At 42.1% G+C, this 144,179-nt stretch overlaps 1 protein-coding gene across 1 annotated transcript; it reads left to right on the top strand.

Annotated features, from left to right (window-relative positions):
* The first annotated feature begins 75,075 nt into the window (after positions 1-75,075).
* VTCN1 (V-set domain containing T cell activation inhibitor 1) lies at positions 75,076-124,865 on the top strand. Its single transcript, XM_032647793.1, is given in 6 exon segments — positions 75,076-75,290; positions 104,781-104,845; positions 116,077-116,303; positions 116,305-116,428; positions 119,302-119,580; positions 124,593-124,865. Coding segments are annotated over 6 exon segments (1,032 nt in total). The 3' UTR covers positions 124,715-124,865.
* Positions 124,866-144,179: the final 19,314 nt, after the last annotated feature.

Genomic DNA, 144,179 nt, shown 5'->3' with positions numbered 1-144,179 from the left:
ATCAAATTTGCTAATACCACACACACAAAAGAATTTTATTAAAGATAAGAAAACAGGGCTTCCCTGGTGGCACAGTGGTTGAGAGTCCGCCTGCCGATGCAGGGGACACGGGTTCGTGCCCCGGTCCGGGAAGATCCCACACGCCACGGAGCGGCTGGGCCCGTGAGCCATGGCCACTGAGCCTGCGCATCCAGAGCCTGCGCGTCCGGAGCCTGTGCTCCGCAAAGGGAGAGGCCACAACAGTGAGAGGCCCGCGTACCGGAAAAAAAAAAAAAAAAAGAAAAGATAAGAAAACATTTTGAAGAAATGCTTCTTTGGCCTTGGGTTGAATACTTAGTTTTGCAGAGAGGCTGCTATGTTATAACAGAGAGAGAAACCTAACTATGTTTTTAAATAGAGTGAACTCAGCCCTTCCACGCCGATCATCCAAAACAAATCTTTAATCTCTGGTTAATTTATTTAATCTCTGGTAGTTTTGCTCTATCTTCCTTCAGTCCTACTATATTCAGTAGATATGAAACAGAGAACACAAGTTAATTGTAATTCAAGCAAATCTATGCTGGAAAAAAATCTACATTAAAAAGAATCACCAATTACATTCCAAGGAGAGCTCTCCAAAGCCCTAATTTTGTGATCATCTGCTATTTGGGATGGTAAGTGCCAATGCTCACTGCCATTGGTGTGGATAAGAGCTGACTCTTTGTGAGTGATAAATGTTGGCACATTCACACGCAGAAGCTGGGGCAACATGAATATGTTCGCCTGACTTTATTTCAGGTGAGTCAAGAGGCCACCCAGCCAAGCGGCTCGAAGCCCGCAGATGGCCCCAGCCATGTTTCTGCCACTCCCAAGCTCTTCTGCTGTCCTCACATGCATACACCTGCCTGCCACACACGGTCCCACCTGAGCTCCAGACCCCCAATTCTCACTGTGCCTGGGCACACCCGTGCTTGAGGTAACTTTCTCCCTAGAAAGTTCTGTGTACGTAGCTAGTTTTATAGCCCTGAATGCTGCTTGAGTTCAGGGCTGGGCATAGCAGTGGGTGGGCCTGGAGTTGGACTGAGCCCTAGACTAGGGGGTAGGAGACTAGGATGTGAAGGAGGGTCTGAAGTTGAGGGGGACAGGTTAGGAGCAGTAACCAAGTCAAACTGTGTTACAAATAAAGAGTTGCCGGCAGCGAAAGGTAAAATGAAGAGCTGTGCAGAGCTGCCACCAGCCCGTATGGTAGCATGTTGGGACTTAGGAAAGGATGGGCCTCTGTGTGTACGCAACCTGGTGCCGGGATTCACAGCCAGGCAAGGACGCCTCAGGCTGAATTTCAGCCCCTACTTGTCCCCTGGGCTGGGTGCTTGTGTACAACCCTAGAAGATCACCCTGGAGTCAAGAGGAAGAGTCTGGGAAGATCCCCTGAAGGATGGCCAAGAAAACTTGGGGAAAATGTTACAAAGTTAAGAGCAATATACACTTAGTATTAAAAAAATATAAAGAGGGCTTCCCTGGTGGCGCAGTGGTTGAGAGTCCACCTGCCGATGCAGGGGACACGGGTTCGTGCCCCGGTCCGGGAAGATCCCACATGCCGCGGAGCAGCTGGGCCCGTGAGCCATGGCCGCTGAGCCTGCGCGTCCGGAGCCTGTGCTCCGCAACGGGAGAGGCCGCAACAGTGAGAGGCCCGCGTACCGCAAAAAGAAAGAAAGAAAGAAAGAAAAGTAAAAATCTTTATCTCACCAAAAGAAACCAGTGTTGACACTTTCTTGAACATTCTAGAAAAAATTGTATGAATGTACTCGGATGTATAGTATTTACATAAAATATTCCTGTTATACATACTTTCTGCACCCTGCTTTTTTCACTTAATGTTTTTTTTTTTTTTTTTTTTTGCGGTACGCGGGCCTCTCACTGCTGTGGCCTCTCCCGTTGCGGAGTACAGGCTCCGGACGCGACAGCTCAGCGGCCACGGCTCACGGACCCAGCCGCTCCGCGGCACGTGGGATCCTCCCGGACCGGGGCACGAACCCGTGTCCCCTGCATTGGCAGGCGGACTCTCAACCACTGCGCCACCAGGGAAACCCCACTTAATGTATTTTGAAGTAACTTAATATCAGTGTATGTTAACCAGATTCTTTCTTTTTTACTGGCTATATGGTATCCCATTACGTAGATGCACTCTATTTAACCAGTTTTTGTTATTGGATATTTAGATTCCTTCTGATCTCTTTCTATCTTGATATTTCAGTAAATGTCCTTAATATCATCCTTGGTATATTGCTTGGGTGAGGAGAATGAAGTGAAATCACAGTGCCATGCCCACTTCAGTGTATTGTGACCAAAAGCTGCAGTGGAGAATTTGGCCTGACAAATCTCTTGCCTTCTACAGACTTGACTTACTGTTAGTGGCTGATGCTGAGTGGGCTTTGGGGACAGAAGGACATGGGCAGTGCATTGGAAATGCATGTCTTCCTCCTCGTGGGTCTGACACAAACTGCAGCTGTCTTTCTAAAGAGAACCACAGGTTGACCCATGAACTCGCCTCCGCAGTGCCCACCCTCACACCAGCCATGAGATGGAGAAAGGCCTCCCTCTACTTGCCACCCCTGGCTGGATGACAAAGCAGGTGGGGTTGTGAGCACAGTCCCTGGGGAATACAGACCTTAAAGAGCAGCTGTGGATCCTGCTCTATTTGGCAAATTTATTTCCAAGAAATGGGTCTTTTGAGAATTTCTCGGACTCGTGGTTACAATCCATTTCAGAACTAACTTCTGTGCTCTATTTATGCTTTCCAAGGAGAGTGGCTCAGTGGGCTGAATTATTCTGAATTATACCTGGCTCTGCTTCCAGATTTCCTAAAATGAGAAATTGAAGAAGTTACAATAATGACCTTCCTTCTTCCTGAAGTTTCAATCAAATGATAGGAAAGCAATCTACATAGTAATTACAGCATCCCACCAAGTGAATGCCTGTGAAGCAGCAGAGAAGAAGAGCGCGGAAGTCATATCTATAATGAAATTCAGACCCATCAGGTTCTAAATCACAGGAAGGTTAATTCAGGCTACGCAATCACAAGCAGAGGTGGTATAATATACTGGTCACTGGAACAGCTCACATTGCTCTCAATAGCAGAGGGCAACAGGAAATAAGCTGTCATGGAGACAAGGCTTGTGCTGAGAGGGACCTCAATCTGGGACTGCTTGAAGTACGTTATGAAGGTACCACGGACCATTCCTGAGTTCTGAATGGAAGCCTTGCCTTTTCCAACATCTAAGCGGAAAATTCAATAGCCAGAGTCCTTGTCCTAAATCCGCAAATCAAAGGATCACAAGATGAATGGATGCTAATGGTATTAACAATGGATCATACTTTAGGGGAGGTAGAGGCTTCAGGGGGGAGAAGTACGTATCCCTGACCTTTTGAGAGTGTCCACCACAAACCTCCATGGGTACCTCTGTTGGTCATCTTGGTCGGTGATGCTGAGAGGATTTATTAATTCTCATCACCTAGGGTAACATTTCTCATGTTCTTATTGATAGTGCCAATGAAATTCAATCAAGTCTTTCCTTTCTACAATTAAATAATATTTACCTTTTAAAGATGCAATAAATTATCACTATCCTCAGGGCTCTGATGCTAACTAGAGAGCTACGACCTGCCAGCATTCAGTGGGATTCCTCAGTCTCCAGGTCACCCCCACCGGAGCCCACTTGCCTCTCTGCTGCTGGGTAACCTCCAGCTCTACCCTAGACCATTGGACCTGCACATTATCCAGCTGGGCACTTCAAACAAAAAGTCAGTTTTACTCCTTTTCTGTTCACTCCTGACAAGAGTTCCAGTCCCAGCAATATTTCTGAGAATAGTTTCCTTCCCAGAGCCCCAACACAACTCTTGTCTTTGTTAAGCTTGAAGTTCTGCTTGGCCCTGTGCTGGCTCTTGTCACTACAAGTGATGTCATGTGTGAGGTAAGCTTTTAGCGCTGAGTTAGAAGCATTGAAAAACCACCAGCGATTCCACGGGAACTAAGCCATCGACACCATAAGATACTAATGCATTTCAACATTAGATTTCACCCTGTCACCCTGTATTGTTGGTTTTATTTGTGTGTGTGTTTAAATCAGCACACCCCATTCTTGTCTCTGTTCCAGATCGTTCGGCTGTTACCAATCTGTTATTAGATGTATTAGTTCCTGTGGCTGCTGTAACACAGTATTACACACTTGGTGACTTAAAGCAATAGAAATTTATTCTCTCACAGTTCTGGAGCCAGAAGTCTGAAATAAGTAGCACTGGACCAAAATCAAGGTGTTTGCAGGGCCGTGTTTCCTCCACAGGCTCTCAGGAAGAATCTGTTCCTTGCCTCTTCCAGCTTCCAGTGGTTGGCAGCGTTCCTTGGCTTGCGGTTGCATCACCCAGTTTTCAAGACCAGTATCTTCAAATCTCTCTGCTACATCTTCACATTGCCTTATCCTCTGTGTGTATGTGTCTAACCTTCCTCATCCTCCCTGTGTAAGCATGTACAGGTATTAATATAAAGATAAATGTAATTGCATTTAGGATCCACCCGGATAATGCAGATAATTTCCTCCTCTCAAGATCCTTAATTTAACCACATCTGCCAAGACCCTTTTTCCAAATAAGGTAATATTAGCGGTTCCTGTTATCTTTGGGGGACATTATTCAGCCTAGTATACTTGCTTCTGTATATTTCCCATGTTGCTGTGTATACACAATAGGTGCTTTATAAATGCTGCTTTTTAAAAAAATTTACAATGTGTTAATTACTGCTGTATAGCAAAGTGACTCAGTTATACCTATCTATGTTCTTTTTCATCTTCTTTTCCATTATGGTTTATCACAGGATATTAATATAGTTCCCCATGCTCTACAGTAGGACCTTGTTGTTTTATCTATTCTGTATATAATCGTTGGCATCTGCTAACCCCAAACTCCCACTCCATCCCTCTCCCACCTCCCTCCCCCTTGTCAACCACCAGTCTATTGTCCATGTCCATGATTCTGTTTCTGTTTCATAGACAGGTTATAAATGCTTCTTTAATTAAGTCAAACATTTATTGGAATGAGCCCCAAAGTTAGAAAGATATGCCCATGGGAACTGATTGGACAGAACCTAAGGCCAGATTTTCCACTTCAGGGGAAAGGAAACCAACACGTGGGGCATGTTAGACATTGTCCTAGGCTTTTCCCACACTCTGATTCACTGAATTCTCATTCTAGTTTGTACCACCTACTGGAGTGAACCCCAAAAGGAGGAATGGAAAGAGAACGCAGTAACCAAGTAAAAGAGGAAGTGAGAAGTGGTTTTGTGGATTGTTCTTCTTTTGCTCAGAAAGTGGAGGATAAAATCAGAGCCTTAGGGGAAAGGACTAAAACATTGATCCCCATTCCTTCTGTGCACCCACCCATTCACGTTCTATTCACGTGACAGGATAAATCCCATGAACACGGGAGCCTCTGAGCACGGTGGTTATGGGCACACAGTGCACGTCTGGAGTCAGAACCTCAATGACCAACCAAGAATCCCAACTTTCCCATGAGTCTGGGACAGCTTCTCTCTCTTCAGACTTCTGCTGTGTAGTTGATATGTTCATAAGTCAATAAAACATACCTTAAAAAAAATACCTTAATCTCCCCCAGGAGAGAGAAACTGGATTTGGCTTTAGAATATAACAGAAAGTCCAAGAGGAATCCGAAGTTTGGGGCTGGAAGAGGAAAATGTTTATTTTAGAAAAAGCTTGTGAATAGCCAGAATGTAGAGTTATTGGACAAAACAAGGGGCAGGGAAAGTTGTCAGACAGAGTAGGAGATGAGAGTACTCTACTGCCCGAGGACACAGGGATAATTGAGTACAAAGACAACCATTCAGACTGCAAGAGGTAAAGCTTAGGCAGCCAAGTGGAGAGAGGTGTTGTCTGTTCTTCAGTTTCAAGCAGAACTACCTTCATGATAAAAGGACTCTCTCAACCACTTCATAGAATGTTTCCTTCACTGAATACTTTGACATCCAGCTTAATTTAATTTTTTCCTCTCTTCTCCAAACTCTGCCATCTTCCTAGATGATAAACCTTGTAGACAGCCCATCTCAGATCTGGGGATGCCACTGATTCTACTCTCACCAAAGTCATTTTTGACCAAGTTATTACACCCGATGGAGACCTCTTGGTCCCTATCTACCCTTTTCTGTCTCTGGCATTTGATCCTGTTGGCCATTCTCTCCTCTGAAAAGTTTCTTCCTCCCCTGGTTTGCCTACCACTGCTCTTGCTTAAATCTTCTCTCTCTCTCTGGATGTCTTCACCTCCATCATGAGCTTTCTTTCTCTAAGTCTTCGTAATCTTCCAACGTTCTCTCATCACGTTGCTTTGTGCTTGTCTGTGAATAATCTCATCCACTCTCATGGTTTCAATTACTATCAATATGCTTATGACTCCCAAATATCACTCTCTGGCCCAGCTCTCTCCCTTGAGCCCTGGACCCATATATAAAACTATTTGCTGACCATTTTCAACTGCACATCCTCCCATCACTTCAGTTTCAATATATCCAAACTGAATTCACTATCTACCACCTCAGGCTAGCTCCAATCCTGTATTACTATTTTTAATTGATTTAAATATAATTGATAACATCACTATGAACTCGAGTTCATTATTCTTTTAAAAAATTTTTTTAATTTAAAAAATATTTTTGGCCACACCGCACAGCACATGGGATATTGGTTCCCTGACCAGGGATCAAACCCATGCCCCCTGCATTGGAAAGACAGAGTCTTAACAACTGGACCACCAGGAAGTCCCTTGAGTTCATTATTCCTATCACTGTTTTTTTTAATTAACTTTTTATTGAAGCCTAAGATACATGCAGAAAAATTCACAATCCCTACACAATCCCTAAGTGTACAGCTTGATGAATTATCACCAAGTAAACTCATTCACGAATCATCTGGGTCTACGAATGAAGCATTCATCAGCATCTCAAGGGCCCACCTCACACACTTTCCCAATCACTAACTCCTCCCTAAAGATAACCAGTATATTGATACCTAGCGTCATAAATTGGCTTGGCCTGTTTTTATTTATTTATTTACTTATTTATTTATTGGCTGTGTTGTGTCATCGTTGCTCCACGTGGGCTTTCCCTAGTTGCGGTGAGCGGGGGTGGGCTACTCTTCATTGCGGTGCGTGGGCTTCTCATTGCGGTGGCTTCTCCTGTTGCAGAGCATGGTCTCTAGGCATGCAGGCTTCAGTAGTTGTGGCGCACGGGCTTAGTCGCTCCGCGGCACGTGGGATCGTCCCAGACCAGGGCTCAAACCTGGCTTTGTCTGTTTTTAACTTCATAAACATAGAGTATGTATTCTTTTGTGTCTGGCTACTTAACACCGTGTTTGCAAGATTTATTCAACTAATCACTCTAGTGCAGTTCATTCATGTTTGTTCCTGTATAGTACGCCATCTGTAAGTATACCATAACTAATTTGTCCATTGTACAACCAATGGACATTTGGGCTGTTACCAGCTTGAAAATATCATGGATGATGCTATCTTGAACATTCCAGTGCATACCTTTTGGCACATAAACCTCTTCAAGCTTTTGTCCTTGGGTCTGTCATTTCCACTGCCTTAGTTAATGATATCAAAACCATGAATCACACAGTACCTTAGGAAAATCAAAATTCAAAAATCTGTTGATATGTTGTAGTAATTGGCAAAAACTAATGAAGTTAAATTTAACAGGCATAAATGTAAAACTTTTTTTTGAATTTTATTTTATTTATTTTTTTATACAGCAGGTTCTTATTAGTTATCCATTTTATACATATTAGTGTATATATGGCAATCCCAATCTCCCAGTTCATCACAGCACCCCCCATCACTTTCCACCCTTGGTGTACATACGTCTGTTCTCTACATCTGTGTCTCTATTTCTGCCCTGCAAACCAGTTGATCTGTACCATTTTTCTAGATTTCACATATATACGTTCATATACGATATTTTTTTTCTCTTTCTGACTTACTTCACTCTGTATGACAGTCTCTAGATCCATCCACCTCTCCACAAACGACCCAATTTCATTCCTTTTTATGGCTGAGTAATATTCCATTGTATATATGTACCATATCTTCTTTATCCATTCATCTGTCAATGGGCATTTAGGTTGCTTTCATGACCTGGTTATTGTAAATAGTGCTGCAATGAACATTGGGGTGCATGTGTCTTTTTGAATTATGGTTTTCTCTGGGTATATGCCCGGTAGTGGGATTGCTGGGTCATATGGTAATTCCATTTTTAGTTTTTTAAGGAAGCTCCATACTGTTCTCCATAGTGACTGTATCAATTTACATTCCCACCAACAGTGCAAGAGGGTTCCCTTTTCTCCACACCCTCTCCAGCATTTGTTGTTTGTAGATTTTCTGATGATGTCCATTCTAACCAGTGTGAGGTGATACCTCATTGTAGATTTGAGTTGCATTTCTCTAATGATTAGTGATGTTGAGCAGCTTTTCATGTGCTTCTTGGCCATCTGTATGTCTTCTTTGGAGAAATGTCTATTTAGATCTTCTGCCCATTTTTGGATTGGGTTTTTTTTTTTTAATATTGAGCTGCATGAGCTGTTTATATATTTTGGAGATTAATCCTTTGTCCATTGATTCATTTGCAAATATTTCCCCCCATTCTGAGGGTTGTCTTTTTGTCTTGTCTGTAGTTTCCTTTGCTGTGCAAAAGCTTTGAAGTTTCATTAGGTCCCATTTGTTTATTTTTGTTTTTATTTCCATTACTCTAGGAGGCGGATCAAAAAAGATCTTGCTGTGACTTATGTCAAAGAGTGTTCTTCCTATGTTTTCCTCTCTGAGTTTTATAGTGTCCACTCTTACATTTAGGTCTCTAAACCATTTTGAGTTTATTTTTGTGTATGGTGTTAAGGAGTGTTCTAATTTCATTCTTTTGCATGTAGCTGTCCAGTTTTCCCAGCACCACTTATTGAAGAGACTGTCTTTTCTCCATTGTATATTCTTGCCTCCTTTGTCATAGATTAATTGACCATAGGTGTGTGGGTTTATCTCTGGGCTTTCTATCCTGTTCCATTGAGCTATATTTCTGTTTTTGTGCCAGTACCATATTGTCTTGATTACTGTAGCTTTGTAATATAGTCTGAATCCAGGGACTGATTACTGTAGCTTTGTAGTATAGTCTGAATCCAGGGAGCCTGATTCCTCCAGCTCCATTTTTTCCCCCTCAAGACTGCTTTGGCTATTCGGGGTCTTTTGTGTATCCATATAAATTTTAAGATCTTTTGTTCTAGTTCCATAAAAAATGCCATTGGTAATTTGATAGGGATTGCATTGAATCTGTAGATGGCTTTGGGTAGTATAGTCATTTTCACAATATTGATTCTTCCAATCCAAGAACATGGTATATCTCTCCATCTGTTGGTATCATCTTTAATTTCTTTCATCAGTGTCTTATAGTTTTCTGCATACAGCTCTTTTGTCTCCCTAGGTAGGTTTATTCCTAAGTATTTTATTCTTTTTCTTGCAATGGTAAATGGGAGTGTTTCCTTAATTGCTCTTTCAGATTTTTCATCATTAGTGTATAGGGATGCAAGAGATTTCTGTGCATTAATTTTTTATCCTGCAAATTTACCAAATTCATTGATTAGCTCTAGTAGTTTTCTGGTGGCATCTTTAGGATCCTCTATGTATAGTTTCATGTCATCTGCAAACAGTGACAGTTTTACTTCTTCTTTTCCAATTTGTATTCCATTTATTTCTTTTTCTTCTCTGATTGCCATGCCTAGGACTTCCAAAACTGTGTTGAATAATAGTGGTGACAGTGGACATCCTTGTCTTGTTCCTGATCTTAGAGGAAATACTTTCAGTTTTTCACCATTGAGAATGATGTTTGCTGTGGGTTTGTCATATATGACCTTTATTATGTTGAGGTAGTTTCCCTCTATGCCCACTTTCTGGAAAATTTTTATCATAAATGGGTGTTGAATTTTGTCAAAAGCTTTTTCTGCATCTATTGAGATGATCATATGGTTTTTATTCTTCAGTTTGTTAATATGGTGTATCACATTGATTGATTTGTGTATATTGAAGAATCCTTGCATCCCTGGGATAAATCCCACTTGATCATGGTGTATGATCCTTTTAATGTGTTGTTGGATTCTGTTTGCTAGTATTTTGCTGAGGTTTTTTACATCTCTATTCATCAGTGAAATTGGTCTGTATTTTTCTTTTTTTATAGCATCTTTGTCTGGTTTTGGTATCAGGGTGATGGTGGCCTCATAGAATGAGTTTGGGAGTGTTCCTTCCTCTGCAATTTTTTGGATGAGTTTGAGAAGGATGGGTGTCAGCTATAAATGTCTATAAATGTTTGATAGAATTCACCTGTAAAGCCATATGGTCTGGGACTTCTGTTTGTTGGAAGATTTTTAATCACAGTTTCAATTTCACTGCTTGTTATTGGTCTGTTCATATTTTCTATTTCTTCCTGGTTCAGTCTTGGAAGGTTTTACCTTTTAAGAATTTGTCCATGTCTTCTAGGTTGACCATTTTGTTGGCATGGAGTTGCTTGCAGTAGTTTCTTAGGGTGCTTTGTATTTCTGCGGTGTCTGTTGTAACTTCTCCTTTTTCATTTCTAAGTTTATTGATTTGAATCCTCTCCCTCTTTTCCTTGGTGAGTCTGGCTAATGGTTTATCAATTTTGTTTATCTTCTCAAAGAACCATCTTTTAGTTTTATTGATCTTTGCTATTGTTTCCTTTGTTTCTATTTCATTTATTTCTGCCTGATCTTTATGATTTCTTTCCTTCTTCTAACTTTGGGTTTTGTTTGTTCTTCTTTCTCTTGTTCCTTTAGGTATAAGGTTAGATTGTTTATTTGAGATTTTTCTTGTTTCTTGAGGTAGACTTGTATTGCTATAAACTGCCCTCTTAGAACAGGTTTTGCTGCATCCCATAGGTTTCGGATCATTGTGTTTTTGTTGTCATTTTTCTCTAGGTATTTTTTTTTATTTCCTCATTGATTTTTTCAGTGATCTGTTGGTTATTTAGTAACGTATTGTTTAGCCTCTATGTGCTTGTGTTTTTTATGTTCTTTTCCCTGCAATTGATTTCTAATCTCATAGCGTTGTGGTCAGAAAAGTTGCTTGATATGATTTCAATTTTCTTAAATTTACTGAGACTTGATTTGTGACCCAAGATGTGATCTGTCCTGGAGAATGTTCCACGTGCACTTGAGAAGAAAGTGTAGTCTTCTGTTTTTGAATGGAATGTCCTATAAATATCAATTAAATCTGTCTGGTCTATTGTGTCATTTACAGCTTGTTATTCCTTATTACATTTCTGTTTGGATGATCTCTCCACTGGTGTAAGTGAGGTGTCAAAGTCCCCCACTATGATTGTGTTACTGTCAATTTCCTCTTTTACAGCTGTTAGCAATTGCCTTAGGTATTGAGTTGCTCCTATGTTGGGTGCATATATATTTATAATTCTCATATCTTCTTCTTGGATTGATCCTTGATCATTATGTAGTGTCCTTCCTTGTCTGTTGTAACATTCTTTGTTTTAAAGTCTATTTTATCTGATATGAGTATTGCTACTCCAGCTTTCTTTTGATTTCCATTTGCATGGAATATCTTCTTCTATCCCTTCATTTTCAGTCTGTATGTGTCCCTAGGTCTGAAGTGGGTTTCTTGTAGACAGCATATATATGGGTCTTGTTTTTGTATCCATTCAGCGAACCTGTGTCTTTTGGTTGGAGCATTTAATCTATTCACATTTAAGCAAATTATTGATATGTATGTTCCTATTACCATTTTCTTAATTGTTTTGTGTTTGTTATTGTAGGTCTTTCCTTCTCTTGTGTTTCCTGCCTAGAGAAGTTCTTTTAGCATTTGTTGTAAAGCTGGTTTGGTGGTACTGAAGTCTCTTAGCTTTTGCTTGTCTGTAAAGCTTTTGATTTCTCTGTCAAATCTGAATGAGATCCTTGCCGGGTAGAGTCATCTTGGTTGTAGGTTCTTCCCTTTCATCACTTTAAATATATCATGCTACTCCGTTCTGGCTTGTAGAGTTTCTGCCGAGAACTCAGCTGTTAACCTTATGGGAGTTCCCTTTTATGTTATTTGTCCTTTTTCCCTTGCTGCTTTCAATAATTTTTCCTTGTCTTTAATTTTTATCAGTTTGATTTCTGTGTGTCTTGGTGTGTTTCTCCTTGGGTTTATCATGCCTGGGACTCTCTGTGCTTTCTGGACTTGGGTGGCTATTTCCTTTCCCATGTTAGGGAAGTTTTCGGCTATAATCTTTTCAAATATTTTCTCAGGTCCTTTCTCTCTCTCTTCTCCTTCTGGGACCCCGATAATGCGAATGTTGGTACATTTAATGTTGTCCCAGAGGTCTCTTAGGCTGTCTTCATTTCTTTTCATTCTTTTTTCTTTATTCTGTTCCGTGACAGTGAATTCTACCATTCTGTCTTCCTGATCACTTGTACATTCTTCTGCCTCAGTTATTCTGCTATTGATTCCTTCTAGTGTATTTTTCATTTCAGTTATTGTATTGTTCATCTCTCTTTGTTTGTTCTTTAATTCTTCTAAGTGTTTGTTTTTAAATTCTTCTAGGTTTTTGTTAAACATTTCTTGCATCTTCTTGATCTTTGCCTGAATTCTTTTTCTGGGGTCGTGGATCATCTTCACTATCATTATCCTGATTTCTTTTCTGGAAGGTTTCCTATCTCCACTTCATTTAGTTGTTTTTCTGGGGTTTTATCTTGTTCCTTCATCTGGTACATAGCCCTCTGCCTTTTCATCTTTCTATCTCTCTGTGAATGTGGTTTTTCTTCCACAGGCTGCAGGATTGTAGTTCTTTTTGCTTCTGCTGTCTGCCCTCTGGTGGATGAGGCTATCTAAGAGGCTTGTGCAAGTTTCCTGATGGGAGGGACTGGTGGTGGGTAGAGCTGGGTGTTGCTCTGCTCTAGTCTGCTGATGGGTGGGGCTGTGTTCCCTCCCTGTTGGTTGTTTGTCCTGAGGCGACCCAACACTGGAGCCTACCCAGCTCTTTGGTGGGGCTAATGGCAGACTCTGGTGGAGCTCACGCCAAGGAGTACTTCCCAGAGCTTCTGCTGCCAGTGTCCTTGTCCTCATGGTGAGACACAGCCACCCCTGCCTCTGCAGGAGACCCTCCAACACTAGCAGGTAGGTCTAGTTCAGTCTCCTTTGGGGTCACTGCTCCTTCCCCTGTGTCCCGATGCGCACACTACTTTGTGTGTGCCCTCCAAAAGTGGAGTCTCTGTTTCCCACAGTCCTGTCAAAGTCCTGCAATCAAATCCCACTAGCCTTCAGTCTGATTCTCTAGGAATTCCTTCTACCATTGCCGGACCCCCAGGTTGGGAACCTTCACTCCAGTGGGTGGACTTCTGTGGTATAAGTGTTCTCCAGTTTGTGAGTCACCTACCCAGCAGTTATGGGATTTGATTTTATTGTGATTGTGCCCCTCCTACCATTTCATTGTGGCTTCTCCTTTGTCTTTGGATGTGGGGTATCTTTTTTGGTGTGTTCCAATATCTTCCTGTCAACAATTGTTCAGCAGTTAGTTGTGATTCTGGTGCTCTCGCAAGAGGGAGTGAGTGCATGTCCTTCTACTCTGCCATCTTGAACCAATCTCTAAATGTAAAATTTTAAACTTAGCTTTAATAAATGTATAATTGCACATGATATCAGTTAAAACTGAAAAATAAATATCCAATAATATGGACGCAGTTCAGTAAATTATTGTTTATCTTCTCAATAGAATACTAAATATTATTCCCAAATGAAAATTTAATGTTGTTTGAGTGCCAGAAAAATATTTCTGATGTTATGTAACAAAACAAAGATGTGCATATATGTTATGATTAATTTAGAATAATTATTTATATACATAGCAAAAATTTGAAAAAATTTTAAAAGGCCTAGAATGATGAAATTAGAGGTTAAATTTACTTTCAGAATTACCTTTAATATTTTTATGATATTATTTCAGTGAGAATTAAAAATAGAGATTTTCAAATTTGTTGGACATGTAGGGGCAAGGAAGCAGAGATGTGAAAATGAGATACTAACCCACCTGGGGATAAAAATGCATTAATATTGTAGGTCATTATAAAGATTAAAAGTAGTACAAGCCCAATAACTTTTGGAAACTGCCCTCCTTCTGACACTGAGAGAGTGTGAGGACAGTAGGAATGTGATGTAGGAAGAGTCCATGGACAAAAAATCATGGGGAAGATGTGGGAGCATGATCATGATAGGAACTTATGCCTTCCCAGTGAAAACCAAACCAACCACCCAAAAAACCTCCTCCTCCCCTCTCCTGGAGGATACAAAATGGCAGCATCACAAGGGTGTGAAAGGTGATGGTGCAAGGCAGAAATGATTGCGGTTCCTGCTGGTGCAGCTTTTGCTGCTGGGAAGCCAGTCAGTTGCTTAGGGACCAGTAAAGAAGTGGCATGCCAGGAGTAGAGGGTGTCCCAGCAGCAGAGGCTCTGATGACTGGCACTCTCCATCCATCATTTGAGTTCCCCTCCACCAACTGTAAATTTATGGAGCTGCACATCCACTCTGAGATGGGGATTCTGGGAGGCTGTTAGCCTTGATGATTTGTAACCTATAGGTTTAATGTTTGCTGTATATTTTCTCTATAACTAAATCTCTTTCTATAAGTTATACCAGTAGAATATGTAATGTGGTTGGGCAAGACATCATTTGCCCCATTTAGCTGCAAGTTGCATCAGTGCTTGCTCTAGAATAGTGATCATCCTTAAACTGGTGACCTTCAGCCCCCTCTTAGAGAGCTGTGACTTTGAACTTGAACAGTGCTATTCTTTATGCTGCTGTATTAATTTCTATCTCTGTTCAGTATGTCTGCAGTATATTTACTCGTGCGTGTAATTGTAATGTAACAAACATACAGAAGAGTTTTAAAAATAAAAATATGATTTAACAGTTTGTAAAACAAATCCCTGTGTAACCTGTATCAAGATATAGAATATTGTTAACACCCCCAAAACATTTCCTAATTATAACCCCCTTCTCCCCCTAGAAGTAAATACTTTCTTGATTTTCACAGCGTTTACTTCCTTACATTTTTTTAATAGTTTGTGCTAAAATTTATTTAATCTTTTTTTTTTTTTGGTTCCGTTGGGTCTTTGTCGCTGTGCGGGGGCTTTTCTCTAGTTGCAGTGAGCAGGGGCTACTCTTCGTTGCGGAGCACGGGCTTCTCATTGCGCTGACTTCTCTTGTTGCAGAGAACAGGCTCTAGGCACATGGCTTCAGTAGTTGTGGCACGCAGGCTCAGTAGTTGTGGCTCATGGCTCTAGAGCACAGGCTCAATAGCTGTGGCGCACGGACTTAGTTGCTCCACAGCATGTGGGATCTTCCCACACCCGAGCTTGAACCCATGTCCCCTGCATTGGCAGGTGGATTCTTAACCACTGAGCCACCAGAGAAGTCCCTAAAATTTATTTAATCTTGCTTTACAAATTTTTAATATAAATTACATCATACAGTATGTGCCCTGTACTGTTGGGCTGTCTTCATTCGATATCATGTCCTTAAGATTCATCTTCTATGCACCATATAGTTGTATTCCCCAACCCAGTTTCTCACTCTATAGCATTTCATAATTTGAATATACCATAATTTTTATTTATTCCACTCTCTATAGACATTTAGGTGGTCTCAGCTTGGAGCTATTATTCAGTACTGTTATGAACATTCTTAAATATGTATACTAGTGCACATAAGCATATGTTTTATGGGAACATATACCTCAGAGGGGAATTGCTGGGTCATAAATTATGCATATCTTCTGTTTTACTAGATGATGTCAATCTTTTCCATGGGAATATGCCAATTTACAGTTCCACCAGCAGCGTGTCAGAGTTCTTTACATTCAATATCTTTGCAACACTTGGTGATGGCTCTCTAGTGAGTGTATATCAGTGTGGTTTTAGTGTGCATTTCCCTGCCAGCTAAGGAAGTTGAGCATCTTTCTTGCGCATGTGGTTGATTTGGTTTCTCTTTTGTGGAGAGCCTGTTCAAATCTTCTGCTCATTTTTCATTGTGTTGTTTATTTTTGTTTTCTTTTTGATTTATAGATTTGTAGGAATTCTTTATATATTCTGGATATGAACTCCTTGTTGGTTAGACTCACTGCAAAATGTTGTTCCCACTTTGAGGCTTGCCTTTTCCCTCTTTCAGCAGGATGCTTTAATAAACAGATGTTCTTAATTTTAATGTAGTCACCTTTTTCAACTTTCTTTTTTTTTTTTTTTTCCACTAGCAAGTGCTTTGGTGCCCTGTTTAGGAAATTTTTCCTGACACAGGATTCATAAAGATATTCTCCTATATTATCTATTAGAAGCTTTATTGTTTTGCTTTTCCCATTTGATCTGCGATCTACCTGGAAATGATTTCTTTATACAGTGTGATGTAAGGGTTTATTCACTGATTTTAGAGGATTCGGCTCTCTTTTGGTGACATTGAGCATCTGCATGCTTGGTTCTACATACCCTAAATATAAGGTTAATCAAGGTGGCAAGCCCTCAAGAGTAGTGATCTACCAGGTCTTTAAAATACCCCAAAAAAAGTATATATATAATAGGATTTATACATGCAGTACACCCATACATTCAAGAAATAAGAGTGATAATTGTCTATCAAGAATAGGAAGATGTACTCTTTACAAGGAGATGGAAAGATATGATGGTGAAGGTGACAATGTTTTGAGAAGGCAGAAGGACTGGTTATTGACAGAGAAGTTAGGAGTCTTAACAATTGGTAGGTGTGGTGGACACCTATTGTTTTTCCTGGCCAGAGTGACAGGCTTCTTCTGAAGACCTAGCTAGAATGTTTGCCTCATGAGGCCAGGCCTTGAGCGTCTTGAGCTCCACATCTGGCACGGTACCTAGCACAGCAGAAGCAGCCCAGCAAATACTCGTTGAATGAATGGCTGAAATACTCCTAATATCATGGTTCAAATGAGAGCTGTCATCTCTTCATAGACCACCTACACAGCCTTCATGATAACACTAATGATAACTTCTGCTGCATGCTTACTCTGTGCTAGGCCAGATGCCAAACGATTGACATTTATCATCCCATTTATTCCTTGAAACCACCTTACAAGGTAGGAACCATTATTCCCCCTCTTTTTATAGATGAAGAAACCAAAGGCACCAAGTAGTTGAATAACTTGCATAAAGTATAGCTGGTAGGTGGGGGAGTTGGAATTTGAAGCCAAATCATCAGACCACAGAGTTTACGCTTTTAATCTCTTCATTAAATTGCCACAGTGAGTGATTTAAGCATGGCTTCCTAACCCTGCCAGCTAAACTGGTAATGATAATAGCTAATCATTATCGATTGCTTACCCTGTGGCAAGTACTACATAATATTCTTTACTACATGTTTCATCTCCTTTAATCATCACATGAAACTTAATACAGTAGACACTATTATTAAAACCATTTTACAGATAAGGAAACTGAGGTAAAAGAGTTTAAAGAACTCTCCCAAGATTGTATAGCTAGCGGGAAGAGGAGTCAGTATTTGGACCTCTTACCCACCATGCCATCTGCCTCTCCTAAGACCCTATATCCCTTGTCTCAGAAAGAAACACCTCAACAAGTGAAGCCCATCAGAGCCCTTCTCTGTTTTGAAGGACTTTTGAACTTGAGTCCATTCCTTTCTGGTGGGGGACCTGTGAGGCTCTGAGCCAATGACAGCCATAACCCCCATGGGGTGGCTGATCCCATCTACAGAGGAAGTGAGTGACGCTGACTGACAGAGAGAAGCACGTAAGAGAGAAAGAATGAGAATCCCGGTGGCTCTTTCACTCACATCCAGCTCTTCCTTTTGGAATGAGAGCTTTCCAATAAGTTATTCCCTTCACTCCTTCTTAGTCTGCGTAAGTTAGTTCAATCTGGTTCTTGTCACTAGCAACCAGCATAGTCTTAGCTAATACAGAAGGCTGTGATGCTCTCCCAAATGTATTAACGTTTACGAAAAAGCATCAAAGCACTTTACAGTTTAACACATACAGTTTAACACACACTATATTTCCTGACTTTCCATTTGATGTATGAATGAGGATGATGACTTTTTTAAAAGTGTCCTCTGTGGGTTTATAAATGAATAATAAGTCTGGTCTTGTTTTGCCAAATGCTGCAACGTCTTGTGTTCATCTTTCCAGTGAAGGGGATGGCCTGATTTACACTCTTTCGAACTAAGCATTTTTTTTCTACCTGCTGGTCTAGGATTTCAAAATGTGTACTCTTTGCAATGGATAGCTCCTCTGGGGAAAACGGTCATGAGTACTGGGCTCCCACAGAGACATATTGTGGTTATATTTCTTCATTGGGTTTTGAGACTATAGTTTCTTTATAGCTCTCTGAGTCTCCAGCCTTATTTACAAAATAAAGGTATTAGACTGCAAGAGACATTTAGGACCTTAGGGTCCCTCCCAACTCTGAGCTTGGTGGTTGAAACTGAGCCTAATGTTAACTAGTGAGGTATTGGTGGCCATTTGTATTATTGGTCCTGGTACTGGCTTGGGTGAGATAATACCTGTTATTTTATAATGTGGAGGGAGATCTCTCTTTCTTAGTACATCTCTTCAATGTCTAGTGTTGCAATGTTAGAGTCATCTGCACGATGGGACATTAGCCCTTGGAGTGGTCCTCAATGACGGAGTCATTATTCAAAAACTGTATGTGCCATCTCCCTTAGGGATTCACAATTTCTAATTTAAAGGCCCTGAGAAATTTTTTAGTACAGAAACCTGTGTGACTTTCTTTACCCTAAGATTTTCCAAACTTATTTGGTCACAGGTCATTTCTCTTTTTGAAAAAATGCACATTGCACATCACATTTGGGAACTGCTGATCTCACATCTTCCCTCTAGGTCTACTCAACAGAGTAGATGTCATGACTGCCTAACATGACCGTATTTGAACTGCAATCATGTTGTCTTTAATTATCCCAATTCTTGGGTGTAGCTTTTTGTGAGTTGAAAGTCCAAAGTTTATTCGGAGATTATGATTTGGTTTTATTACTAGTTACCAACAGATTAATCTTTTCCCTGAACTATAAATGGCTATTAAGAGCCCTTCCAATTGACCAGAAGAGGGAAGCAGAGGACCTGCGACTTGGGAACAAACCTAAGACAAGGCAGCAACAGTCCAGGAGTCCGTCCTAGAGGATCATCTCCCAAACAGAGTGATCCATTCCCATTTCAGCCACATCATCGGCAGAACATGTGTCCCGCTGTTGGAGGCCATCACCTTGCACCTTGATGCATTTCTCAGAGTTTCCACAGGGAATAGGTTTCCTTAAAGTTGGGGAGCACCAGGAGATCCATCAGGAAGAGACTGATTGAGACAGCAGAAAACAGGGAGGCACAGCCAGGGAAAGAGCAGACCTGGCGGTCACAGCAACGATTCTCAGGCCCTAGGTCCTCCTCACAGCTGTGTGTTTTCTCCCTCTGATCCCTATGAGCAGCCACCGCTCAGCTGGGCTCAGATCAGAGGAGTCACCTGCCAAGGCATCAGCCACAGTGGTCTTTCTTAGAATGGCACATCTATCACCACCTGTGCTGCTTGCTTTGGATGACATGGTACGCTTTTGGCATAGTGCTGGGCTTGGGCCCATGGTTCTGAAAACCAAATCCATTCTTGCCAGAGCTATGCCCTTGCCCATGGGATCCACAAGGAAGATATCATGCTCAGAGGACAGAGCCAGGCAAGTGCATGCATTTTATTAGGGTATTTAGGCCTCAAACACTACTCTAGGCCATTGAGAAGCCAGGAGTAACCACCAAAAGATTCTTCTTGCCTAATTTAAAGGCAAAATTCAATATTAAAAGTAGGCCAAGTGATCTTCTTGGCACATTTTCCCCTCAGTTTATACTTCTTTTGTTTATACCTCTTTCTTGAGCTTCTGTATTTTAATTTTTTTTAACAAGGTCATCATTTAATATGTCTGAATTCATTTTCATCACATGGTATTGTACACGGTTACCTGTTGAAACAGATTTCTTTCTAACAGATCTTAGTTTAAAAAACTCATATACACCGTGAGTTCTGTATAAACTGGTGGACAGTAAGTTAGTTCCTTTGTTTTGACTTATAAGCCTCAACTTCACTGCAGAATAAAGAATGTAAGCTGAAGAAAGCATAATCGGTCACTCGTATAGAACAGTACTGTTTCTATATATTTTAGCTTTCTGATGGCAAGAAAAGATGAATCCAAGGAAAATCACGTCAAGGAAAGGAGATCAAAAAAGGTTCTCCTAAAGTTCTGAAACAGAGATAGCATAAGCCACTTACTACAAGCCTTCCTAGCACAACAGGGGTACCAAAGAAAAATTCCTAAGGCATGTACACTCGAGAGAATGATGGGGCCAATAAAATACCTATGAACCTGGCTCATCCTCATTACCCTTTTTATCACTCTCTTCCTTGGATGTGTGGGTGGGAATTAATGGTGGGGGGAGTGAGGTAAGGAGTATGGAGTGGGGAACATAAAGGAGACTATTTTCTTACTCCCCCTTCTTTCTCCTCCCACCTGCTTCCTCCTCACCTTCTGTTTACCCTATTCCCAGCTGTCAGAGCCCTTAATTACAAACATGAGTGTCCTGTGTTGAATGTCAGCACCCATGCTCTGTTCTCTCTTGTGCTTTCTGCTTCCTGCCTCTTAGTGGCTCTGTAAGAATGAGAGAGGGGTTTTGGTGTTACTTGATGGTGTTACCTCTCTTCTCCCCCGACCCAGGGAACCCAGGAATACCTGAGCTCTGCCCTTTCAGAGTTCCTTCTTGCCATTAGATTCCCAAGGGAGTTCTCTGCAAAGCAAGGAACAGCAGCAAATGAGAATCAATAGCTGAGCCAGCACCTGATAATTCTCAACGCAGGGTTTTCTGGTAAAAGATGAGCTTGAGTTCGTGGCTTAAGCCTCAAAATCTATGTGGGGTCTTTTACTCTTCTTCAAATCAAAATCTTAGGCATATTGGTAGATAGAGAGCTCCAGGCCCAGAGAGGAGTGCTAAATTCACTTATCTTCCTAGCACCATGTTGAGGAAGAGGTAAGAGATCTCATGGCTGCATATTAAAGACAGATAGGAAGTAGAAAGTACAAAAGAACAGTGTGTGGGTACTGAAGGGTCAACATAGTGACCCTCCCCCATCAAAACCTTGGATGGAAAATCAGTTTACACATATACTTGCCTTGAGTTGGAGGAACTGGGGAGAGCTACAGAGGGTGTGAACAGAGGCAGAATTTCCCTCATGCACAGAGAGGAAATTTCCTGTACAGATTTTAACATCTGAAAAGAAGTCATTGTAGGTTTTTGACTCCTCGGAAGAAGGCCAACATTTATTGGATATCTATTATGCCCTACCTTGTGCTAGACAATTTTCCTCAGGCTATCTGTTGGGTTTCTTTAGTTGCAAGTAACAAAAACAATTCTGATCTATTTTTTGAAGCTGAAGCGGAAATCATTAAGAATTTTTCTGTAATTTTTTTTGTCCTTAGAGTATATACTATGAGAGATACACAGTCAAGTTACTGTCTTAAAGCCACATCGGATGCTTCATAAAATTGCTAGTCAGAATGGGCAATCAGGCTCAGATATTCTGTAGTCAAAATCAATTTCTAGATCAAATGATCCCATCTTAGTCTAGGAGAAGACTACTCAAGTCAGTTCCTGAGGCCTTTGAAATAACTTTAATAACTTCTCTGCTACCTGGATGACAAGATATTCTATGCCCAGCTTGTACATTTCCCTTCTCAAGCCCGGAATCAGACATTCTCTAAGGAGCTCTGGTTCATTTTAATGGGAAATGGTATTTATAGGCTATAATCTGGGGTACTGGGGGTCTCATTGTTAGTGGATTGGTCTTTGTTTCTATGTCTTTTCAACGGATCGATGTAGTATACATATTTATGTAATATATGTTATATTGTATATATTATATAATTATAACATATTTATATTAAAATTAATATCAATTATAAATAATTATTCATTAAAATAAATTATGGGCCGATACTGAGAGTTTCATTTGAATTCAGGACTACGGAGTTTTTATTTAGCCTTATTCATCTTACTCCCATATTCCCTTTCTCCCATATCAGAAATTTCAATTCTCAGGGATACCTATTATGGACTGAATTGTGTCCCTCCCAAATCGATATGTTGAAGCCTTAACCCCAATGAGACTGTATTTGGAGATAGGGCCTTTAGGGAGGTAATTAAGGTTAAATGAGGTCATAAGAGTGGCACTTGTAAGAAGAGTAAGAGATACAGAGAGCTCTTTCTCTGCCTGTGCTCAGAGGAAAAACCACGGACACAGCAAGATGACAGCTGTCTACAAGTCAGAAAGAGAGACCTCGCCAGAACCCACCCTAAATGGCACCTTGATTTTGGACTACTAGCCTCTAGAACCTTGAGGAAATAAGTTTCCGTTAAGCCACCCAGTCGGTATGGCTGTCTTAGGAGACTAATGCAGTACCGTAAGTACTCATTTGCTTTATCCCAAAATGCACACACAATAACACCATTGCTGCCGCTAATAATATGATTACTGTAAATAGTTTGAAATTTTTTATGTAATGTTTTGTTCTTAGATTATATACTACTAGAGATAAACAGTTAAATTCCTATGTCTTAAAGTCACTTTGACTAGTTTCTTTCCATGTGGTTACGCCACCATTTAGATACAAGTTAGGATTGTCTCCTTTCACTTTTCATTTTTAGAGATAGCTTTTTAATTTTTTTTTTTTTTTTTTTTTTTTGCGGTTCGCGGGCCTCTCACTGTTGTGGCCTCTCCCGTTGTGGAGCACAGGCTCCAGACGCGCAGGCTCAGTGGCCATGGCTCATGGGCCTAGCCGCTCCACGGCATGTGGGATCTTCCCGGACTGGGGCACGAACCCGTGTCCCCTGCATTGGCAGGCGGACTCTCAACCACTGCGCCACCAGGGAGGCCCCTTTCTTTGACTCATTTAATGCTTTTTGACATGAGTCCTTTTTGTCTGAAATAAGTCACCCCTGCTCTCTTTCTGTTTGTCTAAAGAGAGAATCTGGGAACCTCTGATGGCTCCAGGACCCCCTTTCCTGATGTACAAAAAGAGGTAAAAACAATGCCCTGTGGACCAGCTGAACTCCAAGGGAAATTAATGCACTGTATGTTTCAAATGCTTATTGTGTAGGAAAAAAAGAGGATATATTGGTGACTCCTCCAGGAATACTGAAATTGCAATTTTTCTAGGGCCAGAAATTGCATATCTGTCAGCCAACTTAGAAATCTCCTACAATGTCCAAACATCAAGACTGTTCCCCAAGTGGGTGCACTTGGGATTCACCCTGGACTGTGTAAGTGACCCTCCTGGGAAGCTGTCCCTTGTGCTGACTGTGATTTGAGATAACTGGACAGGTTCCTAACATAGCTGAGGGAGTAGGGTGAGGGCTAAGGTGTAGGAAGGCCTGGCTCCTGGGTGTCCAGGCAAGAAGTTCTGTTTCCCTCAGGCTCCCTTTCTTCGTTTGAGTGGCAGAGATTTGAGATATCCTCATCCATTCCCACTTAATCCTAGTCCTGGAACTGAGGTATGGGAGTGCAAGATGCTTGAGACAGGTCGTGATGCACTTAAAATGGGGCAGAGCCTTGAGAAGTCATCATTGCCATGAAACAAAACCCAAAACAACATTCAGGTTTGGCTTCACAGCACCCGGATATGGTGGCAAAATAAGAAGCAAGCAATAATGCAGTAGCAGAACCCTGGCTGAATGGCAGGAGCCCTGTGTGTGATGCCCTGTCAGTGTTACTGGCTTGCCATGTTCACTTTTCTTTATGTGAAAACTGGGCATGGGCAAGGCGGGGAGCCCCCTCGCTTCTCAAGAGCTTTCTGCAAATGGGTGAGAAAAACATGCTAGTCTGTGAAGTGCTGAGAGCTCTTTGGAAGAAAAATGTAGTTTTTTTATAAAAGACAGAAACAGTACAGCTGAGCTGTAGTAGAAACTGGGATTTGCAACCAGGTGCCCCTTCCATTTCAATGCTGTTGGCTGGTGACCTTCAGCTGCCCCCCTGCAGAGAGCCTCCCCACCCAGGTTAGCCCCTGTGTCCAGGTGGCCCACATCCAGTGACTGATCAGTAGTGAGTATAAAGCTCTTGTCACTTTGCTCCAACTCAGGAAACCCTGAAGGTCAGTCTGGGTCTGAAACTCCTGGGGAGTCTTCTGAGGCCTTCCCTGTGATGACTCAGCCAGACGGCTTTTAGGTGAAGCCCACCTACAACATGAGCTATGTAGAGTAGTGGGAATGATTTACTTCTGTGTTCTCTCTCCAGAAATTGAAGCACATCCTCAACACAGGCATACCTCACTTGAAGGAAAAACCATTTTTTAAGATGTGGATTTTTAAAGAGTTAACTTGGAGGGAAATTTTAACAATAGCTACCATTAATTTAGCACTTAATATGCATCAGATCCTTCTAAGTGCTTTACATCCATTAGCTCATTTGATTTTCGGAACAGTCTTCTGAGGTAGAGACTACTATTAGCTTCATTTTATAGCTGTGGGAAACTAAGCTTGGAAAGTTTCAGTAATTTGCCCAAGTCCACATCTAGGAAGTTGGCTGGGTAAGATCTGAAACTCAATTCTGACTGACTCCAAAAAACTGGCAAATGAACAAGCACACAATACCACATCTTGGAACTATGCTACAGCATGCTTCCCTGTAATTCCTGTAAACAATGAATTCTTTTGTAGCGCTGAGAGGAGAATTGGATTTGGAAAAAAAGGAGGGTGAATATATTTTCTAGAAAAAAAAAGGATACTAGGTACTGCATAAATATTAAACCCTTCCTCTTGGTCTATTTTCTTCCATGTCCATGAAAAGAACTGGAAATAGAATAAGACGCATTTTCCCAATATTCAAATACATCAGGAATTTATAAAATATTCAAGACAGTAGCGTCCACAGAACAGTGCATCTTGAAAATAGCCTTATCTGTTGCCCAAGAGGTAGGGGGCTATTTACAATTTCAGTGACCTCTGTGGTTTCCGCAGACAGTGTTAAGCAAAATAACTTTTAGCGCATTTTTTAAACCTCTTCAGAAGAGAGTTTATCCTATCAAGGCTGTCTTCAGTGTTTCCATCCCTCCTGCCTGAGCCCTGCACGTGTTCCTCCATCCTAAACGTGCCCACCTTGGACTGTGCCCTCGGAAGCCCTGCCTGCTTCAGCAGCTGTTTTATCCCCTGAAGAGATCCAGCTCCCAGCCTTCAGCGAGCAGAGGCGAATTTGCCTGCATTTCCACAAGGGCACTAAGACCCCCCCACTCCCCGAGCCCACCCTCACCCCACAGCCGCCCCATACCAAGCACCACGGGATCAAGGGTCAAGTGAGCACCTCGCTCTTTCTTTTTTTCTTTTTGGTCACACAACGAAGCTCGTGGGATCGACCAGGGATCGAACCCCTCGGCAGTGAAAGTGTGGAATCCTAACCACTGGGCCCCCAGGGAATTCCCAGCATCTCTCTTTATTAATTCCTTTCCATCCTCGCTGGGAATTTGAGTAACACCCAAAGCACTAGTTGGGCAGCATTCCAAAGAGTTTTCAACCGCTTTTAAGCCCTCACGCGCCCCGTCAGACACCGCAGGCCAGATCCTGGTCTCAGGCACATCATTCGCGTCTGGCTGAACAGAACCAAACTCTCTCAGGTCAGAGGCCTCGTTCTTAGATCACCCAAGCTGGTCCTGGACCCGTGTTCATCTCCTCGTCCAACACCGCGAGCCCCGTGCCTGAGCCATGCTTTCCTCTGCGTAGGCTCACAGCCCCTGGCCACGCCCTGGCCCCTCCAGGTGACTCCCGAGTGGTTTGAGCAGCCTGCTTTGTCTGATCTATTTGTCCAGCCCCACCGGGAACGACGTGCTGGGTGCTGTGTTATGCTAACAAAGGATGCTCAGCAGGGGTCACGGGGTCACAGGAGACACTGAGCCAGGAACAGGCTGCGGGGCATGATGAGTGCTGGCTTAGCTTTAGAGAGCTTTCTGGGTGAAGCTGTTGACTGGAGACCTTCAGGTCGTCGTGATTCAGTGTTATAATAGTGGCAGTGCTCGCTTATATCAAGGATTGACTGTGTGCCTGGAAGCCTTCTGAGTGTTTCACCTACATGATGGCACTTAATCTTCCCAAGAATACTGTGAAATAGGACCAATAATATCCTAGTTTTATGGATGAGGAAACTGAAGTTTAGAGAGGTATCTTGCCCAAGGTCACAGAGAGGGGCTGAGCCAGGATTCACACTGGTCTGTCTGGCTGTAGTGTCCATCCTGGACGCACGGCTGTGCTGAGCATGCTGTTTTGGTGGCCCATGGGCTGGGTTGTGTTTAGCCTGCCAGCATTTTGAAAGACATTTAAAATGTGAGCCAATATTTTAAATGCAAGAGATTTCACTTATAAACACATTCAAAATTCTACCATCTTTTTAAAAATGGGTCTGTCTGGCAACATTGGGCCCTCAGTCCAAAGGCTCCCATCTACTGGAGGCGAGTATTTGCTGCCGGGTTAGATGGGGCCTGTGCTCCCAGTTTCCACAGAACCTAGTCCAGCAGGCCGGTTCTGTTCACCTACCTGTGCGACTCCCATGTGCTCCTGAATCGCCCAGTCCTGTTACACAGCCCCTTATTCCATGGTTTGCGGGTGGTAGGTTTATCCCTGACGTTGTACTGCCTTGGAAACAGAATTTGGGGCTAACACTCCTGTCCTCGATTAAGAGCAGAGAACACAGATGTAGGCTGGGGATGGTTTGGAGCAACATGGCAGGTTATTAGTTTAGGGTTAGTTTCAGTCCGTTCATCTCCAAGGCAGGTGGCAGGATGAAGGGGTGGCATGGAAAATGCTGGAAAGTGACTGTGGACCTGAAATTTACTCCAGGTTGTCCCATAGGCTAGTTGTGTGAGCCAGGTTGAGTCACTTTTCTCTGTACCTATAAAAGGAAGAGATTGAAGTTGATGAGTTGTAAGACAGGTGTCAGCTCTGAAACTCTTCTCTGTCCTTTCACATGAGAGGACTGACTTCGGGAGCATCTATTTATTTATTTATTTATTTATTTATTTATTTATTTATTTATGGCTGCGTTGGGTCTTCGTTGCTGTGCGTGGGCTTTCTCTAGTTGTGGCGAGTGGGGGCCACTCTTGGTTGTGGTGCGCGGGCTTCCCATCGCAGAGGCTTCTCCTTGTTGTGGAGCACGGGCTCTAGGACCGCGGGCTCAGTAGTTGTGGCTCATGGGCTTAGTTGCTGCGCGGCATGTGGGATCTTCCCAGACCGGGACTCGAACCCGTGTCCCTTGCATTGGCAGGCGGATTCTTAACCACTGCGCCACCAGGGAAGCCCCGGGAGCATCTCTTAAGGAGATGGACAAGTCTTTGTAAACTGCCTTCAGTGGGTGCAGATGGACAGGTAAGCAGCAAATGACTCTGGCTGGCTTAGCTTCAAAGCCGCGGAGAGGCCACAGACGCAGCCCAGTGAAAAAGGTGTGGCCTGAGTCACTGGAACCTTTTGGATATCAGAGCTTTCCTTTATGTTAGTTCAGGGGTCAGGTTGGGGCTTGGTTCTTTATTTAGAACACCATGATAATAATCACTGAGAACAGTCCTTGCCAGAACAAATATCTCACCCCAAACAATATCACTGGGAACTATATTAGATGGAATTGCACATTCTTTCAGTGCATTCAGAGGAACTCACAGGAGCTGTATCGTTTTCTACTCTCTCTCTCTTTTAAAGCACACACCATATCACAACAAAGTAAACCTATTTCTCAAATTAGAGTAGCCATGAAAATAAATAGTTATGTAACACATTGCACTAAAAGAAAGAAAGATACGTCAAGAGATCAGGCATGGTCCAAGAAAAACCCTCATAATACATTTTTTTTACGTGCTTTTTTGCACTTCTGGGGTCTTGTAATTCCCTCTGGCCTGTCAGCATCTCTCAGTATGTTTCACTGGCTTCTCAGAGTTAACCCTATTTTCTTTCTGGCAAAGGTGGTACGTACAACCTGAAATTCAGTTGTTTGTCTGAAAACTTGATCTCAGGTATGACTTCCCAGTGTCCCCCAAGCTTCGGTAGGTTTGAGGGTAGATGTGGGGGTGGGCGCCTATAAGAAATAAGTGCCCTCTTCTGTGAGCCAGATACCAATGAAGGCTCTGTGAGGCCTCTATGAAGAGGTGAACTTGACTCAGACTGCACCTGCTGGCTTAACCTTATAGAACCTTGCCTCTATATCCAGGGCCCGCTGACTTTCAAGCTTGTGCTAGAGCACATCGCTTATTAGAATGGCATTTTAGTTCCATAGATCTAAGGTATGGACGGAGGGAGAGTCTGTGTTTCTAACAACTTCCCACGTGATGCTGATGCTGCTGGTCAATGGACTGCATTTTGAGTCTCAGGGTCCTACACTAGTGGTTCTCAGAGTGTGCTACCAGGACCAGCAAATGCCCATTCTTAGGCCCCACCCCAGATCTCCTGAATCGGGGACTCTGGATATGTGACCCAGCAATCTGTATTTTAACAAATCCTCTAGGTTATTCTGATGCATGCTAGAGTTTGAAAAACCACTGTCTATACCACTGTTATGGGTTGAATTATATACCAAAGATATATTGAAGTCCTAATCTCTAGTACCTGTGAAGATGACCTTATTCAGAAATAGGGTCTTGGTAGATTCAATCAAGTTAAGATGAGGTCATTAGCATGAGCCCCGATTCAACATGATAGGCGTCCTAGTAAGAAGATGACCATATGAAGACACAGATGCGCAGGGAGAAGATGGCCACGTGATGAGGGTGGCAGAGATTGGAGTGATGCATCTGTAACCCAAAGAATGCCGAGGATGGCCAGAAAAAAACAGAAGCTATGAGAGGCAAAGAAGTATTCTTGCCTACATGTTTTAGAGGGAGCATGGCACTGCCAACACCTTGATCTTGAACTTCTATCCTTCCCAACTGTGAGACAATAAATGTCTGTTATTTTAAGCCACCCAGTTTGCAGTACCTTTTTATGGCAGCCCAAGGAAACTCAAACAACCATGAAAGGCTTTCCCTGCTCTGATAGAATGTCCCTGCGTTGACAGGGCCCAGATGCAAGATTTTGACTGACGGGTAGCAGGATACAGGGAAAGAAGTGGAAGAAGGTCAAAAGGAAACAGGAAGCAGTGATAATGTGTGGTCTGAGGTATGTGTGAGTTTAATGGTTTTAAAAAAATATTTGTAAGTTAATTTAACAAACATTTATTGAGTCCTTACTAAGTGCCAAGATCAGTTTGAGGCCCTGGGGATACGATAGTGCTCAAGACAAGATCCTTTTCCTCAAGAAGCTTCATTAGAAAACAGGCACTTACCATTCAAGGGTAGTTGCTACTCTGGGGAGAAGTACAGAGGACTATGGGAGTGGGGCAGCCATAGACAGTTTTGCAGGTTGTATACTATGCAACACGTCTCTGACGTCAGTGGTCTTCCTTAGGGTCCTGTGGTGCACAATTGCTCAACTGAATGTGGTTACACCATTGGGAAGATATAAGAACATTTACTTCATTCTTGAGGGGCAAGAAAATCTTTCCAAGGGAAGTAAGACCTAAACTGAGACCTGAGGAGTGAGCGGAAATTAGTCAGGTGAAGGAGGCTGAGAATGGGGAATTAGAAAGGAAAGTGTTTGGTGAAGGAGGCTGAGAATGGGGAATTAGAAAGGAAAGTGTTTTGAAAAAGAAAAGAGCATATGCCAGACTGAAGGATGGCCAGAGCATCTATGAGGTGTGCATCCAGTCAAAGACTCTGTAGAAAAGAAGTCAGCTATTAATTAAGAGGATCATCCTTTCATTAGAGCCTAGAGTCCTCCAGATAAGTCCCATTTTGTAGCAAGACTTTCTTTCTTTGGCTACTCAACTATCCTCCAGAGTAATTAAGGCTTGTAAGTCTTAGTCATAAAACTGATGCAATTTGCTTCAGTGGCGGCGTCTATTGGGATAAAATAGGGTAGGATAGGATAGGATAAGATAGACTAGAATAGGTGTCAGTGCTCTGTTTAAAGTGTTTTTGTGTGATAGACTGAAAAACTGTAATCTCAACTTTCTTCTCTGGCCAGGGGTCCTCTCCTTTTCCTCCCTAATGTGGGTCAGGAACTTGGGAGACCATATTAAAGCTGGCTTGTGTTTTTAATGTATTCTCTTGGAAACCTGAAACTGTGCAAAGTCCATTCACATAGAGAGAAAGAACTTGCTCAAGTTCTACCCTTGGAACTAGAAAACTAGTCTTCCCTTTGGTGCTAAGTGTGAACTTCTAACTGTGTGGCCCAAGCTGAGGGCTTGACACAAGCTTGGACGAGGCAGCCACAGCTCGATGGGGGCGGCCATGAGCCCATGGCCAGCTGGCCAGGCTGCTCGCAGTGACACAGGTTCTCCAGAGCGTGCTCAGTGCTTTTGCAGCAGCACACAATAGTGTTCAGGCAAGAGCAGGCTACACTGAGCATTGGGGCTGCAGACTGGGCATGGGGGTGAAGGGGAGGGTGGGGTACCAGGGGAGGCCCAGAGGGCAGCATACAGGTGGAGAGCAAAGGAGTAGGTCACAGTCCCACACCTCACCTAGAGGGGTAAGCTAAGTGCTGGTTGCTTATTTCTAAGCTTCAGGTTCTTCTAGGACCAACTGATGACATTCCCCCCTAACATCAGAAATGCCAGGGGTGGAAGAAACCTAAGGGTCGTCATGTGCAAGAACCCTCAACTCCTGCCCTCCACCTCCTCCAGAGCTTTCCTGCCCTGCAGCCCACCAACACCTAGGCACATGGGACACAGTTACCCCTTGACTCAACAACACAGCTCTGTCAGCTAGAGCTTTCCCTTTGAACTGAGTGAAAACTGATCTTTCTGTAGCTTTCTTCCATCTGTTGTCCTTTCCTTGGAGAATGTTGGCTTTTGTTTTTCCTTTGCTCCACCACAACCTTGCTAGGTGACCTTGAGCGACTCACCTTGTCTTCCTGGGCCCGTACATTCTCTGCCTGTCTGATGGGATTTCTGGCAAGATCAAATAAAATGATTATCTGAAAGCACTTTGAACAAGTAGATTAGCCCTAGAACATAACAAGTCCTGGTGGTTATTGGTGTGTTTGGCATTACCATGTTTTGGCTCTCTTTGACCGTGACCTCTCTGGGATCTACCAGCTGACTCTGAGAAGAACAGCTTACATTCAGTGCCCAGCAGTCCCTGAGTGAGTCCCTCATTGGTCTGAGCTCTCCAAAATGAAGGAAATGAAAACAACTTGAGGAGTCTGAAGCATTTTGGACCACATCCCAAAACGTAGCGCTAACAAACAATGTACATCCAAGTTTTCTCAAAGGATGAGATCTTGTCCAGGTATCCCATCAAGCACTATGCTCAGGTGTATCCAAGAGCTCTTTAACAGTGGTGTTTACACATCCCAAACCAGCCACTGAAGCCACTTGAACTTCACGTGGTACCTGCTTCATTGCGGCAACAGCATCTTCTGAACCATTGGTACTTGTGTCATTTCCCACTCATTGTCCCTGGGCCAATGATGCTGAGACAATGGAAACCATAAGAAAGTCCCACTGGTCCCAGTTAAGAATCCCCTTCCCTCTAACCAAAGGATCAGGGCCCACAACTACCTGCCAAGTTTCTACCCATCTGTAAAGAAATGACTGTAAAGGCAGTAAGTATTTTAATGAGTACAGATTCCTCGGTCTGGAAGTATGTGATGCCTAGCCATGGACTGACTTCCCTCATTCAATATTTGTTGAATGCCTTCTGAACTCCAGGCCCTGTGTGATATGCTAGGAAACAAGGATACATAAGCACAGCCCCTGCCCTCAGGAAGCTTTCACTGGGGAGCGTCTCAGACATCTGAACCATAAGTGCTCTGAAGGGCTGTAGGTGCTGTGACAGACTGAAGTGTAGGATACAATGGGGGACATAGGGAGGAAGGGATCTGTGCTGTCTGAACAGGGTAGGGTGAATCAGAGAAATTGTTATATAAACGTGATATTCAAAGTTGAGTCTTGAAAGAATGGGTACTCAGTGTGTGGTTAGGGGCCTGAGGCAGTTAACCATTTCTCTGAGGCATAATCTCTAATCACACATCAAGACTGGCAATCCCATTGGATGCAATCTGATTTCTCCATTGCTTGGCTGAGGAGTAGAACCAAGACCTCAGCTCTGTGACGTTCAGTGCCAGCTGCCACCTTCCCAGTTGGAGGTTATTTTCTTTGTGCTCTCATGTCACTTTCTGAATCCCACTCTTACAGGACTTGCCGAGTGTAGTAACTGCCCATGTGTCTGTATCCCCACTTCTCCAATTAGGCTGTGACTGTCTTGAGAGAAGAGTCTAGGTTTCTCTTGACTTTGTTTCCCCTTCATTAATCAAACATTTATTGGGCCCTACTAGTACCAAGCCCTATGATAGTACTGCAGATACAGCATCGAATAAGACAGACATGGTTTCTGTCCTCATGGAATTCCCATTCTAGCAGGGAAGGTGGTCATTGGACAAATAATCAATTACAAGTGTAATCAGAGCTTTGAAAGGAGAAGCCCAGAGTGGTGTCACAGGGTAAAACAAGGGTCCTGATCTAGTCTGGGGATCCCAGGAAGGCGCCCCCAAAGGATGTTTAAGCGGGAAGACACTTGTCATCAACTCTTGCCTGACTGGTTTTACCCCTTGCTGCCATGCTCTCGTGCTACCCGCTAGTTCCAAATTCTACAAACCCCCCATATTTATCTTTCCCTTCTCGCCTGTCCCCCCCTCCTTCCCCTCCCCTTTCTTCTTCTTCTTCTCCTCCTCCTTCTTCCTCTTCTTCTTCTTCATAAAACACCAAGATTTGTCTGAGCAAATTGTCATCCAGGAAGCAACCACATTTCCCAGCCTCCCTTGCAGCTAGGAGGGACATATAACTACATTCTTGCTACTGGAATGTGAGTAGAAGTGATGTGAACAATGTCAGTACAACATTCTTTATAGAGAAAAGGGCTTGTACTCCACTCTCCATTTCCCACTGTGTGGGGAAGGACAGCCACTGCAATGGCCACCTTAAACCAAAGATGGGAGCCACCCCTGAGGATGGAAGAGCTGCCCCCATGTCTGTATCCCTGGATGACCTTAGGGAACAGTACTATGTGTCTGCTCTAAAACTCCCGCCTATCTGTGGACTTCCCAACAGGGAGAATTAAACTTCTGTCTCGATTAAGCCACTGTATTTTGGGTCTCTTTGCAGGGAACTTAAGCCTGTAACCTAACTCACGTATCCAGGGTGATGTCTTTAGCTTAGCTCAGGACCACAAAGGCATTTACCCAACTTGTCATTATCTGTGAATAGTTATAGCATGAGGTTTCCCTTGTATGATTTTCCAGTTTAAACATATCATGATCCCCATTTGGCTGTCGTTTCTTTTAGCTCTTCCTCCCTCTTTGCTCACTTGCTCCTTCTTTCATCGATCAGGTGCTCTAAATATTTGAAGGAGAATGGAAGTCATACAGTCATAGGTTTTTGTGCCAGGTCACAATGCCTTGGGGAGAATGGACTAGGAGAGAAAAGAGTTGTGAATGAGATTCTGAGATGAAGATGAAAGCCTTAATTACTTGGAACTTGGCTATTCACAGCTCTCCATTAATGAGAATGTTTCTACCACATCTTCAGGAAGAGGAGAACTGCAACCAAATAAGCTGTTATGAGAGATTCATTCAAAAAACCAATTTCCTAGGCTTTTGCTAGACTTTCAACCCAATTGGCTATTCTCCCACAGTGGCAGCCACAGCCCAGTGGGAGATGGGATGGGAATTTGTCATAAAGGCTCTGAGGCTGTCCTTTCAACCCTGCTTTATTCCTGCTTTGTCAAAGTGGACACTTTCATATTATGGGGGAATGGGCTATAACATCCATTTTAAGGAACTTATGCTTAAGAAATAGTCTACAAATGTACAAAGCTACATGTATAAGGATGTTCACTTTGGTGTTGTTTTCATTAGTGAAACATTGAGAACAATCTAATGTGCATCAATAGGAAGAAACTTAAATTTAAGAGTATGGTTTATCTTATAAAGAAAACAAAGGCAGCCACTTCAAATGAGATAAATCTGTATGGACTGACCTGCAAAAATGTGCATGATATATTGTTAGCAAAATGATTTTTTTAAATAAAAACAAACAACTTATGTTTATGTATATATTTTCATATGCCTAGAAAAATAGTCTGGAAGGACACACATAAAATTATTAATGATGGTTATTTCTGGGGAGTAGAATCAGGGGAGATGGGGGTAGATTTTCATATTTTACTCTGTATGAGTCTATAGTGTTTCAATGTTTTTATAATAGTAGAAATTCACTGTGAGGCAGGGATCAAACTTATCCTGCTTATTGCCCTTTCATGGACAGAATATGGAGTGGTCAACAATGACAACAATATTATGATTATGTAGGTTATGTAGCACTTACAATACAGTAGGCACCATCCTTTGAACTTTATATATTTTGATACATCTAAATTTCATAATTATGCTATGAGATAAGTACTGTTATCATCTCCGTTTTACAGATAAGGAGACAGAAGCACAGAGAGGTAAGCAAGCTGTCCAAGGTAACCAGGTGACGGAGCTGGGATTGAATCCAGGCAGCCCAGCTCCAGAGACTGCTCTTAACCACTCTATGTTATATTGATTAGTTGATGGGATGAATGCATGAATGTTAAATTTTGTTTTCATGTACTTTGGTTAAGTCTTCAATAAGTAGAAGAATCAATGAACTGGTAAAGTTCATTCCCAGAGCATTATGCTTAATCAAGGTTCTACAATTTATCTTTCATTGCAAGGTAATGGGCTGTTTATACTCAGAGCCTTCCAAATGCTGAGAAGACACTGATGTTAACAGTTGTTGATGAGTGACCGGGAAAGGCTGAACATTTTGATTTAAAGTAAGTAACAGAATTAATTGCTAGCAAATTAAAGGGTTTCACCTGTCATTTCTCTGCTCCTCAGTCTTCTGCCTTCCACCCAGAACAATAACAAGGGCATTGCGAACACAAGCACGACTGGCTGGCTTTTCCTTTCTAAGCCACCTGGTTTTGCAGCTTGTGCTTACATCTGGGGACCTGGAAATACAGGAGAGAATTCTGTACTCCAGAAGCATCTCTATGTCCTTAAGGGACCAATAGGACCCCCACCCCCACTTAGGGAAACAGGCTAAAGCATAGATTGTGAGTTCTTGGAGTGGAGGAACCAGATTTCATCACATTTGTGTCCTCAGCATCTGAGGGCCTGGCACATAGTACGTGCTTTATGCAGGACAGGTTATTGACACTGTTTGGTCAGGAGAAATTTTGATGGTACAGAGGAAGTTCTACGAAAAATAATAAACACTCTTTGATTGAAATAGTGTTTTCTAAATCTGAAAATAACGTTCATTCAGCAAACAGGTACTCTGTGCAAAGCATGTTGGTAGATATAGGTGGATACAAAAGAGTCCCAGTCAAGGAAAAACAGTCTCTCTCTGCCCCTCTCTCTCTCATCTTAAAGATTATTCAGAAGTAATGTTGTGGACATATGAAATGTGTAAACAGAATTTTTGTAGTACGTGCAGAACAATTAAAATTAGTTCTTCAGGACAGTTGAATGTCGTTTCCTGTCAGAGTGGAGGTTGGTTTTTCTGTGCACAGTTGAGTTGAAGGTTTGTTTGCAGATAAGCACTCTTCCATGGGGAGTCAGAAGAAAATCCAACAGAAAGACGTGTCAACCAGTCTGATGGGACTAATGACCTATTGGAGGGGGAAGGAAAGGAGAGCTTAAATTAACAATTGTGCTAACTATTGATCTTTAATGGCCTTATAGAAAGGGCATAGAGCCCTATGTAACTGAGACACAGAACTGAGATGGAGTTAGGTACTCGGACAAAATGTGTGCCCCTCCCACTTCTGTCTTCCTCAGAACGGATCTGCGCAAGCGCTGAAATTCTGAGCTGCCGCAAAACAGGACATCACAATTCTCAGATTGTTTCCAGTCAGAATATTAACACCTGATTGACTATTTTTCATGAATCTTTTAATCTTTGGGAAGAGAGCATAGTGTAGGGGAGGCCTTGCTGTCAGACTGCCAGTGTTCAAAATTCATCAGCTGTGTAACCCTGGACCAGGAAACCTTATGTAGACAGTAATATATTCAAAGGGCACTGCTAAGATTAAATGAGATGATATATGTAAAATATGTGGCACACCATGAATCCTCAATAACTGCTAGCTATTATCATGTTCCATAGAAACAATAATAAGTAATGTGTGCAGAACCTTAGTTTACAAAGCGTTTCACATAAACGTTCCGGGATGAAGCACTGTCTGTCCTTAAACCTCTGGGCTCATACAGATCTGAGTTCAAATTCTGGCTCCCTTCTCCCCAACCCTGCAAACACGAGCAAGTCGGTTAACCTCTAAGCCTTACTTTCTCTATCTGTAAAATGGGATAATAACAGTACATCAGACGCGTAAGGTAGTTGTGAAGATTAAATTGACTAATTGTGTAAGTTGTTTAGTGCATACTAAGTGCTAGATAAATGTCAGCAATTATTTATCATCCCATTTCTCCTCCTAATAGCTCTGTTATGAGGGACCTATGACCCTGTACGTCAGAGTTTTTCATGTGAGCTGGAAGCACCCAGAAGAGGACTGAGATCACACTCCGTGCAAGTCCAGCACCTGGCTGAAAACATTGTCCAGTGGTGATGTAAGGGAGGTGCTGCAGAAAATGAGTTGGAAGCTTTAAGGAGACACATCTGTACCTGAGGCAGGAATGAAGATTCTAGCCCCAGAGGCCTTAAAGCCAGCAAGCGAGGTCTGGAGGGAGGACTCCATTTGAACCTGGCAGGGTGACACAGTAATCCCTTCACCTCCCTAACTGGGGACATTAAAGTAGACCTTCCCTTTCAGTCTTCTCTTTGCTTATCAGGAATAAAGTGTGGGGGGATCAGGATAGGCTCCAAATGTGTCCAGAGGGCTCTTAGCCGTCCTCAGAGCTCCGCTGACTGTGCCTTAAATTAAAGAGAGTACAGGACGGGGACTCATGGGGTGGGGTCATCCAGGGGCTCTTGGATAAACCCCTGAGTTGTCACCAGAAGGCTATGACTAGCTCTGAGATCTGCTGAATCAGAGACGATTGTCTCCTTGCAGGCACCTGTAGCAATTGCAGCAAGAGACAGGAAGGGACTGAATTCTATTTCTGTTGATCCCATCCTTCATCTCCCACCACCCCATCCCCTCGCCCACCATTCACTTTCTCTTTCCCCCTCTAGTTACCTCCCAAATCGTTCTTCCTCCACCTTGTATTCTCTCTCCGTAGAGATGCCTACTTGCTTAACTCTGTTTCGGAGTTCTGTGTTTGCTTTGTCCTCCACTTAGATCTTATGCTGATCTAGAAGAGTGTCCAAGAATGTCTATGCTTAGTGTGTACTTCAGTGTGTGTGTGAATGTGTGTATTTGTGTGATTTAGATAAGTAGGTAACCGGGACTTAAACCAAAATCATGACACTAAACCTAAACATGCTGCTTTGCTAAACTAAGGCAAACCTGAAAGTTAAACTTTCCTTGAACCAAAAAGTTTAGAAAAAAATGGCTTGGTTCAACAAGGCAATAGAATTTTTCAAAAATCACTTAATCTTTTAAGAAGATAATACATTTATAAGATTCAAAATTAAATAAATACATATCCATAAATATGTATTTTCTACCCCTGTCTTCCATGTGTCCAATTCCTCTTCACCTTCCCAAACTGGTAACCATGTTAACATTTCCTGTGTATTCCTCCAGAGATTTTAAGTACTATACAAGTAAACACAAATTTACGATGCAATCTCTTCCTTTCTATACAAATGAGAGCATGCTATGCATTTCACTCTGCACCTTACCTTTTTTTTCCCACTTTATAATCCATCTTGGAAATCTTTTAATTCGTAAGATGTGCCCTCATTCTCTTTTTACAACTACAGAGTATTCTATTGAATGGATGTATTATCATAATGGGCTTAACCAACCTCTTACTGGTAGACATTTATTTTTATTTATTTATTTACTTATTTTAGTTCATAGATTTTCTTTCTTTTTTTTAAATTTTTTGGCCGCGTTGGGTCTTCGTTGCTGCTTGCGGGCTTTCTCTACTTGCAGTGAGCGGGGGCTGCTCTTCGTTGTGGTGCACGGGCTTCTCACTGCAGTGGCTTCTCTTGTTGTAGAGCACGGGCTCTAGGCATGCGGGCTTCAGTAGTTGTGGTGTGCAGGCTCAGTAGTTGCAGTGCGTGGGCTCTAGGGCACGTGGGCTTCAGTAGTTGTGGCACGTGGGCTTCAGTAGTTGTGGCTAGCGGGCTCTAGAGCATAGGCTCAGTAGTTGTGGTGCACGGGCTTAGTTGATCCACAGCATGTAGGATCTTCCCGGACCAACCGTGTCCCAGTTCGAACCCGTGTCCCCTTTATTGGCAGGCGGATTCCCAACCACTGTGCCACCAGGGAAGTCCTGGTAGGCATTTAACTTGTTGCCAATTTCTTGCAGTAGCAAACAGTATTCCAATGAATTACGAATTTTTTTTTTACTTTTTTTTTTAATATATTTTATTTTATTTATTTGGTTGTGCCCTGTCAGTTGGGGCAGACGGGCTCCTTAGTTGTGGCGTGCATGTGGGATCTAGCTCCCTGACCAGGGATTGAACCCAGGTCCCCTGCATTGAGAGCATGGAGTCTTAACCACTGTGCCACCAGGGAAGTCCCTTTTTTTTTTACATTTTAAAGCACTATTCATTTTATACTTCAAGGTACCATGTCGCTTATTTATTTATTTTTGGAGTAAAATTGCTTTACGATGTTGTGTTAGTTTCTGCTGTACAATGAAGTGAATCAGCTATGTGTATACCTATATCCCCTCCCTCTTGGACCTCCCTCCCACCAATTCTGATGGTTATTACTAAACTGCCCACCTGCAGGTGGCCCAGACTGACACTTGCCACAGCAGTGTAGGAGAATGTCCATTTCCCCCTCCCCTGCCAACACCGTGCATTAATGCTTCATAATTTTAATACCTAGGGTGGTTTTTTCCTAGCAACAAAGCTTGGTGTTTTCACTGTTTGTTTCATGTTGGCTTGTGGGAAGGGATAGGGTGGCCTGGCTCTGGGCTTGACCAGTGAGGGAGGAGAGGATAGCTGGCACTGTCCCTGGGGAGAGAACCAGGAGCCTTGGCTGGAGACAAAGGCACCTCAAGAATCTCACCTGGTTCTTTCTCCCTGGCAAGCCTTGCCAGGGAGACTTTTTTTCTTACTAATTTAATAGTGAAAATGGTATTTCATTGTATTTTGAATTTATGTTGCTCTTAATATAAGAGAGGTTGCTATTCATGTATTTAAAAGTTGCTTGTATCTCCTTTATCTGTGAACTGTTTCTTAACATTTTTGCCCAGTTTTTTTTCTGGGTAATTGGGTTTTTTCTTATTGACCTATAGGAGCTCTTAAAATATTAAAGACATTAAACTTTGTCTGTGAAATGAATTATAAACAACTTGCTCCCAGTTTGCCATTTGTCTTTTTACTTTGCTCAAGGAGATTTTGTCAAGCAATGGTTTTTATTTTTATGGAATTTAAGTTTTAAATCTTTTACTTTATGCCATCTAGATTCTATATCACAGTTAGAAGGTCTTTACTACTCTGAATTTATATAGGAGCTTTCTTTTCAGGTTTTATTTTTTACCTTTCTTATTTGATTCATTTGGAATGGATCCTAGTGTAATGCATTTTACAATTTCAGTGAGAATCTGGAAGGTAGGGCAAGGAGGAAGGTCAGAAGGATGTTCCCACATGGGCTGAAGGCTGGAATCAAACACATTCAGAAGATTCTCATAGCTTTGCCGTGTTCTTCATGTGTCCCTGCCCCTCCAACCACAGTCCTTTGGCTCAGAGGTGAGCATCTGACCCAAGATAGACCAATCAGAGCCCTTCTCCGAAATTTCTGAACTTGGGCCAGAAGAGAAAAAATCAAGTAGCCTTAAAAGGTAAACCTTGGGAGTTCCACAGCCCAGACTTCCTTCTACATAAGATAGCCAGGCAGCAGAGAAGGAATAAAACCAACACAGAGAAAAAGGCAGAGATGATGGAATACTACTCAAGAGTACAAAGGAATGAACTACAGATACACACAACAACATGAATCAGACTGAGTGAAAGAAGCCAGACAAAAATAAGCACCTACCATATGATTCCATTTATACAAAACCCTTGAAAGTGCAAACGAATCTAGAGTGTCAGAAATCAGATCAGTCATTGCTGGGAAGAGGAGGGTGAGGAGAGGTAGAGTGGGGTGGGAGAGAGGAATTACAAAGAGGTGTAGGGAAAATTGGAGGTGATAGATATGGTCCCTATCTTGAATGTGGTCATGATTCCATAGGTGGGTACATATTCCAAAACTTTTCAAATTGTACAGTTTAGATATGTACAGTTCATTTTATGTCAATGATACCTCAACTAAGCTGTTTTAAAATAAAGCAGAGATGAGGTGAAAAATTAACCTAGAAATAAGTACAAATGAGGAACGTACGTATAGGAGGGAGGGAAAACAAGAGAAAGAACGAATTTAGATGGTATCTACTTCTCTCATTCTAGATGCCTGGCTGCATCTCCAGTTTGGTGTCTTAACCCAGACGTGGATTGTCGGGGTAATATATTTATCACTTTGCCCAAGCTGAGTGTCTATTCTTTGCAGACAGAATGATAGAAACATATTAGCCCTATGATTCCATGTTTTTCCCTTTTCTTCCTTACCTTTCATACCCAGCTATCACTAAATACAACCAACGCCACCTGTAAGTGCTTGTTCTTTTCCATCCAGACCTGCTGAGAGGCCAGGCTCTCGTCATCCTCCAGTTAGACTCTTTTCAGGCCTAGCAACTGGGTTTCCTCCATCTTCTACCCTCCATATTGCTTCCAAAGTTGCATATTTAAGGCATAGATCTGATCTTTTCATGCCTCGTCTTAAAACAATACTGTCAACACCTCGTGGCAACACGTCTCTCACTGCATCTAGCCGCAGCATCCCTCTCCAGAGCATTCCCAGCATCCTCCACTACCCTGGCAGGTATCTAACTCCCACTGCACACCAGGCACACTTGCCCTTGAGTTCTCCTATCCTCTTTGTCCACCTGACAAATTTCTAACATATTCAAAGACCAGTTCAAACGTTATCTTTTTATAGCTTTTTTGACTCTCTCGGGCTGAATTAATTGCTCCTTCATTTGTGTACCCATAGCTCTTATCATCTCTGTTGTGATTGATGAGTCTGTCTTTCCCACAAGATGATAAACTTCTGAAGAGCAGGAAGTGTGTCTTATTCATCTTTATAAACCCAGAAACTAGCATAATTCACAAAATGTAGCAGATGCTTACTAATGTCTTTTAATTGATGTAAATTGAGGGAGTCAAAATGGACCAATGGTTTTCTAGTCTTTTTGAACACCCCTTAATACCACTCTTTTTAAAAACGAAATGTTGCACGGAATCTCAATACATGTACAGAATTCAGATAAAGGTGGAACTGACATGGCTGAAGGAGGGATTAGTGAGTTTGAACCAGAGGCTATTTTCTCATTCTGGTTTTCAGTAGTTTTCTATCTGCATCCATTTATAATATATTTGCTTTTCTGCCACCTTCCTCTATTTCCTCATCTTCTTCACCACCTAAAGAAGACTCCACTCACCCTCTCTGGGAGCACCCATAACTCTCCTGTATCACCAGAGACCCCAGAAGACGACTCCCCTGTATTACCAGGTGCCCCTGCTCATAGCTTTCCAGTGCCGTAAGAAATTCCCAATTGTCAGGGGGAAAAAAAGAAGGTGTTGGACAAAGAGATCTCCAACCACAAAGACAGATCTTATAAAGAGGCCTCTGGCTGTTTGATTAAATTACTAAGCTAGTTTCCAAAAAGTTAGATGAAAGAATCAGCATATCTCCAAAGTGCCGAGGAGTCTGGGAGTTAAGCCACTGCTGTTGGCTTCTTCTCCTATTAATCCTTCCTGCATGCAGAGTCTTAATTTAAAATTTTGAGTCTGTGGTCTTTTATTTCCAGAATTCCACTTTACAGAACTGATTCTGGTATTATTTTCTGTCTTGTATTATCCAAAGAATCACCATGTATTAATTTTCCCTGAAGTTTTATAAAACCCAGTAGGTTATGTTTGGAACCCATAGGAAGCATTCAGAACACTGTGGCATATAGAATTTATGATAAAGATAAAGCAGAAGCAATTTCATTGTGTTTGTAGGCCAAATGAGGGCATTGGGCGAGATGATCTCCAAGGCCTCCTCCAACCTTGTGAGTTTATGATTTCTGGGCAGACGAGAACAACAGCATAGGTTTCGGGTGAACCGTGTGAGAAATAAATTGTTCTTTGCACAAATGAATAGAGTATAAGCGCAATAAATCTCAGAAAGAATATTTCAACAGAAAGAACATTTCAAAAATTATCTTCAGTGTCTCATTGTATGTACAGTTTCATTTTTGAATTTGTTTCTTACTTTCTTAGTAATGCCACTTGTGTGGGGTTTCAAGTGTCATTCAGCAAATGGCATGTCTACTTGTGATATCTTCCATACCTCCAGGACAGAGGTCATTAGAGTCATGGACCTAAGGACGTTTGGCAAGGTCAACAGGACTCAGTGAGGAAAGGAGAGGACTTTTTCCAGCTGCTAAAATGCAGAAAGAGGATATTTCAAAAGTTGGTCTGTTGATAGGAATTCAACATGTATATTAAAGTTATATGGTTAGGTTACCAGGCTAGATCCCAAGAGCCATTTAACCCAAAATATGAGAGGATCATTAAAAGCTTTATTTTGATATTTTGCCTCATATACAGCATCATGCTCTTGGAAAAAAATCCATTCTGGGGTCTCTGCTTCTATGCTGTGGACACGTCTCCCTAAGCCTAGCAGTAGAACAGACCTGCAGTGGTGGGGACTATTGTGGGCAGTTGGTCTCAGTTACCCACAGTTCATCCAAGTTTTTCATCTGCCTAAGAGAAGGCAAAATTATTCCAAACTGGGGAACAAGGAAAAGTTACCTTGAAGGGTGGAGCTCTGAATGTTGACTCTCCCCATTCTTATGTTTAAATTATTCTACAAATCGAATATTCACAACAGACTGTCTTTGCATTAATTTAGAATTCTGTTTTATGACCATGATTTCTGGGCAGAACAAAAAAACTCAAGGTTTTTTTGTTCTTTGTTACAAATAGTAAATGGTGTTGTGTTCCTTGATTATAATAAATTTGTTTTTGAATTTCACTATAATGTCTAAATTGATTATTATCACAAATGGCTGTGAGTACCTGGCTATCAGTGTTTTTCTTGTAGCAGAAAGGAATGATCCAAATTTTTTTGATTACTATCTTGTGGGTTTCTTTTTCAACAGCTGGAAGAGAAAAAGAGCACAGAATGACAAAGTGTATTTTGAACTAAGCAGGAGTTCAGTCATTCATTCAACAAACACTTATTGAGTAGCAACTCTTGGGCTGAGTCCTCTGGAGTAAACAAAGATGAATAATTCACATTTCCTGCACTCATGGAACTTATGAATTATAGGAAATGAAACAGATAAATAAGTAACTCTACTAAAGGTAAAATGAGTAAGTACCGTAAGAAATGACAGAGTTCTTCGGGCAACAAAGAATGGGAAGAAACATTCAGCTGAGAGAAGAGAAGTTTCCTGGGGAAACTGGTGCATAAACCGGTACTTTGTGGAGAAAAAGTATCTAAAAAGTGATGGGAAGGGGGTGAGTAGTAAAAGCTGAGGGCAAAGGAGCAAGCAACAGCCAGGTCACAGAAGAAGACCTTGTAGAATTTTAGAGTTAATTCTAAGGTATGTGGAGAACTCATTGGAGGCTTTGAATAGGAGAGTGTCGTGATCTGACTTGCTTTTTGGAAGGGTCACCTTGCCTGCTTCAAACTGTGGAGAACAAGTGTGGCCGTGGAGGGATCAGCTGGAGGTACTGAGATGGTCCCAGGAAGAGGTTATGGTGGCTGGGACATGGATGGTAGGAGTAGAGATGGTGAGATCTCCTGTGTTTTAAAGGTAGAACTGACATAACTTGCTGATGGATTAGCTGTGGGGTATAAGGGAAATTTCTAGTTTGGGGAGTTTTTTGTTTGTCTTTTGGTAGAAGGAATAATTGGACACATGAGATGAAGCTGATATAATATGATGGAAGCTAAAGGAAAGAGGGCTGCAGGGTCTTGTGTGTCTCAGTATTGCTAATACCTCGAACCATGATGGCACATAGTAAGCTCTTAACAAATATTTCTTGACTGAATTATTGAAAGACTCAATGCTACAGAACAGCTAAGGACTGGGAAGAGAAAACCTTGGTGGGGTTGGAAGTGTGTAGGGGCACTTTTGGTTGTCACGATGGCTGGGAGATGCTATTGGCACCTGTCACATCAAATCTCTTGAAGTCGCCACCAGGCAATTTGGGAGCCGCTTGTATTCGAGCATGCTGCTCCTTCTTCCTGCAATGTTCTTCCCATCCCTGTGTCAACTGTGTGTGCTTTAATTATTATTATTATTGCAGCAACATGTATATAACAAAATTTACCATTCTAACCATCTTAAAGTATACAATTCAGTGACATTTTGTACATTCACAGTGTTGTGCAACCATTATCACTATCTATTTCCAGAATATTTTCATCATCCCTAAGGAAACCCTGTACCCATGAAGCAGTTACTTCCCATTTCCACCTGCCCCCTCCCCATCCTCTGGCAACCACTAATCTGCTTTCGGTCTCTATGGATTTGCTTATTCTAGACATTTCGTATACACTGAATCATGCGGTCTGTAGCCTTTGTGCCTGGCTTCATTCACTTAGCATAACGTTTTCCAGGCTCATCCATGTTGTAGCATGTATCAGCACATCATTTCATTTCGTGGACGAATAATATTCCATCGTATGGATATACCATATTTTGTTTATCCATTCAGCCACTGATGGATATTTGGGTTGTTTCCATCTTTCAGCTATTGTGAACAGTGCTGCTATAAATATTTGTGTACAAGATTTTGTTTGTAGCTGTTTTCAGTTTGGGAGGATAAATACCCAGGAGTGGAATTGCTGAGTTATATGGTAATTTTATATTTAACTTATTGAGGAAATGTCAATCAACTGAACACCTTTTAAGACAGACTTTCTGAAGTCTTTCTTGACCTGTCCTTTCCCCTTCCACCTGAGCTATCTCTCCTTCTGTGTATTACGACCGTTTCTGATGTTCACATGTCTCCTGGCACCTGAACTTGAGTTCAGTTACGTTATATTACCCGTCTCCTGTTAGTGGATTGTAAACTCCTTGAGGGAAGAACCCAAGCCTTATTTTTCTTTGTATTGTTTACTGCAACCCCATTTACCTTTGGTGAATTATAAGCTCTCAGTAAATCTTTGCTGGGAAAATGACAGTTCTCAATGCAGAAAAGAGTTTCAAACAGGGTGACTTTTCATCTGGGGAATGAAGAACTTTAGGTGCTACAAAGTGGTAATTGCTGTTTTTAACTGTAATTGCTGGGGCTGTGCTGGCACACTCAGATTGCTCTTATATTTATTTAGGCGTATAAAGAGAGGACGTATGTATGTATATGTGTGGGGAAGAGGAGGCTGTATTATTTATGTTGCAGCTTTTTGACAGTCAGCTACATTTGCAAAATCTCTCTACCAGCCAAGTGACCTCAACCAATGTGGGAGAAACTTCTCAGAACTTCATCTTCAAATAAGCCTGAGTTGCTGGGCTTCTCCACTGCTATGCTGTATCTGAAAATGCTGTATTTTATAAGCCATAGTTCTGCCTGGAGAGACTGAATTTTTGGCAATCTTGCAAAATCCCAGGGTTTTAATTAAATTGCTTTCAAAGTAGCTTTACTTAATGGGTCATAGGATAAAATGTTGAATTGACACAAAGCATTTCCTAATGGAGTGAAAACAAATGGGAGGTGACTTCTCATGTGAGCTTCCTGTAATCGGAACCACCAATCAGAGGTGTTGCATGAGGGCTCCCTGATGGAATGCTTTTTGTCTCTGAGTCAGCACACAAAATTAAATGCTGAAAAAGTGTTGACTTTCCAAGTGCAAAAGCGTTGAGGATCAGACAGAGAAGGATAAGGCATGGCTTCTGCTCACTAAGAGCTTGTAGCCTAGCTGGGGAGGTGAAAACTAGACACATAAATGATAAATATCACTTTCAGACATGTAAGAGCTAAAGGGGTAATATAAACAATTGGTAGCATTAGGTGGGACAGGGGTCGGGGTTGGGGGGTAAGGAGAGATGCTACTTGAGAGTCCATAGAGTGTGCAGAAGTACATTAAGATAGGTGGGGAGGTTGTATGTTTCAAGTGAAGAGCATGAGGCATGTCGGGAGCATGCAATGGTTAAGGGCCATGGAGTAAATTAGTCTAAATAGAGCAGGATATTCAGGTAAGGGAATATGGGGATACTCGAATGACGAGGGTATTTTGGGAATCGGATTGAAAAGAGCGTGGAAAATAAAAATAAGTTTAGACTTTATCCTGTAGGGAATGAGAAGACATTTGGGCTTCTGAGAGGGAGAGTGACACGTTGACAGTTATGGTTTTACAGACTGGCTTAAAGGGAGAAAATAATGGAAAAGAGAAATAAGTTAAGATGCTATTGAACTAGTCCAGCCGAGAACTGAGAGCTTAAACTTGAGCGGTGGCAATGGGGATATAAAGAAGAGTGGAAGTAGGAGGTGAATTTGTAAATAAAGCTGGGTTTTCTATAGTTTTAGACAGATATTTAAAAGTGTTAGTTTTTATGTTTAATTTTTCTATTTCTACTTCATATTTTCCGGACACTGCTCTGTTGGACATCAGAACTTCCTTAGCTGATGAAGGGGATCAGAATATGCCACCCCAAAATATGCCACTTTGGCTTAAGGATTATTTTGAACTGAAGGCAATTAAGAAATAGCAGACACAAGAGAAACTCTCTGCCATCCCCCTTACTGCCTGAGTGCAGGGCATAAATTTCCCTTTGTAAAGGTAGCATAAATTTCCATTTATAAAGTTTTCTCCCTCTCTAGCACCAGAAAGAGAACAATTTTAATCACCAGAGATGACTCTTATCACTGGAGATAGCACTGACTTGTGTCTGCATAACAAACCTTAATAAATAACCTTTATCTACCATACTTTTCCTAGTCACCTTCCCACAACTTACCATCCTAAAAGCCCAAACCACCCCCCTTTCCTCTGTCTAGTCACTTCTCCACAATTTATCACCCTTTGTTAAAGTGGTATATAAGTCCTTGGGTCTAACTCCCTCCTAGGGTTTTCACTTCTTTTCTGTGAAGCCCCCATGTACATGCAAAAGAAACCTTCCTCCTGTTACTCTGTCTTTTGTCAGTTTAATTTGCAGGCTTCAGGTACTGAACCTGAGAGGATAGAGGACAAGTTTTTCTGCCTCTACACTGAACATTCAAGGATGCCCTCAAACAACTGATCAGTACTAAATCATGTGACCACTTTCATTTATAGCCTTGATTCTAAACCTGAGGTGGGTCCTAAGTGCTGCCTGGCAACCAGAATACATTTCTCTAGGAAATTCACTGGAGTGTGAGCTCTACTTGGGCAGGGATCTCTGTTCTGTTCACTGGTATATCCCAAGAACCTAGAATAGGGCCTGGCACATAGCATGTGTAGTGAATGTTATGGACAGGTGTTTTACACTTTTTCTTCTTTCCTCAGATCTCAAACCCTCAAATTCTCAGATCTCAGTACTCAGCTATTGGCCTGGCTACTTACTTCACTGAGAAAATGGAATTAGTCTGAGAAGAATAGCTATGTACTCCCACAACAAAGTCAGCCACCTCCCTTGCAACCTTACCCATATTTGCTCCTTCCCACTTACCACAAAGGACAGCTTGTCCCAGCTCCTATCTAAGTCTGACTATCCCAATTGTGCACTGCATCCCACTCTCTTCTGCCTACTCAAGATTTTGCTCCTGCAGTTGACTCCTCTCTCCTGCATCATCAGTTTTTCCTCTCAACTGGATAATTCCCATCAGGATACAGATTGGTCTAGGAGAAAGCCCTGAGGCAGAAAGTAAAGGGGTTCTCCGGTATGTGCTTGGGTGCTGGCTACCTACATAGAACTGTCAAACAGAGCTGCCTTTAGGTGGCCTTGGGCACTCAAATCATCTGCTGATGGAGTTGACTACAGTTTTCCCAATGCATAATTTTGTGTCTGACAGTTAGTAGGTGCTCAATAAATATTCAGTGAAGAATGAATAATAACCTTCATCTTATATTGTCCCTCTCTTGACTATGCATCCTTCCAACTACCATGCCATGGTATGGTACCCTTATGCTGCAACCTTTTATAGAAAAATCCACAAGAGCATCATTTATACGCTTGCTGTTTTCACTTTCTAGCTTCTTAGTCTCTCTTGACCTCACTCCAATTGTGCTTTCATCTCTAGGACTCTACTGAAACTTTGAGATCACCAATGACCTCCATTTTGCCAAATCCAATTCTTAGACCTCATTTACTTGACCATTCAAGCAATCATTTGACCTAGAGCACCACCCCTCCTTTTTTCCTCACTGGCTTCTCTTCCTCAGTCACATTTGCTGGTTCCTACTCAGCTCTCCAACATCTTAATGTTGGAATGTTCCAGCTTCTGCCCTTAGACGTCTCTTTTCTATCCCATTTATTCCCATATTTTACTTCCTAATCTGTATGCTAATGACTCTCAAGTTTATATCCAGGTTCTGAATTTAAGACGCATGTATCCAACATCTCCTCTTGGATTTTGAATAAACTCTCTCTCTCTCTTTCTTCCGTTAAATTTCAGGTGCATAGAAATGAATTAATTATAACCTTATGTTGATGCCACACTCGTTTCTTGTTTGTTTGTTTTTTGGTTAATGATTGGTCTTCTTCTCAATTTATTTATTTATTGTTTTATTATTTTAAACACTATAATAAATATCTATGAACATACCACCCAATACAGAAAATAGAATGTTTACAATAATGTAAGTTATCCTCTGTGATCTTCCTCAACCCCATCCCTGTACCACTCCCCACCCAGTTAACACCCTCTTACCATCTCCATTACCATAACTGCCCAAACCACCATTGGGATCTCTCCTGGACTGATGTAATAGTCTTCTAACTGGTTTCCCTGCTTCTTTTTTTTTTTTTTTTTTTTTTTGAGGTACGCGGGCCTCTCACTGTTGTGGCCTCTCCCGTTGCGGAGCACAGGCTTCCGGACGCGCAGACTCAGCGGCCATGGCTCACGGGCCCAGCCGCTCTGCGGCATGTGGGATCTTCCCGGACCGGAGCACGAACCCGCGTCCCCTGCATCAGCAGGCGGACTCTCAACCACTGCGCCACCAGGGAAGCCCGCCAATCTATTCTTTTCGTTGCATCCAGAGTGATTCTTTAAGGTAAGCTCATGTAAATTCTATGTGACTCTATTCATAATTTTCCATGGCTTCCCATCTCATGCAGGATAAAATCCAAAATCATTATAATGGATTACAAAGCCCTATGTGATCTCACTCTCTGGGTCCTCATCTGCTACCATCCTTCTCTCTATTGCTTTGACCTAATGTCTTTGAAGTTGCTATTCCAACTGCCTACAATACTCTTTCCCAAAATATCTCCCCATCACTCTTCCTTAGTTTATTCAGGTTGTTACTCATCAGTGAAGCCTTCTCAGCTAACCTCTTCCTTAAGAATAGCATTCCTCCTCCAATTCCTGAGTCAGTTACCAACTCCCTTATTCTGTCCACTTGAACTTATTCCATGTATATTTGTTTATTTTCTGTCTCCTCCCAGTAGAAGGAATGTTCCATGGGGCAGGGACTTGTTCACCACTCTAACCCCTGTTGAGAATAATGTCTACTGCTGGGCAGGTACCTGTTGAAGGTTAGGTTCCCTGGGAAGCAGACAGGGTTAGTGTGGGTGATTTCCATTAAGGAGGGCTCTTCAGATCAATAGGTATAAAAGGGAAGGGAAGGAAACAGAATTGGGCAGAGGAAGAAGTTGAGTGATGATATAGTCTTAATGAAGGCTTCAGCCAATCCTACAGGAAGCTCTGAAGCTGGGATGGCCCTTCAGAGCTGAGCTGGGCTTTTATAACCCATTAAGATCAGTTATTCATGGGGATTGCCCTAGGAAGGGGGCATGGCCTTGCAGGAAGGGCTCTCTTTAGCTAGGCAGTTGTGTAGTGGGCTGACAGGTGAGCTCTTACTGCCAACAGCACTTAATGCCAAGTGCATTCCCAGGATCTGGGGAAATGATTCCTTGATTTCCAGAGAGATCTAGGTGGCCTGCACAGCGCCCACCACAGCGCTCAGTAAAGTGGCTTAGCAGATGAACTTTTTGAGATCCAAGAACAGAGCAGATGGGGTGAGCGTTCTTGACATGCAAAAGAGAAAGGAAAGGGGAACGAGGACAGTGAATCCTCATGCCCAAAGTCCTCCATTTGCCTGCTGTGGGCAGGACCCTGCGTGGGTGCTCTGTGATGGGATACAACGATACAACCAATGTGACCCTGCCCTGGAGAAAGAGAATGAAACCTAGGCACAAACATCCATGGTTCGAAGCAGTGTATTATAGCAAAGATGTGCTTAGGGAGAGAAAAGAGGAGAGGGCTCCTTCCAGCTAGGGGAGTGAGGGGAAGGATTGAGGAAGGCAACATGGGGGAGGCTTTTGAAGACTTGAGAGATGGATAAGGTGTGCTGGGCACAGCAAGAGGGAAGGCAGCCAGCAGGCTAAGAGGTAGTAGACCAAGGACTCAGATGCAGGAAATCCAAGCGATGGCATCAACAGGCCTCTCTCCTCTCTCTCCTCTGATACTTGGATTCTTGATTGCCCAGGAATCCCTCTAATGCCAACCCAACATGTGCATTCAAGTTAAATCCTGAAAGAGGAAAGTGTTGCCTCTTTGTTACCAATTCTATCAGCCTTGGGGAGATAATCTGTAGAATTTTATGTGACTTGTTCTATTTTTAAAACTGTAATGAGTCAGTAAATCCAATCATCTGAACTATAAGACTGTCCCTTGTATTTCGGAAATAGAATGTAGTATCTACAGAAAAGACCACGTCTTTCTGAAGAGAAACCAATGCAGTGGTAACTGAATACCAGGTTTAAAAGGTTTAGAATCAAACCAATAGGTGTAAAGAGCATCACTAGTGTAAACTTATGGGTGAAGAAATTGATCACAGAAAGGTGATGGGGCTTCATCAAGGTCACACAACAGATGGGTGTCAGGTGAAACCCAGCAATAAGCACATGCCCCCAGGCCCCTTAAAGGGCCGCCTAGATCTTTGGCCAGGGCTCCTTAAAGGATGCTTGCCTTTCCCCTTTAACGAATAGCCGCAGAAGCCTGCTGGCCAGCCCAGCTGCCGGGTCACGTGACCGCTCCCACCTAATTGCACCAGTGCGAAGAGGAACCACAGCAGTGAGTCAGCGTGGAGCTTGGCTTCCTGTAGCTCACGAATGGCAAGCTGAGAAATTAACTACGGGCTTTATTATTGGGGTAAGAGAATGATGTACGGGGCCCTGGCAGAGGTCATTAGCCTTGGCTCTGATGGAAAAAAGAAAATCCTCTAAGGGTGTGATTTCAGAGAGTGAAAAATAGTCACTTGGAACCATGGTTTCAGCTTGAGGTTCCAGCTAGGCTTTGTGTTTTCCCACCAGTGAACCGATTTCTGTTCACCTAAGCGAATCACCCTGAAGAGCGCCTCGCTGATCTGCTTCTAAAACAGCTCCCCACTCCCCCTCCTTCCACTGTAAATGGATTCGCTGTTTCTTAAGGAACTAGATCCTTTTGATTGTTCAGTGGCTGCCTCTGGCTTTAGCTTGGAATGTGTGGGATATCTCGTGACCAAAACAGGGGCCAAGATGAAGATTGGATGCCAACAGTGGTCACTGCGGTGTTTGACTACCTGGAATCAGAAACTTGATAGGAAATGACATGGTTAGAAATAAGGCCTGAAAGATACAACAAGCCCATATACGAAATTACACAAAGTCTGATCTCAGGCCTCAAGAAACTTGGAAGCAAGTAGAGGAAATAAGAGACGGAAGCCCCAAAACTCTAAATGTAAATTATTATTTATTCCCATGTCGTGGCTTGGGGATTCAAATGGTCCATGCTTGGCCTACAAGTTACAGCAGGGACCAAGTTCACGTACTTTGTTGATCTTTATTATCCTATTTGTCAGGATCCTCCATAATGTCCTATTTCAAGAAGAAATTTTGGTAGAATGATACTTTCTAGAATTACATTCAGTTTCAAGTGTTATTATTAATGGATAAAAGCCAGCTAGTGCTAATCCAGGAAGAAACAGTTACACACCTGTTGTAGTTGTGGGATGGAGCTTATTAGACACTAGTGGCCTACTGGCTTGAGTGTTAATTAGTCAAAATGTTTTTGCTCATCTAAACATCTTAGATCAGCCACGCCCTATGGGTCATATTTTGGAAACTCGAGTTTAAGATGTCAATCATCCATCCCTCGAGTTTCTATCCTCCCCTCTTATTCACTTTTTTATACCCAACTTTTGTTCAAAGGTGGGTTAACCTTTTGTTCTGTTTGTTTAAAGGTGGATTAACCAGGCCAATAACTAGTTTCTCATGTCCTAGGTATCTATTCCTGTCACTCTCCTTATGGCTGTAAATGTACTCAATTCAATCATTTCCTAATATTCAGACTTAAAAAAGATGTGTCATGGTGGTGGTGATGGTGATAGTATGTGTGTCTTTGTAGGTTAGTCACTACCTAATTGATGCCAAGTTTTCTCAGGTGTAAAGTGGGGACGATTATTCTGAACTCAAGGCTTGATGGGACAATTAAATTAATAGATACCATGTGTGAGAATCTTTGACACACAGTACGTTACCTTCAATATGCTTGTGAATCTGAATTCATGGGGGTCTTTCCACACTCACTGGGCCACACCTGCCGTCAGTTATTTGGGTTGAGTCAATGCGGCCTCAGGCATCTGTGCCTAAGAGTGCCCTTTGGAAGGTGGGTACATGGCTTGTTATGGAAGGCCATGTGGCAGAGTGGGGAACCTGATTTTCTGGTCAGGTCCCGAGCTCTGGAATTGATCACACTGGGCCAGCACTTCTGAATCCATCTCATGCCAGCCTTTTCCTGTACATTTGCCTTCTCACAGTAAGTTTTTCCTCTTTTGTGTGTCTCCTAGTCCCTCAAGGCAGCTATGCTTTCAATCAGCAATCATTTATTGAGTAGGTTCCAGGCAAAAGTATTGTGTCAGATGATGTGAGGGAGACCCAGAGAATCACTCTTGTTGAGTATTTGCTATGCACCAGGCTCTAAGCTAGGTCTTGTACATACTTTATCTCATTTACAAAGATGAATAAGACAGTCTCCAACCTTAAGAATGAAATGTCATTAAAGGAAATTAAGACTTATACACACGAAAAGATAACATTCCAAGTGTATAAAACTGAAAATCAAGACATTAAGAGCAATGACAATTTAGAGAAAGCAGAGTTCAGTGCTAAGAGATGGGGCCATGAAAGTCTTCAAAAGGCAGGATGGGTTTGATATGGGCCTTGAAGGATGGGCAACCTTTGGGCAGGGAGAGAGAAGAAAACAAGGCTACCCACTTGGGGAACTGCACGAGCATATGTATTGGAAAATGGGAACGAATCCCAGCTGTGCCCATCAGATGGTGAGGAGCCCATTTCTGAGGATGGGGTAGGATGATCCCCACCAAACACACACACACACACACACACACCACACAATAATTGAGAGGCAATCACTTCAGTGTCAAACAGACTTGGACTCAAATCCCACTGTGTCACATGCTAGCTAAATTAGTAAATCTGAGTCTCATGTCCTCATCTCTGAAATGGGAATAAAGTACTTCACCTCTAGAGTTGTAATGAAGATTAGGTGAAATGATAATATATGTAAACTACACAGCCCTTTGTGCTGGCAACAGTGAGATCAGAAAAAAAGGTTGTACCTCATCTAGCATGTGGAAATCCATTGAACATCTGTGGTTAGAGACCTCCGTGGTCTGCAAAGCACTCTCACTAACACAGACTCATCGGAGTGAGCCTCCCAATAGTCCTGTGTGTAGGCAGGGCTGGTGTTACTAGGATTCCCATTTTACATTTGGGAAAGCCAAAGTTTAGAGAAGCCTTTCTCAAGTTCCTAACTTCAGAGTCAAATAGACCTGTGCTCAGACGCTGGCTCTGCCACCTGCCAGCTGGGGCACCTTTGGACACTTAACCTCTCTGAGCTTCAGCTTCTTTACATTCTGTGGTCAACTTTACACATCCATAGCTACGTCCTTTCCTAAATATTAAATTTGATTATTTAAATTTTTGAAGAGATAAAAATTAAATAAATAAATATTGTAAGTTTCAAAACTTAAAAACTGCAAAAAGCTATGTGACGAAAAGTATCTTCTCACCACTGTCCACTGTCCATCCCGTTCCACCACATCCCGTAAGTAACCTGCGCATCCTTCAGCAGATTGCTGTGTATCTTTTTCTGAGTCTCTACGCATATAGAAGCAAATCCAAACGCATATATATGTGTTTCTGCAACTTGTTCTATTTTTTAACAACACATCTTGGATTATTTTCACATCAGTACGTATCAGCTTCCTTATTCTTTTTCGCAGTTGGTATTCCATTACGTGGATGTGCCGTAATTCATCAACTAGTCTCCTGCTGACGGACATTTAGGGTGTTGCCAGTTCTTTGCTGTTACAAACAATACTGCAGTAAATAACCTTGTGCATATGCCATTTTGCATGCGAATACATTCGCACAATAAATTCCTAGAAGGATGTTACTGGACCAGACATATTGTACAACATCACCTTCATAGCTATTGTTAATTTGCCCTCCGTCAGGTTATACCCCCACTTGCAATGTATGAGTGCCAGCGCAGTGTGTTGCCAACGCTTGTACTGTCGGCAATCTGATAGGTGAAAATTGCATCTCAATGTAGTTTTAATTTGAATTTATCTTATTATGAATGAGATTGAGCCTGTTTCATATTTTTAAAAAGCTATTTATGTTTCCCTTACTGTGAACTGTATGTTATATCCTTTGCTCATTTTTCCATTGGGTTGTTGGTCTTCTGTATTTTATAATAGGGAACTTTATACAAGAAAAATTTACTCTTAGAAATGTAAGCCCTTTGTGATATGAGTTGCAAATAACTTTCTTCTTTGGTTGTTTGCCTTTTGATTTGGCTTATTGCCATCAGTTATTTGTGTGTGTGTGTGTGTGTGTGTGTGTGTGTGTGTGTGTGTGTAAGAAACCATCCCCAAACTTATCAGCTCATCACAACAACCATTGATTTGCCTGTGATGCTATAGTCTGGGTTTAGCCGATAGTTCATCTCTGTTCCACAAGGTGTCAGCTGGGCTCACTTACGCTTTAAAGTCAGCTGGTGGTTGATGGCCTCACTCATGAGTCTGGTGGTTGACAGGATGTCAGTAGAGGTAACGAGGGTCACTAGCCATCCAGCAGGCTAGTCTGGTTTTCTTCTCATGATGGTCACAGGTTCCAAAAACAGCCAGAGAACAAGTACCAAAGCCCAAGTGTTTTTAAGCCTCTGCTTGTGTCACATTTGTTATTGCCCAGAGGCCAAGTAAAGTAACAGGGTTAAGGCTGAATTCAGGGTAGGAAGGGAATACCTAAGGGCGTGAACAAAGGGAAGAAATTTGAGGCCATATCTGCAAACAATCTACCACACTTATGGGATTTGTTTGGGATTTTGGTTCTTTTTCTTCACGTTACTGTTGTTAGTTTGGTTTCCTATGAAGTTTTTTATTTTTCTGTATTACAATTTGTCAATCTCTTCTTTCACAGATTCTAGATTTCGAGTCGTAAGTAGAAAGACCTTCGCCCACTCTGAGGTAATAAAGGTAATTCCTCTTTTCTTCTAGTATTTTTATGGCTTCATTGATTACATTTAAGCTTTGATCCATTTGGAATTTATCCTTGTGTTCACTCCGCATTTATATTCTTAACTAAAACATAATTGTCCTCTGTTGGGGAAGGTTGTTGTATCAGTCAGGATAGGCAGTTATACCCAGTAACAAACAACTCCTAAATCTTAGTGGATTTTTACAAGAAAGATTTATTTCATGCTCATGCTGCATGTCCATCATGGTCTGGAGTAAGCTCTGCCCCCCATCAACTTTACTTGAGGACCCAGGCTGATGACCCACCCTCCATCTAGGACACTGACCATCTTGTACAGAAGAGAGACCAAGACCACATACACAGTGCCTCTTATAGCTTCCTTTCAGAAATAACACTTGCTTTTCATGGGCTAAAGGGAGTCACACAACCAATCCTGATGCCAGTGGGATAGGGAAGTATAACCCTCCCCTGAGGAGGGACAAACAAGAAGGACATTTCAGTCTTTCACTATTGTCCTTTCTGTTAACGTGCAGCTCTTGGAAAGGACACACACGGAGCCTGAAGTTGGCTGGGGACCACATCCTACCAGCTTTGTCAGGAACATCATCGCTGGCCTGGGGTTATGCATGCCAGAGGCAAATAAGCCTCACACCCGACCTTTCTCCCCCAGATCATGTACCCTGCTCAGAGCAGGGGCATGCATGTCATATAGAGCAGCAGAGTATAGAAAGGGGGGAGCAGCGGGCCGCGTCTAGGGGACTGTTATAAGTTGAATTGTGTCACCTTAAAAAGATATACTGCATTGTGAACCCCACCCCAGTACCTCAGAATGTTACCTTTTTTGGAGATAGGGTCTTTACAGAGGTAATCAAGTTAAAACGAGGTTATTAGGATGAGTCCTAATCCAATATGACCGATATCCTTACAAAAAGGGGAAACTGGGATACAGACATGTGCAGAGGGAAGATGATATGAATCCAAAGGAAAAAGATAGCCATCCACAAGCAAAGGAGGGAGACCTGGAACAGATCCTTCCCTCATGGGCCTCAAAAGGAACCAACTCTGTCATCACCTTGATGTCAGACTTCCAGCCTCCAGAACTGTGAGAAAATAAATGTCTGCTGCTTAGCCACCCAGTTTACGGTAATTTTTTATGGCAGCCCTAGCAAAGGAATATAAGGAACATCTCCAGTAGCTTGGTGAGGGTTGCCTGGATGCTATTTTGAAGGGTTTCTGGTGCCACATTAGGCTAGCAGGAAGGAAACCCATGATCAACTAGCAATATCTCCTATGGATGTGGGGTGGAAGGTAGCACTGAGTTTAGAGTCAGCTGGCCAGGGAATGTACCCAGGCTCCAGCACATTATGACTCTGTGATGACAGCAGGGGTCACACAAACTTGTAAACTGGTGAACGGCCTGAGGGCTTTGCTGAGGATAAGGGAAGGGATGGAGGGATGGAGAACAAGCCTGGAATCTGCCTGGGTGTGGGTCCCCAGCCTGCCTGGTGATGGAGCAGCCAGCCCTTCTCTGATGAGAGAGGATCAGCAACCAGCAAGAGAAAGTCAGAGTCTCAAATGAAATGAAAGCTCTGTAATGTTTTACTAGACGTCAGCATTCCTTTCAATTAGCCTTTCTGAAGTTTGCTATATTAACACCACAAGGTCTGCTGTTTCCAGGTCTGAAGAGTATCATGAGATCTCTCCCTCTAGCAGAATATCGTAAGATTCCACAGCCCCGCAAAACACAAAGTATTTCTCAGAGCAGCTTTTAGAGTGTACTGGTGTATAAGAGAAAGCCTGAAATATTGATAAAAAGATCCAGAGGTGTGGGTGTTGTGGTTGCTTTTGGCAGGTGTTTCCTTCCTGAAGGCAGATTCAACACCCAAAACAAAAAGCAACAAAAAAACTTTTCAAAAATTTTAAACTCTGAGTTTAAATTTTAAATGCTTTTTAAATTTTAAAGTTTTAATTTTAAACTTTTAAAAAATTTTAAACATGCACACACACACGTGTGTGTGTGTGCATGTGTGTGTGTGTTCATAACATGTCGTAGCCTGCTCGGTGCTCCATGGAACACCACTGTAATTTGGGGGCCAGACAGCACTTTGGCTATAGATATTAAGGTTGACTTAGCAGGCTCCTGCAGTAGTGATAATGGTTAGATGTCTTCGGAAGTGACCTCAGAGGCAGTGACCATCAGAGAGAGACATGGAGCAGAATAAGATGAAAGAATGGTGTATTTATTGCTTATATAACAAACCACCCCAGAAATAATGGCTTAAAACAGCAACTGTTTTATTTGTTGGTGATTATGTGGGTCAGTAATTTGGGCTGGGCTCAGCTGGGCGATTCTTCTGTTCAATGGCGGTCATTCACAGGCTGCGGCCAGCAGGTTGGCTGGAGGCTGATTGATGTAGGGCTCTCAGCTGGGATGGCTCATCTGTGCCAGAAGCGTTATCACAAGGTGGGGGAAGAGCCTTCAGCAGTCAGAGAGGGCAAGTCTGAATGCACACGCACCTTTCAGGCCTCCGCCTGCATCACACTTGCTAACGTCCCAGTGTCAAGCCCAGCGTCAGTGCGGAAGGGGACTGCACAGAGGCTTGGATACACGAAGACATGATTCCTTGGGGCCTTCAGTGTAAGACTCTTTCACAGTTTGCCTTTCTGAGAACCTCTGTAACATGTCCTGAGACTCACAGAGGTAAAACTTGCAGACTGCCAGAGATTCGATGGTAAAGTTCAGAAGGTAGTAAAAGCTTTGTTATATACATCTCTATGATCCCTTCTATACACACAGGCAAGAAGGCCTGGGAAAACTCAAATTATTGACCTTGAACAAATCCCTTAATCTCTGAGACTCGGTTTCCCATTGGTAAAACTCACCCCCCAGGGTTACGGTCAGGATCGCGTGAGCTCACGGCCTTTTGTGAAAAGTGCAAAGTCACACACATAAGTAGGTGCTCTTCCTTCAGCCAGGATAGGCGAGGAAGGAAACTTTAAGCTGGTGCACAGGGAAATGTAGAAATACTCAATGAGAAAATAGAGCCCCAGGTGTATGAACTGCTTAAAGAATGTTTTTTTTTACTGGGGTATAGTTGTTTTACAATGCTGTGCTAGTTTCTGCCGCACAAAGAAGTAAATCAGCTATATGTATACATACATCCCCTCCCTCCTGGACCTCCCCCCGACCCCCATCCCACTCACCTAGGTTACTGCAGAGCACGTGCTGAGCTCCCTGCGCTATACAGCAGGTTCCCACTAACTTAAAAAAAAATTCACAAGAAGACCTTTCAGTTCTAGGTACGTTGTTAGTCTCTTGTTTCTTTTTTTTTTTTGCTGTACGTGGGCCTCTCACTGTTGTGGCCTCTCCCGTTGCGGAGCACAGGCTCCGGATGCGCAGGCTCAGCGGCCATGGCTCACAGGCCTAGCCGCTCCGCGGCATGTGGGATCTTCCTGGACCAGGGCACGAACCTGTGTCCCCTGCATCGGCAGGCAGACTCTCAACCACTGCGCCACCAGGGAAGCCTCATTCTTAGTCTTGATCTTTGTCTTTCCAAGACCAACAAGGAGAAAACAGACCTCGTATTGGTATCACACATCTGCTTTACCCTTTGTCCTAATTCTAAACTGTTCTTCTAGCTCAAAGGCAACTTGTTCTCTCCCACTTCTAACAGTGTCGACCCCGCTCACAAGACATCTGCTGTAGAATGGGTTTGATGGATCACACCCCGATTTGATCCCTGCTCACCCATCCATCAAATGTTACCAGTCCTTTTTATGTGTCTGCCATGGTGTTAGAACTTGTGACACAAAGATGAATGAGGCCTCGTTTTAATCCCCTAGTTGCTCACAGACTAGCGATGAGATAGATGCATAAACAGGAAATAGTACTATCATTGTGTGCTGTGAGAGAAAAACATGCATTTGTTCAACAAACATGTAACACCCCTTATTCTGTGCGTGCCTTATGCTGCTGTGAAATATAAAAGTAAACAAGACGCCTTTTTGTAGTTTAAGGAGTGTCTAGTGAAGAAGTCAGAGAATTCCGCAGTCATAACTTAGGAACTCAGACGTAGGCATGAGGTTCTCAGGGGAGCCCAGAGCATGGCACCTGCCAGGTGGAAGTAGTTGGGGAAAGTTTCCCATAGAATTGATCACAAATAAGGAAAGGGCAGGGGGTGGATTCAGGCAGACAGAGCAGCATGTACAAAGCTTGGAGCAGCTTGGGAGAGTGTGGCATCTGGGGGGAACCCAAAGCAGCTCAGCATGCCTGGTACATGGAGTGAGAAGAAGGAATGTGAGAGCAGAATCTGGAAAGATTGGTAGACGCCACACCACAGGCATTGGGTGTAAGGAACGGCACCAAGAAATGGAGGAGAGCTTAAACAAGCTTTATTTGGGAACGCTCCCGGGCGAGGTTCACTGGTCCGAGAGAAAGGGGCCAGAGAGGTCGCGCCCGGGCGAGGGTTTGGGCAGAATTTATAGGGGAAGAAGCGAAAGGGGTGTGGTGAATCCGGGGGGGCGCAGGGTATTCCTTATTTGGTGGTCTCTTCGGGTATCGTGGCAATATCCAGGTGCCGGTTGCATCAGTCTTGGGACCATTAGTCCCGCCCCTCGAAAGGCGGGAAGGCTGGGCCCGGTGGAAAGTCTCCAGGTCAGTTTCTGGAACCGGGTGGTCCGGAAAGTTTCGGTCTGATGCAACCTGTGAGTGAGTCTGATTGCGTTCCCCTGCCTCGGGCCAGTTGGCCTTACACTGGGGAACCATGAATCATTTTAACTCAGGAAGTACTCTGATCAGATTTGCATTTTAGAAAAATCACTCCAGCAGAAATAGAAATAGGAGACTGTTTAATAATTCACTTCAAACGGGGATCGAATTTAAGAGACACTAATAGGGATAGAGAAGAGGGGGTGGATTTTGGAAGCATAAAGGAGTATTATGGGCTGAAATGTGTCCTCCCCTGAAAAATTTCGTATGTCGAAGTCCTAACCTCCAGTACCTCAGATTGTGACTGTATTTGGAGATAGGGGTCTTTAAAGCGGTGATTAAGTTAACAGTCATTAGGGTCGGCTTAATCCTATATGGCTGCTGTACTTATAAGATAGAAGAACAATTTAGGATTCGGACAAAAGGTAGAGCAGATGTGTGAAACAAACACAAAATCTATTTTCTCCTTGTCGATCTTGGGGAGAGACACATAGACATACAGAAGGAAGACCGTGTGAGGACACTGGGAAAAGACAACCGTCTTAAGGCCAAGGAGAGAAGCCTCAGAAGAAGCCAACCCAGCTGATACCATGATCTTGGATTTCGGCCTCCAGAGCTGTGGGGAAATGCATTTCCGTACCCAGTCTGCAGTACTTTGTTATGTCGATGGGGGCAAACTAATACAAGCAGGAAGAATCATGAGACTTGGGGAGCACAGAGGTGTAAAGGGCAAGGGGAAGAGAGTAGAGGCTGACTTCCAGGTTCTTGGTTTTTTTTTTTTGCGGTATGCGGGCCTCTCACTGTTGCAGCCTCTCCCGTTGCAGAGCATAGGCTCCAGGCACGCAGGCTCAGCGGCCATGGCTCACGGGCCCAGCCGCTCCGCGGCATGTGGGATCTTCCCAGACCGGGGCACGAACCCGTGTCCCCTGCATCGGCAGGCGGACTCTCATCCACTGCGCCACCAGGGAAGCCCTGACTTCCAGGTTTTTGGCTTGAGCAATCTGGCATGGGATGCTGCCGTTTCCAAGAGGTATAACCCAGGAGGAGCAGTGGGGTTAGAGATGGACAAGGGTGCATTCCAGCTTGGACACGTGTGGTTTTGTGGTTCCTGCAGGACAGCAAGTGGAGCAGCGGGATGTGTGGTCTCGGAGGCCTGTCAGGAACCATGGGCTGGGGGTACAGATGTCCCGGTCTGCAGAAGGGGGCAGTTGAAGCAGAGGCGTGGACACGGTCGCCCAGGGGATATGGACCCTGTGGGAAGAGAAGGCAGAGGACAGAATCCCAAAGAACCCCATCACTTATGGGACTGGTGAAGGAAAACGGCCTGGGCACAGGACAGAGCAGGAGGCTTTAGGCATTTCTCAGAGAAGAAAGTGTCTAGAGAGGCTCTCAGATCCTGGAGAGATGAAGGTTTCAAAGCCTCTCTCTCTTTGTCTCTCTCTCTCTCTCTCTACACACACACACACACACACACACACACACACACACACACACACACACACACACAATCATATGTTATTCTAACATTTTGCAATATTGGTCTGTTGCTTTGCAATGATTTTTTGGTTATTTTACGTGCATTGCTCTTCAGGTTTTGGAGACAGAACCAGATGATGTTTGTTTGCTTCTGCAGAGGCTTTTAGCTCTGTGTCGCTGCCTGACGGTGCTTGCCCTCGTGGCGGGTGGGCTCCTCAAGCTTTCCTCCTGACAGAAGCTGCTTGTTGGTCACTGTATCTCTCAGTGGGTTGTCTTGGTTTTTTCTTCCAGGCCTTCCTTAGCCCATCCTGTAGTGATGATGGCTGGCTGGAGGAGACAGACTGGGTGACCCTGCTCCGGGCTGTTTGGGGCAGGGGGGCTGTCCTTTTTGAGGCTTGTTGAGGACTGAGCAGAAACCTTGTGCCTTTGGGGTGGGTCAGATGTATAGGAATTTTTTTTTAACATCTTTATTGGAGTATAATTGCTTTACAATGGTGTGTTAGTTTCTGCTGTATAACAAAGTGAACCAGTTGTACATATACATATATCCCCATATCCCCTCCCTCTTGCGTCTCCCTCCCACCCTCCCTATCCCACCCCTCTAGGAGGTCACAAAGCACCGAGCTGATCTCCCTGTGCTATGTGGCTGCTTCCCACTAGCTATCTATTTTACGTTTGGTAGTGTATATATGTCCATGCCACTCTCTCACTTCATCCCAGCTTACCCTTCCCCCTCCCCGTATCCTCAAGTCCATTCTCTACATCTGCGTCTTTATTCCTGTCCTGCCCCTAGGTTCTTCAGAACCATTTTTTTTTTTTAGATTCCATATATATGTGTTAGCCTACTGTATTTGTTTTTCTCTTTCTGACTTACTTCACTCTGTATGACAGACTCTAGGTCCATCCACCTCACTACAAATAACTCAATTTCGTTTATTTTTATGGCTTAGCAATATTCCATTGTATATATGTGCCACATCTTCTTTATCCATTCATCTGTCAATGGACACATTATAGGAATTACTGAAATCACTGCTCCCACTTCCTTCAGCCTCCCCAGACCCAGAAAGGATCCAGTTAGCACAGGCACCTCATAAGTCCCAGGCGTCACCCCTTTACTTACTCTGGAGAAGGGGAAAGCATGTGGACCCCCTCAGGTACTCTGCACCCCAGCCCAGTAAGAGATGCCTTGAAGGAAAGTAAAGGAATTTCCCCAAAGTCACGTGATTAAGAACCCAGGATTTGGACCTGGCTCTGGTTGACTCTAAAGATCTTCCAACAACCCTCCTACACTGTTTTCGGGAATGTAAATTGGTGCAGCCACTATGGAAAACAGGATGGAAGTTCCTTAAAAAACTGAAAATAGAGTTGCCGTATGATCCAGCAATCCCACTCCTGGGCATATATCCGAAGAAAACCCTAATTCGAAAAGATACATGTACCCCAATGTTCATAGCAGCACTATTTACAATAGCCAAGACATGGAAGCCACCTAAATGTCCATCGACAGAGGAATGTAGAAAGAAGATGTTGTACACATATACAATGGAATACTACTCAGACATAAAGAGAATGAAATATTGCCATTTGCAGCAACACGGATGGGCCTAGAGATTGTCATACTGAGTGAAGTAAGTCAGACAGAGAAAGACAAAGAGCCTATGATATCACTTATATGTGGAATCTTTTTTTAAAAATGCTACAAATGACCTTATTTACAAAATAGAAACAGACTCACAGGCACAGAAAACAACTTTATGGTTACCAAAGGGAAAGGGGGGAGGGATAAATTAGGAGTTTGGGATTAACAGATATACACTACTATACATAAAATAATCAACAAGGACCCACTGAATAGCACAGGGAACTACATTCAATATCTTGTAATTACCTATAATGAAAAAGAATATGTGTAACTTAATCACTTTGCTGTACACCAGAAATTAACATTGTAAATCAACTATACTTGAATTTTTTAAATTGTAAATCAACTATACTTGAATTTTTTACAAAAGCCTAGAGAGAAAAAATATTTAAAGAAATAAAAATAAAGACAGACCTTCCCACTGTTAAATTACCCTCTCCTCTTCTGTCTTCTCCCCACCACCCGGTTCTCTCTTCCTTTCCCAGCTGTGCACCGTGCTTATTCCAGCAGCTCATGCACCAACATTGGAGTCATTCGACTGAAGTCCTGGGGCATCTTTACCCTGAAATAAACACAGTAGCCAGCTAGGAGCTGGTGAATCATCCAGTCAGTGTATGTTTCCCATCCAGGGTGCCCCTTCGGGGGATGGAGGAGACAATACAGAGAGAGAGAGAGGGCTTTATGCCTTAGACTTCCTGCCTTGTTGGAAATCTGAGTGCTGGATGAAGTGTCAGAGACCAGTTTTTCTAACCCACTCACCCAACAGCAACAGCTTCTATGTAGTGCACGTTCTGTGTCATTTTGGAGTCTCAAACTAGTTGTGAGGTGGGCAGGGCAGGACCTCTCACCCTTTAACTGAAATGAAACCAGTGGAGATCTGCCCACCCAGCCGGGCAGTCTCAGGGGCCCGAGGTGAGCTCAGTCTTGAGTGACAGACTCAGTACTCTTGTCACCTTGGCTCACAGCCTTCTAAGGTCCCTCGGCATGAGTCTCCTCCACGAGAGATCCCACCAGGGATGACCCAGCCTCTGTCTGAGCATCAGCCACCACAGGAAGGACTCCCAGCCTTCTGGCTTCCTGGCACAGACCTGCCACTTTGAGCTGTTCCAGTCCTTTCTTAGGTGGAGATGTAAACTCTCCCTCCCTAGCTCTCCCTTCCGCAGAGTCAGGAGAATTGACGTGTGTGAATATGAGCCCTGAAGCAGGGAGCCTGGGAAGCTTTTCCTTCCCACCCTCTCACCGGGTCAAAGCTTGGCAAGGCGGTTCTGCGTGCCTGGCCTCCCTGGCTGGGACAGGCAGCCTCTGTGCCTGCAGGGACTTCAGCAGCAGGACTTCTGAGCCATCCACAGCTGCACCGACCACTCCCGTCTGAGCCCAGTATTTAAGGCCGGTGCACCCTGGCCAGCTGTGAGTCATGGCAATGGGAAGGCAACGGGAAGGCAGCGGCAGCTCCACTCACTCCAGCGTCTAGCGCCCTGCGGGAAGGGCCTGTTCCCCCCGCCATGGCTTCCCGGGGGCAGGTCATCTTCTGGAGGTAGCGCTCTCTTCTCTATGCTTACAGGTGGAGGAAACTGGGGTGAGGGCTTTGGGGGTTGCTGAGGACTGCTGGGCTGTCCCATAGGTCCCCACCTGTACCCTTATCTGATCAAGCATTGGGCTGGCGGGAATCTGGCCAGACAAGAGCCTAAGTGGACTCAGTTTAACATCACACCCCAGCCTCTCAAGACCCTCGTTCAGGGTCAGGTTGGTTTTCTGCCATGGAGGGCTGGCACATGCCAGTGTGTGTGCCAGGCTGGGATGTCAAGGCTCTTGTGGGGGCGCTGAGCAGGGTGGCATAGGGCTATTTGGGAGGGTGGAAGGGAATCTATGACTGATGATGGGTGGAATGCAGGTGGACCCTCTGTAGCCCCCAGGATGAAGGAGGTGAGCATGGCTGAACCTTTGTGCAAAGAGGCCACTGGGTAGAGGGCCAATGGGCAAGCTGGGTGGGAAGCAGGGGCTGGAGGGCTGTTCCAGGGAAGCGGGTGGAGCCCATCGGGGTGAAGCTGGTGTCCACTCTCCACCCTAACAAGGCCATAATTTTCCTTAATATACTCATACATTTTATGAGTATATTAAGTTCATGAGGTGATCATGGCCATTGGTGATGTGGGAGAGTTCATGAGAGGATCTCCCCATCCTCTGCGGACCCAGTGGATTATTTTCTTAAATAATTACCAGAGAGCTTACTATCTTCAAATCTCACACTCAGAATGTATGCCACTTGGAGATGGAATGCCGGTGTGTATGTTCTACCAGGCCTGCCTGCATGGTACATTTAGGAGCTTTGTGGGCAGAACTGTCTTCCCCTTTTCCCTTCATGGCCATCAATGGAAGCAGCCTTCACCCATGGAACATTTTCTTTCTTTTTATTTTTTTAATTGAAGTATAGTTGCTGTACAATGTTACAGGTGTACAATATAGTGATTCACAAGTTTTAAAGGTTATACTCCATTTATAGTTATAAAATATTGGCTATATTCCCTGTGTGGTACAGTATATCCTTGTAGCTTATTTATTTTATACATAACAATTTGTACCTCTTAATATCCTACCACTCTGTTGCCTCTCCCCCCATACCCTCTTCCCATTTATAACCACTAGTTTTTTCTCTAGGTCTGTGAGTCTGATTCTTGTTTGCTTTATTCACTAGTTTGTTGTATTTTTTAGATCCCACATGTAATTGAGATCATACAGTATTTGTCTTTCACTGTCTGACTTATTTCACTTAGTATAATGTCATCCAAGTCCATCCATGTTGCAGCAAATGGAAAATTTTCATTCTTTTTTATGGCTGAGTAGTATTCCATTATATATATATACCACAGCTTCTTTACCCATTCATCTGTTGATGGACACTTAGGTTGTTTCCATATACTGGCAATTGTAAATAATGCTGCTATGAACATTGGGATGCATGTATCTTTTAGACTTAGTGGTTTTGTTTTTTTTCAGATATATACCCAGGATTGGAATTCCTGGATCATATGGTAACTCTGTTTTTAGTTTTTTGAGAAACCTCCATACTGTTTTCCACAGTGACTGCACCAATTTACATTCCTACTAACAGTGCACAAGGGTTCCCTTTTCTCCACATCCTCGCCAACATTTGTTATTTGTGTTCTTTTTGATGATAGCCATTCTGACAGGTGTGAGGTGATATCTCATTATGATTTTGACTTGCATTTCCCTGATGATTAGCAATGTTGAGCATCTTTTCATGTGCCTGTTGGCCATCTGTATTTCCTCTTTGGAAAAATGTTTATTTAGTTCTTCTGCTCATTTTTTAATCAGGTTGTGGAGTTTTTTTTTGTTTTATTGAAGTATAATTGACTCACAATGTTGTGTTTTTTGTTTTGTTTTGTTTTGAAGTCAAGGTTTTTATTAACTTTAAACAGCCAAATGTGATCTTAACTGACATGAGACTGTCTAGTTTTTATTTCTTTTACTTTTTATTTTATATTGGAGTACAGTTGATTAACAAGGTTGTATTAGTTTCAGGTGTACAGCAAAGTGATTCAGTTATACACATACATACACTTTTTTTCATATTCTTTTCCATTATGCTTTATCATAAGGTACTGAATATAGTTCCCTGTGCTATACAGTAGGACCTTGTTGTTTATCCATTCTATATATAATAGTTGGCATCTGCTAACCCCAAACTCCCCCTCCATCCCTCATCCACCCCCCACCCCTTGGCAACCACAAGTCTGTTCTCTGTGTCTGTGAGTCTGTTTCTGTTTCATAAAAGTTCATCAGTGTCATACCTTAGATTCCACATATAAGTGATATGGTATTTGCCTTTGTCCTACTTACTTCACTTAGTATGATAATCTCTAGTTCCATCCACGTTGCTGCAAGTGGCATTATCTCATTCTTTTTATGGCTGAGTAGTATTCCACTGTATATATGTACCACATCTTTGTCCATTCCTCTGCCAATAGACATTTAGGTTGTTTCCATGTCTTGGCTATTGTAAATAATGCTGCTACAAATATAGGGGTGTGTGTATCTTTTTAAATTATAGTTTTGTCCAGGTATATGCCCAGGAGTGGGATTGCTGGATCATATGACAACTCTATTTTTAGTTTTTTGAAGAACCTCCATATTGTTTTCCATAGTGGCTGCACCAACTTACATTCCCAACAACAGTGTAGGAAGGTTCCTTTTTCTCCACACCCTCTCCATCATTTGTTATGTGTAGACTTATTAATGATTGCCATTCTGACCAGTGTGAAGTGGTACCCCATTGTGGTTTTGATTTGCATTTCTCTAGTAATTAGCAACGTTGGTCACCTGTTCGTGTGCTTGTTGGCATCTGTATGTCTTCTTTGGAGAAATGTCTGTTTGGTTCTTCTGCCTGTTTTTCAATTGGGTTGTTTGTTTTTTTGATGTTAAGTTGTATGAGCTGTTTATGTATGTTGGGTACTAACCCCTTATCAGTCTTATCATTTGCAAATATTATTTTCTCCCATTCAATAGGTTGTCTTTTCATTTTGTCGATGGATTCCTTTACTATGCAAAAGCTTTTAAGTTTAATTAGGTTCCATTTGTTTATTTTTGCTTTTATTTCCTTTGCTTTAGGAGACTGATCCAAAAAAACATTGCCTCAATTTATATCAAAGAGTGTTCTGCCTGTGTTTTCCTCTAGGATATTTATATTATTTGGTCTTACATTTAGGTCTTTAATCCATTTTGAGTTTATTTTTGTGTATGGTGTTAGAGAATGTTCTAATTTCATTCTTTTACATGTAGCTGTCCAGTTTTCCCAGCAGCACTTATTGAAGAGGCTGTCTTTTCTCCATTGTACATTCTTCCTCCTTTGTTGTAGATTAATTGCCCATAACTGTGACCCATGGAACATTTGAGTGCCTGCTAGGAGTCTATGGGTGGAAAAGTTATGATCCCTGATCTGAAGGGGTTACATTCTGATCAACAGCATTAACGGAGCACCTACTATGTGCTGAGCACTGCACCAGGCACTAGTGCACTAGTGCACTGGTGCGAAGGCAACTAAAACACTGACAGGATTTTAGGCTAATGGGAAAGAAAGACTCCCAAACAGACAATTCCAACCTGCTGTTCATAAGCCATGAGACAATAGGGCAGAATGCAACAGGAGCACTTTCCTAACCTGAGGTTTTGGGGAAGGTTTCCTGAACCAGGTGATGGCTGGGCTAAAGTCTTGAGGATGAATTAGCATAATCCAGGTGAAGAAGGATGGGAAGGACCCTCTAGACAGAGGGGATAGGACAGGACAGGATGGGATAGGATAATAGAATAAAGCTCACGAAGCAGCATGGGGTGTTGGAGAGTTACAAGCTACTCCATATCATTATCTGAGCATGAAGTTTGAGGCAGGGCGTGCTGAGATGAGGCTGGAGAGGCAGAGCCAGGTCATGCTGGGCCTTCATCAAGCAGACTCAGAGCTAGGAATTTGGTGTGGTTGATGAAGAGCCATTGAAGTCTCAAGCAAGGGAATCTTGGTGGCTTTCATCTTAGGCAGGTTATTCCAGAGGCAGCATAGAGAATGGATAGGAGGGCAGAGAAATTGCAGGGAAACAGTTACATAAGGAACGCTGAGGACCTGAAGTTGAGAATCATAGCAGGGGTCCAGAGAGGGGAAAACTATTCAAGAAATGTTTAGGACTTAAAATTGGTGATAAGGTAGATAGCTAGTGGGAAGCAGCCGTAGAGCACAGGGAGATCAGCTCGGTGCTTTGTGACCGCCTGGAGGGTTGGGATAGGGAGGGTGGGAGGGAGGGAGATGCAAGAGGGAAGAGATATGGGAACATATGTATATGTATAACTGATTCACTTTGCTATAAAGCAGAAACTAACACACCATTGTAAAGCAATTATACTCCAATAAAGATGTAAAAAAAAATTGGTGATATTTGATAAATGAATGGAGGGGCAGGTAGGGTGGTACAGAATAGGAATGGATGAGGCAAAGGGTGGAGCCTGGAATGAACCCCATGTTCCTGGATTAGATACAGTGAGTTGGGAAAGAGGGAGAAGAGATGAGAGTTAACTTCGGCATGTGTAGAATTTGAGGTTCTCCTGGGGCCTCCAGGCGGAGATGCTCAGTGGACAGCATCCACTGAGAGAAACTGGGAGAGGTCAGGGCTGGAGATGTCAGTTTGAGAGTCAGAAGCAGGAGGCAGGGAATAGTCAGCTGGGATGTCTTGTAAGGAGAGCACATAGCAGGAGAGGAGCAAGAGACCAGGGATGGGAAGCTGACGCACACCAATGTTTAAGGGTGGGCAAAGGAAGGTGAGTCAAAGAAAACTGGGAGCAAGTGGTGGGAGAGGTAGGATAAAACCAGGATATAAGGGTCTCATGGATGTCAACAGAGAAGTTTCATGGAGCACCCTGGACTGGTAGGAGTATCAGGCCTGGTGCTGGTCGGGAGATCCAATCCGGACAATAATATGGCCTATGCAGCATTTAAGCAGAACTCATGTGGCTTTGCCCAGAAAGTGAGGAAGATATGATGCCAAGTAGCTCCTGAACCCAGATGAGGCCAGGAAGAGGCAAGGATCCTGAGTCCAGGTTCATGGGTGTGTTGACCATGCACTGGCAACAGAGAATACCAGATAGCTGTAGCATCTTGTAGCTCTCCTTCCAGAAAGCAGAGACACAGCTAAAGCAGAGGTGAGACCCAGTGGCATGGATTTAACATAGTTACTCTGCTCTCCTTTCTCCCTGGCCTCCCCATCCCTTCTTTCTCTTCTTCCTTCCCTCCTTCTTTCCTTCCTTCTTTCATTTGTTCCTTCTTTCTTTCCTTTCTTCTTTCCTTCCCTTTTTCCTTCTTCCTTCCTTTCTTCTTTCTTTCCTTCCCTTTTTCCTTCCTCCCTCCTTCCATTTCTCCCTTCCCCCCTCCCTTCCTCCCTCCCTTCCTTCCTTCCTTCTCCCTGGATTCTTCATCTGTCTCATTCTGGCTCTTGTATCTGAAGAGAGCTCTTCGGAGCACTTAAGACCGGGGGAAATCACCAGCCACAATGGGATTAATGAAGACATGTCAAAGGAAGGAAGCCACTGCATAGAAAAGGAGCAGAAGTCTCCCAGAGGAAGGTGGATGAAACAGAGAATGAGGGAGGCTAGAACAAGGGAGGCACAGGGAACTTTGTTCCAAAATCTTGGTTTCCCGTTGCCCCCAAGATTTCGAGCTGGTGGCTGGCTCATACATACCAGACTTTGATGGCCAAAGTGGTGCTTGGCAACATAACAAAAGTTTGCCTAGTGAGAAAATCTCTCCAAAGGCCTGGCCTGGGGAGGATCTCAGCACAGACCATGCTGACACTTGAAACCCCATTGAGGCATGAAAAGATGGGTCCAACTTTCAGACCCTCTGAGCCTATAAAACCTGAGGCTTTGGGGCCTTGAGTGCCCATCCTCACGAGCAGAACAGAGAGTTGGAAAATGAGATAAGTTGCACATTGGAAGAAAGACTAAACAGGAGGCACCTGTGTTCCTGCCCACACCAGGGGCAGGTTACCTCCTGAGCAAGTTGCTCTAGCCCCATCTCCACCTGCTGCAATGTTACTCGGCATTCAGCTCGAATGCCACTTCCACTTTGAGGTCTTGCTGGATCTTTCTAGTTGCAGTTAATTGCTCCTTTTATGTTCGTGGTCAGCCATGTTGATGAATACCTGTTCTTGTGCTCGCCTGTTTGCCTCAGTGGGGTTGGCTCGTCGAGGGCCTGGCCTTTGTCTTGTTCCTTGTCATAGGGAGGCAGTGTAGCTCCGTGGCTACCCATCTTGGCTCTGGAATCACACTGCCTGGGTTCAAATCCTTGTGCTACCTTGAACTGCGTGGGCCTCAATTTACCTACCTATGAAATGGGCTGATAATAGAACTTAACTCCTAGAGTTGTTTGAATGGCATGTGATAATTATGTGCCTGGCACATCCTAAGAGTAATTGCTAGAGTCTTCATCTGCAAATCTCTCTACAGTTCCAGATACATGGCTGTGAACTACGCGTTCTAGTATACTTTGGATAAATTGCTACCGGGGTCTCTTAATGACAGGTCACTCTAACAACACTCTGGAGAATATTCAGAGTTTTACAGCTTCTTATTTGGAAAAAAAAAAGTCCACCCCACCTTTTGTTGTCTATGAGTCTGAGACCATTCTTCTGTAAACCTGAGGATGACTAGGGTTTAGAATAAATGTATGGCTCTGCCAGTATCAAGCATTAAGGTGGGTGAGGTGAGTCTGGGAGGTCCTTGAGTGTACAAGCTCAGCATATAAATCTTCCAATGAGGTACTGCTGTTGTCAAGAGCCATAGCCTTCAGGGGACCGATGGAGCTATGGAGCTATGACCAAGCACTGGGTAATGGTTAATTAGCTAAACGACACCACACTCCTAATTATCTCCATTTCATAGATGCAAATGTTGAGGCAAGATGACCCGCTCAGTGTGCCCCGGGTCAGCAGAGACCAACAAGCTCTTACCTAGACCTCTATACTGACTTTTATTAGAAAATTATCTTTCTAATCAGCTCTGCCTCATCTCCTTCCACTTAAAGCAGAACCCAGCTCAACACTGGCAAAACTCCTCAGGGACCAGACAGCCAGAGCAGAAGAGTTCTCAGCCGGCCGAGGAGGGCGCTGTCCCCAGAACAAGCCGGAGCCTTTGGCTTATCAACCCTGGGTCTGTGTTGTTTCAGGCAGCTGCTCTAGATGAGTGAGTACAGGAGTAAGAAGTGATTGAAACTCAGTGGAAGTTACATCCTTTCAAAGCTTAAAAATTCGGAAAGTCAGTACACCCCCTCATTTTATCTATGAGATAATAAAAAGAAATTGCGCAACTTGCCAAAGGGTCATGCAGTTAAAAATGGGTAGAATAATGCTCTTTCAACGATTCCATATTGCCCAGTGACCCTAGCTAAAAACCGTACTGGACCCCAGCTGACCACGATTTACCGAAACATCAAAGATCCCTAAATCTGAGAGACCAAAGCTTCATCCATATTTACCTTTGACATAAAAAGAAGTGGAAATAATGTCGGTGCGGGGGTTAGTCTCATATTCCTGCTCTCCTAGCTGGGTGACCCCAAGTAAGTTGCTTAACCTCTCTGTGTTTTCATTTCCTCAGGAAATTGGAGTTAATAATTGTACCAGCCTCTCATTTGTTGTGAAGACTAAATGAGTTAATACATGTAAAGAGCTCAGAGCAGCACCTTGCACGTAGTTACCAATGTATGAGTTAGATACTTATTCAGTCATGCCCTCCCATTGTTTTTACAAAATAACAAAGTGACTCAAAGGGAACGTGAGGAATAACCAGTCCAAAAGTAGCAGCTGGGCTTAAGGGACCTCTGTGTCTGAATTCTTCTGGGATTTCAGTGGAGATACCTTCTTCTCTAGTCCTTGTTCTACGAGATTCGGGAAAGTGCTCGCTGCCTGGGGTAGTAACACTCGCTCCACTGTCTGGGCCTCCGAGAAATGCAGATTTGCACTCCCCCCTCCAGACCTACCGAATCCCAAACTCGGGGCAGGGCCCAGCAATCTGTGTTTTTTGGTTTTTTTTTTTTACATCTTTATTGGAGTATAATTGCTTTACAATGGTGTGTTAGTTTCTGCTTTATAACAAAGTGAATCAGTTATACATATACATATGTCCCCATATCTCTTCCCTCTTGCATCTCCCTCCCTCCCACCCTCCCTATCCCACCCCTCCAGGCGGTCGAGCTGATCTCCCTGTGCTATGTGGCTGCTTCCCACTAGCTATCTACCTTACGTTTGGTAGTGAAATTGAGCTATTTGTAATGAGGTGGATAGACCTAGAGTCTGTCATACAGAGTGAAGTAAGTCAGAAAGAGAAAGACAAATACCGCATGCTAACACATATATATGGAATTTAAGCAATCTGTGTTTTAACAAGCCCTTCAGGTGATGCTGTTTTAGCCTTCTCTCTGGGCTCTGTGATTCCTCAGGGAGAGCACGAGGATTGACTCCTGATAGAGATAAATTTCACCCGTGATCATTTATCATTCCACATTTCTCCTTAAGAAGTGTTCTAAAGAGGGGCAGATGGGCCTTGACGAAAGCCAAGGAGAAAACCATGAAGCTTTCCACAATCCCAAACCCTCTGCCTGGGATGTTTCAGATTTACTATCACATCTCTTCCAAATGTATTCCTACCGCTCCAGCATAGCAGTAATGAGAGAAAGGGAAGACAGTTTCCCCTCTTTCTTTCCCTGCAGATTTAGAATGAAAAATTTCATAGAATAAAAAGCATGAAAGATTTGAGAAACAGAGCATCCTTAAAGTGTCAGGGTATTGAATTGTCTCTTTTTGCTCCCTGTCTTGGCTTTTCACTGCGTTCTCCTCCCTCCTCACCCCAAAAAGGCCATTTCACACCTCTCCTCTCTCCAGGCCTCCTGCAAGCCTCTTAACTCTCTGTATCCTTCACTGAGAAAATAGGAGCCCGGCAGATTCTGGCTCCCTCAACTTTTCCCTTCCACGGCCGCCTGCCACACTCATCTGTACCCTTCTTCTCTGCGTCCATCCTGGTACCAGAGGACGAGCCCAGCTCCGAGAGAGGGGCAAGCCCTCTGCGCCCTGGATCCGTCTCCTCTCCCCTCCTCCAGTATCCCTGTCAGCATGCCACCTGAATGTCAGTGTTTTCTAGCTTAAAAGAAAAGCCCTCTCTCAGCTCCACAACCTCTCCTGCCCCCTCTCTTTTTCCCTTCTTAGCAAACTTGTTGAAAGCTGCCCAGAGTTAGTGAACTATGACTTGCTGGTGTTGTAGAGGGAGCTTGAGGGGTGGCTCAAGCTCGGGGCAGACTGGACCTGGCAGCGGGTCGCAACCCAGGCTCCGCCACTTTCCAGCCGTGTGGCCTTGGGCAAGTTATTTATCGTCTCTGGGCCTGGCTTCCTCATCTGTAAAATGGGCGTGATATTAGAATCTGCACCGTAAGATTGTGAGAAATATGTGAATGAATGCATGTAAAGCGTTTAGCAGACACTTACTCTAAACTGCAAATTCTATTATTATTCTCTCCTTAATTTACTCCAGTGGGGTTTTGTCCTCACTGCACCAAGGTATCTATCACTACTGTCAATGTTTCTAGCGACCTCCATGTTGCCAAATCTAATGTCAGCTTCTCTGATCTGATCTTGTCTTCACAACAGCATTCAACACAAAATGTCCCACGACCGCCTCCTTGAAACACTTTCTTCTATGGTCTCCAAGACGCTACACTCTCCTGAATCCCGCCCTCACCCCTACCCCATGACACTGGTCCCATCTCCTGGAGTTGTCCTCTGCCACTCTACGCCTGGTCGGGTGGTAGCCGCCCTCCTCTGCTGCCCCATGCAGCTCAAAACCACCAGGCTCCACCTCCAGGGAACCCGCCTCTGGTATGAGGAAGTGGCCTTTCACTCATTTCGCATATTCGATGATTGACTGTGCCCTTTGCTAAAAGGCCTCAGGGTCCAGGAACAGACTATAACAGTATGGGGACAATTGCCCTTTAAAAGTGGCTGGTGGAGGAGATATGGGGATATATGTATACATATAGCTGATTCACTTTGTTATACAGCAGAAACTAACAAACCCTTGTAAAGCAATTATACTCTAATAAAGATGTTAAAAAAAAAAGTGGCTGGTGTAAGCTTCAGGGTCAGGATAAAGTCTTACCAGGCGAGGGAGGGCCAGTCGCGTACTAGCAAGGGCTGTGTGAGAGGGAGCTTCTTCCAGACCCCAAAGGAGCCCTGGCGGAAGCCTTGAAGCCTGGGGTTAAGTTTCCAGACAGGTCTGGGTGGGAAGCCTGCCGATACAGGGGACACGGGTTTGAGCCCTGGTCCGGGAAGATCCCACATGCCGCGGAGCAACTAAGCCCATGCGCCACAACTACTGAGCCCACATGCCACAACTACTGAAGCCTGTGGGCCTAGTGCCTGTGCTCCACAGCAAGAGAAGCAACCACAATGAGAAGCCTGCACACTGCAACAAAGAGTAGACCCTGCTCACCGCAATTAGAGAAAGCCCACGCACAGCAACAAAGACCCAACACAGCCAAAAATAAATAAAATTTTAAAAAATAAATTAATTTTTAAAAAATTAAATATTTTAAAGCACTTTTATAGTTAAAAAAAATCCTTACACCTTAATATAGCAGCAGTTGTAACTCTATACAGTAATGTGCATTTCTGCACTTTTACTGGGTTGGAAAATGCCATATTGGGCAACCCTTCCTGGAAACACAAGGCCTGGTGGGATGCCCCCATCTGCCCGCTGCCCATTCTGCTCAATCTATTATCCTGTTACATGTGAGCCTCTTGGGGTCCAAGCAACGTGCCCAGTCAAGCACCTAACAGTCTCTGTATATAAGTATTTTTACACAGTGGTTCCCAAAGTGAGTTCTGAGGACACTGATACAGCAACGTTTTTCCCAGAAGAGTTCTGTGGTCAAGCAAGATTGGAAGTGCTGAATACTATTAGGTTGGACTACATGAAATTGCCAATGTTCAATTGTGTTTGACCTCCGAAAGAGGGATTTCAAATGGTCCAACCTAGTACATACTCCGCTAGGACACTCACTATGCATATTACCGTATTAAGAGCTTTTGAAAAGTCCTATAGTTAAAGAAATCTATTTCATTGTGATTGACTCAGTGTAATCCTTTTAAAAATAATACTTATTGATATACATCAGGACACACTTTGGAAAACTCGGGCCTGGAGTAATTACAAAAGAACAGAAGTCATGGATAGAAAAACGAACATGAATGTAGGAGCCTAGGGGAGCATGAAAGCTGAGCAAAGGCTCAGGAGGGAGGGGGCAGGTGGATATTTTCCTTGCCGGACTGCCTGCCCAGCTTTGATATCCAAAGTCATCATATTTTTCAGCCCTTCCCCTGCTGCAGTGATTCTTCCTGACCGACCTCTGCTTTTTTTCTCCCTCATAAACATGTAGGGAGGATTCATGAACTGACAGCAATGGTTCACCTCATATTCCTCAAATGACAGATACTAAATAAACATGGGTATTATTTTGACTGCTCTCTCATTATAATTACTAGTTCATCTTTTCAGGATGTTATTATCCCAGTTCATAAGTGTTCATCTAATTTGCTTACAACTAGGAGGTGAGTTAAGCTAATCTAGGGGCAGGCAGGAGGCTCGCCCTGGCTGGGGTGCCCCGGGGAGCACCTCCCACGTGCTGTATAAAGAACATGGGCACATGGCCAGCTTTGAATATGTTGTTCTCCAGGGACCAGAGCCAGATGTCTAAGACAGAGACTGGAATTGTCGGACAGGGTAGGTTGAAGTGGCAGACAGTGACACAGAGGCTTGGCCAGGACTAAATCCTCCGTGCTTCTACTCCCTCCCCACCCCCCACCCCCACACTGTCCCACTGTCTGGAATTCTTCCCACCAGAGAGCCTTTAACAGGGTTGTCCGTCATTCACATGCTACCTAGGGGACATCAGCGTGGCGGACTCTCAGTGCAGCCATTAGGCATTTTGACATCACCTGGCCCCTCTGGTCATCTAGCAGGTGTTAGGTGTGGGTATGAATTATCTGATATTCCAGGGAAGTGGAAGATGAGAATCGAAAGGTAGGGTGATGCCTGCCTGTGAGAGCACAGAGTTTATTTAAAGTTGTTACTTGTAGTGTGGTGGGATTTAAATGACATTAAATGGGACCCTGACAGTTTTGTGCCCTGCAGTGGAAGGCACTGCCCAGAGTGAGCGTGCTCACAGAAGAAATCCGTGGCCTCTCAGGGACATTGCTGCAAACATATAATTACCAGGAAAGGAAAGAACAAGGTTGTTTGATTTCTCATGATGTGAGTGAAAACAAAGACTTTGACTTCGGCTCCTTTCTGCGTGTGATCCTATACCAGTCGCTTAATTTTTCTTGTTAAGTAAGGGCAATAAATGGACCCCCCAGAACCGCCTTGAGGATCAAAAGTGACAAGGTACAAGAGGTGGTCATGATAGTGACACTGACGGCAACACATAGCTCTCTTGCAATACCTGACGTGTCTACATCTTTCATTGAGAAGCTGCCTTGCCCATTGGAGAAATAGAACCTTTAAAAAGAACCAAGACCCATACACCCATTAAAATAGGCAGAGATATTAAAAAGCAACGGTCCTTTATGTCCAATTGTTCATTTCCCTTCAGGTTCAGCTTCCAGAGGGTCTGTCTGTATTAGGGATGTAGCCCGACATTTTGGATCTCTTGGCCAACAATTTATGTCAGTTCTGCAGTTGGCCTTCTTATGGGATCACCTCACAGTCCCACAGCTTCATAATCATGGCCTCCAATGTTGGGTTCCTCCCGCGTGCCAGTACACTTCTGCAAGTTCTGCGTACCTTATTGATTAATTAAACAAATTTTTACTGATCATCTACTTTGTACCTGGCACCACAGATCCTAGGATTACAGTCAGGGACAAGGTATAGGGCCCCCCATCATTTAGAGTACAGACGAGAAGGGGAGACGGATAGATAAACACACAGTTACAATCCTGTATGCTCAGTGCCACCACAGGCCAGTTGCAGAATGCTTTGGGATCAACTTCTAACCCAGTCGTGGTGGTGGTGATTTGTGGTGCGTCATTCCAGAGATTTCCTGGAGCAGGTAGTTTCTGAGTGGGAGTTAGCCAAGCAAGGAGAAGTGAGGAGAATATCCAGGCAAAGGGCAAGACCTATGGGGGGCGGGGCGGGGATGGGAAGAGGAAAGCAGAGTGGTAGCTGCAGAGATAAGCATGAGCTGGATTTAATCTCCTCAACAGCTGAACAAGGTGGGTTTTATCTTCCCACTTCGCAGCTGAGCAAATCAAGGCATAGAGTGACATGAGAAAGTGAATGGGGATGTTTGGGAGAATGATTAGAAGATGGCAAAACCAGCAGATGAAATCAAATCCTTTTTTTTAAATTGGGGTATAATTGTTTTACAATGTTGTGTCAGTTTCTACTGTACAGCGAAGTGAATCAGCTCTATGTATGTGTGTATATATATATATATATATATATATATATGTGTGTATATATATATATCCCCTCTTTTTTGGATTTCCTTCCCATTTAGGTCACCACTCAAATCATTTCTGAGAATGATTTTCAAATGGCAGGAAGAGATGGTGAGGTCAGGATCCACTGCTTAATGGTCAGACTCTGCTGGGCCCATGGTGCCCCTTACTGACACTTTTCTCCCAAGGATCGTCAATCTCACTGCTTATCCATTATCACAACTGTTTAGTACAACATAAGCAAAGGGAATAAAAAATAGAGTCTAGATCTATCTGCCTCCAAAGTCTATGCCATTTTCTAGTCTAGAAAAAAGTTATTTTATTTTTGATACTATGATTAGGTGTGTGGAGCAGCTGGGGAAGTCGGGTGGCTAGGCTGGTGCAAGGTGGATCTTACAAGGCAACTTCCCCTTACGGCCAAGGTCTTGGTAGCTGCACTTTATCAAGAGCCCAGGAGCCCAGCTTCCCAGGAGTCCCAGTGACAAAACCCCAAATGCCAGGTTCCACTGCCTTTCTTTGAAAGCCTTTAGAAGTAAAACTCTGAAGTGTTAGCAGAGAGGACTATTGGTATGAGAAAGAAGGTTTTGATATTACAAAGCTATCAAGATCTTGGTTCTTTTGGAACGCTAGAAGAATTTTTTTCCCCTTAAAGAGATCCCCCAAAACTTCTGTGCTTAAACTGTAGGAGAAGACTAAAACCTTGAAAGCTTTTGAACATGACCAAAACTTTGAAAAAAAGATAAATCTGGTTGTTTTCTCATATTCTAGGTTGACATTTCTCATAGGCAAAATACTATGAAATGCTTGACTTTTGTAAATCCAGCAAATAACTAATTATACTTTCACTAATAATGACCCCAACATATTCCATTTATTCTAATAAGTGTGTTATCTGAATGTAAGTGCTAATTTTCTGAGGCAGAAAGTGTGGGACCTACAAGAGAATCTGTTTAATACGTGTAGAGGATCCTGCTAGCTTCCCAGTTTCCTACCCTTAAGGCAAAATTGTAAAGAAGCAAGGCACAGGATGGTGGCTTTCATCAGCATCCCCAAAAGGTGTTGAATTGTGAAGGATGTGCTCAGTTTATCTGGGGCTCCTGGTACTCTTCACCTGGGTCCCCCAAACTGAGGCTGTTCTCCAATCATCACCTCGGGTACCTTGTGAACAGCCTATGGAGTTATGAAGAACACGTCTGCTAACTTAAAGGAAGAAAAACAAGTTATGGGTAACTTCTAGCACACACTCACTGGGTCCTGGCTCTTCCCGTGGGAGTTCTACAGAAAGTACAAACCATTGACCTAGGAAATCGTTGTAAGTTAACAACTTTGTGGGAGCATCTAACTGAAAGATGCCTGTTCACCCACCTTCTCAAAGAGAGTTAGGTCAAACCTAGAAGAACTAGAGCAATGCTTTCTTTTTAAAAATATGTTCTCCTTATTTGTTTTACAAAAGTAATGTGGGGTTAGTGGGGAGAATTTGGAAAATACAGAAAAGCACAAAAGAAAAAATGTCTAAATCTATATCATCCTGAACCTGGAGATAACCACCTTCAATGTATCCTTCCAGTCTTTTTTCTCTGTATTTAGATATAATAAACGGTAGCATACGGTACATATTATTTTAGAAACTACTTTCTACTTACCAATTTTGTGAACATTTCTCATATAAGTAAACATTCTCTTATGATGTGATTCTTTACAACTGTGTAGTATTGCCTCTCATGATGAACCTTAATTTACTCACTCAGTTCCCGATTCTTGGACATGTAGGTGCTTCCAGTTATTTGCTCACAACTATTACCTTAATTTCAATCAATGCTATAGTTAACATCCTTGGAAATACATCCTGTTGGTTCTTTCGAATGAACTCCTAGAAGTAGAATCACTGGATCAAGTCTCACTATGCACATTGAAACCTGCTAATACCTGTGGCCAAATTGTCCTCCTATCGCCACCCTAAAGTTTGCTCCAACTCACACCCCTACCAGCCAGCTAGAATCCCCAAAATAATAATTTCTACATAAGCCTTTCTCCAGGACCAGAACTAACCCTGCCAACATTTTGAAAAAGAAAATGGCAAATTTTGTATCCAATGTTCCCACTTTTCCCCATTATTGAGATTTTCTTTCTTATGTCTTAGCCTCCTCTTTCTTTTTATCCTCCACCTCCCCTCCCCCCTCCTCTTTCTTAATTTACCATCCAACCCTGCTCTCAGTAAAGTAACTAAGACATTCATTTACACCCAGGTATCAATGACTAATGAGATAAAATATTACACTATACATCTTAATCACAAACAAAACCAAAGAAATACATTTCTTATAAGGTTTCACTTCATTATCAAGCTGAAGATGAGTTATTGTGAGGTGGAGAAAGCCTCAGAGGTAGTAAAACAGAGACCAGGTGTTTTGGGGTTTTGTTCTTGTTTGTTTTGGTTTATTGAAGTATAGTTGATTTACAATGTGTTAGTTTCTAGTATACAGCAAAGTGATTCAGTCATATACATATTTCAGATTCATTTCCATTATAGTTTATTACTGTATTCTTACTCCTAAAGCTGTTCTTTGGCAAGTCTCCCTTTTATGGAGAGGAAAATGAAGTTCACAGCCTCTTCTTTCTCTGCCCAACTCCTCAGGAAAATCTTGGTGTTTTCTGCTAAGTCTCCTCACCCTCCCACTCATAAGTATGAATTCAATGGAGTAAACCAGGTAGAGAGCACTTCCCTGGTGGCACAGTGGTTAAGAATCTGCCTGTCAATGCAGGGGACACGGGTTTGAGCCCTGGTTGGGGAAGATCCCACATGCTGCGGAGCAACTAAGCCCGTGTGCCACAACTACTGAGCCTGCACTCTGGGGCCCGTGACCCACAACTACTGAAGCCCGTGCGCCTAGAGCCTGTGCTCCACAACAAGAAAAGCCACTGCAGTGAAAAGTCCACGCACCGCAACGAAGAGTAGCCCCCACTCACTGCAACTAGAGAAAGCCTGTGCGCAGCAACAAAGGCCCAATGCAGCCAAAAATTAATTAATTAATTAATTAAAAAAAAAAAAACATGCCAAGAAGTCTGAAAAGGGTATAAGAGAAAGGGAAGAGGATAATGCTGAGAATAGATTTGAGGCCAGGAGGGAGAAGAGCCAGGGAGTGGATTTCAGAGGGAGTTTGGGGAAATTTTTGAGAAGGGAATTTTCTGTTCTAATAAGAACAGAAGTTGGGAAAGAGGATTTTTTTTTTTTTTTTTTTTTTTTTTTAGTTTTTCTGTGCATTATCCATGAAATACCTTCGGATGCTCTCCTAGATGTCCATCGGTTTCAGTCAAACGTTTCTATTGGATTGATATTTCTTTGACTGTAACATTGTCAAAAACCAAACCATGAGATGTTTGGGCTTTATATAGGTTACAATAGGAGCGTGTCTCTGGAGCTTGACAATATTTATGTATAATAGTTAAGAGCTTGTTTCTAAATGTATATTTAGTAGCTAATTTTAAGTGTTTCCTTGAAATCTTCCCTGAAGTGTAATTTAAGTAGACATAACCCTGAAATAAAAATATGGGCTGCCATTCATTTGGGCTGCCTCATGGACATATTTGGATTCATAGAAGAGTGTGTGCTAAAATCAGTTAGCTCAGTTTGGCATTTATCAGATGCCCAGGATGAGTCAGGCACTATGTCTGACACTTAGGGAAATATATGCGACTTGATATATTGATCCAACATGACCGGTAGGTTATAATCAAAGCACAGTTCAACTTTTATCTCCCTCTGACCTTTTAAAGTGCATCCAGTAGGGAAATACATGCTGAAACTTCTGAAGCCTCTGATGAAAACTTGTCCTCTCCATCAGCTGCCTGATGTCTCCTCAGCACCTGGTTCCCCAAAGGTCCACTTCACACATGACTCTCAATGCTCAGGTCCCCTCTCCCAGGTATTCCTATTGGTGGGAACTCATCATGGCTCTAGGATATCTGGCCTGTTGGACAAACTCACCTATTCCTTGCCTTGTAAAAGAGTACTGACCTCCAAATGCATATTCTCCCATTGTCTGTCTGTCTGTCTGTCTCTCTCTCTCTCTCATTGACCTGTTCTAGACCACATTAAATTTCACAAGTATGACTTTGGCTGTACTCCACGGTGTACCCACCACACCCCAACTTTGTGCTTTGTATTTGTGTGTCAAGGAGGGAGAGGAGTATGTCCTCATAGCAGAGAAAAAAATTTTTTTCTCCTAAGAAATAGCATCACAAATCTCTCTCTACTTTGATTCCTTTTTATAGCCCTTCATCTGATTGAGGTGGCTAAGAATCATGGAACTGCCTGTCAAAGATTCCCTTTTTAAACTCTACAGAGTGACGTGGTGTCTCACTTTTGTGTGCAGCATCTATTGTATCTCAAATGTCCACTGAAGCTTTAAATTTAACATCCTATTATTACACAAAAACATAAAGGTACAGTTCCTGTTCTTGAGAAATTGAGAGGAGATTAAAGAAGACACAGATGTATAAACAGATCATTTCAATACAATGTGACAAGCTGTCGGACAGAGAAATGTGCAGGGGACCGTGAGGGCAAGGAGACAGCTTCTGATGCACATCACCACTATTTTCCCTCAAACATTACCTGGAGGAAGGCCACACACAAAAGAATAAGGAGTCTGTGTAGCTTGCAGAAAAATCTATCAATGAGCTGCTCCTCTAATGCTGTTAAGGCAGGGAAGAAGGGAGCTGTATTTTGTTCGGTCCTCAAATGGAGTTTATGCCACTGAGCCCCAGAACCCTAGAGATGTCCCATCTGGCTGTCCAAACAGATACAAACCACTTTACACACTGAGAGGATCAAACCAAGGCTGTGTGTCTCAGGACCAACAGGACTGTTGTAATCTCCGTTGTTTTGCCTAGTGTCCCTCCGAGCCATTGAATTATCCCAGAAATTCAAATAATTATGAATCCACACTATGTCTTTCAGACCTCGTTCACCTGGAAGTAACACACACAACCATTGTCAAACCACAGTTCCCATTTTTGGAAAGATTGCTCCCATAACCAGACACCATTTCAGAGCAAGAAGCAGCATTTCGTCCAAGAAATGCCCCTTTCGGTCCTGGCTCCTTCCTGGGATTCTCAGCTCGGTGGCCACCGGAACTGTTGTATTTGACTAAAATGTGAAAAATTGTTTCTGTCATTGTTTTGAGTAAGATATGCCTAGAAAGGGGGAGGAAACTAAGAAACATTGTAAATATGACACAAACAAAGCTAGTTTCTTATCCTAACTTCTGAAATCTAAGTCAACATTTAACGTGACTGGATAATGTGGCAACTTTGAGGGCACCAGCATTGGTTTCTTTTCTCATCTCTGTCTGGGTTAGCAAGAGGCAAAGCTAATTAGTTTCTAGACCAAAGGAAAACTGGGGAGGCATTCCTCCCAGGCCTAGCAGGACCCTCAGTCCCTAACAGAATCTGCCCCAAGTGTCTCTGGTCTTCGTTCCCTAAGACCACCCTCCACCCCTCTGGTCTTGAAATACATACTTTGTACCACAGTCACCCTGGTTCTTGACGTGGGCCTTAACCTCTTGAGAGCAGGAAGGGAAACTAACGTTTCTAGTGCATTTGCTACGTGACAGGCACTATCCTATATACATCATGGAGAAAGGCACCAATCGAGAAAGGTAGTTCCCTCCCTAGCCCTCAAATATTTCTTACCTCGAGCTCAGAAATAATGCCCTAAGCATTAAAAAAAATTGTTAGTGGTGCCCACCTATGCCCCCACCAACCAGCATGTAATTCAAAGTGTAAAGGGCACTAAACTATAAAACCAGAGAATGCATACACAAGTTAAAAAACACTTCCATCTAGTTTTCCTGATTGTAAATTTCTAGATGAGTTCGTTGAAACTTAACTCTGATCTCTGGCCCCCATTTGTGAGTGTGTTGGTCAGCAGTGGGAGAGATGCCACAGGACAAGCTTATCAGCCCTGTGAATAGCCCGCTGCTGCCTGGGCTTCTAGTTACCCTACGCTGACCCAGTACAGCTTTCTTTGGTTCATCTCCTGAAGTTCTTGATAGCTTTGATCCCCGGAAAGCAAAGCTCTGTCTGTGACTCGTTTCTCCAAGTTGCTCAATATGCTTGAAACAAATTCTCTGGATGACCATGAATGCTGATTTCACCCCTATGGTGAAGGTATAAATCTTACTTTTATGTGTTTATAGCATAATCTAGTAGTCTCTCTATCGGGCATGAAGCCTTAATCATAGGTACCATATGCTCTGCATATCATATCAGTATCCATAATACCTAATGGGCACTACAGATATACTTCATATCTCAAATTTCCTTCTCTCTTTGCACTTTGAAAATATAATTCCATCATTTTTCTGGCTTCTTTCGTTACTTTGGAATATAAGCTATTTGTCTAATTTTCATTCCTTTTTAGGTAATCTGTCTTTTCTCTCTTACTGCCTGTAAGATCTTTTGGGTCTTTGTTCTTTTAGAGTTTCACTATGAAATGTCTGGTAGCTTTCTTTTGATTTACACTACTTGAGCTGCATTGAGCTTCCTGAATCTGAAGATTGGGATCTTTCATGAATACTAAAAAAATACTTTTTCTCTTCAGGTATTGCCTCTCTCTCATTCTCTATTCTCTCTTTTTGGACCTCTGGTATGATATATATTAAAATTTTGTTTTCATTTGGCTTATCCTCTCTTTTATATATATTTTTTAAATTTTTATTGAGGTATAATTGACATACAATATTATATTAGTTTCAGGTATACAACATAAATATCTGATATTTGTATGTATTGAGAAATTATTTCCACAACAAGTCTAATTAACATCCATCACAATACATAGTTATAGAATTATTGTTCTTGTGGTGAAAACTTTTTTTTTCATTCGAGTCTAGTTGATTTACCATGTTGTGTTAGTTCCTGGTGTACAGCAAAGTGATTCAGTTATATATATTTTTTTCAGATTATTTTCCATTATAGGTGAAAGATATGGAATACAGTTCCCCGTGCTATACGGTAAATCCTTGTTGCTTATGTATTTTATGTATAGTACTTTCTGTCTATTAATCCCAAACTCCTAATTTATCTCTCTGCCCTCCATTTCCCCTTTGGTAACCATAAGTTTGTTTCCTATGTCTGTGACTCTATTTCTGTTTTGTATATAGTTCATTTGTATTACTTTTTAGATTCCAGATATAAGTGATATCATATAATATTTGTCTGATTTACTTCACTAAGTATAATATTCTCTAGGTCCATCGATTTTGCTGCAAATGGCACTATTTCATTCTTTTTTATGGCTGAATAATATTTTATTGTATATCACATCTTTTCAAGCTGACCATCTGTTGATGAGCACTTGTGTTGTGTTGTTTCCATATCTTGGTAATTGTAAATAGTGCTGCTATGAACACTGGGATGTATGTATCTTTTCCAATTAGAGTTTTCACCTTTTCTGGATATATACCCAGGAGTGGGATTGCTGGCTCCTACGGTAGCTCTATTTTTAGTTTTTTAAGGAATCTCCATACCGTTTTCCATAGTGGCTCTACCAATTTACATTCCCACCAACAGTGTAGGAGGGTTCCCTTTTCTCCACACCCTCTCTAGCATTTATTACTTGTAGACTTCTTGATGATAGCCATTTTGACCAGTCTGAGGTGATACCTCATTGTGGTTTTGATTTACATTTCTCTAATAATTAGCAATGTTGAGCATCTTTTCATGTGCCTGTTAGCCATCTGTATGCTTTCTTTGGAGAAATGTCTATTTAGGTCTTCTGCCCATTTTATGATTGGGTTGTTTCTTTTTTCGATATTGAGTTGTATGGGCTGTTCGTATATTTTGGATATTAACCCCTTGTTGGATGCATCATTTGCAAATATTTTCTCCTAGGTTGTCTTCATTTTGTTTACGATTTCCTTTGCTGTGTAAAAGCTCTTGATTAGGGCACACTTGTTAATTTTTGCTTTTATTTCTTTTGTCTTGGGAGACTGATCTAAGAAAATATTTCTACAATTTATGTCCTAAAATGTCTTGCCTACATTGTCTTCTAGGAATTTTATGGTGTCGTATCTTATTTAGGTCTTTAAGCCATTTTGCGCTTATTTTTGTAGATGGTGTGAGGAAGTGTTCTAATTTCATTGATTTACATGTAGCTGTCCAGCTTTCCCTACACCACTTGGTGAAGAGAATGTCTTTTCTCCATTGTATATTCTTGCCTCTTGTGTCATAGTTTAATTATCCATAGGTGTGTGGGTTTATTTCTGGGCTCTCTATTCTGTTCCATTGATCTATATGCCATTTTTTGTGGTAATACCACATTGTTTCAATTACTGTAGCTTTGTAGTATTGTCTGAAGTCTGGGACGGTTATGCCTCCAGCTTTGTTCTTTTTCCTCAGGATTGCTTTGGCAATTCTGGATCTTTTACGGTTCCATATAAATTTTAGGATTATTTGTTCTAGGTCTGTGAAAAATCTCATGGGTATTTTGGTAGGGATTACATTAAGTCTGTAGATTGCTTTGGATATTATAGCCATTTTAACAATATTAATTCTTCCAATCCAACAGCGTGGGATACCTTTCCATTTCTTTGACTCATCTTCAATTTCCTTTATGAATGTTTTATAGTTTTCAGCATACAAGTCTTTCACCTCCTTGGTTAAGTTTATTCCTAGGGTTTTTTTTGGATATCATTTTAAACAGGATTGTTTTTAACTTTCTCTTTATGATATTTCATTATTAGTGTAAAAAATGCAACAGATTTCTGTATATTAATCTTCTATCCTGCTACTTTGCTGAATTCGTTTATTAGTTCTAATAGTTTTTGTGTGGATACTTTAGGGTTCTCTATATAGAGTATCATGGCATCTGCAAATAGTGACAGGTTTACCTCTTCCCTTCCAATTTGGATGACATTTATTTCTTTTCTTGTCTGATTGCTGTGGCTAGGACTTCCAGTACTATGTTGAATAGAAGTAGTGAGAGTGGGCACTCTTGTCTTATTCCAGATTTTAGCAGGAAAGTTGTCAGTTTTTCACTGTTGAGTATTATGTTGGCTGTGGGTTTGTAGTAAATGGCTTTTTTTTTTTAATTGGGGTATAGTTGTTTTACAATGTTGTGATAGTTTCTACTGTACAGCGAAGTGGAGTTCCCTGTGCTCTACAGCAGTTTCTCATTAGTTACCTATTTTATACGTATTAGTTAGTGTATATATGTCAATCCCAATCTCCCAATTCATCCCACCCTCCCTTCCCTCCTTGGTGTCCATACGTTTGTTCTCTACGTCTGTGTCTCTATTTCTGCCTTGCAAACTGGTTCATCTGTACCATTTTTCTAGATTCCACATATATGCATTAATATACGATATTTGTTTTTCTCTTTCTAACTAACTTACTTCACTCTGTATGACAGTCTCTAGGTCCATCCACATCTCTACAAATGACCCAATTTCATTCCTTTTTATGACTAAGTAATATTCCATTGTATATATGTACCACATCTTCTTTATCCATTCATCTGTCCATGGGCATTTAGATTGCTTCCATGACCTGGCTATGGTAAATAGTGCTGCAATGAACATTAGGGTCATGTGTTTTTTGAGTTTGGTTTTCTCTGCATAGATGCCCAGAAGGGGGATTGCTGGCTCATATGATAATTCTATTTTTATTTTTTTAAGGAACCTCCATACTGTTCTCCATAGTGGCTGTATTAATTTACATTCCCACCAACAGTGTAAGAGGTTTCCCTTTTCTACACACCCTCTCCAGCATTTACTGTTTGTAGATTTTTTGATGATGGCCATTCTGACCAGTGTGAGGTGATACCTCATTGTAGTTTTGATTTGCATTTCTCTAATAATTAGTGATGTTGAGCATTTTTTCATGTGTTTGTTGACCATCTGTATGTCTTCTTTGGAGAAATGTCTATTTAGGTCTTCTGCCCATTTTTTGATTGGGTTGTTTGTTTTCTTGATATTGAGCTGCCTGAGCTGTTTGTATATTCTGGAGGTTAATTCTTTGTCCATTGATTCGTTTACAATAATTTTCTCCCATTCTTAGGGTTGTCTTTTCGTCTAGTTTATAGTTTCCTTTGCTGTGCAGAAGCTTTTAAGTTTCATTAGGTCCCATTTGTTTATTTTTGTTTTTATTTCCATTACTCAAAAGGTGAGTCAAAAAAGATCTTGCTGTGATTCATGTCAAAGAGTGTTCTTCCTATGTTGTCCTCTAAGAGTTTTATAGTGTCCAGTCTTATATTTAGGTCTTTAATCCATTTCGAGTTTATTTTTGTGTATGGTGTTAGGGAGTGTTCTAATTTCATTCTTTTACATGTAGCTGTCCTGTTAGTTCTGGAAGTCCTAGCCACAGCAATCAGAGAAGAGAAAGAAATAAAAGGAATATAAATTGGAAAAGAAGAAGTAAAACTGTCACTGTTTGCAGATGACATGATATTATACATAGAAAATCCTAAAGATGCCACCAGAAAACTACTAGAGCTAATCAATGAATTTGGTAAAGTTGCAAGATATAAAATTAATGCACAGAAATCTCTTGCATTCTTATACACTGACAATGAAAAATCAGAAAGAGAAATTAAGGAAACTATCTCATTCACCACTGCAACAAAATAAATAAAATACCTAGGAATAAGCCTGCCTAAGGAGTTAAAAGACCTGTACTCAGAAAAGTATAAAACACTGATGAAAGAAATCAAAGATGACACAAACAGATGTAAATGGCTTTTATTATGTTGAGATATGTTCTCTCTGTACCCACTTTGGTGAGAGTTTTTGTCTTGAATGAATGTTAAATTTTGTCAGATGCTTTTTCTGCATCTATTCAGATGATCATATGGTTTTGGTCTTTCCTTTTGTTAATGTGGTATATCACATTGATTGATTTCCATAGTTGAACCATCCTTGTGACCCTGGGATGAATCCAGCTTGATCATGGTGTATGATTCTATTTATGTCTTGTTGGATTCAGTCTGCTAATATTTTGCTGAGAATTGTTGCATCTGTATTCATCAAAGATATTGGCCTGTAATTTTATTTTATTTATTTATTTTTTGTAGGGTCTTTATCTGATTTTGGTATCAGGGTGATGGTGGCTTCATAGAATGAACTTGGGAGTGTTCCCTCCTCTTCAGTATTTTGGAGGAGTTTGAGAAGAATAAGTATAAGTTCTTCTTTGTATGTTTGGTAGAATTCCCCAGTGAAGCCATCCAGTCCTGGACTTTTTTTTGTAGGGAGTTTTTCTTTTTCCTTTTTTTTTAATACAGATTCTATTTCACTTCTAGTGATCAATCTGTTCAAATTATCTGTTTCTTCTTGCCTCAGTTTCGGCAGGCTGTATGTTTCTAGAAACTTGTCCATTTCTTCTAAGTTGTCTAATTTGTTGGCATACAACTGTTCATAATATTCTCTTACTATTTTTTATATTTCTGCAGTATCAGTTTTTATTTCTTGTCTTTCATTTATTATTTTGTTTGTTTGGGTCTTCTCTCTTTTCTTCTTGGTGAGCCTGGCTAGAGATTTGTTGATTTTGTTTATCTTAAAAAAAAAATCTCTTGGTTTTATTGATCTTTTCTATTGTTTTTTTTAATCTCTATTTTATTTATTTCCTCTCTGATCATTATTTCCTTCCTCCTGATAACTTTGGATTTTGATTGTTCTTCTTTTTCTAATTTTTTTAGGTGGTAGGTTAGATTGAGATTTTTCTTGTTTCTTGAGGAAGGCTTGTATATCACTATGAACTTCCTTCTTAGAACTGCTTTTGCTGCATCCCATATGCTTTGTTACATGGTGTTTTCACTGTCCTTTGTCTTGTGTTATTTTCTGACTTCTTTGATTTCATCATTGAGCCACTGTTTGTTTGGTAAGTTTTTAAAAATTTTTGGCTGTGTCGGGTCTTCGTTGCTGCACACGGGCTTTCTCTAGTTGCGGCAAGTGGGGGCTACTCTTCATTGTGGTGAACGGGCTTCTCATTGCAGTGGCTTCTCTTGTTGCAGAGCATGGGCTCTAGGCATGTAGGCTCAGTAGTTGTGGTGCATGGGCCCAGCTCTAGGCATGCAGGCTCAGTAGTTGTGGCGCATGGGCCCAGTTGCCCCACGGCATGTAGGATCCTCCCCGACCAGGGATCGAACCCATGTCCCCTGCACGGGCAGACAGATTCTTATCCAGTGTGCCACCTGGGAAGCCCTAACCACTGGTTTTTTAGTAGCATGTTGTTCAGTCTCCAAGTATTCATTCTTTTCCTGTTTTTTTTTTTCCTGTGGTTAATATCTAATTTCAGATCAGAAAAGTTGCTTGAAATAATTTCTATCCTCTTAAATTTGTTGAGCCTTGTTTTGTGACCTAGAATGTGGTCTATCCTAGAGAATGTTCCATGTGCACTTGAAAAGAATGTGTATTCTGGGTTTTGTTTTTGGATGTAATGTCCTGTAGTTATCAATTAAGTTGAACTGGTTTGTTTGTCATTTAGAAACTCTGTGCCTTATTGATTTTCTGTCTGGATTATCTGTCCATTGATGTGAGTGAGGTGTTAAAATCTCCTACAATTATTGTATTCCTGTCAATATCTCCCTTTATGTCTGTTAGTATTTGTTTTATGGGTTTAGGTGCTCCTCTCTTGGGTGCATATATCTTAATAAATGTAATATCCTCTTCTTGTATTGATCTCTTAACATTATATAATGTCCATCATTGTCTTTCTTTATGGACTTCATTTTAAAGTCTATTTTGCCTTTTTTTTCCTCCTGTCCTATCTAGTTACATGAGGATCTTATGTGCAGCTTTGGTTGTATAGGAAATCTGCCAGTTTCCAGTTGGTTTTCTGTGAGAATTTTTCCACATGTAGAGTGTTTTTGACATGTTTGTGGGGGCAGGTGAGCTTCTCCTACTTTGCCATATTGATCCCCCTCCTCCCCCTCTTTTATATTTTTAACCTGTTTCTCTATACTATACCATGTGTAATTCTTCAACTCTTATTTCTGATTGACTAATTCTCCCTTCCCGTTGTACCCAATCTATTACTTAACCTGTCCAGCAAGTTTTAAAAATCAATTATTTATTTTTCATTTCTAGATATTCTGTCTAGTTCTTTTTCAAATTTTTCTGATCAGTTTTTTTAGTCTCTTGTTCCTTACTCAGGCTTTCCATTCCCTCTTTCATTTATTTTAACAAATTTGAAAATCTTAGTTTATGCTCTATATCTAGTGGTTTCAATATTGAAAGTCTTTTCGTGCCAAATCTGCTTGTTTGGGCTTCCCTGGTGGCACAGTGGTTGAGAGTCCGCCTGCCGATGCAGGGGACATGGGTTCGTGCCCCCGTCTGGGAAGATCCCACATGCCGCGGAGCAGCAGGGCCCATGAGCCATGGCTGCTGAGCCTGCACGTCCGGAGCCTGTGCTCCACAACGGAAGAGGCCACAACAGTGAGAGGCCTGCATACTGCAAAAAAAAAAAAAAAAAAAAAAAAAAATCTGCTTGTTTCTATCAGCTTTTATTCATGGTAGTTGTTTCTCTGTGTACTTAGTGGGGTTTTTTTTGTATTATCATGAGCTTATATTTTGGGGGATTTCATTTGCTGAAATTTATTGAGCCCTGGGTTGAGAGTACATTTTTTTTCTTTTTTTTTTTTTGAGGTGGGAAAATCATTTTTATCTTTTATGTTCTAAAATTTTTATTGAAATATAGTTGATTTAAAATGTTGTGTTAGTTTTGGGTGTACAGCAACGTTATTCAGTTGTATATATAAAACTGTATACACACACACACACATATATATGGATATTCTTTTTTAGATTCTTTTCCATTATAGGTTATTGCAGGATATTATGTAGATTTCCCTGTGCTATATAGTAGGTCGTTGTTGGTTATCTACTCCATATATGGTAGTGTGTATATTTTAATCCCAAACTCCTAATTTATCCCTCCCCCTGCTTTCCCCTCTGGTAACCATAAGTTTGTTTTCTATATCTGAGTCTATTTCTGTTTTGTAAATAAGTTCATTCTTATGTTTTGGATTCCACATATAAGCGACATCATATGATATTTGTCTTTCCCTTCCTGACTTACTTCACTTAGTATGATAATCTCTACATCCATCCATGTTGCTGCAAGTGGCATTATTTCATTCTTACTTATGGACATTATTTCATTCTTATTTTATTGGGTATATATACCACATCTTCTTTATCCATTCATCTGGTGAAGAGTACATTTCTTCAGAGAATATTTCCTTTTTCTTCTATTAAGCTTTGGGACTTTACCAACTAGGAATGCTTTAAACTTAATTCTTGGTTTAGGATTCTTTGGGGCTGGATGTGTTGTGAATTCGGGCCTCAAACCTGCATGATGACTGGCTGGTACATACACACTTGCAGGGGAGTATTTTTTTCTCTTCACTCAGAACCAAGACCAAGTGAGGTTATTGTCCTTTGGGGAAGTAGGGATCCTAGCTTATGTGAGTCTCCAGTTAGAGCCCCTAGCTTATGTGGCCCCTTAGCTTTGTCTCTGTGTTCTGCATGGCTCTAAAGACAGAAGCTTTTGGTCACTGGGAAGTATAGATAGCCACTGTTCAGCACTCTCTTGTCTGGATTCATGTGTCTCCTTCATTTTTAGCCTTTGCACATTTCTTTTTCTTGCCAGCAAAACCAAGTGTTCAAAATTATGTGTCTGGTTTTGCTTTGTTTTGTTTTATTCAGCATTTATAAAGTTAGACTTTTTAAAAGATATTTATATTCACTATTGCTGGAAATTTAAATTTTCATTCCCTGTAAAGTTTTCTTTTAGAGGTACGCCTCTATTTTGTAAGTCATTTGTGGAGAGGAATGACTGAAAGGACACAAGTTTAACAAGTAATCAAGCATAGCTGTTATCAATTAATTTATTTTCCAGGTTCCCTTCGTGACCCCAGCCAACCAGGTCTTCTCCTATGTCCTACTCTCCAAGGCATTTTGTTATAATTCATAGCACTGGCAAGATTTCACATACTACAATTTTTAAAAGATTATTTTCCTTTATTTTAAAAATTTTTTTAAATCTTTGTGTCAATAGTTATACTTTTCTTGTTTTTACTCTTTTTTTAAAAACTTTTATTTTATATTGGAGTATAGCTGATTAACAATGTTGTGTCCGTTTCAGGTGTACAGCAGGGTGATTCAGTTATACATATACTGGGATCTATTCTTCTTCAAATTCTTTTCCCATTTAGGTTATTATAGAATATTGAGCAGAGTTCCCTTGCTATACAGTAGGTTTTTGTTGGTTATCTATTTTAAATATAGCAGTGTGTACATGTCACTCCAAAACTCCCAATATTTCCCTTTAGAGAAGAAGATAAATGATAATTTCTCCCATAATTGGCTGCTCAAAAATTAAGAATGTGTTAGTTTCCCTTAGTAACACAGTATTGATATTTAATTTAATCATTACTTCAAGTTTTAAGTACTATGTGCTAGACACTCTGAGGGGAAGCATTCTCTAAAGTGGAGAATTTATTCAACAAACATTAAGTTCCTACCATGTTCCAAGAACTGGAAAAACAACATGAACAAAGCATAGAGACAAGAAACAGCCTGGCCTATTTAGGAGCCCAAGATAGTTTAGAACAAATGGAACATGGAAGTAGGGGGCAAGAAATGGGATAAAGTATCCACAAATTTATGTAGACTCTCCTTGAGCTTTTATTTGTGTTCAGACTTTTTAACCTTTCAGAATTCATATGCTTTCTTCATTTTTTAATGCTTAAATCAATACTTGAGATTTAAATCTTAAGCTGTTACTAGAATATGGTATCTGAATATGTAGAAGTCTTAATCAGAAGGTAAAAAGAAATCTTGTGTTTCATTGTAGCCCTGTAACCAGTCTCTGGGTCAATGCCTGGCCCTGGACCACAGTGGGTTAGGGTGGCCCACAAGGGTCTGGGACAGGAGTCGGGGGTCGGTACAGGAAAACACAGTAGGACCTTATTGCATGTAATAGTATCAGGGGAATGCAGGAACCATGAATCTACAGGAGAAAGCTGAGACCAGGGTCCCAGAATTCAGGCTGGACCAGAGGGGGAAAGACAGAGAGCAGAATCTGAAATCATTACCAGAAGGCCTGGGTTCAAGCCCAGCTCCAGGGCAGAAGCAGGGCGCAGATTCCAGGAAGGCCAGGGAAACTTTGCGTCTGTAATAGGTCCACAAAGGAGTTCAACTTGAGGACAGCTGGAGATCCTAGGACAGGGAGTGTTTCCCCTGCCCTGGGTTTCAGAACAGTCCTTGGTGTGGGAAACCAAGGCTTGTCATGGCACACAGGGCAGCCCCAGGGCAGCTGATGAGTGCAGCTCAGACAGGCCAGGCCCTCAAAGAATGGGCCCGGCAGCCTGATTGCCACACCTCTGTCCTCAAAAACTTTCCATGGCCACACCTGCAGAACTGTGCCCATGGCTAAAACACGAGAATGTGAGTCCTAGCAGGTGAGGATTTGCAGTAGAATTCCTGGTAGGACTTTTGGAAGACTACACACCGTATCCCTACTGGTTTCCAGGATACAGTGGTCCGCTTTTCTCTGGGGATATTTTTTAGTGTTACTGAAATAAAGAGCGTGAGTGATAGAAGACTTGGAGTGTACAAGTATGTCCTTGGGTCCCATTTCAGGACGCCGAGGCATCAGACTGCCTAAGACAGGTACGTGTGCTTGGGTAGAGAAGTGCTCGGCAGGTACCCGATGTACTTGTTTCCAGCTTTATTAATGAATAAACAGTAAACTGATGGCAGGGCTAGGCATTCTGGGAAGGGACAGCCCAGGCAGTGCTCTGAATCTCTTCAGTGACAGCGCGTGATCCTGAAGGCAGGTCAAGGAATAAAAAGCCAGACAGTCAAATGTGGCTTTAGGGAGCTGCACAGGTGGCCCAGTCCTTAGCTCTTTCACGCTCTGCGGGCCCGCCGTCTGCCCGAGGCCCCGACCACAGTGACTGAGGGGAGGAAGGGTTAGCGGAGGGAGCCTGCGCGGTGCTTCCCCATCAGACCGCTGCAGATCCAGCCCCTGCCTCCGCCTCCCATGCTGACGCCAGTGCCTGGCCCTCCTCCTCTCTCACGGGTTCTGGGGTTCACCTTCCCGCCCCACTCTCTAAACTCTGTTAAGGAAAGAGAAAGGAGAGCATGCTCTGGGCTGCGCCTTCAGGAGAGACGCCAGAGGACAGACAGAGCTGAGCTGGGCTTTGAACGGGACCCGCTCTTGATAACCAGAAAGGAGGTGGAAGGATGTGCTAGGCAGAGGGCAACGGGGAGATCAGCCCGATGGAACACAGGGCTCCAGATGGGGAGAAGGGTTAGACAGACAGCATGGCCTTTTAGGATGGTCTTCAATTCTAGGCTCAGTTTGAACTTGACAGCAATGAGAAGTCGTTTAAATTAGGGGGTACCAAGAAGGGGTAAAAAATTCAAATTAACCTTTATAATTTGAATATAATAGCTAATATTTACACATTACAAAGCATGGTTTGTTTCTTTGGGCCCTTACAAGAATCCTGTGGAGGTGGAAGTGTTTAATTTGGACACTGGTATAGGACGAATGGCAGCATTCTCAGTGATTCAAGCTCCCTGCTGCCATGGAGGTTCATAGAAGGGCTGAAGTGTGTTTGTTATTAAACACAATGGGATCGGTTATGCTGCTGAAGGAATCTTCTGGAAATGTTTTTTTTCTCTGCGGTGAGAATAAGGAGGAACGGAGAATACAGGTATGATTAGGAAAAGGACTAGTAATCAACCTTGTATTGACTTTTGTCTCGCTCTGCTTGTGCACCCACCTGATGAAATGCTAATGTGGGCTTCGCGGGCAATCAGGGGGACGGTTATAAATAGAGCCAGCTTAAGAATAAAATAGAATGGCTTCGCTGCAAACTCCAACATTGTTTAGGGAAAGATGTCTAGTTATGAACATTCTGTATTTTTCCACCTGACATTCCCCCTTCCTGTTTTCCTTTCAGAGTTTCAGACAAAAGATAGCTCCTGGGCGAGAGGGACTCCTTCAATCTATGTAAACCTGGCCATGTTGTCCTTCCATAGGTTACAACTATACAAAACATGAGCCTGGACACGGATTTGACTCCTGGGAGTTTCAAAACTTTGGATTTATATAAAATAGAGTATAATAATGAAGGCCATGGACAGTGGAGTCTAATTCCCCGGGGATGAGCCCTTGGATGAGTTCCTTAATACTAGGCCTCGGTTTCCCCACCTGTAAAACAAAGATAATAGGACCTACCTCATAGGGTTGTTGTGGGGATTAAATGAGATAAATGAGGTCAGGCACTCAGTAAGTATCACCTATCATTGTTAACAAAGGTTTTAGGAGGGGTATACAGAATACGTAACTGTGGCAACGGCAAGGCCAGAGCAAATCCCAGGGAATATCAAATTACAGAATCATTTAACTATAATACTGTATTTGAAAGGGACTTTCAGAATTGTTTCAACCCTTGTTTGGTACCAGAAACTCTTCCTTTCCCACTTCTCTCCCTAAGTGGCTACTCAGCCCCTGCTTGTACGTCACACAGTGATGGGAAACTGCAGTCTCAGGCCAGCGCCAGAAAGCTCTGTTGGAAGGTTTCTCTGTATGCCGAATCTAAACCTAACCTCCTACAACTTTCACCTACTGGCTTCGTTGCTTCCAGAGTGGTGGAGAATAGGCCCGTATAGCACCTTTCAAGTTTTGGAATGATCATCACTACAGTTAGTCCTGTCGACATTAAACTACCCCGGTTTCCCTAACTATTCTTCAAAAGACTCGTCTTCTAATCACATCACCGCCCTGGTCCTGTTACTCCTAGATCAACAATTCTCAACTGGGGTAACACATCTGGAGACATTTTAGGTTGTCACAGGTGGGGCAGGGGTGCTACTGGTACCCTAACTAGAGGCCAGGGATGCTGCTAAGCATCCTATAATGCACAGGACAGACCGACAACCAAGAATTATCTGGCCCAAATAGTCGATAGGGCTGAGCTTGAGAAACACTGTCCTAAATATACATGTTCATCAGTGTTCTTCTTAAAGCCTAGGGCCCAAAATGCACACGGAGGAGTGTCAGCTAACGCTGCCATTGGACTGTTCGCTGACATTGGAGTGTCAGCTAACACTGCCCTACTTTGCCATTAAATTAGCCTGAGACTCAGGTAGTTCGTAGTGATCGGTCAGTGAAAGCCCCCTTTCATGTGTTGCTGCTAACCCAGGGATAGGGCTCACTTGGAAATGCTCACTTAGAAATCTCTCATCAGTGGTGGCCCTCTCTCTCGCTGAGCCCCGAGGCAGCCTTGCAATCTTTTCCAACACAATATCCTAGGCCACCACCAAGAATCATTCAAAAGAAGTTGGTGCACGAGATGAAATCTATTTGCTGGTCATGTCTCCCTGGTTTTGTGGCATTGGGGTCCACGTATGATGTAATCCTGGGGCCTGTGCTTTGGAGGACCCCACAACCCTGTGTCAGGACCCCTAGTGGCAGCTTGAAAGAAGAAAGGATGCCTCAACCTGACCCTTGAGAGCACCCAAGTCTCTCATACGCAGTCTCCTAAAATCCCTTTCCCGAACACAAAGCCATGCTGACCGCCGCAGTGTGGACAGAGCAGGCCTGCCCAGAAAGGAGGCGCCCTCTTCCACACACGCTCCTCAAGCTGCAAGGAATAGCGCCTCCTCTTTGCCAATTTCTTCCCCACTCTTGATGCTCATGGTCTGGGTTCCCTGGACCCACGCTCGCCTTGCTTTTCCCAATATAAAGAGATGAAGGAGAGGCACTTAGAGTTAGGGAAACATACTCTACGTCCTGGATTCTTCAGGGAAAAAAAGAACTTGAGTACATGGCAATCTAAACTTCTCAGAAACCTAAAACCTATACTAATCAATATCTAGAAAACAGTTACATAATTTTCCCTTGAGGCCCAGTGCTTCGTATAGTATTTAAAATAATTCCTTTTCTCCTTTTATGGGGAATAAAAGAGAGAGAGAAAGAGAAACTTTTTGGATAGGCTGAAATAAATGTCTTCAATTTCAGCATTCCTTTATAAACCTAGTTACTTTATTAGTTTATGAACAAAGTAATATGTTTGATTTATTCAACTATTTACCTGATTTACTCAAATATTCTGCTTGTAATATTTAAGAGTAGAATTTATTCAGATGAATCCCACGTTTGCTAACTTAATCTGATTTTCAGAGCGTTAATCATTTACCAGTTACACAAGTGGAGGTAAGCTGATGATCTATAAGGAATGTGGTGTCTCTCAGCTTCTAAGTATTTGAGAAGGAGGCTGAAACTGGACAACAGAGAAACCATTAATGTTTGAATAAAACAAAGAGCAGCTGACGTCTTCTGGGATGAGTGCTCTACACAATGGCGTAGCAGATCAAGGAAGGCCTTGTGTTCAGAAATGGAGCGAGAGAAGATATGCAGGGGTGAGGCCAAGGGAGCCTTCCAAACTTGTAGCCTCCTGCCATATGGCACTTTTTTCTAGAAGTGTGGCTCTTAGGAGCACAGGCTCACAAGTTGGAGCTGGGTTTAAGACCCAGCTCTCCCATTTTCTAGCTGTGAGAGCTTGGTCATTTACTTAAGCTAAGCCTCAGTCTCCCCACATGTCAAAAGGTAAAGATAGTGGTACTTACCTCATAGCATTGTTGTAAGGAATGAACGAGACTCTGTATGCATAGCACTGGCACACAGAACGTGACCAATAAGAATTAGCTATTGTTTTATCACCCTCATGGACCTCTGATACAATGAGAATTGTCCTTAAGAGATAGGTACCTCTATCCCAGTTTATTTCTTGGTAATTCGTTAATGCAGTCTGTCTGCTGCTATATAGATTTCTAGAGCACTAATTAGCTCATATGTGGTTGGAAAATAGGGGAACAATAATGGCTTACCATGGAAATAGTATTGGTTCACATGCAACTTTTTCCAAGGCAAGGGGAGCTGAAATAGCAGAGAAGAATGACAGCTTCAGTGGGAAGGGCTCAGTGTGGCTTTCCGTTCTTTTTTTCTTTTAATTTTAAATGAACACCTGCCCTTGGGGCTCCTGCCCCAGAGACACACACCCCAGGTTCCTTGCACCTCCCAGGTTCCACTTCCCCCCATCATACTCACCTTCACAGCAGTCTCACTGGCTCACGGCACCTTAAGTCAGAGTTTCGACTCAATTGTTTCTGCGCATTTAAAATTTTCCCCAAAGCAGCTTCTGGGCCTACTGGGTGGGCTGCCTGCTTCGGCCGTCCAATTTACCTCCCAAGGTACCGACTACTGCATCTCTTGGAGACCAATTACAAAGTCACATAGACTTTGAATAATCTGCTCTTAACCCTATTTTTTCCCATCAGCCCTGTTACCTTCATTGTGTGATTTTGTAGAATGTGAGGTTTTTCAGGAACACAACATGTCTTAATAGAAATGCCTCGTTTCTTTCAAGTGCCACAGAGAGCGGCCGCAGCTGAAGCAAAGACATGTGAAGGAACTGAGCAAGGCCGTCCTCGGGTAGTATGGATGTGTCTGCAGACTCCCAGGCTGCAAGGCTGGTCCCTCCCCTGAAAGGTAGAGCTCTACAGCCACTGAAATCACCTTCTCCCAGCCCAGAGCACTAAAGTGTGATGCTTGGGTCCTGACCCCATGCAGTGCAGCAGAAACAACCACTTTGCTTTTTGGTTCTGCCCTGGAGAGAGACTGCATTGCAGCATGAATTAGCTAAATATATTTCTGAACAAAGGCTTTCTCTTTACTTTCTTTGAAATTTGGTCACGAAACTGCACTTTGATTCTCCCTATTTCTCTCAGATTTAAATACTTCCTACCTCCCCAGAATTCCTGTGAGAACTTGTTCCTCTCTTCACGGAAGCCCTCACCACATTATGTCTTATTACAGTGGTGTGTTATGTGTGTGTGTGTGTGCATCTGTATGTTTGTGTATGTTTTATTTGTGTGTGTGTGTGTGTGTGTGTGTGTTTTACCTCAGTTACACTAAGTCCCTTGAGGGCAGGCATTTTGTTTACGTCATCTCTATACTTTCTCCATATTGCCCAGAACAATGTCTTTCACATAGTAAGTACTTAATAAATGTTTATTAAGTGAGCAAATCCCCCAAAGGCATCGACTTTCATCTGGGCTCTTTTGTCAGGAGGGTCTAATAAATGTGCACTGTGAATTCCAGTGCAGTGGTTAGAAGACACAGATTTGCTTTAAAAATTTCCTGGAGAGCAGTTATTGGAAATTATTCTGGGGAAGTAAAAACCGCAAAGCAATGTAAGAGCACCTTATGTGAAATATTTTATTCATCTTTTTAAAAACTTAATAAGCATCAGACAAGAATTATTTCATCTGGCTGCTCTGATAGTTCCTGCCTCTCTTTCCAAGGCTCTGGAGGGTGAGCGGTTTCCCAAGGGAATACCGGCTCAGAACAAACCTCAAGGTGATTTCTGCTTAGATAGGGAACTTGCTGCCAGACGGCAGGGTTCTGCTTCCACAGCGAGCGAAGCGTGTGGGCCTGGGGGTAAGGAAGATGGGCTCAGCTGCTTTGACTGAAACCTAAAACCTCCATTGTCCCCTTCCTGTTGGTGAGTATCCAGGTGTCTGTTCAGTGTCTCTGCTGTCCAAACCCCCTCCTTAGAGAGGGTAGGTCTGCAGCAGGGAGACCTGTGATGGTTCAGTGCGACTGGAGTGCAGGACCCCAGGGGCAGTGTGGGGAGAGGCAAGGCTGGAGAGAGAGGGCAAGGCCCCCTTTGGAAGGCCATGCTGGCTACATCAAAAAGTGGATTTTTATCATGAGGGAAATAAAAAGGCACTTGAAGTTTTAAGCAGAGGAGTATAATGACTAGTTTTGTAATCATTCTTACCAATAGCTCAGTAGCTAACCAAAGGGTAACAGTTGGTCCTCACAACCATTTCCATCAGCACCACCAAGAAGATATATACTTCATTAGAAACATGTGCTTGTTATATAACCATAGCAGAAAAAAAGGAATGATAATAGCTAATATTATTAAAGCTTCCTCTGCGCCAGACACCGTTCTAGGTGATCTTTTAAAATGTGTTTAACTCAATCTTCACAAGAAGGAATGGAAATTTGAGGTCACACAATTAGTAAGTAGTGGTGCTGGGACTTGAACCTATTCGGGCTGGATCCAGAAGCCATGCTTGTGATTACAGTATTATACTGCCTCAGTGATCACCCTCGGCCTCGCTTTCAACTAGGTTATCTCCCCTAAGCCACACTCATACAGAAGTTCTGGGGTCACCACTGATTCTGGCAGTGTGAAGAATGGGTTGGAGAGGTCTAGACCAGAAGCAGGGCTGTCAGGAGAGGGTTGCAGTGATGCCGGTGAGACATGATGGTGACCAGGGACGGTGGAAATAGAAATGGAGGAACATGAGAGAAATTAAGGAGAACAGGATCTGGTAATTCAAGCAAATGACAAAATGCACATTGAATGCCTAGCACCAAGCCTAGTACATGCTTTTTTTGATATATCAAACTACTATGATATTTTCATTATCACCAGTTGGGTTATTCTCCAGATTTAAGTCCTAGCTTTTGATAATAAGCTTGCAGCAAAAAGCCACAAGTAAATTTTTTATAGTAAAAAGTAACATGAATAGCCCTTTATGGAATATGCAACAATCATTGTCAGTTTTGTTCTTAAAACAACTCATTTGTATTGGTTTGCTAGGGCTGCTGTAACAAAGTACCACAAACTGGGTAACAACAGAAAAAAATATCGCCTCACTATTTTGGAGACTAGCAGTCCAGGTGTCAGCAAGATTAGTTCCTTCTGAGGGCTGTGAGGGAGAATCTGTTCCAGGCCTCTCCCCTAGCTTCTAGTAGTTTGCTGGCAATCGTTGGTGTTCCTTGGCTTATGGATCTCTGCTTTCATCTTCACATGGTGCTTTCCCTGCGAGCACAAATTTCCCCTTTTTATAAGGGCACCAGTCACGTTGAATTAGGGGCCCACCCTACTCCAGTATGACTTCATCGTAACTAATCACATCTACAATGACTATTTCCAAATAAAGTCACATTCTGAGGTTCTGGGGCTTAGGACTTCAAAATACAAATTTGGAGGGGGACACGCATCAACCTGTAACACTTACAGAAGGTGGAGCAGGAATTACTTTTATTCCCATTCTAAGGATAAACGGAGTCTCAGAGAGATGAAGTAATTCACCCAAAAGGTGAGTGAGTTCCTGGGTCACAAAAGCAAGTCTGCTGTCAGCTCAGTAGTCAAAGAGAGCCAGATAGTATAATACCTCTTGCTATGAGTTTGTCCACCTGTTCTCACACACTTGGACCAGTAAGATCTGAGGCCACACCTGGGTGTGTAAAGAGAGGGGAAGTGGTCATATGTGGCCTCTTCTTGGAATCAACTGCAGATACCCTATTATTAAAAGCTTCGTTTTGCTTATTCAGTTGCTGCCTCTATGGCTGTACCTCATGAGGGTTTATCCTCCAGGGTAACTGTTTACTCAGATTGTTTCTTGTAAGTCTGTTGTTTCTCTCTGGTGGGCCCCTCCCTGAGCTGAGGAGAGCTGGGTACGATGAGCCTATTCAGGGCAGCAAGTAAAATGCCCCGTGCTCCCCTTTTCTCTCTATAGCATCATTCTTTGCCTCTCTGTGCCTTTCTTTTGTCGTGCCTATTGCGTAACATCAGCGTGGGTGTGGGGAGGGTATGAGTTGCCAGCAATGAACGTGTGGCCGAGGACACCTGCCTGATGACTTATGCACCAGAGCAGGCAGCACTGGGCAAGCTTCCCAGGAACTGCTTTGCCCCCATGCCAGCTCTGACCTGCACCTTCTGTTCTGCCTGAGTCCCTCTCACCAGCTAAAGCCGGTATCCCCTCATGGGCCCCTCTGGGCAGAGAGGAGGGACAGACCACTTGTGAGCCCTCACCCCTGGGAGGCAGCGTAGGAAGTAGGCAGGGGCAGATTCTGGAGACAGATTCTAATCCCAGCCCTACCACTTACCAACCATGTGAATGTACGGAAGATGCTTGACCTCCCTGTGTCATTCCTCATCTGTAAAATGGACGTAATATATTTGTTTACCTCATAAGATTATCACATGGATAAATGACATAATCCATAAATGGTGCCTAAAACAACATGTCTGCTATGTAATTCTAGCACTCAGTAAATGTAAGCAATACGTCCTTATTTGTTTATTTCCCAAATGTCATTTGTTAATCTGCTCATTGAAAACTGGCGAGATACATATCGAGAAGTCAGTGGTTGTTATGTCTGGATGGTGGAGTTACAGGTGACTTTATTGTCTTATTTTTGCTTATTTGTACTTTCTAAACTTTCTGTCTTACTTTTTTAATAAGAGGAAACAAACTCCTGTCGAGGATCTGCAGGGTGAAGTGGACTAGAGATGAGTGGGTACAAAGTGAAGACGTGACCGCTGTCCTTAGGAGTTTAAAGTCTATGGAAGGAGACAAAACAGATAGGTTAATGATGTAAGAGGGATGGGCAGTAATGCTCAGGGTGGGCTGGGGATGGAACCAGTCCCCCCTCAAGTGGCACCTGGCATTACAGAAATGCCATCGGGTTTTCCCCAGCAGTCTTTGTGTATGGTCTTCACTGACCTGGAAATAGGAACGATGACACACATAGCCAGATAAAAGAGCCACTCCTTTAATCTATCCCAGCACCCCAGGCGGACAGGGATGGGATCGCTGAGATTCCTTTCTAAGGTACCTATTTCTAGGAAAGAGCTTATGTTGAAGAAAACGTTGAGACTCTTTATGTAACACCTCTTACAAATGACAGGTATGAGCCCAGGTTGCGAAGCAGCACGTCAAATCGAATGAAGAAGTAATTTCCTGTTCTTCTCTCTCTCCACAGCATTATTAGCGCCATCATTATTCTGGCTGGAGCAACTGCACTTATCATCGGTTTTGGTATTTCAGGTATGTGATTTATTGCATTATCATTGATCCATTCACCCCTTGTCACTAAGTCCCTAATCATTCAGTGTGATAGAATGGCAAGAGCACAGATCTTGGACCAAGAAAACTTCAGAGTAGAGAACTGGTTCTGCTACTCATTGACTGTGTTCTCTGCACTTTATTCATTTAACTCCCTGGACCTCAGTTTCCTCATGTATGGTGTGGAGGAAATAATGTCTACATCACCAGGTAGTTGAGAGAATCAAATGGAATGTCTATCAGAGTGTTCTGTCTACCAGATAGTGCTGAAGATATCACTCTGGGATCATAGGTAAAGTGCTGTGGCTGAGCCATTCTAGCAATGGCTGGCCTGAGTAGACGATTCCTTTGCAATGAAGCTTCAGCTGAAGTGTTAAAGAATGTCAAGTCTTTGTACACAGGGTTCTTAATGAGAATCCTTATCCTGGTCATAACTGCCATTCCACGTGGGAAACAGAAGCCATTGCGGCATGGATGGCGAGTTTCTGAATGCAGCTAACTGATGTCAACTGCAGGAATCGTCTTCTCTTCTGTGGACACCATGTCTCAGAAGCATCTATTATGGATGCCAGATGAATTAAGACATTGAATGAGTTAGACCAGCAGCTGTCCTCTCTGAAGCAAGTCGTTTGCTTCATTTCCCTTAAAGTGCCTGACTCAGGACGACACGTTTATCTTAACTTAGTCTGTGGCCAAAGCTGTTACTTCATAACTTTAGTTTTTATAGTTCCAGCTGTCTTTTCTCTGTGTCACTCTCCTCCAGTGTGTGTGCTGCCACTAACTAGTAATCACAAGGCCTAAATGAAGAAAACTCGTTGTAGATATGTTTGCCTAGAAAAGACATAAGCATCCATTTTCTTTTATCAAGAAAAATGTATATTTTGTCTTTCATCCATCTTTCTATTGGGTTATCTTTTTCTTTTTGATATGTGGGAACTCTTTATATATTCTGGGTGCAATTTGGCTACGTGTATTGCAAAATCTCCTCTACTCTGTGGCTTGCTTTTTCACCTTCTTAATGATGGCTTTCAATGAGCAAAGTTCCTAATTTTAACATAGTCCAATTTATCAACCTCTTCCTTTATACCAGGAGTTTTTTTGTAACCAGTTTGTTTAAGAAGTCTGCCTATCCCAAGGTCATAAACATTTTCTTCTAGGTTATCTTGTAGAAGCTTTAATGTTTAACCTCTCACATTTATATCTACAACTATCTAGAATAATTTTGTGCATGGGCAAAGATAGTGGCAAGATTGGTCAAAATACTATCCTTCCCCCACTTCTCACTAGTGCCATTTTTGTCATAAATCAAGTATCCAAATGCGAATGGATCTGTTTCTGAGCTCACTAGCCTGTTTCATTCTAATATTCTTTTATAATTTGTTTTTTCTTTATTTCATCTCTTCCTATTCCTAATCTTGGGCGCTCTCTCTCTCATATCTTTTTTTTTTCTCTCATATCTTAAAATAGGTTTACAGGTGTTAATTAGCTTTATAGTACTTTTGAAGGACCCAGGTTTTGGTTTTCTTTTTACTTTCTCTGATTTTCTTTTTTTTTTTTTCCAGTATGTGGGCCTCTCACTGTTGTGGCCTCTCCCGTTGCGGAGCGCAGGCTCCGGACCCGCAGGCTCAACGGCCATGGCTCACGGGCCCAGCCGCTCCGCGGCATGTGGGATCTTCCTGGACCGGGGCACGAACCCGTGTCCCCTGCATTGGCAGGCGGACGCTCAACCACTGCGCCACCAGGGAAGCCCTGATTTTCTTATTTAATTAATTTTGGCTTTTATCTTTATTAATGTCCCTCTTTCCATTTTGTTTTGATGTCTTTTCTTTCTTTTTTTAAAATATTTATTTAGGCTGCGCTGGGTCTTAGCTGCGGCACTCGGGATCCTTGTTGCAGCATGTCTAGCTGCAGCATGCAGGATCTTTAGTTGCAGTATGTGGACTTCTTAGTTGCGGCATGCATATGGGATCTAGTTCCCTGACCAGGGATCGAACCTGGGTCCCCTGCATTGGAAGCACGGAATCTTACCCACTGGATCACCAGCGAAGTCCCTTAATTTTTCTTTTTTTTAAGTGATGATCCATTTAAATTCTTTTTTATTTTAAAAAAATTTTTATTGAAGTATAGTTGATTTACAATGTTGTACTAATTTCTGCTATATAGCAAAGTGACTCTGTTATACACATATATACCTTCTTTTTTTTTTAATATTCTTTTCCATTATGGCTTAAACCAGGAGACTGGACAGAGTTCCCTGTGCTGTACAGTAGGACCTAGTTGTTGCTGTCTTTTAATTCTTTTTCTAATCTCTTAAAATAAGCACTTCACAAAACAGTACGTCCAGAAAGCCAATAAACAGCCCTTAGTAGATACCGCCATTTAGTTTTCCAAAGTGATTTACCAAGTCCCTTTTCACAGGAAGTGTATGAGGGACCCAGTGCTCCACGCCCTCACCGGCACTGGATCTTGTGGGACACTGTTGTGATTTTAACTTCTAAATATTTCCTGGTGACTGACAGACCGGGTGCGTTTTCATATGAGAAGCGTAATGCTGAGCGACAGAGCCAGACACAAGACGGTACATTCTGTATAAAAACCAGGCAAATGAACCTCTGCTATTAGAAGGCAGAATAATGATTATTCTCCTGGGAAGAGTGAGAGAGCAGCCATTAGGAGGGGGCACGAGGGGACTTCTGGGGGATAGTAAAGTTCTAGTTCTCAGTGTGGGTGCTGGGTACATGGGGAGAAGTCGTGATAATTCTTCAAACTGCACAATTATGTGTACACTTTATGTATGTATGTTATACTTCTATATCTTCTACAATATATATATAGAAATAAAATATTGACTAGTAAAGCAAATATTTTGGACTTTTAAAGATATCAATACATACGTTTTGGTAGCTTCCTCACTAATCCTTAACTCCTCTTCTTTAGTTATAACTTCAGCTTCCCTGTGACAGTCAACATTTTGCTACTTATACCTTTTCCTGTGGCATAGCTACAGCAACCTCAGGTACTGAGCTCAGTTCCTTCAATACAGAGGGTACTCCTTAAGTGCTTTTTTTTTTTTTTTTTTTTGCAATACGCGGGCCTCTCACTGTTGTGGCCTCTCCCGTTGCGGAGCACAGGATCCGGACGCGCAGGCTCAGCGGCCATGGCTCACGGGCCCAGCCGCTCCGCGGCACGTGGGATCTTCCCGGACCGGGGCACGAACCCGTGTCCCCTACATCGGCAGGCGGACTCTCAACCAGTGCGCCACCAGGGAAGCCCCTTAAGTGCTTTTTGAATAGACAAGTGGACGGAGGCATGGAGGGGTGAATAGATAAAAGTTACAGTTCACTCAGTTCAGCAGTGTACCACCAATAATATTAAAACCCCACCACCAATGAAAGACTTTCTGCCTTCTTTCTATTTCTTAAGGTAAAAGCTGGCTATTCTGGATTAAGTGGGCTGCTTATTACTTTAACACTGTTTAGCTGGATTTTTCTAAATTGCCTCTATTAAAAGGACCATAACCCTTACCCGAGAGCATTATATTATCACACTTTAAGTAGATTAGATAAAATGTTAGCTGGATTAATACACAAGACAGTGAAATTAAGCAAATAGCATTAGGTAGATAATGATGATGGTGATGGTGATATCTTTTGAATCCTTTTTGTGTTCACCCCACTGTGCTAAATAAGTTTGCATATATTATCTGATTTACCACTCACAACAAATAGGAGATAAATATTATTACTATGTCCTGATTAGAAAATTGCCTAAAGTTGCACACAGCAAGCAAGCAGGCGCAGTTGTGTTTCAAGCCCTGGAAATTTGCTTCCAGAACCCACACTCCTTCCCATCACTCCATACCAGTGATAACATTCATGCAGAGATGTGGCAGAGAAGGGTGTTTTCTGGTATGCCTTGCAGGCAATATTCCTGAGAACACAGATTTTAAAGATGTAAAGATATTCCTAAACACAGAAAAGAATCTATTTCTTTGTAACTCTCCTGAGGCTGTGTATGTCACCTTCTCATAGCCATTCCACTCCTTACAAGCTCTAAATGTGGACCCCATAAAACATAAAATGCTTTTGAGGTAGGTTGTTTGGAAGAGAGGCTGAACAGCTCCCATTAGGCTGGCTTTAGGGCAGCCTTCGTGGATGACCCTTTGAGAAGGAGGGAGATGCAGTGGAAAGGTCCCTGACTATAATTTGTCAGTCCCTGTGCTATCACTCACCCACTGGGTGACTTTGAACAGCTCTGTATAGTAGAAACATTTAGGGATCAGAGTTGTTCTAATCTCAGGTCTAACATTAACTGTGTGTCCCTCGGGATATGACTTAACTTCCCAGAACTTCACTGGTAAAATAAAGTTGTTGTGGGAATATTACACGAGAAAGTGTTTATAAAGCGCCAGACACATACGTGTGTAATAAATGGCTGCTATTATTGTTTTCATTGATACCATCAGTACCATTAATAATAATTTGCTATTATTAATGCATTCACATAGCACCTCCTAAAACTTGTACTATTTCCTGGCCACACCCAGAAGCTCCTCTGAAGTTAGGGAAGCCAGGGCAGGAAGCCACAGGACACTGCCTCCTAATTATGCTCCATCTTTGGTCACTGGATAAAACAATCAGGCATGTGCTTATGGCACCGAAACAGGAGCACTGAAGTTGTTTGGAAAGAAATTGATACATATTTTGTCACTGAGAAAATAGACACATGTTGGCCTTTCTTACACTTGTTTTATGGTTTTTCATTGTTTTTTTATTTTTACATAAGGTGGGGATACTGTTTTAGTGGATAGGCTCTCTCTATATCTCAGTCTGGCCCTGGATATCAGCAAAATGTGGTGGAAGGAGTATAGGCTTAGGACAGACTCAGACAAGACTGAGTTTGATACTGGCTCCACTACTTGCTAGAATCGGGGCTTTAGGCAAGCCATTGAATCCCCCAGAGCCTCTTTATTCCTATTCATAAAATGGGTAGAACAGTAATTCCTACCTCTCAAGGTTGTTATCTGACTTAAAATGAGTCACTACAAGCATTTAGTAAAGTGTTTATTTCCTCCCTGTGCTCTGATCTGCCATCTTTCCAAATGATTCTAATTAATAATGGTTATCAATATCATTGATTTAACGTTTCACATGCGGCAAGTCAGATACTATGTTAAGTTCTTTACCTGTATTGTATCACTTAGTCCTTTCAGGGGCCTTCTGAGGAAGCTACTATTATTAGCATCCCCATTTTACAGATGCAAAAAATTATGGAATAGAGAAGTTAGAAAACTTGCCCAAGGTCCCATATCCAGTGAGTGGCAGAGCTGGGACTTGAACACAGACAGCCTGACACCTGTTCTCAAACGCCAATGCTCTGCTGCAGCTTCCCTACATCATTCCTTTATCTAGCCTGGCCCAGCATCCTTTCTGCTGTCTTCTCACAAGAGCAACTGTTATCCCCAACCCTGCCCTCTTCTCTGGCAAGAGTGGCACCCACAGGTGCCACCACAGGTTCCGCTGGTGCAGGCTTAAGCCTATGTGTTTCCACGTTTAAACCGTGTGCTGTGGTGCCCATCTGGACAGCTGGGTTGCAGCAGAAGCTGAGGATGCTCTCTGTGCTACTGAAATCTACAGAACTTGTCTTCCTGAGTCATTTCAAGGGAAAGTTCATTTCCCAGGTTTCATCCAGTGGTGTTGGGCAACCCAGAATCGTAACTTCTATAAAGAATCCTTGCCTTGTGTTACCTATAACCCCACTTCCCAAGAGATTCCTGCTCCTACTGCAGAGGGCAATTGAATAGTGCCCACTCGTGTGAAAACAAAATGGTTCCAATTTCAGCTTGCTCCCGCCCTTTGACAGCTCCTCTTTTCCCATGCAGACCAGAGCTGTGATAGTAATCAGCCCTCATGAGCTAGAGAATTCATTTTCAGTAAGTGGCTGGGACTTCTAACTTTAAAGAGGTTTGACGGAATCTTAGAGACCAATGGAATTCTTGAAACCCGTGCCTGTTTAATAAAATTCTCTATCAGTAGATAGCTCCTTCTAACCATCTCTTAAAGCCCTTTTACCGTCAACAAACCACACAAGAGCCCCTGGTGGTTAGGAGGTCTGGAGAGTCATATTAGGCCAAACTGTGGTTCCTAGAACATAGCTCCTTGAGCCAATATTTGTTTGCAAAATTGAAAACAGATTTCTTTTTGAGAGAAGCAATATTTATATACTGTTGCTTGCAAAGTAAATCTCATTTTATCACTTGTAACCATCATTTATTCACCTAACAAATAAGTATTTATTGATTGCTTTCTGGGTGCAAAGCAATGGCCAGGTCCTCATGGTTTCTTAGATTCTCACTGGCTTTTATTCCTCCTCCTGATTTGCTACAAGGAGGGGGGATTTAATCAACATTACACACATTCCATCTGCCGCATCTTTAATGCAACCTTAAATGAGCTAGAGCCTGCGGTGGGTCCCTGGGGCACTCCACAGCTGCCTACTTTTAATCATTAAGTTTTCTAAGGGATATTTCAACAAATTCTCCACCTGTGGGCTCAAGGCCAACACATTAAAATTAATTCAGTAACATAATTACTCAACTAAGATATGTCATTACCATTTCTTTCTCTTCATAAACTGCGCTAATCATGTATTTTTTCTAAAAAGTAATTTTTCAATTCAACTTTAATGGAACTTTATAAACTACAATCAAATTTACCCTTGCTCTAACATAGTTATGCTTGCTCTGTGATTTTATTGAGAATCATGGTGTATTTTCATTGCTTTCTTTTTCACTGACTCACATTTCCCCAAAATTTGGATGGGATAATCTAGCCAAATGTTCCTTACTCCCACAATCATTTTGGATAGAATCATCTCAAACAGTGCTTTGATTTCTACTGATTTTCATTCTTTCATTCATTCATTTATTCATTCACTCAACAAATATTATTTTTCTCTGTAGAAACATAGCACTAGGCACTTGTCTTAGTTTGCTTAGGCTGCCATAACAAAATACCATACACTGGGTAGCTTAAACAATAGAAATGTATTTTCTCACAATTCTAGCAGTTGAGAAGTCCCACTGCCACCCCCCACCCCAGGCTCCAGATGGCCCCATCTCTAAGGCTTCCATTAGCGGCCCTCCAGCCTGTTGAAATAGAGGCCCTTGGCCTGCTGAAGCATAGAGCCGAATAGATCCATGGTCTGGTTCTGTTAAATCTACGAAGTCTGATAGCTTTCTTTCATTTTGTCTCATTTTTCTATTCCCTTTAGTTTTTCTGTACCAAGCTGGCAGTATATAATCCTATCTCTATTCCTGGCTTCTGTTGAGGTGGCTGTTAAAATCCTCATGAGTCATACCTATGATCTCCTTATTAAATGGTTGTTCACCCACACCCTGAGCGCTATCTTCAGAACAGTCTTCTCATTTTTTGCAATATGGATAGGCTGAGAACTTTCCAAATCTTCAAGTTATGGCTCCTTTTTGCTTAACAATTCCTTCTCCAATTCATCTCTCTCCTTTCTCATATTTTAGTATAAGCAGTCAGGAGTAACCAAGCCTCTCTTTCAACACTTTGCTTAGAAATCTCCTCAGCTAAATATCCAATTTTATCACTCACAAGTTTTACCTTTCACAAAACACTAGAACACAATTCAGCCAAGTTCTTATGCCATTTTCTAACAAGGATTGTTTCCTTCCAGTTTCCAATAACATGTTCCTTATTTCCCATCTGAGATCTCACCAGAATCGCCCTTAACATCCACATTTCTAGCACGCACCTCAAAACTCTTCCAGCCTCTACCCATTACCCAGTTCCAAAACTTCTTCCACATGCTTAGGTACTTATTACAGCAGTGCCCCACTTCTTGGTACCAGAATTTATATGTCAGGTTCTCCAGAGAAACAGAACCAGTAGGGTGGAGGTATAGGGAGAAAGGGAGTGAGAGGCAGAGAGAGGGGGAGATTTAGAAAGAATTGACTCACATGATTATGGACTCTGAGAAGTCCTAAGATCTGCAGGCAGCAAGCTGGAGACCCAGACAGTTTAGTTCCAGTCTGAGTCCAGAGGCTTGAGAACCAGGAGAGCCAGTGGCTACTTCCAGCCCCAAAGCTGGCAGGCTTAAGATCCAAAGAGAGACAGTGTTTCGGTTCAAGTCTGAAGGCAGGGAAAGACTTGTGTCCCAGCTCAAAGGCAGCACCAGTTCCCTCTTGCTCAGCCTTTTTGTTCTATTTAGGTCTTTAATTGATTGGATGAGGCCCACCCACATTAAGGAGGGTGATCTGCTTTACTGATTCAAACATTAATCTCCTTCAGAGACACACCCAGAACATCTGACCAAATATCTGGGCACTCTGGGGCCCAGTCAAGCTGACGCATAAAATTAACCATCAAAGCGTTATAGGACTTACAAATATGATTAAGACATTTTTTTCCCTTGAAAAGCTTACAAATTAATGCCAGAGACAGACTAGAGACAAGGTAGAGGGAGACAGATGCTATAATAAAGGCAAAGGAACGTGTTGAGGAAGAGGAGAGAGACGATCTTTTAATTTTGGTTTGGCATATCAAAAGGGGGTTTCATGCGAGTCCTGCCATCTGAATAGCCTTGAATACAAGTAGAATTTGGATAACTGGTGATAAAGGAGAGGAGGGAACTATAAATTGTAGGTGTACAATGCACAGTGTGTGAAGATGCGTAGTATAATTATAACCAGTACTAGCCTGCAATGTCTTGGATATCAATCTGTCAAGTAAAAACAATTAAAAAGCAAATTAAATCTTTAAAGCAGTGTTCAAAAAAATGCCAAGGCAGGGGATGGGGTGTGTTGCATTCATATTACACAGCTAAACTTCATACTACCTTCTTTCATAATTTTTCTCCCAAATCTCCCACATGAATGACCATGCATGGCAGCTACTCCAAAGCCTCTCTTCTCCTACACTCTAAAACCTCCAAAACATCCTCCCAACCCAGCCTATGCACAGGTTTTTGTTTCCTCTGCCTCGTTTTTACTGGTACTTTTTCTTCCATCAGTAACTCTCTGTTCTTTATAATATAAATTCATCTAGCTTGCTTCTCCAGTTCTGTCCCTAATCCATTACCTTCATCTACTTTATAAAAGCATAGGAGCTAATAAGACAATTCCAACCCCTTAAGGGCTGGAAGACAGAAGATGCCAAAGATATCCCCTATGTTCATAATGTTTACCTCTTACATTTGAAAAATAGCAAGTGTGCTTTGCTTATGTATTTTTTTATTGAAAGCAGTAAATCAATAAATCACTTGGGGGCTTCCCTGGTGGCGCAGTGGTTGAGAGTCTGCCTGCTGATGCAGGGGACACGGGTTCATGGCCCGGTCTGGGAGGATCCCACATGCCGCGGAGCGGCTGGGCCCATGAGCCATGGCCGCTGAGCCTGCGCGTCCGGAGCCTATGCTCCGCAACGGGAGAGGCCACGACAGTGAGAGGCCCGTGTACCGCAAAAAATTAAAAATAAATAAATAAATAAATAAATCACTTGATATGCAAAGACTACAATACAGACTTTGAAAGGATGTAGTGGGAAGTCTGGCTGGAAAGAGCTAATATCTATGGGCATTTCCTATGTGGCATGCAATATTTAAATTTGAAGGCCATGCTGTTAGCCTGAAGTTTATTCCACAGCCCTTGGGAGCAATGGAAGATTAGTGATTAGGAAACTGACATGTTCGGATTGTACTTTAAGGTCTACCTGTAAGATTAATGCATGTAAAATGGGGTAGATGGAGGCAAAGGTGAGAGGCAGGAACACCAATAAGGAAGTTGAGAAGTCCAGTTGAGAAGTGCCCAGCATCCATCATGTTGGACTTTCTTGGCTATAAGAAAGAGAGGTTTGTGCAGACCATTATAAATATAAGGTGTTTGTTTAAAGGATACCCAGTGGGACAGGAACTAGACCGGAAAACCCTCAGGATCTAAGGCAGCTCTGGTGATGGGGGACTCTCTTCACCTTTTCCTCTCATGGTCTCTCCCCCACACTTCCTTGGGTCTGTTCCACTCTCCTCTTGGGCTCAAAGACCCATCCTCTCCTTACCTTCACATCCAAGCCACAGAAGGAGGCTCTCAAGAATATTCAGTTAATTAAAGCATGCCTGTAGGCATCCCCAGTCAGCAGCCTCCAGTACAGAGAGGAGAGCTGGTCAATCCTTTACAGAGTGGGCTGTCAGCTGGGCAAGTGGGGAAGAGGCAGTGGATGTGGCTGTCACCATAATTCATACTTGTACTTGTTACATGTTTGGAGAGAAGGGTGTGACTTCTATCTTAGGCCAAAAATCAATTTAATTAAGTATCATTCTTCATTATGCCATAGCTAGCTAGCACTCTGACCTTGACCAAATCACTTCTATTCTCTATGCCTTCGTTTCTTCATCATTCAAGTGGAGATAAAAGTAACAACACTTAGAATTTAGCATTCTTCAGAATTATTAGCCATATTTAGTTAACGTGAGGTTTCACGTCTGTGCCACTTCTGGTTAACTGAGAATAACAATACCTTATATGTGTAATTACAGTTTGCAAATCAAGTTCACATCCATTTGATTTGATCCTCACAAGAGCCCTTTACGGTAGGTAAGACAGATATCATTACCTCCATTTTTCTGAGATCCAGAGATGTAGTCAAGGTCACGGAGCTCTTAAGTGACAAAACCAGGATCTGAATTCCCATCTTCAAAACCCAAGTCCAACACGGTCTCCTCTTATTTGGTCTCAAGATTTCAGTTGCTTGGTCTCAAAAAGTGTAGCTTTGGGGCTTCCCTGGTGGCGCAGTGGTTGAGAGTCCGCCTGCCGATGCAGGGGACACGGGTTCGTGCCCCGATCCGGGAAGATCCCACATGCCGTGGAGCGGCTGGGCCCGTGAGCCATGGCCTCTGAGCCTGCGCGTCCAGAGCCTGTGCTCCGCAGCGGGAGAGGCCACAGCAGTGAGAGGCCCGTGTACCGCAAAAAAAAAAAAAAGTGTAGCTTTTTTATCTGCTGTTAGCAGATCTGCTCTAGGTATCAAAACTATCGTCGTAATACTCTTTCTATTCTTATGTCTTCTTTTTTCATGCCTCTCCTGTTTTGTATATTTCTAATTTATTACAGAAGTCCCTGTTTGGCTTTTTAGTAATGAAGGATTTGGTTGTAGATGTTCCAAAGCTTCCCTTGGCATTGACCCTTGTTTCCTGAATTGTAGGAAGACACTCCATCACAGTCACTACTCTCACCTCAGCTGGGAACACTGGGGAGGATGGAATCCTGAGCTGCACTTTTGAACCCGACATCAAACTTTCTGATATCATGATACAGTGGCTGAAGGAAAGTGTAATGGGCTTGGCCCATGAGTTCAAAGAAGGCAAAGATGACCTGTCGGACCAGCATGAAATGTTCAGAGGTCAGACAGCAGTGTTTGCTGATCAAGTAAGTAATAGTTGGCAATGCCTCTCTGAGGCTGAAAAATGTGCAACTCACAGATGCTGGTACCTGTAAGTGTTACATCATCACTTCTAAAGGCAAGGGGAATGCTAACCTCGAGTATAAAACTGGAGGTAAGTTACTTTTGAAGAGAGGGAAAGAAGGTGCCAGAAGATATTTGAGACTAGAGAGTGTGAATTGCTGATGAAATGTCACACTATGCTCACGAGTGACTAATATCAAAGACCATCCGAATTCTGCTAGCAGCCATCCTTGCTGTCCAAGACCCGCACCAGCTCCGGAAGTTACCCACTATAATATTAGGTCTTAAAATCTTTTGCTCAGGACTCTAGCCTCTTCTGAATTTTCTCATATATTCCCTGAAATATTTTGCCAGAATATGTTTTCTCCATCAGTAGCTCTCTGTTCTTTCCCTTTGGTCTTGCTAGTGAGAGAAGACTATAATCTGGTCTGAGACTTTTCTGTGCTAAGTAGGCCCTAGCCCAAGTCTGAAATCAGTATCTCCAGGGACTCACGACAGTGGAACCCATTATAGGAGAAGTTCAAAGGTAACTGACCAAAACAATATTGGCCTATAAACTCACTAATCCTCCTCCAATGAAATCCATGCTTTCTTACCAACTAAATTTAACATATTTTCTGAATTTATGTACAAGGGACTGAGATATTGGAAGGAGTAAAAAGACGATTAAGAAAACAAAGATAATTGTCCTTCCTTCTGTAGAGCTGAGAGTGTAGAGCTTATAGAGTTGAGGGTCAGGGCAGAGATGGGAAACATATGTAAATAAGAAAAATATGTAGATAAGAAACATATCTACAATAATTAGTAAAGTGTATTATATGCTTTAAGAGAAAATATAAATAGAGTGATTTGGGGATTCAGAGGAAGAAAGAGATCATATCCAAATGCATAGGGAGGAAAGGGACAGGAAGACCCCCATAGAGAGAATTTGACATTTGGGAGGAGCCTTGAAGGATAGGCAGAAAGTATCCTGAGGCATCCCAGGCTAAGCTAGCCTGCACAGATCTTTCTTGGACCTTTCATAATATGTGTATGTAGTGGTTTGAAGCACAGATCTAGTCAGACCTAGGCACATACAGTGGCCTGGGCAAGGCAACCTCACTGAGCCTCAGCTTCTTTATCTTAAAATAGGGGTTAATAAAGTCAGGTCAAAGGGACACTGGGGCCAACTGAAAGGGCTTCCAATGGCAAAGCTGGAACCATTTGAGCAACGAAATAAGCAATATAGTATTAAATTATAACTAAGCATAAAATAAATACACGAGTCCATACTTATATGAGGGAGATGAAACAAATCTTTATAGATGAATTCCAAATAATGTATTTAGATCTCTCCCCCTGCAGGAAGCGGAGCTTAGAACTTCCCCCTCCCCGACCACCGCACTTAGGGTGTGTTAGACTTAGTGAAGTCCAGCTTCCAAAGAAACCTGGCAAACACAGACTCAGCCAGGTGATCAAAGTTAACATCCCCATGATAAATCATGTTAATAGCATGCACTCTCTGATGTGACATGATGAGAAGGGCACTTTTACTTCTATAGTTTTCCTCTCCAAAACCCATAACCTCAGTCTAATCTTGAGAAAAACGTCAAATTACAATAGAGGGGCATTCTACAAAATACCTGGCCAGTACTCCTCAAAACTGTCAAGATCACGCAAAACATGGGAAGATTGAAAAACTGTCACAGACCAGAGGAATCTAAAAAGACATGACAAATAAGTGCAATGTGGTATTCTGGATGGGATCCTGGGATATAAAATGGACGTTAGTGGAAAAACTGGTAAAGTCCAAATAAAAGCTGGTTTAGTTAATAGTAATATACGAATGATAGTTTCTCAGTTTTGACAAATGCATCATGGTTATTTAAGATGTTAATGTTAGGGGAAACTGGGTGAGAAGTATACAAGAACTCTCTGTACTCATCTTTGCAACCTTTCTGTAAATCTAAAGTTATTCTAAAATTAAAAGCTTATTTTGTTAAATGGGCACAATAATAGATATCCCTAGGACTGTTGTGAGGAACAAAAAAAAATGTCTGGAATTTGGTCCCTAGCACAGAGCACACCCTCAGTACACGGTGGTTCATTGTCACGTGCACTCAGGTTCCCACATCATCTCCCAGGAGCTTGTGCCCTGCCTGCTCCAAGTATGTGCTCCAAGTACGTCTCTCCTGCTAGGCAGCAGGCTCTGGAAGGGCATGGCAAAGGCTTTCCTTCCACCTCTCACTCCACACTAGCACAGTCCTGGGCAAAGGAAGATGCTAAATAAATTAATAACTTGTATCTTGCCCTTTTGGCATAATAAACATTTTACAGGCCAAAGTCCAGGCCTTAACATTTTCTATAAGTGTCTCTCTGCCTAGATAGAGGAGGAAGTTAGTCTTAAATTCAAAATGTACTCGCCTCTCCAGTGAGGAGAATTATCTTAAAAGAAAACAAATGCCTGTCTTTATTCATGGATACCAGGGCTGGGCAGTCTCTACCCAAGCAAACTTCAGATCCCCATGATGACAAGGCCTGTGTATGGAATTTCTGTGGGTAGGTGAATGCTGTTTGTTTCTTCCTTCTCCCTCCCCACGCTTTTACCCTCCAGGCAGAAAAATTACATAAAATTCAGGAGGCTTCATAGGTGCCTAGGAAAATAAACACCCAGTTTCCCTAATTGATAATTTTTTTGTGTGATCACTGGAACTTCTTTTACTTGGAGAAATTTATTTGTTGTAACAAGTATACCTAGAACTTAGGTCCTTGGAGTTTGTGATATTGTCCAAAGTGTTGTGATGTATAGCAATACTATGAGCAAATAATTTTTTGCATCTACAATACAATGGGTCATACATAGACAGCCCACTGGGAAAGTACTGAGTCACTTCAATGTGTTTTTAAGACCTAGCACTTCAAAGGCTATATTGTCTTATCCGTCTGACCTTGACCCCTGCCCCTTTTTGACCTTCAACCCTGCAGCCTTCAGCATCCCAGAAGCGAACGTGGACTGTAACGCCACCTCAGAGAGCTTACGATGTGAGGCTCCCCGATGGTTTCCCCAGCCAACAGTGGTCTGGGCATCCCAAGTTGACCAGGGAGCCAACTTCTCAGAAGTCTCCGACACCAGCTTTGAGCTGAACTCTAAGAATGTGACCATGAAGGTTGTATCTGTACTCTACAATGTCACGATCAACAACACATACTCCTGTATGATTGAAAACAACATTGCCAAAGCCACAGGGGATATCAAAGTGACAGGTGGGTTCCTTTACACGTTTGATATGGGTTTATTGGGGTTATAATCTAGTGTAAACTAAAATCTAATTTCTTTAACAGATATATTATGTACCAGGGCACAGAAAGTTTCACAGAGATCTCGATCACAATTCCACTTGGGATTGCATTATGTAAGAAGAAAACTAATACAAAACAATATTTATGGCATACAGGTCAAAGGTGGCAATGAGTTTTCATCTTGTATACCTTCTTACTGTCTGGAGGGCAGTGTTTAGGATTCTGAGGCCCTAACTCAGAAGGACTGGTTTGGTAAAGCAGTGGAGAAGTGATGATGATTTGAAATCTTTGATATATTCAGCTGGTGATCTACATCCCGAGTCCCCCAAAATTGGTTTGGGTCTATCCTGCCTTTGAGAAGACTTCTGATTTGAAGACTAAAGGTCTTAGAGTCTGCCTTAGTCTTTCTTATTCAGTCCTTTCAGGACTTGCTCAAGATTCCACTAATACTGGCACAAGATTAATCTGAAAGCTCCAGATTACGCTGGCCTCCCAGGCTGAGAAGACCCGGAGCCAGGGAGGCGCAACACCCTAGTCTCCCTGCAGTGCTTTAGTATATTACAAAACCTGGGGTTGAGCTAGTGTCAAGGAAATGCATAGACTGAATTATGAATTTTAAAACCATCCCTGCTGGGGTTAAATTGAATTCAAGCTATAGCGGAAGGAGTATATCAGGAGAACCACTGTCTTATATCAAGCCTAGTACCACACAGAACACCTTGCACATTTTAAGTGCCCTTTAAATGTTTGCTGAATTTAACTGAATAAACCATATTTTCATCAGCTATTTTTAAAATAATTTTATTTATTTATTTATTTGGCCACATTGGGTCTTCATTGCTGGGCGCAGGCTTTTCTCTCTAGTTGTGGTGAGCAGGGGCTACTCTTCGTTGTGGCGCACGGGCTTCTCATTGTGGTGGTTTCTCTTGTTGCGGAGCATGGGCTCTAGGCACACGGGCTTCAGTAGTTGTGGCACGTGGGCTCAGTACTTGTGGTTCGCAGGCTCTAGAGTGCAGGCTCAGTAGTTGTAGCGCACAGGCTTAGTTGCTCTGCAGCATGTGGGATCTTCCCGGACCAGGGATCGAACCCGTGTGCCCTGCACTGGCAGGTGGATTCTTAACCACTGAGCCACCAGGGAAGTCCCTCATCAGCTATTTTTTAATTAAAATTTATATATACAAAAAGGCAACCTATGGAATGGGAGAAAATATTTTTAAATCATGTTTGGTAAGTGATTAGTATCCAGAATACACAAAGAACTTCTATAATTAAACAATGAAAAAGTCAAATAACTTGATTAAAAAATGGGCAAAGGACTCGAACAGACATTTCTCCAAAGAAGATATACAAAATGGCCAACAAGTATATGAAAAGATTTTCAACATCCCTAATCATCAGAGAAATGTAAACGGAAACCACAGTATCACCTCATACTAATTAGAATGGCTACTAACAACAACAACAACAGAAAACAACAAGTGTTGGTGAGGATGAGAAGAAATTGGAATACTTGTGTATGATGGTGAGACTGTAAAATGGTGCAACCACTATAGAAAACAGTATGGGAGGTTCCTCAAAAAACTTAAAATAGAACTTCCAAATGATCTAGCAGTCCCATTTCTGTGTATTATGTACAAAAAAACTGAAAGCAGTGTCTCAAAGATATATTTGCACACCCATGTTTACAGCAGCATTATTCACAATAACCAAAAGGAGGAAGCAGCCCCAATGTCCACCAGCAGATGAATGGATAAACAAAATGTGGTATACATACAATGGAACATTATTCAGCCTTAAAAAGGAAGGAAATCCTTTTGCATGCTACAACATGGATGAAATTTCAGGATATTATGCTATAAGTGAAGCCCGTCACAGAAAGATAAATAATATTTGATTCTACCACTTGATTCCACTTATAAAGTATCTGAAGTAATCAAATTCATAGAAACAAAGTACAATGACGGTTACCAGGAGCTGGGGCCAAGGGGAAAGGATACTGAGTTGTTGTTTAATGGGTATAGTTTCAGATTTGCAAAATGAAAATGTTTTGGAGGTTTTTTTCACAAGAATGTGAATATACTTAACATTACTGAACTGTACACTTAAAATGGTTAAGATAGTAAGTTTCATATTACGTTTTTTACCACAATAAAAAGGTATCTAATAAAAAATCATATATATGAGAAAGAGAGAGCTCTTCCACTATCCTGTGACTGTACCAATTAGAACACTTGTAGTTGCCTATAACAGAAAACAAAACCAACTGAAGCCTAAGCTAAAAGAAGGAAGTTATTAGAAGGGTATTAGGATGTCTCATGAAACCAAGGACAGAAAGTGCAGTGTGGCTTCAATAACAGCTGGATCCAAGAACTTAAATTCCATTCTTTGTCTCTCATTTCTACTTTATTCTCTTTGCTCTCTAATTTACTCTCTCTTGTTTTAGTCTATAGGGCAGAATATAGTTGCCAAGAGCTCCTACCTTTAAAAGTCTCTTTCACTCAAGAGAGTAACTAGACTGAAGCTCAATCCCTCAGTCTGATTCTATTGAATATATTCCCAGAACAGCTCAACTTGGGTCAGCTGCCCATACTTAGACCAATGAGGCAGTACCTGGATGGAAGGCCTTCCCAGAAGAGAAGGGGGAAATAAGCATTAGGCATTTAAAACAATGAGTGTTAACAACAGTATTTGAGTTTAGATCTCAATTAAAAGCTCCAGACTATATAACTAATGTCTTCTAATAGAAATGGCAATAATCAAACAAACCACAGAAATTGGGCACAGCTTTTATTCGGTGAGCAGGTTCTTTTTCCATACGTGCTTATAGGATACATCAGAACAAGTGTTCCATGTACCAGTACTAGGACTATATCCAACTTTTAGAAGCATGACATAGCTCAAAATTAAGATAAAATAACATAATTCCTTCTTACCATGCACAAAGTAAGTTTTTAAACAACTGAATGAGGCCATGAGGTTTATATCCTGTGTTAGCTCTAACTATACTGCTAATCTGGGTCATTCATTCAACAAGTATCTATTTAGTGCCAAATATATACAAAGTAATTTGTAAGTCCCATGAAACACTGAGATGAATAGCACAGTTGTCATAAGAGAAGCTAATCAGTGTGGATACGGTACCCACAGGAAAGAGTAGTTAATTATGACTGTAGTGGCTCAATAGATGAGGAAGAGTTCAAGCTGGGTTTTGAAGGAAAAGAATGGTTTTGATAGACTAGGAAGGCATGAAGTCAGAAGCCTATGTCAATGTCCAGGGGAGAAATTATGAGGGCCTTAACTGGGGCAGCGACAACGGGAAGGAAAGGTGGGAGAATCAAAAGTTAATGAAGAAAATAACCTACAGGCCTTGGTGACACAAATGTGAAGGACAAGAGAAGGAACAAGTCAAAAGGGGTCTGATATTGCTATATCCAGGTTGCTTAGGAGGTTAGTAATGCTACCAACAACAAAAATGAAAATGTAGGAAAAGCAACATGTCTGGTAAAAAGATGAAGATTTTAGAGCTGTTGAGTTGAAAGTGCCCACTATGTACAAAGGTAGAGATGTCCAATGCTTAGCACATTACCCAACATACACCAAGTCTGGGGGAGACTGCTTCATCCCTCCTCCACGTTTCCTTCCACGGGAAGAGATCCCCACCAACATAACCCTTCTAGTCTCTCTTCTCTCCTCTTTCACTCTTCCCCAGAGGAAGAGAAATTAACTTTCCCGATTAGTGAGTTTATTAGGAGAAGCTGGGTATAAATAGCTCAGCTCCTCATTTTTCCTTTTCTCTCTAGCTAACCAGAAGTATACATTCTACTCTTCTCCTCTAAGCCAACAATTTTCAGGGGTAGAATCTGCCCTTGTGGGAGGAAGCCTGCCCCAGTCTTGTGCTGCCTGTCACTGGGGAAGTCTGGGCTGCAGCCCACTTCCCTGCAGACAAAGCTTAATCCTTTATTATCAGATTTATCAGGAATAAAGGTGATTTTAGTCTTCCAGTTGCCTCACTTTGTCTTGCTCTTTAATTGGTTCAGAACTCAGCTGGGGAGAGGGTATTTATTGGACTCCTTTGAACTCAAACAACAGGTGCTCAAAAATATTTGCTGAATAATTATATTTTTAACTGACATATAGTAGCAACTGTAAATACAGATGTGGAATTTAGGACAGAATTCGGGCTAAGGAGGTGGATTTGGAAAATGATCAGCTTAATGGAAGTAATGTTTATTAGGCTTGAGTGGGGTTACTGTTATTGTCTTGACAGCTAATACTGAACGCTTACTATGGTGCCAGGTTCTAAGTGCTTTACTTGTATTAACTCATTAATCCTCACAAGAATCCTATGAAGTTGATTGTTATTATTTTGGCCCTATTTTATAGATGAAGAAACTGTAGCACATATAGAGTAACTTGCCTAAACTTGCCTGAAGTCACACAGCTAGTAAGTATCAGAGCTGAAATGAGCTAAATGACACTGGACTGTCGAGGGAGAAAATAAAGAGAAATTTAATTTCTTCACTTCTGCCTTTCTCTACTTCAAAATGAGAACAATACTTTCTCATTACTCTGTAGCGGTGTGATGAAAGCAAATGACACAGAACCTGTAAAGGTCACTGCCTAGAGGGAAAAAAATGTGTCTGACACCAAGGACTGGCCATGGCTGTTGGTTTAACCTATTCTTTATTTGGTAACCAATAGCAATGTGTTTATTGGATTCGTTTTTCATTTAGCTGAGTGCTCACTGGAGTGGACGAGAGAATGGAACTTCTTTGCAGAAAGGGAAAGCTCTGCTTTTAAGCTAGTTACAGAAAGGTAGAGAATGGGGTACAAAACTGCCCTCAAATTAGGGCACAAGTTATATTAGGAACAATTTGTTCTGTTTTTTGGGGGTATTTTTCTTTGCTAACCAGCCATATGAGGGAGACATCCAGCTTTTCCTCTATGACCCTGAACTTTTTTCTCTTCCTTTACAGACTCTGAGAATAAAAGGCGAAGTCACCTCCAGCTGCTGAACTCAAAGGCTTCCCTGTGTGTCTCTTCTGTTGCCATCACCTGGGTACTCCTGCCTCTCTGCCCTTACCTGATGCTAAAATAATGCACCTTGGCTACACAGAAATATGCAGAGTCACTGGTACGACAGGTGAGATGAATCACGAATGGTGTCGGGGAGCCACTATGTGTGTTTGTGTCCCTAACAGGAATCAAGCAGCTCCCAGCACCAGCCCCAGAGAGAAACATTTAATAACGTCAGGGCAGTAGGCACTATTTCCACTGCTATTGTGAAAGGTAAGCATTTGTTAACAAAGAGTAGAGACCTCACTGACAGACGTACAGGAAAAACAACTCTATGCAGTTCAAATATTTGTGTAAATTCAAACACCTTTTCATTTATTCAGTCATCCTTGAAGGCAAACATCTCTTATTGAAGAGAAAGAGATATTTGGCCCTGACTCATTACTCTGGATTTCACAATGAAACATCATGACATGAGCATAATCGCTCACATAAGTGGCCTCCTCCCAGCCCCCCTCAACAAAGCCCCTGTTGACTGGAGACTTGACAAAGCACTCACCAACTAGCCCTCTTGCTAAGACTTCCCACTCTCACTTCACTCCTTTGGCTCTAATTACTGGTAGGACATCTCCTTCTGAATATTCTTCTGCATGTGGAATTTGTATACGACTGAGCTTGTGAAGTTACAGTCAACACTACCACATTACTCAGTGGCACTGCCACCATGCACCAGGCTCACAACCTTAGAGCTATTTTTGTCCCCCTCTGTCCTTCAGGTCAATTTGTTACCAAGCTCTACAGCATTTGCCCATGTTGTCTTTCAGATTGACCCTAATCATCTCACGCCCCGACTAGTTCTAAAACCTTGTACTTGCTCCTCCCTCTGTTTCAGGTGATAGGAAACAAGGTGCCAGAATAAAATTTTTCAAATGCTGTTTTCATCACAGCAGTCCTTTACTCTGCAACCTAAAGTGACTCTCTGGGCACTAGTATATCAAAGTTAAAGTCCTCAGCTATGCAGTCACAGCTCTCTAAGTTTCTCTCCCTAAGGTTCCTCCTTCTCTCAGCTACCTACTACTGCTCTCTGGCCTTGCTCCCTCTCTCTCTGCCCCTTCCTGGAAATCTCCTCCACTCTATGCTAATTCAGGTCCACACTTCCTTCACCCATTTCCTGCTGGTCCTTTTATCTCACATCCCCTTGGTGAGCATGTATAATTTATAATATCTTACACTCTCTAAGGCACATATATTCCTTGCCTAGATTGTTAAGTCCTCAAGGGCAGACAAAAATCTGTTGATCTGCTTTGCTTTTTTGAGTGTGGTAAAAAAATTTTTACACTTATTTTAAAAAATAGTGATTGAGATGACCTAGAGGGTTGGGATAGGGAGGATGGGAGGGAGGCTCAAGAGGGAGGGGATATGAGGACATGTGTATGTATATGGCTGATTCATTCTGTTGTGCAACAGAAACTAACATGGTATTGTGAAGCAATTATACTCCAATAAAGATGTATTAAAAAAAAGTGGTTGAAATACAAATATAAAGTTGTATACTTAGATAAAAGGTAGTACATGGATATTATAAAAATTGCGAAGGTGGTATGCAAACAACGAAATCAGAGGAAACCCTTTCTTATGGGGCTGTTGTGGGATCGGGTCAGATCATGTTTCCCAAGGTAAGCTTGTGTTGCTATAAACTTCCCTCTTAGAACTGCTTTTGCTGTGTCCCGTAGATTTTTGGATTGTGTTTTCATTTTCATTTGTCTCTAGGTATTTCTTTTTTATTTCCTCTGATTTCTTCATTGACCCATTGGTTGTTTAGTAGCATACTGTTTAGCCTCCACATGTTTCGGTGTGTTTTTTTTTTTTTGCAGTCTTTTTTTCTTGTAGTTGACTTCTTTTGTTTCATAGCACTGTGATTGGAAAAGATGCTTTATATGATTTCAATTTTTAAAAATGTACCAAGGCTTGTTTTGTTGCCTAGCCTGTGATCTATCCTGGAGAATGTTCTATGTGCACTTGAAAAGAATGTGTATTCTGCTTTTGAATGAAATGTGATATCTATCTGTCTATCTATATATATATGGATAGATAGATATAGATATAGACATTAAGGCCATCTCGTCTAATGTTGTCATTCAAGGCCGTGTTTCCCTACTGATTTTTTGTCTGGAAGATCTGTCCATTGACGTAAGTGAGGTGTTAAAGTCCCCGACTATTACTGTGTTACTGCTGATTTCTCCCTTTACGTCCATTAACATTTGCTTTATGTATTTAGGTGCTCCTATGGTGGATGCATATATATTCACAATTGTTAGATCTTCATCTTGGATTGATCCCGTGATCATTATGCAGTGTCCTTCTTTGTCTCTTATAGCAGTCTTTATTTTAAAGCTTATTTTGTCTAATATAAGTTTTGCCACCCCAGCTTTCTTTTGATTTCAATTTGCATGGAATAACTTTTTCCATCCCCTCACTTTCAGTCTGTGTGTCTTTAGATCTGAAGTGAATCTCTTGTAGGCAGCATGTATACAGGTCTTGTTCTTTTATCCATTCAGCCACTCTATGTCTATTGACTGGAGCATTTAGTCCATTTAAATTTAAAGTAATTATTGATATGTATGTGTTCTTGTTGCCACTTTGTTAATTGTTAGGGGTTTGTTTCTTTCTTGTCCCTTTCTTCTTCTTTTGTTCTCTTCTCTTGTGATTTGATGACTATCTTTAGTGTTATGCTTGGATTCCTTTTACTTTTTTGTGTATCTCGCATAGGTTTTCAATTTGTGGTTACCATGAGGTTTTTATATAGCAATCTATATATATATATACATGATTGTATTAAGTTGCTGATCTCTTAATTTCAAATGCATTTTAACAACCCTGCATTTGTACTCTCCTTCCCTCATGATTACTGTTTTTGATACCATATTTTACATCTATTTGTTTTGTGTATCCCTTAACTGCTTACTGAGGATGTAGATGATTTTTACTACTTTTGTCTTTTAGCCTTCTTACTAGCTTTGTGCATGATATGATTTCCTACATTTATGTTTGCCTTTACCTATGAGCTTTTTCCTTTCATCATTTTCATGTTTCCAGTTTTGGCCTTTTCTTTTTAACTTAAAGAAGTTCCTTTAACATTTCTTGTAAAGCTGGTTTGGTAGTGCTGAACTCTTAACTTTTGCTTGCCTGTAAAGCTTTTGATCTCTCCATCAAATCTGAACAACAGTCTTGCTGGCTAGAGTATTCTTGGTTGTATGTTTTTCCCTTTCATCACTTTAAATATATTGTGCCACTCCCTTCCGAACTGCAGAGTTTCTGCTGAAAAGTCAGCTGATAGCCTTATAGGAGTTCCCTTGTACGTTATTTGTTGCTTTTCCCTTGCTGCCTTTAATATTCTCTATCTTCAGTTTTTGCTATTTTAATAACAACGTGTCTTGGTGTATTCCTCTTTGGGTTAATCCTGGATGGGACTCCCTGCACTTTCTGGACTTGGATGTCTATTTCCTTTCCCAGGGTAGTGAAGTTTTCAGCTATTATGTCTTCAGATATGTTTTCAGTTCCTTTCTCTCTCTCTTTGCCTTCTGGGACCCCTATAATGTGAATATTAGTACACTTGATGTTGTCCCAGAGGTCTCTGTCCTCTTTTCATTCCTTTTTCTTTTTCTGTTCAGCGTCAGTGATTTCCACTACTGTCTTCTAGTTCACTGATCCATCATTTAGTCTACTGTTGATTCCTTCTAGTATATTTTTCATTTCAGTTATTGTATTCTTCATCTGTTTGGTTGTTCTATCAATATATATTTTCTAACTCTTTGTTAAAAACTTTTAACTTCTCGCTCTTTGGATCCATTCTTCTCCCTAGTTCTTTGATCATGTTTACAATCACTACCCTGAGATCCTTCTCAGGTAGATTGCCTATCTCCACTTAGTTGTTCTTCTGGGGTTTTATCTTGTTCCTTCATCTGGAACACGTTCCTCTGTCACCTCATTTTGCTACCTTGCTGTTTGTATTTTTATGTATCTGGTAGGTTGGTTACATTTTACGACCTTGGAGAAGTGATATTTTGTGGGAGACCTCCTATGCGTCCCAACAGCACACTCCTCTCTCATCACTCAAGCTGTATGCCCTAGAGTTCTTCATATGAGGATTGCATGGGTCCTCCTGTTGTCGCAGGCTGACTACGTGGGAGGTCTAGTAAGCTTGGTTAGCCCTTGGTCCAACGTTGCCAGGCCCTGTCTCATGTGGAGGCTGCTGGCTGCAGAGGCAGCTGACTGCAGAACCCCCACAGGGACCCAGGGATAGTGCTGGGTCATGAGTGGATGGAGTCAGGGTCCAGAAAACTCTGGTAATATTGTCGACTGATGGGTGAAGCAAGGGTGTTAGTGCCGGTCTACTGGTGGGCAAAGCCATGTCCTAGAGTCCAACTGCAGGGCCCAGGGGTCCCAGGGCTGGTCTTGGATTGCTGGGGGGGGGGGGGGGGCGTGGGTGCAGTTCCTGACACAGTTGGGTCTGGGGTGTCTCAAAGTTTGCGTTGGCCTGCTAGTGGTTAGGGCTGGGGCCCAGCTGCTCCCCAAGGCAGGGTCTGGCCTGCTGGTGGCAGGCTAGGTCTTCAGGCTCTGGGATTGTGGTTTTCTTGCATCTAGTGTCTGCCCCCTTGTGGATGAAGCTGGCCCAGAGGCTAGAATAGGCTTCCTGGAGGGCAGCATCAGGGTCCAGGGGATTCTGGGGCTGGTACCTGCCCACTGGTGGGTGGAGCTGGGTCCTGGGCCCTTTGGTGGGTAAGGCCATGTCCAGAGGCAGCCATGGGCTCAGGTGGTCTTAAGGCAGCCAGTCTGCTGATGGGTGGGGCTGTGTCCCTGCCCAGTTAGCTGCTTGGCCTGAGGCATCCCAGCACTGGTGACTACAGGCTGTTGGGTGGGGCCAGGTCTTGGTGCTGATGAGCTAGAAGGAGAGTTTCGCAATGGCATTTGCCAGTACCAGTGTCTACATGGTAGGAGCTCCCCAAAATGGCTGCCATCACTTCTTGTGTTCCTAGGGTGATATGCAGTTGCCTCCTGCCTCTCTGGGAGACATTCCAGGATCAGCAGGTATGTCTGACCCAGGCTCCTATCAGATTACTGCTTCTGCCCTGGGTTCCAAAGCATGTGAGATTTTGTGTGCACCCTTTAAGAGTGAAGTCGCTCTTCCTCCTGCCCTTTGGCTCTCCTAAAAGTAAGCCCCACTGGCCTTCAAAGCCAAATGTTCTGGGGGCTTGTCTTCCTGGTGCAGGACTCCTGGGCTGGGGAGCCTGATATGGGGCTCAGACCTCTCACTCCTTTGGGAGAACCTCTGCAATGTAATTATCCTCCAGTTTGTGGGTCACCCACCTGGGAGTATGAGACTTGACTATATCGTTGAGTCTGCCTCTCCTACCTGTCTCATTGTAGTTCCTTCTTTATGTCTTTAGTTGTAGAAGATCTTTTCTGGTAGGCTCTGGTCTTTTTCATCGATGGTTTTTCTGCAAATGGTTGTGATTTTGGTGTGCCTGTGAAAGGAGGTGAGCTCAGGGTATTTCTACTCCACCATCTTGGCTGGGGATCTCTTGATCTGCTTTTCATTCTTTCTCCTGTTCTCCAAACACTATGGTGAAGTGCACAAAACAGATTCTTTGTAAGGAAATCTGCCAGTTTCCATCATTTCCGACCTCCATGGTTATCACTGGAGGGAGATTTCCCTAAGGAAACTATCCTTTGAGTATCTCATTAGTAGAAGGAGCCCTTTCTTCTTTCCTTGATTCCCACAAGGAAATGAGTTTTTAATATACTGTGACTAGATAATCTGACCTATAAATTATAGCTTATTCATCTTTATCTTGTATTCCCTTAGAGCAGTAAAATTTGCAGTCTTTTTTTTTTTTTAAATAAACCAAGACATACATGTTCACATGCAGTACACAAAGGGTTATATACTGTTACCTGGTTAGCTGCAGCTCCATCTCTTTCTCTCTAGAATTACAGAGGGATAACCTTAAATCAATTTTAAAAAAAATAAATGAAGAGATCATTACTTGAGATACATATTATAACTGATCATGACACTTTAGGTCACACACATTGCCTGGTTGAGAACTCAGATAGAAGCCACCTTTCCACTTCTATCTAGGAGCCTGCCCATAGTTCCCCTCAGTTCCTGTTTGCTCTGAGGATGATCCCTTTCCTTAAGGGAAGATTCAAGCCATCTCCTTTCCCCTAGCAACCCATGATACCATGTGGCCTCAATAGAATATCATCAAAATACAGAAAAACAAGTGGAAGGGAGACTCAGTTCTTGCTAAATGTTTGTTGAATGGCTGTAATGGTATCCTATTGCTGTTATTTTCAGAATTCCAGGAATCTGCAGAACTATTTCACCACAAGATATGACCTAGTTTTATAGTTCTGGGGAGAAATGAATTTATGTCTAGAACTCAGGAGTGAACAAATAACGTCAAGAAGAAGAAGCCAAAAGCAACCCACAGAAGACTTCAATATGAAGAAGATAAATTTATCTTCAAAGACATATATGAAAAGTTGGGAAACAATTCATCTGAACTAGAGAAGTGTATTAGACTCTGAAGTAAAGTGAATGTAGAGACAAGTATATCCCCATATCTCAGGGACCTCCCCATCCCCATCCAGGGAGTGAGAGAATGGGATACTGCATCTCATTTGTCTCAGAATCTTTAGCTATATTGCTGTAATGTTGCTCTGAGGAAGTTTCTAGAAAGTTTTGATTGCAATATATCCACATTTTATAATCCACAAATTAAACTGGTGGATTCAGTAAGAAGCTGCTAGTCAGCTGCCACTTCACAATTCAGAGGTAGCTGTATTTTAGTGATGGGTCAAATGATTCACTTTTCATTTACAATGCGAAAGTGCCCTGGCATCTCCTCCCACCTGACACGTGCTTAAGATATGTGGAAAATCATCATAATTTTAACATAAAAAATGTAGTTGGGCAACACTGATTTTCTAAACTATGTGAACACCTGATTTTTAAAACAAACTAATGCTACTTTACTTCTCAGATGATGTTCATCCTTGAATGGTCCAGGAAAAGAAGACCTCTCATCTTCACTGTGTGTGATATCCTGCCATCACAGGGTCTGAGGCTTCTACTTCATATCCTGCACGGACAGTGATGACCTCAGCTTTCACCAGCATCTACAGCAGTGGGACACAATCAGGTGACTTTGCACCACCTCAGGGGACACTTGGAAATTCTGGAGACAATTTTGTTGTCACAACTTGGAGGTGCTACTGGCATCTAGTGGACAGAACCCAGGGATGCTGCTCAACATCCTACAACATACAGGCCAGCCACCCACAACAAAGAATTATCCAGCCCAAAATGTCAATTGTGCTGAGATTAAGAAACCCTAATGTAGAGTAGAAAAGGATCTAGAAAACAGGGGAGCAAACAAACCTGTTTGCTTCCTAAAATTAGGCATTAGTTTCTCTCTCTTTGGCTGCTGCCTCAGCACAGAGAGCCAGAACTCAGTTTCAGGCAACCAGGAATTCTGATGGATTATCTTCAGCTGGTTGAGCTTCTACGTTCCTTTCCTTTCTACTCTACAAATCAAGTCCTGTGAGAGAGCTGCCTGAGTTCCATCACAAGTTCTCTCAGTCTGAATTTAGATCTCAGCACTCTGCCTAGTCAAAATTCAAATTAAGGCAGCAAAAACATGTAACTTCCTTGAAACAGAGATTTCTGAAAGCAGGGGCAATGAACCTTTGAAATGAGGCCCTGAGGAATGAAACTTTGATGGAAAAGAATGTTTTCTTGCCAGGCCCCTTCCCACACTTTTTGCATGTTGACCACTGCCTCCCTGGCACTTTGGACCTACTGTGCCTGTATTACATTTTGTTATAGAAAACTTGATTTTAGAGTTCTGACCATTCAAGAGAATGACTGAATATACATTTCCTAGGCTGTTGTCTGCCTAGTTTGTCAAAGAGCGCGAGTATAAGGGAAAATGGATAAAAAGCCATACATCAGGTTTTAAAGATTAGTACATAGCACATAACGGGCCTTCAATAAATGTTTGTTGAATGAACGGATGAATGAATGGATAAATGAATGGGAGGGAATGACAGGAGCCTGTGAGTATGGGCAAGGTGGCTGGGTCTAGTTTCTTAAGGAAACTACATTAGGCTTTACCAGCCTGCCGAGTCTCCACCTGGGACAATAAGTGGTGACAGTAGACTTGAGGCAGATGAATGTGGGAGAATACACACGGGTGGACAAACCCACTGCTCTAGTATCAAAACAATCTGATTCTTACTAGTCAGGAATTATCAAATTCTCAAAATCTTAAAGGTGGAAGGACCTCAAAATCCTCTTTCCTAGTCCTTTCACTTTTCAGATGAAGATTCAGAGGCCCAGGGTGAAGTGTGGGTAACTGGCTATCCTCAGGCTATATAACTTGCTCAAAATCACACTGGTAGTTGGAATAAAGTCTAAAGATAATTTAATTGCTAAAGAGCAAATTCCCAGGGGACTTCTGAAATAACTCTGCTGCATTCCCAGCTTCTTCCCAAACGGCCGTTTGCAAGAAGAGAATAATGCTGAACCAAACTGAGAAAGTAAACTGTGAAAGCATAACGACTCCCAACCCAGGTTAATTCTTTGGCCTTGTCCATGACCACATAGTGATACGTGCAGAGGCATTAGACACCAGAGGCACCGTATTAACTGAAGTACAAAGACGAGAATATGATGTACACCACAAACATCTAGGGAAGCTCAAATCCAGATGCCAAAAGCTAAAACATTTCAGAAGTATTAACAATTTGAGGGAACAAGTCAAACTTCAAGGAGAAGTACTGGCTACAAGCTATACCCAGATTTGTTGGAAGTGTACAGTGACCGCAATCTGTGCATTGTCAATTGGGGGATGGGGCGTGCAGGGGGTCATTACTGCATAATAAGGCTTCTGCCTGATGGCATCTGTGATGTGCTTTGGTTCTATTAATGAAATTTGTAATTCCTAATCTCCCTCCAGCTGGTAAAGTCTCCATACATCCAACCAGCTGCTCTAATTCAGACTGTCTTACTATACGCCTGAGCACCTTGCTCCTTCTAACACTGTCTTATTTCCTCTTTCACATCAATCATCTCCAGGAGTTTCAGTATGGGAGCCATGAGTAAAAATTAACAGTCACAGAAACAGAACCTTAGAGATGCTCTCTTGTCTTTCTTTAAGTTCTATCTCTCTCGAGCATAAATTCTTCTTTCCCATGAAGCTGTCTTTGAGTGGTCCTGTGCACTATGATTTTACTCTTCTCTAGTCTATACATGCAATTTAACACAAAATCGCACGTTGTTTTTGTCTATTGCTCCTCATTGCTGAGCACTTGGACAGTTTGAAGATGACGACAAAATAAGGATGGGGGCCTAGGCAGTCTTTGGAAACTTGCTCTTAAGAGGATCAAGCAGACATTCCCAGGAAGCTTTGTTTACTGATAGCATCTTCTGGGCCAAAGCAGTTAAGTCACAACTTAGAAGCGGGGGTGTCTGTAGTTACCACTATAGGAGCCTCTGTGTCTAATGAACGGCAAGGCTCCCCCAGATAATGATATGCCTCTCTCTTCTCAAAGTCATAATTTCACCTGCAGCATTTTCTTATCTCTTCAGTTCAAATCTAATTGCCTGGCCTAAGAAGTATCCTTAGCATTTTCAATTATAAGGTCCCTTACCCAAAACTCTAAAGGATACTTCGAATAAGAACTTTATGGATAGCTTAGTCCTATATCCCTTCTTTACAATAAGCCAAAAGTGATGCTCAGTTAATCTAGCCTGTAAGCAGTTCATAGCAAACTGAAACCATTTCCTTTCTCTCTTTGCCTTCCATATTTGCAGTTCCCAAAATTTATTTGTCACCATTATGTGTCACTATAAGGAGAACTATTAGGCTTTGACGGATAAAATTCCAGGACCTTATGGTACTTAATATGACTTTGATGAGTCAGATAACCGTATACGACCCAAGTGGTAGGTCCAGGTCTCATACCTAGGGTAGGTGAGACTGGAAATGTGACAAGTTTACAGCATAAAGACAGCAGTTCCTATTTAGAGGCAGTAGGTACCCCAGAAGAAGCCAAGTCACAGACTGCTAAATGAGGATCTGTGAGAAAAATGACAATTGTCTTCAGTTCCTCTCACCTTCCCTTTTATCCATTTTCTCCCATACAGCCCAATCAACAGTCCTCTAGACCCTGAGTATTCTGTCTTTCCACCATTCTTTCCATCACAACTTCCCCACAGGCACCCCCTCACCCCAAGAAAACAATGCTCCCTGGCATCTAGCCACACATGAGAAGGTAATTTCTCGACTACCTTTTTCATTAGCTTAATGTGCTGTCTTCCCACAGAGGTAAATAATCCTCACGTCACTGAAGTAAAGCAGGAGTAAAAATATCCAACTAGAGAGAGATCCTTGGGGTGTCAAGTGTAGACCAAGGACTCTCACTGAGGGTGCGGGGGTGCTCTTTAACAATACAGGCATCACCACTTCCACCCCCACTGCGGGAGTTAAGAATCACTGTGTAACGTGAGACATATATGAATATGTTACCTTCATACACATATAACTACTGTGGAAATGTGAGGTCTACTGACGCAAATAACCATCTTTAGAGAAAGGAAATCAAGTGCTTCCTAGGTCTCAAACATCATACTAGGTATTTGTCTCATTCAGTCCTTATCTTATAAGGTGGGTATCACCTTGACCCTAGCACCATCACCATCACCATTTTACAGAGGGGAAAACAGGTCCTGAGAGGTTAAGTAACTTACCAAAGATCATATAAGCCAACAGGTTGAAAAAGCATTCAAACTCAAATCTCTCATCACAACCCACCCATACTATTTCTGAAAAAGTATGGTCATGTGTAAAAGTGCTATAAATATCTGTAACATTATATAAATATTGGCTATTGTGTTATTATATATATTAAACTATGAGGACTCATTGGGAGCTTTCAGCTTCATTGCTCATGAAGATCTGAAGCCATCTGTAAGGAAGACGGCCCTTCTCCCTGGAGGAGACTGCAATGATTCCTAAATTACACTTGGGCATTTCCACCAAAGCCCTTCCCTAACTCACAAAGGGGCTGGCAGTGAAATTGTAAGCCTCCTCCTAACTCACTCTAACGTCACCTTCATGTGTTCCCAAAAGTTCCTTGGGGACTGTCTCCAAGACTTCAGAAGATGGTTGTAATCTGCTATAGTTGTCTTTACCAGATGATCCAAAATGTCTCTTGAGACCAGTTTATATGTTCCATGTTGTTTGGCCTCAAATATACCTGGAAAGAACATGTTTAATTATTATAAGTTCTTCCTTGAATTCACAAATGTTGAGCACTGGACCACAAATGGTCCTGTCCACTCTGCCAGGACCAACCACACTTTTTATGCAATCAAATCTATCAATTTTTTCCATTTTTAAAAGTTTCTTCTTTTAGTACTTATGTTTATATATGTTTAAACATGCCTTCTGTACCCTGGATTACATTAAAATATTAATCTTTATATTTTAGTATTTCCATGTTTCTTTTTCAACATTTAAATCTTTATTCCATCTGAAGTTAATTTTTTTGTATAATCTGTGAGGTAAGGGAGTTAAATGTTGTTTTTTCAAGTGATTCTCCAATACTATTTCTTAATTAACTCATCCTTACCCCTACTGACTTTTTAAATATTTTACTATATTGCATGTTCTTATATGTATACTTATATCTGTTTCTGAACTTTTGATAACCTGTGAGACCTACAATTTTAACCAGTATATATAGGAAAGGAAAAAGAATAGTTACTTGCAAATATATTCACCCAGCTATTCCCTGGAGATGGCGGTGGGTGGCTCAGACAACAGAAATTTATTTTCTCATAGTTCTAGGTGCTAGAAATCCAAGATCAAAGTGTCAGCAGGTTTGGTTCCTCCTAAGGCCTCTTTTCTTGGCCTGCAGATGGCCACCTTTTCAATGTGTCCTCACATGGTCTCTTCTCTGTGTACATGCATCCTTGGCGTCTGTTCCTCTTCTTATAAGGACACCTGTAATATCAGATTAAGGTCCACCCATATTACTCCATTTAACCTTAATCACCTCTTTAAAGGCCCTATCTCCAAATACAGTCACATTCTGAGGTACTGGGGCGTAGGACTTCAACATATGAATGTTGGGGAACACAGTTCAGTCCGTAACACTGGCACAGAAGAAGCAACTAATAAAATTAGCTATTATTAAGTATTAAATATGGGTTGGGAAGGGCAACTGAATATCAAGGCAACCATAATAGGAAAGATGTGACCAACTTAGCTTTTTTCTCCCTATTTGACCAAGAATAGATGTTTAATATTTGAACAGTTGGGACACAAGAGAAAGCCTTGTCCAAAGAGCTACTGCTTCAAACCAGGTCAGAGGACACTTGAAGACTAGAGCACAATGGCTCAGCAGGTGGATGCTGTTAAGGGAACTGAATTGGCTAATGGCCTCCGCAAACCACAGGTTACTATTTTAAATGTCACAAAAGACCACAGAGCATGAAAAGACGAAAAGTAAAACCAGTGTGGGTCCAATCTTCAAACAAGTAGAATTGAGTGACAGGGCAGTGTGGCTCCATGTGACTAAACTAAATTGCTGAGAACTAAGGCTGTCTTTGGGCTAGATGTAGACTACAGTCTTTTCTGTCCTCGGGCTCTGAGGATAGAAAACAGCTTTTTTCTTTTTTCTATCCTTCTCACTAAAATCCTTTTTGCAGTCCTTGTAGAGTGAAACATCTGTGTGTTGGTCAAAGTCATGCAAAAGGGACACAAACAAAACAAAGTCATGCAAAAGGGACACTAACTCTAGTGCTACAGAATGTAAATATAAGAGGGCTTATTTGACACCACACACAAAAATAAATTCAAAATGGATTAAAGACCTAAATGTACTACCAAATATTATAAAGCTCCTAGAGGAAAACAGAGGCAGAACACTCTTTGACATAAATCACAGCAATATCTTTTTGGATCCATTTCCTAATGTAAAGGAAACAAAAGCAAAAATAAACAAATGGAACCTAATTAAACTAAAAAGTTTCTTTTTTCTTTTTTTTCTTTTTTTGTGGTACACGGGCCTCTCACTGTTGTGGCCTCTCCCGTTGCAGAGCACAGGCTCCGGACGCACAGGCTCAGCGGCCATGGCCCACGGGCCCAGCCGCTCCGCAGCATGTGGGATATTCCCGGACCGGGGCACGAACCTGTGTCCCCTGCATTGGCAGGCGGACTCTCAACCACTGCGCCACCAGGGAACTTTTTGCACATCAAAGGGAACCATCAACAAAATGAAGCCAACCTACTGAATGGGGGAAAATATTTGCAAATGATATGACCAATAAGGGATTAATATCAAACATATATAAACAGCTCATACGACTCAACATCAAAAAAACAAACCCAATTAAAAAATGCGCAGAAGAATTTGCAGCAACATGGATGGACCTAGAGATTATCATAGTAAGTGAAGTAAGTCAGAAAGAGAAAGACAAATACCATATGATATCACTCATACATGGAATCTAAAACATGACACAAATGAACTTATTTACGAAACAATAGCAGACTCACAGACATAGAAAACAAACTTATGGTTACCAAAGGGGAAAGGGAGATGGGGGGAGAGGGATAAATTAGGAGTTTGGGATTAGCAGATACGAACTGCTACATATAAAATAGATAAACAACAAGGTCTTACTGTATAGCACAAGGTACTATATTCAATATCCTGTAATAAACCATCAGGGAAAAGAATATGAAAAAGAATATGTATATATATATGTATAACTGAATCACTTTTCTGTACAGCAGAAACTAACAAAACATTGTAAATCAACTATATTTCAGTTGAAAAAATGGTCAGAAGAACTAAATAGACATTCTTCCAAAAGGGAAACGCAGACGACCAACAAGCACACGAAAAGATGCTCAACATTGCTAATCATCAGGGAAATGCAAGTCAAAACCACAATGTGATATCACCTCACACCTGTCAGAGTGGCTATCAACAAAAAGAACACAAGTAACAAACGTTGGAGAAGATGTGGAGAAAAGGCAACCCGTGTACACTGTTGGTGGGAAGGTAAATTGGTGCAGCCACTGTGGAAAACAGTATGGAGGTTTCTGAAAAAAACTAAAAATACAACTACCATATGATCCGGCAATTCCACTCCTGGGTATGTACCCAAAAAAAACAAAAACACTAATTTGAAAAGATACAAGCACCCCAATGTTCACAGCAGCATGATTTATAATTGCCAAGATATGGAAGTAACCTAAGTGTCCATCAGTGGATGACTGGATAAAGATGTGGTGTATATATATACAATAGAATGCTACTCAGTCATAAAAAAGAATAGAATTTTGCCATTTACAGCAACATGGATGGACTTAGAGGACATTATGCTAAGTGAAATAAGTTGGAGAAAGACAAATACTATCACTTATATATGGAATCTAAAAAATACAACAAACTAGTGAATATATCAAAAAAGAGCAGCAGACTTACAGATTTAGAGAACAAACTAGTGGGTACCAGTGGGGAGGGGGGAGGGGCAATACAGGGGTGGGGAAGTGGGAGGTACAAACAGCTGGGTATAAGATAGGCTCGAGGATGTATTGTACATGAGGAATGTAGCCAATATTTTGCAATAACTGTAAATGCAAAGTAACCTTTAAAAATTGTACTAAATTTTTTTTTAATTTTTTGAATTAAGAAAAAAAGAGGGCTTATTTGGGGAACAAACTTCCAAGCAGATTCGAAGGGGCAGAGCGCTCCTCTGAGCTGTGGTTAGAGTAGAACGCTTAGGCTGGGCGTAGCTGCACTGGACTCGTCAGGGCCAAGCGTTCAAGTCGACAGTAGTCACCCAGCTCCCACTACAGCGCAGAGTGACACTTCTGCACACGAATGCTCTGTATATTCGGAGGAAAAGGAAGAGCAGGCAACTATGATGCTGTGGAAGGCCCCTGAGGAAATGGCTTTGTTAGAAAGGGTATCCTCCAAAGCTCAGAAGCTTGTACTAGGTCGTTCTCCTGTCAAGGGCTTCCAGGGCCCTCCAGAGGCACAGCCTGCTCAGTCAAGGAAAAAGAATAATCACATTACCTATCTATCAGCCATTGTAGGGAGGGTCAGGCAATCCTCAGTATTGGTCAGTTGAAATGGCAGCACAAAGGGTGACCAACTTTGTTTAAGAGCTTTCACATGGGTGTGGCCACACTGAGCCAGCTCCCTGCCAGGGGTGGAAAGAAGAGGCCTACAGGACTCTCTGCTCAGATTGTATTAGGACCCAAGCTGTGATTTAAAAACAAAAACAAAAAAAACCCCTCTGGAGTTAGACTGCCAGAAAGGGCCATGAAAGTGGATCTCTAAGTTCTCTTGTCATTTGAAGACCACCCACAGTCTCTTATTCCCAGAGCACAGATAGCTTCTGAGTTCACTAAATGATCAATTCCTTCCCTTTGACTTTCCTCTCTGCTTCAGATACTCAATTGCTCTCTGGGCAAATGATGGTCCAGAATCCTACCATTAACAGTATGAAAATAGTAAAGATGTCTCAAACATATATTATGGAGCAGATGTAATTTACACCAAAGGAAGAGGGTCATTTTAACTGAAAGATCACATACATTTTTGGTAGTTACCAAAAAAATCTGATAATTCTCAAATTTTTATCTCCAGTTTTCATCACCTTCTCTTGATACAGACGTGTTCCAACTACTGACTGAGTACCTCCATCTGAAGTTATTTCATTCTAAACATATCCAAAACAAACTCATTTTTGCGAGTTGCGGTATCTACTTAAGTCATCCAAGCTAGAGGTCTCAGAGTCATCTCTGATCCCTAACACATCCTTATTAATTGGTCATCAATTCTTGTCAATTACACTCCCCAAATGCCGCTATAATCCATCTACTCCTCTTCATCCTTATTGTTCCTGCCTAATTCAGCATCTTCTCTTACGTGAACAACTGCCCAGCCTCTAAACTAATCCTCTTGCCTCCAGTTTCATTTTAATTTTTGATTTTTGATCCAAGAACCACCCCTTTGAGGCAAGGTAGAATTTAAGACTGACTTCTTCTGAACAAAGTAATTTGCTTCAGGAGGAGAAAAGCAAGAATTCATTAGGCCTGATTTGCAACAGAGGAACGACAGAGTTAAGAAATAGAGGAACAAGTCTTTCCGGGTCAATGTGGCATGATGCTGTGGTTTGATCAGTGATTCTGGCAGAGTACTATGCATGTTATTGAGAGGAGAGGGAGGGAGATTTCTCGATGGGAGATGGAAAGACAGAGGGAAAATGGCTGCTCAACGAGTGAGTTAAATTAGCTAAGAACCTAGTAAGATTCAAAATGGGTGGCTATTAGCTTCCCTTAATTAACGTGCAACATACCTTGGGTACATACCTACTCTAAAAATTATATACAATTTTTAACTTATAGAGAAAAAATCACTCCTAAATCCACCACCCTAATAATGATTACTATGTCTGTGCATGCCCTTTCCAGTCTCTGTCCACTGCACACACAGCTGCAATCATAGCCTTCATCTTGGGTAAATATATAGAATTATATACCAAAAGATTTGATAAGTTAGAAAAACAACTGACCTTACTTAATCTCAAGCATTTCACTTGAGGAATTTTCAGTCTGGAGTACATCATTCATTAGAGAGTAGTTCCTGCTGCTGAAGAGTGAAGCTGCAGCTTGGGTTGTACCTACACAATATTATACAAAAGAGAAGTGCAGAATTTGGTAAGGTGCTGTAGATCTAAAATTAGTGGACCCCAGATTTGGGGGAAATGCCTAAAGTCGAGAAAATAAAAAAAGAGACTCTCTTACCTTCATAACACATTCTGGCTTTTATTAGCAGCATCCTTAAAAAGGAGTTAATAATGTCTACTTCGCAGGGCTTTTGTGAGGAGTAAGTGTACTGTAAACTATAAAAAAATGATACAAATGTCAGGAAAAATGCTTAGTATCACTCATAAGTCTCTCACCAAACTCCAAACTTCCTATCTTGGTATCTCCCCACCCCACCCCACCCCCGGAATGCTATAATACAGAGGCAGAAAGACAGTTCTGTTGAAGCTGAGAGAAATAACAAACCAATTTCTCCTGGGATTGTCAGGGACATTTCACCAAGAGTTTTACAGGGGTAATAATGGGGATCTGGGAGCTATATTTAATATTTATAAAAATCTAACCTGAAATTATACTGTTATCAGCAGTAAAGCTTTACAAGGTAAATAAAACATCAAGATTTTGTTTTTTTCCTTTTAAATGGAATTATATAAAAAAAGTATGCATCTCCTAGAAAAATTAACTGTTGCTTTATTTAATAAATATTGTGTGAGGCCCCATAATAACCACAGAGGACAAAAAGATGAATAAAATAAGTCATAATACTTGCCTTTAAGGAACTCACAGTGCAACGAAGACAGATTAAGTTTAATGCACAGGTATAATAATACATGGCAAGGGCAATAATAAGGACAATCACAACAAAGGGAATAAATGCAGGACTCTTAACCTAGGCTTGAGTGGTGCTGAGTAGTCAGGGAGGGCTTCCCGGAGGAAGTTAAACCTTAGAAGGTTTCCGGGAGTTATCCAGGGAAAGGCTGTGTGTGAAGGAAGATGGGGAGGCCAGATGATATCTCCAAGCAGAGGGAGCAATGCATGCAAAAGACCAAAGGTGAGAGAAAACATGTTACCAAGAAACTGTGGTTCAATAGGGCCCCAATATAGAATTAGGGTACAGGAGTGACAGAGATAGGACGTGGAGATGATAGCATTTAACCCCAACTTTTATTTCAAAAATGTTCACACCTAGAAAACACTTGAGAAAATAGTGCAATGTAGTGCAATGAGTGTCTATATTCTGTTCACCTAGATAATATGGGTTGGGGTGGGGGAAGAGAGAATGAATGAATGAACTAATTAATTTGGCAAAATGTTAATAATCAATTAGTGGTAGAGAATTCTAACATTCTTGAGATGCTCCTTTTCCCCCAACCTATAAATGTACATCTTTCAATTATCTTTCCTCTATTTTTTCCTCCTCTCCACTCTTTGGAAACTTTGGAGATTAATTGGTTATAAAAACATTCTGTTATGCATACTCTAGGAATACCTAGTCCAGTAAACCAGTGTGTCTCAAACTGTTTTTTGTGACCAACCCCCTAAGGAACATTTTCAGACATTTATTTTCTAATTGCCTCCCTCAGGAAATTTTAATATACAGATATACTATATATCTGGTCCCTCTTTCTCTCTCTCTCTTTATACATTAAACAGTAAGATTTTTTTATACCCCAAGAATGAAAAAACTGCCCACTTACAGGCAATGTCACTACCACTGAGAACACAAAAGAGGAATAAATCAGATTATAAAATCCTATTTCAATTAGTTTTTAGAAACAATATTATTATATGAATCACTTATATAAATTAAAGTAAGATAAACTCTAAGATTTCTAACAAAAAAGTTGTTAACTCCTAATGTTTTATTTCAGTTCTTCTAAGGAAATGTTTTTTTATTGTAAGCCACTTGGCCATAGACTCCGTATTTATATGCTCCAGAGAACCTAGTATGGTGGTAAAAGACCTAATAAGTCAATTATCATCTGGTCCTGACAAAATGAATTAAATATCATAAGTCCCTGTTGGGAGGGGTTAGGGGAAGAGCATTGCAATCCCAAGTAGTTTTGGGGGCAACAGAAGGACCTAATCAAGGCAAGTGCTGGAGAAGGAGAATGCTCTTCGTAGGAGGCAGAGAAACTTAGGTGTTTGAATGAGAATGTTGTATTGAAGAAAAACTCTACCAGTAACACTGTTTTACCACAGTCTAGAGCAGTGCTGTCCAGTAGAAATTTAATGTGAGCATCTATGTAATTTTATTTTAGAAGGCAGATTTAAAAAGTGAAAAAGAAGTGAAAATAAATTTAATAATAGAATTTATTTAATGGATTTTAATTAAAATATTATCACTTTTAGATAAATGAACTATAGTACATTTCATACACTGGAATGTTACTCGGTGCTAAAAAGAAACAAGCTATCAAGCCATGAAGACATGGAAGAATCTTAAATGAATATTATTAAGTGAAAGAAGCCAATCTGAAAAGGCTACTCCCTGTATGACTTTCTGGAAAGGGCAAGACTATAGACAAAAGTTGTTAGCGGTTTGGGGAGAAGAGATAAACAAGTGAAGCACAGTGAAACTATTCTGTACGATACTATAATAGTGGATACATGTCATCATACATTTGTCAAAACCTATAGAATGTACAACACCAAGAGTAAACCCTAATGTAAATATGGACTTTGGGTGATAATTTGTATCGATTATAACTAATCAGTTATAACAAGTGTAACTCCCTAGTGCAGGGTGTTGATGGTGAGGGAGGCTGGCGGTGGGGGGGACATATAGAACTCTCCACATTTTTTGCTCAATTTTTCTGTGAATCTAAAACTACTCTAAAAAGT

Source organism: Phocoena sinus, chromosome 1, assembly GCF_008692025.1.
Source record: "Phocoena sinus isolate mPhoSin1 chromosome 1, mPhoSin1.pri, whole genome shotgun sequence".
NCBI classification, from domain to species: domain Eukaryota; kingdom Metazoa; phylum Chordata; class Mammalia; order Artiodactyla; family Phocoenidae; genus Phocoena; species Phocoena sinus.
Note: the sequence above shows the minus strand (reverse complement) of the source record. Positions and strands in the feature narration are given on the sequence as shown.